Raw genomic sequence first — 128,759 nt, forward strand, 5'->3', positions numbered from 1 at the left:
GATGGGATGGTATGTGTCAACCAAGTCAGTGAGTCTGACCACCCGATCCGTCTGTCGCCTGGGTTGGAAGGTACATTCTAACCCTCTCCTTCACAGTCGTTAACTATGAAAGACGGCGGCAAAAGTGTATTTAGGTATATAGAGAGGAAAGATTACGAAACTTAGAGACAGTAGCATATTAGACAATCATAGTGTTCATTTGTTTGTTTGTGTTTTTTGTTTTTGTTTGTGCGTGTGTTTGTTTGTTTGCTGCACAATTCAGAAGTATCACAGCCAGACGACCTGTAGATAATCGAGAAACGCCGTCAGTGTACGACAACAATCTACCACCTCACGGATGATTGACCTCTAGGTCGACTACATGTATAGTATCCTTGTGGACGCATTTGGATGGTCGGAGTAGTTATTGTCTGCGCCAGCTGTCTATGGGACTGAAGCATTGATTGATTTCAATGGGAGAAATGCCATCAGGTTTTTTTAAATACTTATGACATGGTGGCACAATCCTTGAATGAATGGATGACCTCATTTGACTCCTTAGAATTTCCAGAGCTTTTCGCTCCTGTCCCTCTTTGAGGAGTGTGTAGCACGTGGTGTTTCCTCAGGTTAGGTTTGTTCGTTTGTTGTTTTGCGCCGCATATCATTTAAACTATATGTAAATAAGCATACAGTCCAGTGATCAACAGCAGATCTACATAATTGGGAGAAGTTGCCATGTGTCAACCAAGTCAGCAAGCCTGACAACCCGATCTAGTTACTCACCTCTACATGGTTGTAGTAGACCAATTCCACTCCGGATCTTTACTGGAATATGGTACTTTAAATCTGCACATAACTAAATAATGATATAATAATAAATATAACAAAGGTAATAAGTAAGAAAGAGTAAACAGAAAATTTCAAATTTTAATCTCTGAAACAATACCCGGTGTCGCTGTATAAGGCAATGTGCTATTGCAGATATTTCACAATGAGTTTTAGAACTGCATCACTGGATAATGTCCACATTACCTCTAAACGACCCAAACAGAATAAACATTTGCTCATGACAGTGATGGTAATGGGGAAAGAAGAAACCCTTGTCTTGCCCCGTTCATAAAAATTCCGGTTGCGACTATAAAAATGAATATGAAATTAATAAAGATTATTTAAGCAGTGCCACTATGAAACTTTATTTTCTTCAACAAAGGGTAAGCTTATGAGGTGCATCACCAGAACTGAACTTATCTCTGTGTGTGTTTAAGTTAAGACAAGGTGCCAGTTTGGTTGCTCCCCAATAAAAAACGATCCGGGAGACAGGATGTGTCACTTGGTAAAAACTTGGACAAAGACATCAGGATTACACACTGTGCCGCTTTTGTTCTGTTTTAGTTGTAGTTAGGGTATTTACATACGAACAAAGCGACCTACTATCGGACATGTTAAAGAAGGAGTCTTGTCAAGGCAGCTGCATATTAAGAATAGGAAGGAATAAAAACAGCGTGTTTACATAATCAGAGTGAATGAATGTGTTGGTTGAATTGGGACAGAATTCCACATTCATCGCGGCGTGTGGGAAGGAATCCCGAAATGACACATGCACATGCATGGTGCCGATAATCCCATTTGTGATATAACGGGATTCGAACCAGCAATTATAGTTTTCCGAAATGCCGAGGGGGCGCAACTCTGATGTGAATTCAGGTCTCATGGGAATAGCTCAGTCTCCCATATTTCAAGAACAACCTATGAAATTGCTGATCGAAGATTGCACAACCAGGATCCTGATACAAAAAGAGTATTTCTGCGAAATTCGTATCTCTATTGTAAACTTTATAGTTACGACTTGTTCCTAACTTTACGAATGCTTTATGGGACCAAGATTCACATCTCCATTATGTGCATTTCGCACGGGTCGTGCATTTGAATGAGGGCATACTCGTCCCTTTCCGTAAGCTGAATTCAGTGAGTGGGTGAAAATTGATTTACGCCGCTGCTAACAGCTCTCCAGCAATATCACGGCCGGGGAATACCAGAATCGGACTCCACTCATTCTACCCATGTGGGGAATCGAACCCGTGTCTTCGGCGTAACGACCGAACACTTTAACCACAAGGCAACTCCAGTGCCCCTAAAAGGAAACAAGAGTGACAAATTGGCCTAAAGTACATCTATCTAACTGGACCAGGTGCGAAGCCCGTTTCTTGTGTTGAACTGCCGTAATATTTCTGGAATACTTCTAAAAGCGGTGTAAAATTAAAGTGACTCACTGACGGAAATGGCATGTTCTAGGTATACGAGTAACAAAACAATATTTTCCTCTAATTTCTAATAGTGAAATTTCAGCTGAAACGTGTGCCGGGCCAAATCCATAAAAACTCGAACTTTACTGCACATTAATCCAAGAATTTTGAATGAAACTATACTAGGCACATAAAGAAACTTAATAAATTATCCCAGTTGATAAGTACGATAACAATGTCAAAGGTACACATAAACTTTAATGGAGGGGTCATGAGATCATAACAAGTCGGGAGAATTTCAGCTGAAAAGTCAATCACAATCACGTCGGGAGTCCACAAGCGGGACAGGGGTCAAACGACCAAATCACAAGCTCACTAACGGCTATGTCCAGCATCGGCATTGAGAACAGCAGTGGATCGACGACGCATAGGGCCTATTAAACGTGCAAGGAAGGCTTGTGGGATGTCAAGCCAGATTTTTCAAATTCCGTTGCAAGGTCAAGGACGCTATCTGGCGGATGAGGAAGACGTCGATCCATCTCTCGCCCGAAAATGACCTATCGGGGAGAGATCTGGTGAATTTTAACAAGTCAACGTTGTGGTATTGCAAGAAATCCATAGCAACCCTAGCGGGCATTGTCCTGTTGGAATGTTAACCCAGGGCCATGACGTGTTCCACAGGTCGAAGAATCTGATCCCTGTAACCCACACCAGTTAAGTTGTCCTGAACAACCACCAAAAGAGTTCTTTGGCGTGCTATTATCCCAGACCAAATCATCACGGAACCACCACCATACCGATTCCTCTCCAAGGCACAGGCCTGTGCATAACGTTCTCCCACGCGTCTATAGGTATGTTGATGCCGATCACTATGGGAAATGTTAAACCTGAACTCATCTGTAAAACCAACATTTCTCCACCAAAACAAGGGTCTGCGAACAGGATTTCGGCGAGCATTCGGTGAGCTTGTTGATGGCGTTGTGTCAGAATAGGTCGTATGGCGGGACTTCGTGGTCTGATCCCGTGATGACGTAAACGTTGTCGAACTGTGTTGGGGTGAATATGGCGAAGTCCTGGGATGGTCCGGGCAGTCATCATTGTAGTCTGAAACCTGTTGCGAAGATGGGTCACCCTCATCCATCTGTCCCGTCTTGGTGTTGCTACATGTGGATATCTAGAACGTGGCCGATCGATGAGGTTATTTGTGTCCTGGTAGCGTCTCACCAGTGCAGAAATGGTGGTCCGGTGGCAGTGGAAATGTGAAACCACTTGTCGTTAAGACATTCCCCCATGAACCATTCCAATGGCCTCATGACGTTGTGCAGACATAGCCTTGGCATGCGATGCGTTCAATAGTCGTTTAATATTTTGAACGATCGCAAGGGCAAGGGTTGTCCATAGTGATAGTATTGTGTGGTATTCATTTGCTATGTTTCTCTTTCCCGGAATACATGTACAACAACGTATCGCACGTGTCAAGGACGAAACCACTGACGTCGCGGAATGTTGGATGCATGTCAGTAATCTCTGAGTTGAAATTCTACACAGGTTTGATAAATTTACATTATAAATTTGTGCATGCACAGTTTCTTATTCTGCCTAGTATACTATTGATACTCTAATGGTGATATTTCAACTGAAATGTGTGCGGGACCAAATCCATAAAAACCTATATACTCGAATTTGTAACTGAAACTGCTGCTGATACTCTGCATGACAGTTTGTCAAAGCAGCTACATTTGTAACAAATTATGATTCTGCTTATTGTGTTCCTTTTTGTGTTGATAGCCGTCTCTGATAGCCAAGGCCACTTTTCAAAGCTATCGTAGCTCAACGACTGTCGTACCTCCTGTACTGTAACAGAGACTTACGACAGTCGTAGCGCTATGATAACTGTGTGAAATGGGGCCATGGTGTGTGAACAACAGGCGCGACCATAAAGCTGCCAGATACAGCAAAGGAACAAAGGACCATTGATGTCAATTAGCCGTTAACGGAAACTTTAGATGCATTTGGTCAAGGGTGACAGAACAAGTAAGGCAATTCTGAATTGTCAAAAAAAGGTGATTTTAGTCTGAAGGAAACGCCAATAAACGTTCTCCTTGAACACGTCATTGAAGTTTTTTCTACTTGGACATGACATTCAATGTTTTTTAATATGTTATTCGGTGTTGTTTCATGCATATATTCAACATCAAAATACATTGTAAGTGTACAAGTACATGGCCTACATGTAGAACTTGGATTAAATAAATAATACATGAGATTAAATTTAAATTTAATGACGTGAAATGCATTCATGAGGCGGTAGGGATATTACGATTCACCGATACAAAGGTATATCGTCGTAAAGCTTTGCACGGTGCGATATACGATTCATGTGATTTTTATATCGATTCGGTATTTTTTACTTATATCGATTACTATTTTTAGTCTCAACGCATTTGTCTCTTGTATTTGTATACAGGACAGCAAACATGACTTGTTAAGAGTGAGTGAAGGGTACTTGGCTGGTGGGTAGTTGTCCTTACTCTTTTAATCTCTGCCTATAACAGAAATCACTTGAATTAGGGGTTTACAGGTTTTCACTGACCTATGGTTTCAACATCAACATACCATCAAGCTAATGGCTGCTTGTCATGCAGGAAATGTCGACAATACGGGTACACGTGAGTTGTTTAAATGGAAACGGAACAGATAGGCGACATTACAAATAATAAAGGAAAGTTTACATTAATAAAGAGATCAATCTTCATGTCGATATATTAAAAAATGTTGGGTAGCCTACTGGTTAAATCTTTCACACCAAAGACTCGAGTTCAATCCCCCACATGGGTACAAGGACTGAAGTCTGTCTCTGCTGACCCTCCTGATATTGCTGGAATATTGCTAAAAGCGTCGTAAAACCATACTCACTCACTCACTCTTCAAACAAGCTGTTTCTTTTGCGGGAGATGTGAAATGTGTGAGTCAGTCAAGTATCACCTCCCTTGATCCCATCGCATCGGCTTATTACTTTGGTGAAACTCTTTGTGACTTAGATTAGGTTAGAATTACTCACCAGCAACCCATGTTTGTTGTAAGAAGCAACTAAAAGGACTGGGCGGTCAGGCTCGCTAACTTGGTTGACATGTGTTATCACAGTCACGTAGATCGATGCTCGTGATGTTGATCACTGGATTGTATGGTTCAGACTCAATTATTTACAGATCGGCGCAATACAGATGGAATGTTTGTTGGTTTCAGCAACAACAAAAAATGTAGGAAGACCCCAGGCTTTGTTTGGTAGCTTGTGAAAAATAGAACTGTGGAGTCTGTCGAGACGAGTGACTGCAGAGCTCACTGGGCTCTGCCAAGCTGGACCACTAGGAAGCAGGTACTGGGCTTTTGTGGGTAGGTTTGTATCGCACAGAATTTCTATGACTTTAAAGAAGAACCTTATACATGTCAATACTGGCTCCGTAAGCATCAATTTACTAAGTCCGATGCCCTTGTAAGACCCAGGGAAAAGAACAAAAATATACCCTTTCAGTCAAATACAGACAATGACGTCGTCAATTTATATTTATAAAATGTTTTAAATAATCCTAAATATCTTTTACGAGAAAGACAGTTATTTACGACAACTCATACATGTGGAATTTTGAGAATAGGGAAAAAATGAAATTCCTGAATTTAATGCTCATTTTCTCGCCATGGTGCGATTGTAGCATGCTCCAGGATGACCGCACACTTACCCGCCCTTCTTGCTCTCAAATGTTGAGTCATAGGTTGTTTATTTATAAACACATCTTTGAGTCATAGCTTGCTTATTAATAAACGCATCCGGGATGTGACAGTGTTTTATGTCACAGAGTAATGATCCCTGTTGTGAAGAACGGAAACTCAACTGTTTCCTGCAATGTTTAGGTTTTCATGTCATGTGCATGTAATATAATGATATGTCATTAAAACGGAGTTGAATTCAAAATCAAGGTAGATTACTGTGGTTTATTTATGCTTACTATGTACGTCTGTTTCTTTGTAAGATGAACATAGCGAAACCACGTTAATCCGATATAGTTAAACCCCGTCAGTCCGGCACAACGAACCCTCGTTCCACTCTGATACACTGTGAAACACTGATTCAGTGAAAGCCTGTTTAAGTGAGCAAGTGACTACAGGGGACTCCAGAAATGGGCTTCTCACAATGTATACCGATGTGGATAATCGAGCCCGGGTCTTTGGCGTGACGAACGAACGCTTTGACCACTCACCTACCCCACTGCTGTCTCTGTTTAAGGGAAACTGCGTTCATAATGTTGACAGAAAAGCCAATACAAATAAACCTTGAGTGAGTGAGTGAGTGAGTGAGTGAGTGAGTGAGAAGACAAACCCAAGTATTGTGCTGACTTTTCAAGGGAGATTCATAATTCAATGATTCTCACCTGACGCGGCGCCCCGCTGTTGACAACTATCCGACTCGTTCTACTCTACTACTGCAGATGTATGTGTTTTATACGCATAACGCCAACCAAAAAGTGTCAAGTTCAGCCTCTTAACTTACAAGAGAAATAATGGTAATATAGAGCAGTAAAAGTCGACTGACAGGGGATTAAGGAAATGTCTCGAGCTGACATAAAGTTATGTCATACATGGTACTTACGCTAATCCTGGTTGGTCAACAATCCCACTCTATGCTGCTCTTGGGTTGGGCGTCTCTATCAAACGATGGCCACAACTGGTGACCCTTGTCGACATACGCATGTACGGTGTACGGTTGAAATTACTCAGTTACGTAGAGACGTACGGACGTCGTATGTTGCAACATACGCGTGTCTTCACCCGACGTTCGGGAAACACTGGAATACTTACAATAGTAATATTTGAATGCTCTCTTTCTCCTCTCTCTCTCTCCCAAAATAAGGGATCACCCAAGGTTTCTTCACAAGCATTCTATCGCATAAATTTTGCGGAGAAACTAAGGAACACTTGTGCTTTCATGTGATTCCTTATTTTTTCCCCTCAGTATATATCCTGCTATTTAAGTACATAAATATTATCATATTAACAACTTGATCTTCATCATAAACACCACTACAATTGTACGAAGAAATCTATTTTCTGGTAAATACAATAAAATGTCTTCAAATGTTCAGAACATTTAATACTTCTGTAATGGGTGATCAGTGACGTACTATTTCATACTATTGAAATGCATTAGTATTATTACTGTCATATCATAATCGTCGTCATCATCATCATCATCATCATCGAGATTAATATCATTATTTCCCAGAGAGATATATGTTCCTCTGATGAAAGCAATGAAATGTCTTCAAATGTTCACAACATCCAATACTTCGACAAGAAAGGCGACTATGCTTGTCGTAAGAGGCGACTAACGGGATCGACCGGTCAGGCACCCTGACTTGGTTGACATATGTCATCGGTTCCCAGTTGCACAGATGGATGCTCATGTTGTTGATCACTGGATTGTCTGGTCCAGATTTGATTATTCACATTCCGCCATATTGCTGGAATATAGCAGAGTGCGGCGTAAAACTAAGCTCACTCACTCACTCAAACACAAATAGGCATTTACTTCGAAAATCTGACGAGTTGAGGAATGCACTTTGAATACGTATTTGCCCTTAATTTACTACGTCGTCCGAAGGGGAGTACCGTCGTAGCGTCATCTAATTTAAAACAACTACAACATCAGCATAGGCACATTCGAAGACGTCAACCTTCTCTTTATCTATGTTTTTAACAATATGACTCGTCAAGGGTAGTTTTATCTTCGTCGCTCGGCTCAAGTGAATTCACAGCTCGGGGCAAAACAGGTAGCTGTCACGTGACCCGTATTTTGACCCTGAGGTCATGCAGTCACATGGCCGTCGCGTATAGTCATCTGTTGGCGAGATACTAGCTCTCATATGAACGGTGACATTTGTTGGAGATAGCAGGGCCGAGACATGCATCTACTGAAAGAACTAGTTACCTACGTCCCTACTGGGGTGACAGTGCCGGCACCGGTGTCGCCATCGACGTCGTGAGTACCCTTCTATTTCGCTCGTATTGTGGGCTGGTACTCATTCTCACCCACCATATTGTTCATTCGTTATAACATTATTTCATTTTGTATGTTTTGTTGTATATGTGTGTTGTTATCACAAACTGTACAATGACCAGACAGGTTTTTGAATCTCGAAACATCAACACAACCCGAGCAGACGACACTTAGATCCCAGACATGCGCAGATGACATCAAGGTTTAGGGTTGAAGAGAGTATGAATGTCAGTGGACGTAACGTCTTCTTCAGAAAAGCTGTCACCACAAACTATCGTCATGATGTCTTAATTCGCAGACCGGTGTTTTAGCAGACACCGTTACAGTGTCTTGACCACGTGTTTTAACTTGGATATCGTCCATTAACGATAACAGCTTCTGTGCTTGTTCTCGATTTGAGCGTTAAATCCACGACGTGTCAGTGGAACAACTATCGGCCATGTGGCGAAAAATGAATGGTTTAGCCAATTTAGACATATATAGTTTTCCAGACGTAATTTGCAATTTTAAACATCACTGTCTCAAATCACAACCACATGTGACTAACACACTGTCGATTGGATTTACTGCGAAATGTGTTTTCATTTTATGAAACATATGCATCTACCAATCTCAAAACTAATGCACGGTCGTCAAATCTTTGACGTTTTTTTAGTTCACAAACAAATAACTGGATATAAGAGTGGGCTTTAATATTTTTAATTTATGAAAGGGAGTGAAACGCATGAAATATATCAACATTTGCTTTTTAATTTCAATGTTTTGTGTCTCAAATTACTCTCTCTCTTTCTCTCTCTCTCTCTCTCTTGATGGACCGTCTCCTTGGCCCATACATACGGTGGTACTTTGGTCCTGGATAGAGAAATGAGCTTTGATATATTTGTACATTTAAACGGGATTGAAACACATGATTCATTCCAACATTTGTGGATGATTTGTTTCTCAGTATATTTAAGATGCATTTCTCTCTAGGGCCAGATGAATCCTTTCCTTTTTTCATGTGTCAGTTCAGTGAATGTTCACATAAAGACCGGATATGTCTCCTATCTATTCCAAATTCTGGCCGTCCAAATCCAAACCAACTGACGATAAATATACAGGTTTGCAAACACACCTGTGGCCTTGGCTGAAAATTACGCGACGACCTTGCACAAGTATAATCATCATTTGTTTACTATGGCTTGACATTTGTAAAACATATGCCCGGCTGTCTGCATCACGGTGACAGCATGACGACATCTTTGTAAATGCACTGAAATAACCCATTGATGAAGGCATTCATTTACGTTGAAACTTAGGACCGATTTAATAGAGTCCACACACCAAAGATGAACATGTTTTGAACAAATGTATTAAATCAGTTTTGTGAGCTAACTTCAGTAACGCAAAATGAGGTATATTTTTACTATTATGGATACGGTTCTGTTGCTTAATTTCAGTGTATCTGTGTTCCTCTCAACGACCGTATGTCACGATGTTAAGTAAAATGCAGGTTTCGTTGATTTCACACCTTCATGCTTAAGAATAACAATGATGTATTACCAACAATCAGAGAAAATGTACCAGACGACAACTGAATCAAATGACTCCATTGTCATTTGATATGATAGCATTGGTTGTTGACTTTTATTGATTTCATCATCTGATCAAATACAGAAAGAATACATTGAAAACTGTGCTCAAACGAACTGGGATGACGAAATAGGTCGACCCAGAAGATAACTGACGGTGCAGACGACACTGACGGATTCCGCCGTCAATCGGATCTTCCAGCAAACTCCTGCACAATCTCGTCCTCTGACTGTTGGCTACCTCGGTTATCAAGGTGGTTGACATAAACGGACTGTACGCTCACCTCAAGTGGCCGACTTTTGTAGCCACGAATCATCTTGTAACTACATTGTGGTATTTTTCTGTGATGTACTGAGGACAAGATACGGGATATAAATAACGACTAGGCTGCTGGATGTGTCTCTTTCTGTGCGGACATATTTGACTATTTATTATATCATTTTTCAAAGGACTTGGAAATTCGCACCACTAATACGACCATTTGGCCGGACCAAGACTATATTCAGCTCCTGTATTATGATACTAACAGTGGTACTACATTCCTGCATTGCTCCGGGGATGTGATGTGGGTCATGACAAATGTGAGAAAGCACTGGCGTATGGTTTGCACCAGGACCATTAGATTGGGGAAATTCTCTGTAAAATAACATTTGTTGAGGATGTAATGTTGAAATATGATAACTTATTACGAAATGACTCTTTCATGTTGGTTCAGCTACTTGGAGATCACGTGCCCTGCATGTAGTGTTGGCCTGTTGAGGATTGAGTTGGGTATTGGTAGCTTGGGTTGGGGGTTGGGGATTGGGGATTTATGCCTGGGTTTGGGATGGCCTGGTGGTTGCGGCTGTGGTTGTGGTTGTGGTTGTGGGTAGGGTTGGAGTTTTGTGAACGGTGCCGGGGTGCTAGTGGTGACTGGGGGTTCAGTGGATGTGGGGATGGAGGAATGGCGCTAGGTGAAACACCGTTGTTCAATACAAATTGTTGTCCTGTCAACCTAACATCACAAGCTGGTTCTGGGATAGCTGTTAAAGGCAGACCAGACCATTTGTGTCTGTCATTTCGTCATTGAAGGTTTCACTTTGAGCCTTAGAGTCACATTACCGCGCACCAGGCATCCAATGGAATATCCCATAACACCAGCAACAGTAACATTGTTTACCGGTGTTTAGAAGATGTGATTTGATTCTACCTTGGTATATATAAATGCCCGCCATAGGAAAGTAGCAACATTTCAGCTTTTGGTCTTCGAATCTAAACCACCCGCGTCTGAAAAAGTCAGATAATCGCTTCAAAGCTTAAATATCAGCCACTGCTGAATGTCAATATTTGTCTAGGATTTCGTAAGTGCATGTCTGTGGACCTGATAGTTCGTACTTATGTGGTTTAAAAGCAGGGCGAATAATATATGACGAGTATGTTATGAGCAAGAAAGGGGTAAATCCCTTATTCCTGTCTGTCTGGGGGCTCAATGCAACTATCGAATATAGATTATCCGAACAACCACAACTAAATGGAGCATATGGAGCCTAACTTGTGGAGCCTATGAAGACACAGCTTTACAGACACAAGTCAAACACATGTCAAACACAAGTCTAAACACAAGTTACGTAGTGTGGGATCGTAGACAAATGTACGAATCTTCACTGGTACTACGTCATCATCCCTTGCTACGTCTTCATCCCTTTCTAAGTCTTCATCCCTTGCTAAGTCTTCATCCCTTGCTACGTCTTCATCCCTTGATAAGAGGACTAAATGAAGAGAGTTCAGCTCAGGTCAAGAACGAATGGTCAGTTTCATTGCATCAGCTCTAAGACTAGTTTTCCCTTCCCTCAGATATATAGTCATGCATTTTTATGATATAATATTCAATAAGATAATATTATTTCTGGTTCTAGAGTCTGAAAGTTGCTATAATAGCCCACTGAGATGAGCTTGGTTAGGACAGACGGGCAATCAGCATGTGCAAATTATGTATACGTGAGATAATATTTTCGCCACTTTTAACAATATTTCTGCAGTGTGGGGGGCAAGGAAGATATGCTTCACACAATTTACCCATATGGGGAATCGAACCCGTGTCTTTGGCGTGACCAGACAGTGCTTTAACCACGAGGCTACCCGAGCCGATCATGAAGAAATGCAAAACCTTTACTGGGAACACCTACTGCTGATTAGGAGGACCCTCCATGTCTAAACAGTCGTAACACGAAGAAGTGACATATAATCAGCTCTTTTTATGGGTACGTTTTTCGTGTTGGCATGTACACGTGAAAAGCTGCATATGTAATGAAATAAATAATTCTGAAAGCTTTCATAAACGTGCCACCTGTAGAAAAATCACAGCACGACACGGCGCTGTATCTGATTCCTATCTGTACCCATCGTAACTCAAGTGCTCACTGACGCGTCGAGACCTTGCTGTCCGAAGGGCAGGCTGGACACAAGTGACCGTGCAATATTTCACAACCCCAGTATCAAAGATGTGCCTCTTGACACCTTATGGACAACGTGGACATCGCCCATGGTGTCGTGGGTGGTGGATTCTGTGACACGATGGACGCTAAGTGATGACGAGTAGGGCTAGACGTTGAGCGGCCGCCGGCTACGAGCAATCATAAACACAATCACTTGTTGCCATCGGTCATTGATGCGCAGTGATGTTACGTCATTACCGTGTTGTCATTAGTGCCTGACGTCATGGACATTAAAGATTCGGGATGGGTGCACTCAGATGTAAAAATGTGATGATATGTGTTGGTGCTTACGTTATCTCTGACATTAAGACGTTAATGTAGGATGTTATAGTGATGGTAACAATGGTCGATTGAACAGACTACTAGCAACACTACTACTGCTACAACTACTACCAGTGATATAACTACAACTACTACTACTACTACTACTACCACTACTACTACTACTACTGCTCTTATTGTTATCACTAGTACGAGTCATACATACTACTGCTACGATAAACATGTATATCATTAATATCACTAATACTACAACAACAGCTACTACTACTACTATTACTACAACTACTACTACTGCTGCCACCACCGCTTCCTCTGTTACCGTTATCATTGTTACCACTACTACCGCAGCTGCCACTATAATTATCATCATCATTACCACCCCCCCCCCCCCACCATCATCATCATCACCATCACCACCATCACCACCATCACCACTACTACTACTGCTGCTGCTGCTATTGCTTCTACTAGTCATACTAGATTTACCACTGTACCAGACCAAAAAATAAATGACAACTCTCTCAGGTATAAACTTCCAAATGTCATTGAAGTTGCATCATCTTTCATTTCTGCCGTAAGAGACATCTCCAGATTCATCTAAAAATACCTCAAGCCGTATAAGGTTACAGTGTAACACAGAAGAGGTTCCTCAAGGTTTAGTGTGTTCCCTTGTCAACATTAATACCTCTTACAGTAGTCAGAAGACGAATGGGGGATCACATGGAGTATGTGAGGCCACTATGAATGGAACTGCCGTCCACGGTTTGTCAGCATCTAATGCCACCGTCTGCCACACACCCCACCCCTACCGAATATCCCCTACCCACTCACCACCATCATCATCACCACACATGTACACCCCGGATGAAAAGCTCAGTATTGCCATATTTCTTCTGACTATTCAACTAGATATTCAAAACACATTTTCCAAGGCGCATTAAATAAAATTATGGGATTTGAATATGAATGTCCTCATTTTGCTAAGACAAAAAATGGACACGCATTTTTCATCAGCGTCATCATATTTGACATTAAATATTACAAACATTAAATATTACAAACATTAAATATTACAAACATTAAATATTATAAACATTAAATATACACGGATTGTCAGCGCATGTAGAAGAGCTAGTAGTATAGGGAACATTCCCTATACTACTGAGCTCACCAGCATCCTTCGTCATTTCAGATCCACGTGAATTGACCCGGTATGTATGTCTATTTGGGATTACGCCGTGCATTTGTATTTGATATTCACCATGAAACGTCCTTTTCAATGTGATAAACAACTTTGGTCTCGGAGGAAGAATGTCCACCGCCGTGATGAAACTGCTATGGCTAAACACTGCGTAAAAGTTAAACTCTTTTAACTTACTCACTCACTCAAAGAGTGATCTGGGCGACGTCAATCGCCGTACATAGTTGCCTCCCTTAGATTCGATTTTCACTTTCGGCCAGTCTATTATCGTGCTTGTTGGTTTAATTATAGGCGTATCTCGGACTTGCATAGCTGTAGGTTTCCTTAGAATATCAATAACAGCGTAACACAATGCACTCTCACTGCCATTGTGTTTACAGTTTGAACAATGTCCGTGCACTTTATCCAATTGTTGTTCAATGTTATCACAGTGTATGGCATGTCTTGAAGATGTGTTATCAAGACATGCATCTGACTCACTCTTCACATTCTTCACGTCACGATTGAACGTGACCTCAGAGTGACCTTGACACCGGTATCAAGGTGACCTCCTGGATGGTTGATGTCCGGCTAATCAGTAGCATGACAGAGCGGCTTCTTGCATCATTCACGATTGAATCGAGCATAAGATGAAATTGTGATTAGCGAGAGTGAGCTATGGATAGGTCGGGGATGGGTGGAGATGGGGGTGGAGGTGGGGTGAGAGATCGCAATGTACGCTGGGACTAATAAGTTTGTGCTTTTTTTTCAAAACAGTACCAACCAAAGAAACGTTTGCGAATTTCGTTTAGTCCTTTACTGACAAATGGAACATGTTTCGTAAAATATGACTATCTGTTATAATTATTTTGATGCTTAGGTTGTTTGATGTTTTGTTGTCTCGTGATGATCGGGATAATCATAAATACGCTTTCAGTTTGTTGTCAGAAGCAGGACGTTGAAATGAGATTCCTTTCTGAGATGGAGACATTGCTCCCATGTAAATGAGACAGTCCTCAGACACCTATTCATCATAATTTGTGGTTAAGTGGTACAGACACTGATGACGAAAGGGATACGACAAGGCTGTTATTTTAGGCCTATCTACTTAACGGTGTCATGTCCAGACCTACCATCCACTATCGACTGTACTACTGCAACTACGCCATGTTATCTTAGATTGGCTATCGTTCCTGACATAAATGATAATTTTCATGAATACTAAGGTCAGATGGCCTTTTCAGGCTGTTTATTTCCCACAGACCTTGGAATTCTACGACAGATAGCATAATTATACCACGTGCTTAACGTGTGGTGACACGATCACTTATGTGGAGTAGTATATGTAACAGTATATTTTTATATGTTACATTTATATAACATTTTTATATTGTATGGATATGTTGATTTTGCTGTTAGATCCACTCTCGAGGTCGGTGTGGTAGTAGTAGCACCAATGGTAGTATTCGTAGTACTTGTGGTAGTAGTAGTAGTGGTGGTAGTAGTAGTAGCCGCAGCAACAGAAGCAGAAGCAGTAGTAGCAGTGGTGGTAGGGAAGAAGCAAGTTGTATTATCCGATTTATGGAGTGTGAAAGATGATTTCAATTTAGATTTTGAACTGAAGCTCTACACAACCCAGAGATAACTAAACCTTGTCGACTAAAATACTCCTGACGAAATTCGTACTTAATATTGAGATAACATCACCCTCAGCAGCTGGTCCTAAGAGCATCTACAGTATAATCTCGTTTGAATAATACCGATAAAGAATATTTCACACTGACATTAAAATAAGACATGAAAAAGCCGTTCTCGTTCAGAGACAATCGGTCTGACACGCCAGTGTAAATATGTGAGTATATTGATATACATATCAGGATCCTGGCTTGTTTATTTAGGTTACATACTGTAGTCACATCATGACACATGAAATTATGAAACTTGTCTGAAAGGTGAATAATACAGACACCCTAACATGAAAGTTCGTTTCCTGTAAATACGTCAGTGGTGTATTTGTAATGTTTTACTGTTCAGACATTATTCATTGTTGTAGGATGTTAGAATTAATCAAGAATAAGGATATAGTCACCACTGATACATAATGACGGAAATACGTCACGGTGACAAATTTCTCTCGTCAAAAAGGTTCAGTAGGTATTCTCCATTTGTGTGACGTATTCAGATGAGAGCAACTGCCATTAACGACATATTCCATCCCGTCACATCCTCTCGAAAACCACCATACCCCGCGGGGACTACATTTTTCAAACTCTAAACACTCCGTTGTGTAAGCTGCGCATGTCAGGCGTGATTAGCTCTTGTTCTGCGCGGTGGAATCGCGCACTGATTCATTAGATGTCGTAATTTACGACATCGTACTGGTAGCACAGTTAAGAGCCAGGTATTCAAGTTTAGTGTCCTGCAATTACTGAGCAACGCTGTTCACATGAAACAATTCCTTTCAAATTCTATTGATAGATTTAGAATCGCACATCAGACGGTATTTCACGGTTATTTGAAAGTAGTCACGAAGCGCCCATTATAAGCACGGCTTTCATATAAACGGTTAATCGTTTTCAGTTTGCTCGTCAGACGACTGCTATGTCAGTTTCAATCAAGAGATGATGATACTCATGCTGTTGATCTCTGCTTTGTCTAGTCCAGATTCGATTATTTACATACCGCTGCCATATAGCTGGAATATTGCTGAGTGCGGCGTAAAACTAAACTCTCTCACTCAAGGGGTGACGTGTTTGAAAATTGAGACAGTGACATGTCGTGACTTCTAGGTAGGATTATTGTTTTACGCCACTTTTATCCAATTGTGTCATGACGAATAATCGCGTTTTGTGTTGAACGCCGAAATAGGAAACATTCAAACAATACGCCAATCTTAGTAATCGATCGAATCCGGGCTAACAACACGGCGTTACCATGGTAATCGATGGTATTATGAGCATCGATCAACGCAGCTGGTTTCGACCACATGCATGGCCTAAGACAGCCAACCTAACCTCCGATCCTCTATTGTCTTTTACGACAGCTTCGGAATGTTAATTATGACGAGTCGTTTTCAGACTCTTCTTAGACTGAAGCGTTATTTTAATTGTTATTATTATAGTAGTCATGTCACGAGACATCTCAAGTGACGAGGGTCACAGCGATTGACGAAATACCTGAATTTGGATATAGGACTAAAGTTTAATACTAATTATGAAGGTGAAGACTGTAGGATTCGAACCTCGGACTTGCGCATCCGGACACAGCTGGGAGATATGGATGGCTAAACCACCCAAGCCCCCCTTCGTAACTGTGAAGCAGACTTAATAGAATAGTTACAAATAGACCGGTGTGACATTCCCTTGACTCTGAAACAACCCATCTGACAACGCTGACAATATTTCGTAAACATCGGCGGGCGTTTTCCTATTATCTATATCCCATAATTTATACGATATGATCCGTTCAGTCGCCGGATAAATGAGCGATGCCAAAACAATCATATCAGAGATGGACAGGTGAACAAAGACGTCTTTATCAGGCGATATCGTCTTCTCAAACGCCAACCGAACGGGCTGGAAGATTGTCGAGGCTCCCTGCCGAGTGCTTCAGTAATCGAACTACGAAGTCCAAGCGTCTGTCCTATATGACTGGAGAGTGGTGTTACGAGTTTTCAAGCACATGGTTAAGAGTCTGCTGTTTTCTGTGTGGAGTTGTATTCAAAAGGTCTGGATTGTGTGTTCGGATCCTGAATTCTCCAGGAATAAGACCCGTGGTCTGCGGGAAACATATCTATGTTTATATATATTTGTGACGCGACGTCCTCCTTGTGTCACTTTACTTTGAAAGGGACTTTAGAAAGCAGTTTAAAGCTGGGTTCATTCTATCACGACAGAGTCAGTGCTGAAAGTGGAATGTGCTCATATGTACTGCAGACGACAGGTGTCGATAGCTTGACCACGTGTCCATAGGACCTCCAAGTCTTATTCGTTGGTTTCACATTAATTTCAGACTCGCTGTGCGCATGCGCAGAGCGTGTAAAAATATCTACTGGCTGAGTTCCGCTTTGGTCGAACGTTTACCGATAGTGTAAATACACTCAAAACAAAATGATTAAGTAATACTTATTTACGAGTGACAACTGTTCAAAAACAAAAGCTTGGACAGACTAAATATGTCGACCTGCATATGCTTTTCAGTTATTGATGTCCTATTTTGGTTGCAGCTGCATCAGAAATGTGTGTTTTGTTAGTTGTGAGAAGGGGATGTACGGGAAGAACGCCTCTGAACGGTGATGGTGAGATGTGTTTATACAAGAACTTATTGAAATAAATTAAACTATTTATTTCACCACTCCTGGTTTTTGGTGCATACAAGTATAAGCTGTAATAGACATGAAACTAGTATACATTTGGTATGATTTTTCGTTTTCTTTAGTGTGAGTTAACACTATCGGTAAACGTACGATCAAAGCGGAAGTTGGCCAGTAGATATTTTTACACGCTCTGCGCATGCGCACAGCGAGTCTTAGATTAATGTGAAACCAACGAATATGATGGGCCGAAGGTCCGGGTTCTATTCCCTACAATTGTACAATGGGTGAAGCTCATTTGTTGGCCGCGATATTGCTGGAATATTCACTTCAATATTAGTCCTGCATTGTCTCTCCGATCGGTTAGTGCCCGTGACCTCCGGTGTTACAATTAGAGAAAGGCATTTTACCCATGGATTTACATGGATCAGATTTTATGACAAGTTCGGAGGGCTACCTTCCATTAGTCGCTGTGGACTATATATGAAATCTGTTCCAAAAGGTGGCCATGCTATCCACCACTGGTTTCATAAAAATCCAAGACGACTAATGTCATACTACTACTACTACTACTACTACTACTACTACTACTACTACTACTACTACTACTACTACTAGTAAAAAGGACATTTTACCCATGTAATGGATCATATTTCATGACAAGCTCAGAGGGTTACCTCCCCTTTCACTGTAGTTTATATTAATAATATCAAATCTGCCCCCTTAGGTTTTCGTTGACGCTCATGCGATCCGCCATTGGTTTCATAAATATTCCAGACGACTAACGTGATACTGCTACCTCATTCTCCACCTCCCAACTGCGTATGTAGATGTTCATGATATCAATCACTGGATTGTGTAAATAAGGGTGTTCACACATCCCTGTAACCTAGATGGAATGCTGCCGGAGTGCGGCATAAAACAACAATCAAACAACACTCCTTCTCATGTTGATGTTTCAAGCAAGGTAGATGGGACGTCCATTATGGTTGTCATGGTAACAGTGACACGTGACATGCACGGCAGGGTAATAAATGCGTTATAAGAGTAAGCAATTAGCTTTGGATGAGTCGGACTATGTACGTGGCAACTGCCGTGTCATCAGAGATGACATTGTGAAACATGTCATAATGATAAATGTCCAAAGACATTAATGTGCCAATGCCGTTCGTTGTCATGGCGATTTCCAGTCTGCATTTAAAGACACGTGCGCTTGACACGGTGTACTCGGTATTTTGGCTAATCTGGATCAGCTTTATAATGTATAACCGTTGTCCAGTACATGACAGGGACAACCTCCTCCTATGTCCTTAGTCCGCCCGTTCATCTTGATCAGTGTCCAGCATCCCATGTAAACACAGGGAGCATGTCCTGGCTGACCGCTCTGTTTTAGTTTATACTCTTGTATCTGTCCGATCATGTTGATCGCAACCCTATTGTACAATCCTGAAGGAAAGAGGTCTCTGTGCATTGACCTCTTTTGTTTATAATCTACGTGGAATTTGCTGATGCTACTGCTGGGATTGATGCAAGTACTATAACTAATTATACTACTACTACTACTACTACTACTACTACTACTACTACTACTGTACCGTCCCTGAGTAAGAATGGACAAACCTTTTCTCCTTTCACCGGGGCCGCCATATAGTGGGAATATTGCTGAGTGCGGCGTAAAACTAAACTCTCTCACTCTTTCACCAGAATTGAACCGAGTTTCCTCACTCTCTATACCTTTCATTTCGGGCAGATGCCCACAGTCCCTGCCCCCCGTGCTTGTATGACTTGTGCCCGGATACACGAGCACCAGCGCGTCAGCTATGGCAGTAACGTAACACAGTCAGATGACAGGTGATTGACATTACAACGTTGGTTCTGCCAACAGAGATTGGATCTGTCAAATAGCATCCGTCGAAAACTGTGTTGTTATGGGAGGATTTGTCATTTATATCCTGTTATAAAACAGGAGGTTGTAATTGATTATCATATATTGTTGCCGAAATTCGCTGAAATATTTTGATCGAGCCATTACTCTTCGCAATCCTGAAAAAAACCGCATTGTTACTATTTTACAGATGAAGGTTACTCCACGGTGTATTGCTGCTAACGCTAGTGTTACTGTTCCGGTTGAGGTTCCTCAGATAGGCTACAGCACTAGTCTAAGCTACAACCTTTGCTACTGCTGCCACTACACCACTAACGCTTAGTCCCTGAATATGTAATACTATTGTTTTGATGGTTATGTATAAAAAAAACAACATGAATTGAAAGGGAGCCCAGGGAGAACAGAGGGGAAGACTGAGGAAGTCTAGACCTTATTTAGGACTTTAGCAGTGAAGAGAGAGTTAGGCAGTAGGGAAACTAGTGAGGCTGGGGGACTGTGTGACTATGAATGGACTGTTATGAATGCCACTACTACTGCTACTACTATAACAATGATGCCAGGACATTACACAACTTACACTACCCGTCACAACTACTACCACAACCACTACTTCTGTCAGTTTGTCTCAGTACAACAAATTATGCAAATGGTACTGCTAGACTCTCTCTCTCCCTCTCTCTCTCTTAGACTCTCTCTGAGACTCTCTGAGACCCTTTCTCTCACTCTCTCGGATTCTCTCTCTGAGACGCTTCTCTTTCTGAGACTCTTCTCTCTCTCCCTCCCTCTCTCGCTCTCGGACTCTTCTCTCTGAAACTCTTCTCTCCCTTTCTCTATCTGAGACTCTTTTCTCGCTTTTCCTCTTTCTCTCTGAGACTAGTTCTCTCTCTCTGTGTTACTTTCCTTCTTTCGGATACCCTCTCTAAGACTCTCCTCCCCTCTCTCTCTTCCCCCTCCTGTGTCTCTCTATCTCTCTCTGACACTGTCTCTTTCTCTCGGAGACTATCTCTCAGCCTCTCTCTGACTCACTTAGACTCTGTCTCTGAGACTCTCCATCTGTGTGTCTTTGAGACTATCTTTCGCCTTGTCTCTTTCTTCTCATATATTTTTCTTGATTGCGCACCTCTCTCCTTTCTGTGTAGCTCTCTTCTCTGTCTCACCTCTCTCTGTCTCTCTTCCTCCTCTTCTCCCTTCCATGCCCTTTCTACATGTTTAAAAAAACTCATTTGGACTTAAAATGTGTGTAAATTCAGACTTTGTTGCGTGGCTGTTTCCCTTGAACAATGCCTTTATGACGTAAATCCCTTACCGTCAATCAAATACATCTGTATGTCGGTCCAAATCTACACTATGCAATGTCTAGTGTTTCACCATCGAACAGCTGTGATATCGACAAGGCCGTTAGTAGGTCAAGGTGTTCCAAAAAATCCCATACCTGTGTCGCAGGACCCCCTTAAGCCCAAGTCAGTTACGTCAAGTAGCTTGTATCGTTGTAAAGCTTTTGCAATGGAGTGTTATCGACAACCCCATGAAGCCTCGTTACTATCAATGCACTACAGGGCTGTGATTTAGAAGAAATTACAAATAAAAGATATAGGTTTATTTTAGAAGGAATTTATTTTTGTAACTCCTTCAGCTATAGATATCTACAAGCGCCAGTAAAACTAGCGGCATGTTTGCTGGACCCATATATAGACTCCATTTGGCTGTGTGCAGAGTTTGAGACAGACATAAATCTTTCACTTTAACAATAACCGCATGGGGAGAGCACCTTCAGAGGATGATGACTGAACTTGTCTGGGAGGTACGGATAGGGGGTTAGGGAGGTGATCAGGGTTTAAATTGGATAAGGAAGGGGGGATGGGTATGGGTGTGGGTGGGTAGGGGGATGGGGGTGGGGGTCTGAAAGTTGGGGGCTGGAGAGAAGGCTGAAAAGCAGAGACAGATCCTGGAGGGTGTTTGTAAGGTAAGGCAGAGTTTAGGGGTAGAGGAATGAAGGGGCAGATACAGAAAAATATCAGTGTTAGGGAGAAGTGTGTGATTGGAGTAAACGCGAGGAAAGGGACGGGAGCAGGGAAGGGACTGGTACAGTTTAGGGGAGGGTAAGTGAGGGTGTTGTTAAGGCGAGGTTGTGGATTATGGAAGGGTGTTGGTTAGAGAAGGTGTTGTTGTGGAGGGGGGGGAGGGTGTTGGCTTGGAAAGGGTGTTAAGGCGAAGGTGTGGATTAGGGAAGGGCGTTGGTTAGAGAGGGTGTTATTATTGGAAATTGGGGGTGCTGGCTTGGGAAGGGTATTACTAAGGCGATGGTAGGGTGTTGTTTAAGGAAGGTTGTTGTTTAGATATAGGCTAGGGGAGGGTGTTGATGAGGGGAAAGGGTGGGTGGGGGACGGTAAGGAAGGGGTAGAGGTAAGGGGGAAAGGGGCAGTTAGGCTATAATGCCCCACTCATTTCGGTAAACATAAATTGTATGATTGACATTGCATGGCAATGTTGATACGAAACTTAAACTTGCCTTATCAGATCACCAGTGACAATGTAAACACATTACCCCGTGGACGCGCCTCCGTACGTACAGGGGTAGCTACGTACAATCCGTGTTCAGTGAACGCCCGAGATATGCGTTCATGTGTAGCATTCAGTCTCAGCGATTTACGGCAAATTATGAACGTTTTTGCGCTTTATATAAAATCCACGTTTATATAAAACCCACAACTTCTTGCTAACCAGTATTGCGATACTGTTCATTGGTAATCAACATCGTGGAACATAACGAGATTTTTATACATTCAAACAAACTCCCTTGGTACAGTCAGTAATCACGCCGCAAGAGAAGAGTATACATGAAATCGAGAATTAAAATCATCTCAGAGTGTTTGACTTCATAATATATATATTGCTATATTTTCAGTAATCCTAAAGAACATGCCCCTTTAGATTATGACGTGCCCTTTCTTACTAAGTTACCCTGCCTTTTCTGTAAACTAGCAGGAACACTACACTTTCAAAACGGGTGCATCTGTGAAAGTACCATATAATAGTTCTATTATATGGTCTCTGGTCTGTGGCCCAGTCACGCGTTTTGGCAGTGAGAGGTTATTTGCCCTTGGCGTGCCAGGAGCCTTTCTTCGTGGTTTTGATTCAATAATTCGTCTGGATGATATGAGTTATGACTTCGTGCTGTCTACAGGCTTGCCTCTTCCATCCAGTTGACGCGCCGTAACGTAGAGCGCAATCCTGATTAAGATAGGAAAGCAAACTCAGATCTCACCATACCACCTGGACACACACACAGACACACGTGGGTCACCTGGACACAGACACATGTGGGTCACCTGGACACCGTTTCACAAAGCACCAAGGTGATCGTAAGTCTTTAAGGTAAACTTAGATCAGTGTCAAAGAATGGGAGTTAAAGTTAACCTTAGTAAAGGTTGCTTCGCGAAAGGGGCACCGCGTCGTGTAATGACCATTCAACGCAACACCTTCCTCGTGTTTCCCAAGCAAATACACTTGACCTACACTCCACGAAATCAATTTTCAATATTCCAGTCATCGATCACATTGTCTTATGTCTTCCCCGAGGCGAGTGTCACATATTTCTTGTTTTGTCTCCCCCGACGTTTTGCTCGAGGGGACATGAGCGTATTTATTTCAGCCGTTATTGCCTGATTAGTGATCTTTATGTTTTTAAGACAGCGATAAGAAACAATGGACACAGTTTTTTTTTCATGATATGCTAAATAGCTTTATTTCAAGCGATAGAAGTGAAATTAGCGCAAATTCAGGTATGTCTATGCATAATGTAATCTTTATGAGTAGGGGGACCCTCAACTTTCACTTTGGACAGGAAGCATGTGCGTTAACAAACTTTTCGAAGACATATACATCTTATGAGCACATGGGATGCACGTGCGCAACACAGTAGCCCCATACACGTGCATTGAGTTTTCACGGTTTTCAAGCTCACGTCAGTCAGTTAATTTTGACAATCATTTTATATCACACAGTTGTTAGTGTTTGTCTCTAGCCGTTTTTCTGTTTGAAAATATAAATCGTACACATGCAAATTCCACATCACAGACCAGTCACATTTCAAGAGTGGTAACTGTACAAACAGCTATGGTCGAAAGGAAGTGCAAGTGTTGATGTATTCATTTTAACATTGATTGACTCCGATATATCGTAAATTTCAATCGTAATTTAAAATGAAGTCCCCCTAATCTTTTTAAAAGTATAATTACGATCATACTACTCATATAACAGTCATAAATACTGTCATATATTGTAATATATTGTACGCGTTCGTTCGCACAGAAGGCCGGGTTCGATCCCAATTGGTAAGTTGTGAAACCCATGTCTCGTGTTCTCTTTTGTAATATTTTCTGACCGTTGATATATGCAATTAAAAACCATATTAGCTCGTTTCGAGGTATTTTGAATCGTTCATTCGTTAAGATGTATTGTTTTGAATAGTTGTTTTGTTGACCCGAGTTCGATTCCCCACATGGACTCAAAGTGTGAAGATACTGCTGGTGTCGCTTGCCGTGGTGTTGCTGGAATATTGCTAAGAGCGACGTACAATCCAACTCACTCATTCACAATCACAGAAATACAGTAACTGATGATATGAGAATAATATTCAATCACTCATTAACAAGTAGAATGTTATGGTCAACATAACAGTGACCAATTCCACGTTATGTTCTGAATTGTTAAACATGCAAAACTGTATTGGTCAGGCTCGCTGACTTGGTTGAAGCGTGTGTTTGTATCCCAGGTGCTTATCTGTGTTCATGATATTAATCACAGGATGGTGTAGTCCAGACTAGAGTAGTTACTGACCACCGTAAAGCAGCGACGCCGGCGGTACACAATATTAAAACCCCCTGAATATTAACTGATAATGCTGCAGTTTAGGTCAAAGAAAGGAATTGGATTAGGAACTTTATGCTCAAAACTATTAAAAAGAGACAATGAACAGCTTGTCAGTCACGTGACCAAATTTCAAATAATTAAAGTTGGAATGATCCTTCCTGCTCTTAAACCCCCAATGTTGAGTCTTCCACTCTGACAGTAACCCCTGTCGCAGCGCGTAACCTCGGCAACATAAAATACATATTCCTACAAAAGTGCTCCGTACTCGAAACTGGAGTAATTAATGACAGAGACAGGTAGGAGGTCAAACCCTTGCCTTCTTTATTCGTCTACGCCGCCGTTGCCGTATTCATGTTCCTGGCTGATGACAACACATCACGGCCCAAAGTATGTATAATGTATACTGTGCTTTCATCACCCCTGTGTCTGGCTGCCCGAGGGGGACGTCGATGGACCCCTGCCTCGAGGCTGCTAGCGCATAACTCCCCATTTTTCCTCTAGAAGGAGGTAATAACTGCCAAACAGGGCTACCTTGACGTCACATCAACAAGGGTTCAACACTTCACTTAAATATCAGGTGCATTAAGTGCGTTAATGCTTTTGGGCGTACTTAAAATAGATCATACAAAGATGGTGACGTTGTACCGCTGTTGTTTCGCTGTGATTCAGATATGAGAAACTATGGTTACAACGAACTCAAATGGACGACTAACCGCATGTTTTGTACTTTGGCTAAGATATACAGCAAGTGACCGCTCCCCTAAAACAGGTCGTCTTATCCCTCATTTCTTATAGACGTGTTCGTTATTAACATAGCTGTTTACGTTAGAAGAGTAAGTGAGTTTAGCTTGACCAGAAATGGGGTTCACACATTGTAACAGGGTGGGGAATAGAACCGGGTCCTCGGCACGATGAACCCACGCTATATCCACCAGGCTACCCACCGTCCCTCTGTTACAAAGGAATTCCATAGATAACGGTTGTGTTCAGGTCATACGGTCTGGTGTGTCAGGAAGTGTACCTCTATTTAGAGTTTTGCACAGCAAAAATATGCTCAGTTTTCATTTATTTATATAAAAACATTTAAAAATTAAAATAAAACAGAACCACTTTCGCATAATGCACAACAGAGTAAGAGTATCTTAGACAATTTATCTTTCAGAGAGTTTCTTACAATTTTTTTTTAAACATGGGCCCGTTTGATAAGTGAAGGATTGTTAGCCCTGTCTTCGTTGAACTAACATACTTACACGATATTACAAAAACACAAGTCACATTTTCCAAAAACCCTTTTTCACGAACATTTGCGATGGTTTAAATAACATAGTCGAATTTAATACACACGGAACATTTCCTTTTGCCCTCAGTTTTGTCTCCGTATGTCTCCCACATCATGTACTGGAGAACTATATGTCAATATGATGCAGTGATATGCAATTACGATACCAGGATGTGACAGCCGTGATATTGCTGGAACATTGCTAAAACCATACTCACTCACCCTCTCTAATGTTGATGTAATAACGATACAGGGAATTACTTGAAATGCATCGTCAGCCCTGTGGCGAAGGGATTTTATCTCTAACGGACTTCGTGCAGTTGGCGCAAATAGGGGGGACAACTCCTGAGAGATTGTGAAAAACAGTGTATGCCTACTGTGACATTTTGACAGAAACTATTGCCGATGTGACGTTAAATCTTAACACACTCACTCACTCACCAGAAACCGTATGTATAATTTGAGACGTATGAGACGATATTTGGCACCAGATTTACACGATCTACGTGTATTTTGTCGACACTTGACATTAATCATAACAAGTATAGCATAAAATAAAACCTAAACAGATAATATGTTCGCTCACTGGACTGAAACTCTGCATATCATTCCAACGCAGGTGGGGTTTTGTCATATGGACGTATTTTTTCTGTAGCAATACAATAAAATGCCGGAATAAATCCCAGTCCGTTTATAATCTGCTGCTACCCGATACTCCTCATCACACGCCGTTTGCACACCTGGCTGAAGGCGACTAAATCCGACTGCAGGTGGAGGTGTGGATTGTCTCTCCGTCTCTGAGCTATAGTATTTCCACCAGCATATCATTAATGCAAAAACTGAGACACGGTGCCGTAGTACAAAGCGATCTTAACTACTATACCTTAATATGAACTTACAAATATCGTAGCGCTAAGAATACTTTGTACAAACGAAGCAGGCCTACATTTTCGTCATAATTATCACACGCTCCTGAAACGGAGAGTGGTTAACGCGTTCGCTCATCTAACAAAGACCCGGGTTCGATTTCCTACATTCGTACAGTGTATGAAACCCATTTATGGATTTCTGATATTGCTGCAAAATTGAAAAAAAGAAAGACGAAAAAAGACAAAAAAAACCCCCCAAAAACCAAAAAACCAAACCAAACCAAAACAAAACAAAAAAACCCCGAAAAAACCCCAAAACAAACAAACCCAAAACCAACAGCGTAAACCTAAACTCACTCACGCGTAACCGTCTATATCAGTGTTTCCCGTTTAAACAGACATTTGTTTCTATCAGAAATACTTATTTTCAGAAACTAAGCCTTAGACTAGTGGTATGGCAGATCGAATACTGGAGGGTGAAAAATGGGGACAAAGGGGTAGAGAATAGATATGCCAACCTGTGATGGAGAAGTGACGTTTATTTACCAAACCTCGTACGTAAGTGAGTGCACATGATAAACCCGTGCGCACGATCTCTCGTACTCTTTTACCCCTGATCACAGAACATTCAAGCTGAGGACACCCACTGTATCATTTGGTCCCGACTCGTTTATACGGTGACATAGATATTGATATTGATAGTGACATTGATATAGGACAGTGTATGGATAGCAAACAGTGGTGAGGGGTTTACTTGTTGGTAGATCACGCCCCTTGTGAGCAGCGTCTTGGACAACTTCGGTTCTGCTTTTGTAATGTGTCACTGAGACATCTCAAAAAACGCTGTCGCGGCGAAAAAGGACTTTTATGAATTTCATATCGGACATCCAAACTAACAGATACAGGTTAATTCTTGACTGGGATTCAAGTGTTTATACTTCTCGGTGAGGTATTTTCAGACAAACAAGTTTAAAATTTTATTTGAATTTATTTAAAATATGGACTAGGGAATTAGGGGCAGCTAAGCCGAGGTCAAGGCTAAGTGATCGCCAGAGTGGTTTTCAGGGTAGAACGTCACAAATTAGCATTTAGAAGTGTTTTATCAATATAGACAAACTGACTTTATTACCTCGCCGATAAAGACACTTGTAAAAGTAGCATAACGTCGCGATGGAAGCGGGAATGCATGAATTTACTTATATTTCTCTTTTAGCAATATTCCAGCAATATCACCAGCAATGGGCTTCACACATGTGGGAATCGAACCTGGGTCGTCAGCATGATGAGCGAACGCTTTAGCCACTAGGCTGTAGTTAAATGTGAGATATGTTATATGTGCTAGATGCCCATAAACTATGTCAAATACGTAAAACTGACAATTTTAAATAAGAGCTTGATTTGATTGAAAAGAGCCCATTTGCTGCTCTGTTGAAACATTCTTCGTGTTTGAGATTTATTTAGTTTAATCAATCTAGCATCCTTCCATTATTGAGAAATATTCAGGTGACCCAACTTCGAACTGTAATCATAGTATGTTTATATCTCAAAATAATCACCAGTCATCCATTTGAGCGTAGTAATGCCTACAGTCTTCAATAGGTCTTGGGGTTGGGGGGCAGAGGTCAAGTAGACAAACGTAAGAAGTTACTTTCAGACGCCCCCAGGCCCCCTCCTCTCACATGGTGTCTGGGAGGCGTGTTCAGCAGTGGCAACAATTTCGTCGCTACTGCAGTGTCACTCTATTGAAGAGAATATTCATCTTGTCTGGGCATGTTTATATTCTCCACTTAAATAACAAAAGTCCTACATTTATGGGTAAAATGTCACCTTCTTAAGGTCACGAAATGACAAATCATATTATTTGAAAAATCAATCATTCAATTCCTTTTAATTGATGCTGATCGTCATGAAAACAGGTTAAAAGAAATTCCGGGAAAACGTGTAATGTAAAAAAAGTAAATGCCCTTATATATAATCATTTATCATTGTAACTAACGCATCAAAATGGAGTGAAATTTTAAAAATTGATAAACCGATCCCTCTAAAAATCCCGCTAATCTATAATCTAATCTATTTGTCATATGGAATCCGAGTTAAAAATAATTCATCTAACAACGGCAAGATGGTATCGCAGTCACACATCTACTGCTATACGAGGCATTGACCTGAGTATCCCAGAGTTGAATGACCTGTATTTGGTGCTTGTTTAGTGAGGTGTACTGTCACGGTGAGTCTTAGTGTGTTAGTGTATGTCTCAAGCCACTGCGGGCGTGAAGACTCGCCTTGGTGACACTGCACTGAGTGACGACGTGCGAGTAAACTGTAGTTAGTCAGTGACCTGTTGGGCTAGGCAGGGAGATAGTGTATATATTGTATATTGATGTCACACGTGCACATACTGCTTCCGTTGCTCCAGTGGCATCCACGACTGCTGTTACTGTAATTAATACGACTGCTATTACTCCACACTGATGCTAGTGCTCGTACTTACGACGACGTCGACGACTCGTACTACTACTACAACCGCTACTACTGGAGCCATCATTACTGATGCTACTGCAGACACTAATATATTTACAAACACCATTGCTACGACAATTACAGCTACTACTACAACCACTACTACTGGAGCCATCATTACTGATGCTACTGCAGACGCTAATATATTTACTAACACCATTGCTACGACAATTACAGCTACTACTACAACTACTACTACTGGAGCCATCATTACTGATGCTACTGCAGACGCTAATATATTTACAAACACCATTGCTACGACAATTACAGCTACTACTACAACCGCTACCACTGGAGCCATCATTACTGATGCTACTGCAGACGCTAATATATTTACAAACACCATTGCTACGACAATTACAGCTACTACAACCACTACTACTGGAGCCATCATTACTGATGCTACTGCAGACACTAATATATTTACTAACACCGTTGCTACGGCAATTACAGCTACTACTACAACTACTACTACTGGAGCCATCATTACTGATGCTACTGCAGACGCTAATATATTTACAAACACCATTGCTACGACAATTACAGCTACTACAACCACTACTACTGGAGCCATCATTACTGATGCTACTGCAGACACTAATATATTTACTATCACCATTGCTACGACAATTACAGCTACTACTACAACTACTACTACTGGAGCCATCATTACTGATGCTACTGCAGACACTAATATATTTACTATCACCATTGCTACGACAATTACAGCTACTACTACAACTATTACTACTGCAGCTACCCATACTGAAGCATTCAGACAATGACCTACTTTTCAGCCGATCTGAATTTCGTCGTGTGAAAGTGAAAATAGACATCACAAACAACTCTGGTTACACTGAATTCCAATCCCTTGTTTCATAAGAAAATGGTATTTACAAAAGAATTTTCATTTTAAACCTTAATAACACCGTTATTTTATTTTTTATTTTATTTTATGGCGACGTTTAGGCAGCATACCTTTATTTAGAAATCACAGACTGTCCCTGTTTGATGAGGACGTAAAATGATTCACAATGCATCTGGCTCACTGGTTACACCTGGTATGTGTTTTATTCGCTTATTCAGTGTGGTTTTGTAACGCCCAGTGAGACTGATATAATATCAATTCCGTACCAGACCGCCACAGTTTTATCAAGCAGCAGAGCCTCGCTTTGAGATTTCCACATTTTCCCGGTTTCCGTTTGTACGACAAAGCACGCTGTACGACGTGTTTGCAAGGATTAGAACGAGCCTAGGGTTGCAGTATACAAGTACGTAGAGTATCAGATCATACTGATTAACATATACATGTACACATCCAGTTAAACAGTCTAAAAATCCGGGTTATCACACTAAGTTGTAGGACGGAACCCATTAACAGGAAACCAGACTGTTCTGTGATATATTGTGGCTTGTTGCCACTTCTACGTCGACTACAACCACCACCACTACTACTACTTCAGCAACCGTCACTGTTAATACCATTGCACCACCACCTACTACTACTACTACTACTGCTGCTGCTGCTGCTGCTGCTGCTGCTACTACTACTACTACTGCTGCCAAATCTACTACTATAGCTGCTACTACCTCTACTTACTTCTACTACTACAGGTACTACTAGAAATACTAGTACCACCACTACTACTACAGTTGCTACTACCACCGCTAGTACAGATACTACTACAAGTACTATTATTACAACAACAACTACTACCACTACTACAGTTACTTCTTCAACATCTACTTCCACTACTGACGATGAAGACAATACTACCACAAAAAATACTACTACCTCTGTAACTACGGCTTCGACCCCACTACTACATCGTTTCTGTTACTATCATGACAACAACAACACCAACAACAACAACTACCACTATCGTTTCTGCTGATATTACGATACTCATACTTCTCGTTCTCTTTCAGACCTTTCATCTTCAAGTAATCCATGCCTGTTATTAATGAATATAAGAGGCAACTAACGGGATCAGGTGGTCAGACTCGCTGACTTTGATGTATCCTCTTTTGCATGCCATCACACCCCAGCCCGTGCCCATGATGTCAATCACTTGGTTGTTTGGTCAAAACTCATGTATTTACTGACAGTATCCTTATAGCTGGTGCCTTCAGCAACCCATGTTTGCCACAAAAGGCGACTATGCTTGTCGTAAGAGGTGACTAATGGGATCGGGTGGTCAGGCTTGCTGACTTGGTTGGCACATCGTTTCCCAATTGCGCAGATCGATGCTCATGTTGTTTATCACTGGATTGTCTGGTCCAGACTCGATTATTTACAGACCGTCGCCATATAGCTGTAATATTGCTGAGTGCGGCTTAAAACTAAACTCACTCACTCACTCCTTATAGTTGGTACATTATTAAGTACGGGGTAAACAAACAACTTGGACAGTTTCTACGTGGACAGTTAACAACTCTCGATGTTGAACAGCGTATCAGATCAGATCTATCAAATATTCATCATACTTTCACACGCATCTGCCACATGTGGGCGACTTCATATAGCTCTGACCTCCACGTCCAGGTCAAGCAGACCTCCCAGCATCCTCGATATCTCCAGGGTACACGTTCCGATAAGTCTCCATTGTACCCTGCATGAATCTACGGCTCGGACCGATGAATTTATTGCCTCTCTTAACTGGCTTTTTATTCGATCCGGTGTCTATGCTGGGAAGTTGAGCGCACCAATCACAAGTCACTTTCTCTTTTCTAAATTAACCAACCCATTAAACTTGGCAACACGAATGATGTAGAGGTACTCTGAGAGAAGTAGAAAGAGTTCTTGCACATTATGTAAAAGTTTCGGACCTGTCAATTCGTCTGTATGATTTTCCCCCAATCTGAGTCGCACTGCGAACAAACCTTCACAGGTGCAGTCGCTATCTTTGTTGACACTGACATGCTCAGTTCTAACGGCTTTGATGATTGGCTACTGTGAGAATGCGGAGCCAGCAAAGGGGGGTAATAAATTATCGGGCCGAGCCGTACATGCATCCAGGGTATAGCTGAGATTTATCGGAACGTATACCCTGTAGATGTCGAGGGTGACCTCCCCGACGGCACGATACGTCCACGTCATACATTTCAGCATGCAGCTCATGGTGCACGTGCGTCACCAAATTCAAGTCACGAGCTGTATGTCAACTTGCGGGACAGACAGAGAGCTGGACAAAGGCATTTCATCACTCACTATATATGTTAAATTGCAAAACTGGAATATCGATATGAAACATATCAAACACGTACAATTATGTAATAAACAGCCATATTTACGACCCGTGAAGATCTAGGTTACAACTGATCTTCAGAAATTCATGAACGGGATTGGGAGATCAGGCTCACGGACGTGGTTGACACATATATCATTGTATCCGGTTGCGTAGATCGATGCCCGTGCTGTTGGTCACCGGATTGTCTAGTCCAGCCTCGATTATTTACAGACCGCTATATATAATGGACTGTGTAAGTAAACAACAAACCAACCAATCTTATCTTTTACACTTGCAGGTTTGGAGCAACGCATACGATTATCTACACAATGTTAAACAAACTTTAGAAAAATACATATTAAATATAGAAAAAAAAACACATAATAGTTGCTCTCTTTGCTGGATGTATCTTTTTATAGACTGTCTGCACTGAGAATTCGTTACGGTCTAAATAAAGGATTTGTCAACCATAAGGTATGCATGTCATTTTGTCGCCAGTTGAACAGATATTATATGATCCTTATAGGCGATTAAACATCTCCTGAAGTTTCTCTCGTCATCGTCAACAAAGTCAGCGATGTGTGACACGTGAGACAAAAGTCACCGACGTTCCTGCGTCGACTGCGGCGACGTCTGAGGTTCTGCGTCTCATCTTTGTACCTGTGTATCATTTTGCATCAATGTCAGATAGTAATGGTCCTAACAGTGGATAGGGTCACCCTGTTTATCCTATTCACTGGGTCGCGAAGTACGCCATCACTCTCTCCGCTCTTATATGTTCGTAGATTCCCTAATGCTGGTTTACGAGATATTTCCTGTTTGTTATGAAACGTGTTTTTGTTTGGTACGTCTGGTGCAGGTCCCCTAAACCGAATGTTCCCAGTGACTGCATGAGTGTGTGTGTGTGTGTGTGCGTGCGTGCGTGCGTGCGTGCGTGTGTGTGTTTGTGCGTGTGTGTGTGTGTGTGTGCGCGTGTGTATGCGTGTGTATGCGTTTGTTTGTGTGTGATAAATGCCATTTGTGTGTTTGTGATCCATATCGCGTCGGATGTTCTCTTTGAGATAGGACCTTAACGCTAACATCTGAGATCGGGAACCTTCGGTTATAACAGACTTAAAAGTGACCACTATTTTTGGGTTTGATATAACCGCAGTTTGTAATACGCTATTCGACTGGATATTGAAAAGCTGTTTTCCGTGACCCACAAAACAGAGTCGTTATTTAAGCATATGACTCTTGATTCCAAGAAGCTTACATACATAATAATAAGTTCATCTGCATAGCGCCACAGTCCAGCTCAGTTGCCCAAAGCCGCTTTGTTTTTCCTTCAATCATTGATGTCAATCTCAAACGGCACAGCATATTATCAATCTCAACTCAATGGGGACCATACAACTCTTGCAGCCACGATCCACACCGAGTATTTGCGGCTTTCCCATCCTTACAGGTACCCATTTACAGCTGGGTAGACTGGGATACAGTCACAGAACGCTGCCCAAGTCTGCTGTACGTTGCTGAACCCACAATGAACCCAGAATGGGGTACAAAAACCCAGAGCACCATTTTATGATTTCAGAGCGAGAGCAGTCTAGAGTCTGTGTTGTGGTTTGGCAGTTACAATTAGTCTTACCGTTATAGCATTACCTTGTGGAAAAAAATAACAGCTGTTCTGGGACCCTATCAACTAAACGTGCATAGAACTATGGTACAGTGAGGTAGCCTACTGGCTAAAGCATTTGCTCATCAAGTCGACAACACGGGCTCAATTCCCACATGGGTACAATGTGGGCAGCCCACTACTGGCGTCCCTTGTCTTGATATTGTTGGAATATTGCTAAAACGGCGTAAAACTAAACTCACTCATTCGTAGAACTATACCATTATGTCTATGGCAAAGTATAGAGTTACGATAGGCGGTAGCATTACAATCCTGTGGTGATCGGGACTTCACTCCTCGACGAATAATAATGTGATGGGTGAGTGAGTACTGGTTTACGCCGCCGTCGTTATTGCGTCTATATAAAGGCGGACAGTAGAAATGTTCTTATTTCACACGAGTAAATACAGTCTTTAATGATTCGATTCCATTCTTGAGTGAAACGTCTTCTAATTTATATTTTTGCATTTAGTGGAAGACAAACGTGAAACAGTACAACGCTCTCTCACTCGCTCCATCTTTCACTCCAGCACTCACCTGCAGCACACATTTACACAGTCAATCCAACACATTTTCAGCGCAACACCCACTCCACACCATGTTCATATCACAATATAAATCCGGTATTTACAACCCTCTTCAAATACATATTCTCCCCATTGTAACAACATAAAATTAATAAATCATTCCTCGCGAACAATTTCACAATCACTCCTGTCTCAACAAAAAGTGAGCGTTATGATTCTGGTCACTTGTTGATTCTGTGCAAGTTTGAGCTTGTCAAAGGAAGATGCCCCATTCAACGCGGGGCACGTGATACTCATTCAGAATATAACACAGCGTCTGGGCATGGCTGTCAGGGTCACCTTTCTAAACCAGGCATCATTGCAATGAGTACATGAAATCCCTTTGTAGTTACTGTATACGTTCAATTCATTGTATTAAAACATTTTGGTCATTGTATTTAAACATTTAATCAACTGTGTTTGAAAATTATAATGTATTCATTTAAAAAACAACAACTTGAACTTGTTCATTGTAGTTAATAAAAAAATTAATATTGAGCTGATCGATGCTCATGATATTGATCACCAGTTTATCTGATCCAGAATCGATCAGAGACATGGGGCCGCTACACATCTGGAATCTTGCCGAGTGCGGCGCTAAACAACAAGCACGCCAATGTACTTTTCCACTTTATTCATTGTATTGTATTCATTGGACACATACAATGTTTTAAAAACATGACGTGTGCACAAAATCAACACACTGTTTTACAGTTAAGTTGGTAGACTGAGAATATTATTGTTTTTAAAGTTCCAGAAAGATAAACAGACGACTGGAAATGTAAAGTAGTTTTGCTAATCTATAACTGATTAAAAGGTTACTGTTGTTTTTTTTTTGTGTGTTTTTGTTTTGCATTGCGCTCAGAAGTATTTCGGTAAAATAACGCGGGTTCGTAAATAAATAGTGTAGACCAATCATTATGGCGACATTAGCAACAAGTCTATGACCCAGTTCTGTTCGTCAACCTGTTACGCCAAGCATGGGTTGCGGGAGATCACTTCTAACCTAGTTCTTCAGGGGCTGAAGGTGGAAGCGAACACAATGCCCCATAGGTAACGTCATATGTGGATCAAAATCGTCATAAAGGTTAGAGAGCGTGTATTATGGAAAGTTTACCGCCGAAGAGGCGTGTTACCCCCATCTTCACACATATCCACTTAACTCATTTATTCTGTCCCCCACATGACAAATTACCGCTCCCTGCCAGGAGCACGCCCTCCCCTGCTCCCCACGTGGAATCACACCCAAGCTCATGCAGAATCTTGGACGCTGGTCACTCTGATTCGATGTGCATTGGGTCATCTTTGGGGAGTAATTACGCCTGTTGGATCGTGTCGAGTCGTGTAGGAGATGGAAGAAATCAACTGATATCTCGATAATTAAAACAGACAACTGGTTAAACGGGATACGCTTTGCTGTTTGGTGGAGGGGTGCGGTGTGTGTTTACGTGTGCGTGTGCGTGTGCGTGTGCGTGTGTGTGTGTGTGCGGATAGGGTAGGGCACTTTTTGTGTTGTAGTTCTTTATCAAGTTCTGTTGTTGAGATATTTATCATCTAATGAATTAGACTCTGGATGTTTGAGCATTGTTTTCTCAAGATATAGCTACACAGTTTTCTAAACACCATCCTGACACCAGTCAAACCTCATTAAAGAGGACGTGTTCCTCTTCTGCGAACCCCGTTAATGCGAACGGGTTTGTTCACTGACTAGCTTCTTGAAAGCAGACGATCTTGCTATCAAAACAACATCATTCCATGGTAGCACCATTACAACGGACGGTTTCATTCCAGGGTATCTTCATGAAAGAGGACGTATTCTTTGCCAGGATAACCTAATAACAGCGGGCGGGTTTATTCCAGATTAAACGCAGACTGCAGATAAATGCTGTTTCAGTATGTTTAAACTATAAATAGACCAAGATCGGCTGCATATTAAACAAAATGTGTGCAATATATGCATTGCATAATCGCCGCATTGAAACCCACGGTAGAATGACTTGCAGGTTTAACTTTCGTCTACAACCCCTCACAACAGTCATACCGTCACGTGTTCAGTAAGTGTGCCTATAAATCTGAACCTTTGTTTAATCTAGTTACAAAACCTATATCACTAAATATGATACCCTTGGCCAACAACATCGGGGATTCCATTATATATACGTGTCAAATGTCAACAAGCATGATATTTATATTTTGGCGGTCTTTGCAGATCGGATACGATTATCGAAAAATGTTTTATGACTTAATACTTCAGAACTTAATCCGCAAAGGATCGTTACTATGCAACTGAATATCACAGATGGTCCAACAGCTGCTGTGGTCAAACAACATACGATGAGAGTCTGGCGTTTTAAGGGACGAAAAAGCACAGTTGGATGACTTTTAGGAAGTATGAGTGAGTGAGTGTGTTTAGTTTTACGCCACACTCAGTAATATTCCAGCTATATGACGGCTGTCTGCATATAACCGAGTCTGGACCAGACAATCTAGTGATCAACAACATGGGCATTGATCTGTGCAATTGGGAACCGATGACATGTGTCAACCAAGTCAGCGAGCCTGACCACCCGATCCCGTTAGTCGCCTCTTATGACAAGCAAAGTCGCCTTTTATTGACAAGCATGGGTTGCTGAAGGCCTATTCTACCCCGGACCTTCACGGGTCTTTCGTGAAAAACTATTTGAAGCAATCAACATAATGTTTATAGATATATTTTGTAAACTCGGCGTCCATGGGAATAGAGAATTAGTGAATATATACAGGGTGCTTTGGGGCGGTATCAGATGTTAGACTTTCCAGATTTCGACACACCCTCCTTGCTGAAACTAAAAAATACAAACCCAATAATTGAATAAATGGATATCCTTCAGAAGCAATGCTGTAAGTCAAAATAGTCAAAAACCTGTCTGTATAACCTCATCTACTGAGTCGTTATACATAGGTTGTTTGTCCTTGAAACAAAGCCACAATAAAAGACATCTCAATACCCTCTGTGAGCGTTTTTACAAGAGAGCCTTGTTACATTGAAAATTGATCCTAACTTTTACTGCCGTCGAGAACGGCATGCGTGTTTTACACTGTAGACATGTGGTACAGTGAGGTGTATTTAGAGGAACAGCACACTAACTATGCACACAATGTGTAAATAAACACTTTAGGCACTTTTTACAGTTAAACATTAATGTCTGTAAATTTCGTTTTGCACCAGTCAGACGAAATATATCTTCAATATATTTATATATATTTTAATATATTCGGTGATTATCTTTACGTGAATCTTACTTAAATCTAATTTAATTTTCTTAAAAACGTATTTTGTTTCCCGAAATATACATTACAGAATAACAAATACAAAAATAGAAAAAATCTCCGAAGAGGCTGCAACAGTTTAAATAAATGCTTTTTTAAAGAACGTGTTATTTTCTCGTAAATCAGTGAATGTTTTTAATGTTGGGAATGTTATATCAAAATAAGCATTGAAAATCAGTTAATAATATTCATAGAACCTTGATTTAATCCGCGCGTACAATGTGCACTGGTGAAGTGTTGGTTTTTCTCAGGTGGTGGTAAACATATACCCTGTCTCGCTCACTATGTAAAGCGCTTCTTACTTACGTAAATGGGAAATGTAGACTGGATAGGTTTTGTTTACAGGTAATTGTGTTTCCCAACTGGATACGAATGTCAAATGTTTGCAAAGACTTGTGTAATGTATCCATATTAATTCAGTAATATTAGCGGGGCTTGTGTGTAATACGACGTAAGATGATACACACGGTGGTGTCCAATCTTCTACACAGCCGGTCCCTAACAAAACAACCTCAGACTCCCTATCTTACCCTTCTCGTCTCCCCCTACCGATTCTGAACACTCCATTCCCTCTCTACAGTTGACCCACGGCCCCCGACTCTTCCCCTACCCATCCACCCGTGTCTCTCAACACTAACCCCCCCCCCCCCCGCCCCCCATCACCACCACCACCTCCTTGTCTGTCAGTGACAATATAACCAATGACCCTAGGTCTTTACTTCAGACAGAGGTTAATTACGGCTTGAGCTAATGAAGTCTGCCTGTTTGTATTTCGTCTGTATTTTGCAGAAATGCCTGCCCGTTGCAGAAACGTAATCACTTTGCTTGCAGAAAATCACATCTTGTTCAAAACCGATGCTGAATTTCACGTTCATCACCCGTTTCCAACAGAATTTTGTGAACATTTGGTTTTTTTTTTCATTTTTCTTTTGGCCACGGAAAACAGGGAGGACTAAAATTATTCTGACACACGGTGATGTAGCAGAAATTCTCTTCAGAAACACTTAAATCACACACTCTAACATGCATCTAGTATATTCAACGTGTTTTAAACCTGTGTGAAGTTCTGAAGTTTGTCACAAAGTAAATATGTGACCAAAATGATGCGTACATTTGAATGTGGTTGAAAACTGACGAAATCAACACAAATCTTACCCAATATTATTCCATAGATGTAGATATGCACAGTCACGTGGCGGGACAGGCTAAATTATGCTTAGTCATTCGTGGTCTCGTTGAAGGACAGTCTGCAATATGAAGGACGTGTTGTCAAGGTATTGCAACATACGTAATATTTTATTAATGTGAATAGGTTTTAGAAATTACCCGTCGAAGCACAATTTGTGAGAAGGGGGAAAGGTGTATCAATGGGCTATACGAGAAACGCTGTGCATACACCCTAGGGGATTCCCCAATAACTTACCCTTGATGATCCGGGGTAGAATAAGCCTTCAGCAACTCACGCTTGTCAATAAAAGGCGACTTTGCTTGTCGTAAGAGTGGACTAACGGGTTTGGGTGGCCAGGCTCGCTGACTTTGTTGGCACATGACATCGGTTCCAAATTACGCAGATCGATGCTCATGTTGTTGATCACTGGATTGTCTGGTCCAGACTCACTCACTCACTCCTCTTTAACTATGTCGTACAATCTTCAAACAAAGATTGTGTTATGCTAAGTACGCCTCACACAACCTTGAAACAAGTATTGTGTTGTCCCACGTATCTTTCGCACAACCTTACAACAAATGTTGTGTTATTTTCAATGTATGTGTTCACCCTCTAAACATGCACCGTGTAATTGGAAATTATGTTGCACAACCTTGAAACAATTACTAGTATTGTATTTTACCTTAACATTTAAACAACCTTTAACAATTTCTGTATAATTTGAAATTATGTTCTGCAAGTTTTTTTCAGTATTGTATATTCCTGCACGTGTATGGTACAAAATTGAAACAAGTATTTTATAATTTGAATATGTGTGTTACAAACTTCAAACAAGTTTTATAATACTGATTTCGTCGACAACTTTGAGTCAAGTAGTGTATGATTTGAATATGTGTGATACAACCTGCAAACAAGTGTTGTATAATCCTAAATAACTGTCGTGCACAACTGGAACATGTACTGTATAATACTAGAAAAGTGTTGTACAACCGAAAAGCAAGTATTTCTGAATTGTGGTCACAGTTTTACACCTAGGAACGCATGCATTCACTATGTCCCTAGTTGTCTGTCGTAACTTATATGTACTCTACAAGTTTATGTTCCTGATCGAATTGCGGCGTTGACTCTTTCTTTCATACGGCCCCGATTAAACTTTAATACCTCGGAATGTTAGTCCCCACGTACAATGGATGCTCCACTGTCGACTGCAGCATGGCTACGGTGTCCTACCGAGCAACTGATAGTGTGAACAGTCAGTGTAGAAACAACATCGGCCCAGTGCCGTATTCAACTGACTGATGGCGAAGCTGCACTGTTACTAAAGATCATGGACATATGCCAACTAAGGGAAATGCCAACTAAGGGAAATGCGAATGAACGTCTCATATTGACCATCATCTATATAGATTTGAACCTGTAACATGGATGAGAAGATCTAACACTCTCACCTCTAGGCTACCTCTCCGCCACGATAATATGTATATGTACATTTGCATTTAGTTACATGTGATAGCCAGGGTTACATTCACAATCCTCTCGTTATGATAAGTATTTCCAGCTAATGGGTCTACTCGGTAGCACAGTGGAAAAAATGTTCGCTCCTCCGCATGGAGTCCGGGTTCGATTCCCAATTTGTAGAACGCTTGACGCAAATTTATTTCCTGTTTTGCTTAATATTCCTTATAATCATGAATTCACACCTTGCTAGCCGAACTTTCCAAGTCCCCAAAATATTGTTTTGAGTTATATTAACGTTCTTATCGGTTTTTCATGACTGTGGCAGACTTCTGAGATGATATCTCTCATTAAATACTATCAAAAGCGGCGTTAAGCACTCTTTCTTTCTTTCTTTCTTTCTTTATTTATTTATTTATTTATTTATTTATTTATTTATTTATTTATTTATTTATTTATTTATTTATTTATTTATTTATTTATTTATTTATTTATTTATTTATTTATTTATTTATTTATTTATTTATTTATTTGGCGGAACTCATATACAGTTGAAGCCAAGCCAGCGCCTTTAACCTTAACGGTGGAGTTTCGCTAATGTATTGTATGGACAACACGGGGGTCTTCATATAGCTTGTTCTTCAGGGGCGATGGAGCGTAGTCTTCTCCGTAAAGACTCAAGATGGAGCAGTTTTTTTGTGTGCAGTCTTTAAACGCATTTGGGCGGAAATGTGAACAAACATGGCGGAGCTACAAGTGAGACTTCTAGAATTGATACAGGGCGAGATGATATCACTGTGGCCTTTCACACTCTAGTTCCTGTCGAAAATGAGAAACTGTACACCTTGCCCTTTTTCATTGATTGTATTGTGTAACCGAGAGGTATGTCATGCCGGCTCCTTGCTTCTTCTTTGAGTGACAGCTTTCGATAAAAGCACTTCGAGATATCCCGCTGAAACAGTGGTTGAAATTGCATTAATATCTTCCCAAGGATGCTATTGTTTTGGATCCAGATTTGCCTTCGTATGATTGATTTAATGCCGATTTAAACTATATCCATGCATGATCACCGCGGGGGACACCGCGAATTGGTCAAATTGTCCCATATATGGATTCGAACCCGTTCTGTGTTACAAACAAGCACGTAATCGCTTGAACGGTTTCATGGCTGAATATGCCATTTTGAAGAGATTTCGTCACAAAACACATTGAGTGTTAATATTGATATTAATCTGTATTGTTTATTATCTGGTTTGTAGTTATTTAGATTAATGAAGTTACCTGACACTTAACTATTGCCAGAGAAATCAAGTATTTTTGATTTACGAGGTTGGTTTGAGCATCAGTCGGTATTGTTCTCTGCTCTTTGCACGGATGAATAAATCAATTTTATGACATCACTGACATCTAATACGCGATGTACACAATAATGTATGTGATATCTGTTTGATAAATATCAACCCGAATCATGTCTGTCATTGACGTTTACAAAATTATGGTGATTCTCTTCATGACTCGGTCTATGACAAGCGGCTCACTTCATTAGCTTGTTTGTATATTATTTGTTCACTTTCTCCATCTCAAGCACATAGTGATTGTTTTAGACGATACTTCATCAGAAAGCATCTTCTTCACTTCCTCATCCTCTCTCCTTCATCAGATCACTCACTCACGTATGTGTGTGTATGTAATCACTCATTCTCTCACAACCCGTGAAGATCCGAGTTAGAATATGTTAGGACACATGCGTGTGGTAAGAGGCGACTAACGGGGTCGAGTAGGCAAGCTCGCGGTACAGTTACAAATGTCACAGTTACAGTTGGCACATGTCATTGTATCTCCGTTGCGTAGGTTGGTGCTCATGATGTTGATCACTAGATTGGGTGGTCCAGAAAACAACCAACCATCATTCATTCACACAGTCTCTTGCTATGATTCACTCACATAGTCTCTTGTTATCATTCACTCACAGTCTCTTGCTATCATTCACTCACACAGTCTTTTGCTATCATTCACTCACACAGTCTCTTGCTATCATTCATTCACACAGTCTCTTGCTATGATTCACTCACACGGTCTCTTGCGATCATTCACTCAGTCTCTTGCGATCATTCACTCAGCGAGCATTCACTCAAACAGTCTCTTGCTATCATTCACATTTACTCAAACAGTCTCTTGTTATCATTCACTCACATAGTCTCTTGCCATCATTTACTCAAACAGTCTCTTGCTATCATTTACTCAAACAGTCTCTTGCTATCATTTACTCAAACAGTCTCTTGCTATCATTTACACACACAGTCTCTTGCTATCATTTACACAAACAGTCTCTTGCTATCATTCACTCACACAGTCTCTAGCTATCATTCACATTCACTCAAACAGTCTCTTGCTATCATTTACACACACAGTCTCTTGCTATCATTTACACAAACAGTCTCTTGTGATCATTTACTCAAACAGTCTCTTGCTATCATTTACACACACAGTCTCTTGTGATCATTTACTCAAACTTTCTCTTGCTATCATTTACACACACAGTCTCTTGCTATCATTTACACAAACAGTCTCTTGCTATCATTTACTCAGTCTCTTGCTATCATTTACACACACAGTCTCTTGCTATCATTTACTCAAACAGTCTCTTGCTATCATTTACACACACAGTCTCTTGCTATCATTTACTCAAACAGTCTCTTGCTATCATTTACACAAACAGTCTCTTGCTATCATTTACACAAACAGTCTCTTGTGATCATTTACTCAAACAGTCTCTTGCTATCATTTACACACACAGTCTCTTGTGATCATTTACTCAAACAGTCTCTTGCTATCATTTACACACACAGTCTCTTGCTATCATTTACACACACAGTCTCTTGCTATCATTTACTCAAACAGTCTCTTGCTATCATTTACACACACAGTCTCTTGCTATCATTTACACAAACAGTCTCTTGTGATCATTCACCCACAGAGTCTCTAGCTATCATTCACATTCACTCAAACAGTCTCTTGCTATCATTTACACAAACAGTCTCTTGCTATCATTCATCCACAGAGTCTCTTGCTATCATTCACTCACAGTCTCTTGCGATCATTCACTCAAACAGTCTCTTGCTATCATTTACACACACAGTCTCTTGCTATCATTCACTCAAACAGTCTCTTGTTATCATTCACATTTACTCAAACTTTCTCTTGTTATCATTTACTCAAACAGTCTCTTGCTATCATTTACACACACAGTCTCTTGCTATCATGTACACAAACAGTCTCTTGCTATCATTTACTCAGTCTCTTGCTATCATTTACACACACAGTCTCTTGCTATCATTTACACAAACAGTCTCTTGCTATCATTTACTCAAACAGTCTCTAGCTATCATTTACACACACAGTCTCTTGCTATCGTTTACACAAACAGTCTCTTGCTATCATTCACTCAAACAGTCTCTTGCTATCATTTACACAAACAGTCTCTTGCTATCATTCACTCACACAGTCTCTAGCCACCATTCACATTTACTCAAACAGTCTCTTGCTATCATTCATCCACAGAGTCTCTTGCTATCATTCACTCACAGTCTCTTGCGATCATTCACTGAAACAGTCTCTTGTTATCATTCACATTTACTCAAACTGTCTCTTGTTATCATTTACTCAAACTTTCTCTTGCTATCATTTACACACACAGTCTCTTGCTATCATTTACACAAACAGTCTCTTGCTATCATTTACTCAGTCTCTTGCTATCATTTACACACACAGTCTCTTGCTATCATTTACACAAACAGTCTCTTGCTATCATTCACTCACACAGTCTCTAGCTATCATTCACATTCACTCAAACAGTCTCTTTCTATCATTCACACTTACTCAGTCTCTTGCTATCATTCACCCACAGAGTCTCCTGCTATCATTCACTCACAGTCTCTTGCTATCATTCACTCAAACAGTCTCTTGCTATCATTTACACACACAGTCTCTTGCGATCATTCACTGAAACAGTCTCTTGTTATTCACATTTACTCAAACTGTCTCTTGCTATCATTCACTCACACAGTCTCTTGCTATCATTCACTCAAACAGTCTCTTGCTATCATTCACATTCACTCAAACAGTCTGGCCATCATTTACACACACAGTCTCTAGCTATCATTCACTCAAACAGTCTCTTGCTATTATTCACTCACACGGTCTCTTGTATCATTCACACAGATGGTCTCTTGCTATCATCTCCTGACTCACTCGAGCATGTCCATATCTGTACAAACGTTTTCTATTCCCTACAGAATCCCAACATTACTCGGCCAATGTCGCTCTACCGACTTCTACTCCGTCCCTCCCAAAATCCAACACAGAATCTCCCCACCCAATCTCCCTCACCGCCATCACCGCTCTGTCCCTCTCTCATCCCACCTTATGCATTTACCCTCATCCTCCTCTCTGTTCCTCTTTTACCCCACCCCACGTATTACCCCTCGCCCCCACCGCTCTGCCTCTCTCGCACCCACCCAGCCGATTCTCCATCACATTCGTCAACATGCTGTCCCTTTCTCACCCCCTAAGAAGTCTAGATCAGCCCCACCCTACGCATTTTCCATCAACTCCCACCTCTCGCATTCTCCATCACCCTCATCACCGTCCTGCCCTTCTCTCACTCTCTCACCCCACCCCACCGATTCTCCCTCACACTCGTCACCACGCTGTCCCTTTCTCAACCCCCCCCCCCCCACACACACACCTCAATACCATGCTGCCCTTCTCTCACCCCACCCAACGCATTCTCTCACACCACCCACGCATTCTCCCTCACACCATCTCACGAAATCTCCATCACCTCATCACCGCTCTCTCCCTCTCTCATCACCCCAACCCATCCCACACATTCATCCTCAAGCTGACCATCATTGTGTCACCCTCCTTTCTCCCACCCAGAGCAAAACATTTCAACCCTCCTCATCTGCCCCATACTATTACAATTCTGCAGCTGTGTAGGAGTCTATTGTTGATACATGCTCGCCTTAATGAACGTATTCTCCCACAATCTACCAACTGTTTCACCATGTACTTGATGACAAAGCAATTATGCAAAATGAGATTCAAGCTTTAATATCGTGCAACAGTTTGCGACGAGCAGTGACAATATGCGAGCCGTATACCACGGTGAGCCAGTGAGCAGTGAAATACCCGCTCCATACACCACACAGTCCTTCGCACTGTTTGGACAGACTCGATTCTTACACACTGCCTCGGTCATAAATTAAAGCGATCGGCCTCTGCAGAGGTTGAAACTCAAGCTCGGCGAAATTAGATACGGCTTGGGAATCAGGTGGTCTGAATATAAGAAGGAGCATCGCGGATCAGGGACACTGGAGCTAACGCTGGGAGGATACAGGTGTGTAAAGGCGTGCAGTGACGGGATTCTACTGCCGCATACCCCAAGCGTCTCGGATACACAGCCAAGTGTTAAGGATTTGCTGTTTGGTGCATTAATCTTTTCACCTGACACTCGCCGACTGCTGTGTCACACCTTTAGGACTTACCTGTTCTAGACACTCGCTACCTGTCATTGTCACCTGGTTCACCTGTAGCCGCAGCAAAGGTGTGTTGGGTGTGACTTATGTAGCGGCAGGTTACCCCCGCACTACTACAGAAAGTGTAGCGCCTCTTCGGTCATCATCTACCCGTGTTTGTTTTACCTGTGACTCTACCTGCGGACATGATTATAACGCAGGCCCCTCAGCTGTCGCCGGTGTCCCCCCTCCCAACAGATTTGTCAAAATGCAGCGACACGGACCTGGGTCTGTATCTCTCTCAAAGGTAATGTTTTACTTTGCTTTATTGTACATTAAATCATGACATCTAGCGTGGTCAGGTGACCTCACCTTTGTAGGAGCAGTTATCCAGCCAAAACGTATCTGTTTTACGTCACTCTTTAAAGATAGTAGGAATGTTTTCTGAGGTAGTTGTGTGGTTTAATATGTTACTCAGGTACATCCCGTTAAACTGAGCAAACAATCTTAAATTTTACCTCATCATTCAGTCAGATTTTGCTGATGATTCATGAGTAGATGGCCTTCAGTCATAGCCTCCATACAGTATCGTACCCCAGTATTCAATAGCGACATGGTAGAGTAAGCCTGTGTTGGGATTTGAGTGAGTGAGTGGGTGAGTGAGTGAGTGAGAACGCCACTTTTAGACACCCTTTTGTCAAATCTCCTTGGAGACACACGAATTGGGCTTCATACATATTTTCATGTTGGGCACGAACCAGGGTTTTAGGCGTGACGAGTGACCGCTTTAACCTCTAGACTACCTGTTCATCAGGGTTAAACAGGTCCACACAACGCATGCAGGTCGGTAGAAATGACGTAAAGGATCAGCATTGCTTTTATGTCTTGCTCATGATATCGATCACTGAATTGTCTGATCTTGACCTTTTTATTCACCGCTGGATTATTGCTGTGTGCGGCATTAAACGACAAGCACATGTACTATGGTCTGATTAAATTCATACATGAAGATCTGCGTTAGAATTGATCTTCAACAAACCCATGCTTGTCATAAACGCGATGTTGGGGTCAGGCTCGTTGACTTGGCTGACACATGTCATACTATTCCAATTGCGTTGATTGATGCTGGTGCATTTCATCAGTGGAATGTGTAGTTGCAGACCAAAGTCATATGACTGTAGCATTAGTGAGTGCGGCGTAAAACTAAACTCCCTCACTCTGGCTGAAATGTGTATACCAGCGAGGGACCCGTGCGACATGATGAATGCACCTCTTAAGGCTGAATTCTGCATTGAATTCAGCAAATAAAACGTCGATTATTGGTATGAATTGGTGATTCAGCATTCCATTATCTAGGGCAGTGGACAGTACCCTTCTGCATATCAGCAGTGCGATATAGGCTGGACAGTACCCTTCTGCATATCTATGACAGTGCGATAAAGGCTGCCGTGATGTTGGAAAGAAAACTGATTTATCTCATCTTAAGGAAACTTCAGCAACAGTTGTGAAAACATGTTTTGTCATGAACTAGAAGGATGGGTTATTGCACTAGCATACACTCCATGCATACTGGTCCCAGGTTCTGCTTTTATTGTACCGGTGTTTCATGGAGCATCTATCTCGTCTCCCTCTTCGTCCCCCTCCTCACCCCCCTTTCACATCCCCGTCAGTAAATGGGGACCGTGCTGTGCTTCAATATATAGGGGCATTTTCATGCTTCAGTATATACGAAACGTTTCGTGATTTAATACATAGGGACAATTCTGTGCTTCAGTATATAGAGACATATTTGTGCTTGAACATATAAGGATAGTTTTGTGCTACATTGTATGGGGACATTTTCATGCTTCAATGTATAGAGACATTTTTGTGCTTGAAATTATAGGGACAGTTTTGTGCTACAAGTGTAGGGGCAGTTTTGTGCTTTAATATGTAGGGACCGCTTTGTTCTTCAACTAATATGGACAGTTTCATGCTGCAATTTATAGGGACAGTTCTGTGCTTGGATATATAGGGACAGTTTTGTGCTACAATATATAGGGACTGTTTCATGCTTTAATATATAGGGACCGCTTTGTTCCTCAATGTATATGGACATACTGGTACACACGTGTGCTTCAGTGCTGGTGGACATGATTATGTGCCACATATTCATAATACAACATGTGCTTCAATATCTGCACAGGGTGATATGTGCTAATAATATCACACTGAGACTGTGTGCTTCAGTGTACACAGGGATCTGTTTCATAATACTTAGGTCGTTTCGGTAGCAAGAAAGAAATACGACACACGATTGCATTTTGATAAATTTTGATAATCAACAAAACAAATGAATCCAGAAAAACGTAATTTCCTCTATCAGAATGAAATAGCTATATGTCTTATAGTACGATGAATCAGTTGTTGGAATCCTCACAAGTATCAACCTGCGTTAAGTCGACATCCGCGTACTAAACTACCAACGTCGATTTATTATTAAAATGTCATTATTTCTTTCATAATATATGCGCATTTCTGATAGCCATCTGTTTCAATTTCCTCGACTTACATTGGCTGCCATAGGCATCTGCTGTTTTGCATTACAATATACGACAATACAACGACATCTACCATAAAACGTCACTTGGCACTACTTTCGTATGTGCACCACCCACTCAGCGTATACCACGTGATCAGAATGTCCCGTTACATTTGAAATATATAAAAAGGGATCATTTAATTTATGCAAATTACTGCAACACATGATACCCATTGACGTAGCATCATGGCATCTGTGACCATAATTTGATTAACGCGGTGGAGAAATCATAAACAACTAACCCTTGCTGGGATGTGTCTGGAGATACGTCTCGCTCTCCAATTTTAATCATTTATTATTTAATCATGTGTGTGTGTGTGGTTTATTCAATTCTTCCCTATATTATGTATGTATCCATCCGTCCAAATATTCAGTCAGTCTATCAAATTGTCAATCTATGCAACGAGTTGATTCATATATCTGTTTATTAATGTTAATTAATTGGCCTTCCCCGCTGGTTGTCTGCCCACCCACCTTCCTCCGCCGCACCTATCTCCATCCCTCCTTCCAAACCCACCTACCTACCTTGGTAACCACTAATTATATAACTTGTAATGCTTTCGTACCTACCTACCTAACTACCTACCACCTACCTACCTACCTACCTACCTACCTACCTACCTACCTACCTACCTGTTTCCGTAAACACCTACCTACCTGCCTTCGAATCTACTAACTTACCAGCAATCGTACCTACCTACCTACCTACCTGCCTACCTGTTTCCGCAACTACCTACCTGCCTTCGTAACTACGAACATACCCGCTTTCATACCTACCTACCAGACTTCGTAACTACCTGCCTTTCTATGTACACACCTACCACTCCTACCTACCTGTCTGCCTTACCCACCTACGTGAAGATATGTATTTTACTGACAATTTAATTAATTATTGCCCGAATACTGAGGTCATGAATCTCACTAACATAGTCGAACCTCGCTAAAACACGGGGCGTCAAACCCGACAACGTTGGCTCTATAAATCTACCAACGCTTATCATTTCACACTGTCAGCCATTGGTAATGTATCGCAACGATACGCGCCGTATCTTCAGGCAATTATAGCATATATGAGAGCATTCCGTTGATTTGACTCCAATGTTTCGAGACATCCACGTATTCGAGAAACAAACCTTTCAATGGTCAGACGGGTGACATTTCCATTTAGTTATTTTGCAGTATGCAATGTGGTGTAAACAAACATGTTGTTAAAACCAAATGATTAATTTACAAAACATAATACAAAGTTATTCTAAAATATATTATCAGTTGTCAAATGAATGTTGATTGAGGTTAAAACGAAGACCGTGAAAGAAATGCTCAGCATTTATACAGAACATCATTTACCCCTCCACAGCCCTGTTACTTCACAGGAACACTGCAAAACATGCTTTACTCAACAACACTCACACTTCTCAAGAATACCACAGTCACTGTGCATGTACGTACTGATCAATAAAACAATCAATATCGTAAAAACACAATCGGACACAAATACCATGTCATGGGGAACACAAAAATAGCTGAACACGGAAGTTCAGGAGTGACGCCATACCGATAGTTGTGTGTTGTTTAAGCCAGAACGTTAGACATATCCCGAGTCACGACACTCCAACAACGGCGCTGTCATGGAGTTAATCCTTTCATGAATTCCCTCTCAGCTGCTGATTTACACTTGAATTTGTTTTCGTGTGTTTTAGGCTATCAATGATGTGTCTTTTCCCATAAAAACACGATGTGGAGAATACAATTTACATTGTAGATTGCTTCACCTTTTTACGTCAATGCCAGAGAGTTACCAGTCTCCATTATATGTAAAAACACATAGTCATGCCCCTCACTGTAGCTACAGTGCTCACATTGTGTCTCCTAAGGCAGTGTCTTTGTTTGAAATGTGTCACTGTTTAATCAGCGGCAAATGGGTACCCGGTATGATGTGACGGTAACCATTCAGCGACATATGATTCCAAGGAAGCTGAAAGATATAATCGGTGCTCACTGATCCATTGGCTGATGAAACTGTGTCAACACTTTCGACTGGTCAACGTTCTAAATAATATGTGTTTTTTTATATCGGTGAATGTCCAGCCATGACGAATGGAGTGAGTGAGATTTCACGTCGCTTTTAGCAATATCCCAACAATATCAAGGCGAAGAACACCAGAAACGGGCTTCACATGTCCATGTGGGCAATCAAACCCTAGCACCCGAGAAGGTCCGGGGCAGAATAGACCTTCAGCAAACCATTCTTGCCAATAAAAGGCGACTGTGCTTGTCGTAAGAGGCGTCTAACAGGACCGGATGGTCGGGCTCGCTGACTTGACACATGTCATCAGTTTCCAGTTGCCCAGATCGATGCTCATGCTGTTGATCACGGGGCTGTGTGCAACATTCTATAATTCTTTAGCTACAATATTGCTGAATGTGGCGTAAAACTAAACTCACTCACTAGTCTTCAGCATGACGAGTGAACACCTTTACCTCAGGGCTACCCTAGCGCCCCATGACGAAAAGCGATTCGACACCATGCTAGTATCTCTTGTATAGATGACACGTGGGTGATGAAGAAAGTCCGTCAATCATAAATGTTTCGTTGTTGTCATCTGGTTTAGCAACCGCTGGCCCCATTTTCACCATTCGACACAGCTGCTAGCATCATTCCATTCCACAGACAAGAATAGTACATATTGTTGCTTTCCACCGAAGCAGTACTTAAACATCTCGCATTTATTACATTTTCATATATCGGTATTTGTCCATTCAATATGTTTGTACAACAAAAAAGAATTCACACCGAGCACAATATTGTTTTCGATCTATATATCTGTTACCACATATACTCACGAATCCAAACGGACACCATATTGAATAAAAAAAAAGAAAAGAAAAAAAATGAAAACAATTACGATTGATCAAACTTATGAACATTTTGTGCTGATGCTAATGTAATTAAATTTATGTATGCCACCATACAGTCCTGTTGTGTTCTACTGTTAGGATGGAGCACGCTTGACCAGTGGTCTGAGTCATGTAACTTAAACTTACGTCAATAGTACCTGCCGCACAGAATCGCAATAGTAATGTCAGAGTATCACTACAGTATCACCACAGTATAACCACAGCATCACCACGGTGATACCAAGCATCACCACTGTATGACGACAATATGACCACGGTATCACCACAGCGTCACCAAAGTATGACCACAGTATGACTGCAGTATGAGCAGGGTATCACCACAGTATGATCACAGTATCACCGCAGTATTGCAACTGTATTAACACAGTAGTACCAAATTATAACCACAGTAGTATCACTGTATCCCCACAGTAGCACCACACTTTTACCAGAGTATCACCACAGTATTACCACAGTATCACAACAGCATCAACAAAGTATCACAACAGTATCAGGACAACGACAGTACCACAATAGTACCATCACAATACCACAACAGTACCTCAACAGGACAACGACAGGACAACGTCCGTACCACAACAGGACAATGGCAGTAACACAACAGGACAGCGACAGGACAAAACAGTACCACAACAGCCTAACGGCAGGACGACACAGTATGACCACAACAGGACAACGACAGGACAACGGCAGGACACACAATATGACCACAACAGGACAACGACTGTACCACAACAGGACAGCGACAGGACAAAACAGTACCACAACAGCCTAACGGCAGGACGACACAGTATGACCACAACAGGACAACGACAGTACCACAACAGGACAGCGACAGGGCAACGACAGTACCACAACAGGACAGCGACAGGACAACGAAAGTACCACAACAGGGCAACGACAGTATCACAACAGGGCAGCGACAGGACAACGACAGTATCACAACAGCCTAACGGCAGGACGACACAGTATGACCACAACAGGACAGCGACAGGACAACGACAGGACACAGTATGACCACAACAGGACAACGACTGTACCACAACAGGACAGCGACAGGACAACGTCAGCATCACAACAGGGCAACGACAGTACCACAACAGGACAGCGACAGGGCAACGACAGTACCACAACAGGACAGCGACAGGACAACGACAGTACCACAACAGGGCAACGACAGTATCACAACAGGGCAGCGACAGGACAACGGCAGCACCACGACAGGACAACGACAGTACCACAACAGGACAACGGCAGCACCACAACAGGACAGCGACAGGACAACGACAGTACCACAACAGGACAGCGACAGGACAACGGCAGTACCACAACAGGACAACGGCAGCACCACAACAGGACAGTGACAGGACAACGACAGTACCACAGCAGGACAGCGACAGGACAACGACAGTACCACAACATGGCAACGACAGTATCACAACAGGGCAGCGACAGGACAGCGACAGTACCACAACAGGGCAACGGCAGTATCACAACAGGGCAGCGACAGGACAACGGCAGCACCACAACAGGACAGCGACAGGACAACGACAGTACCCACAACAGGACAGCGACAGGACAACGACAGTACCACAAAAGTACCACGACAGGTCTCTGTTTGGGCCGTCATTGCCGTCCTGTCAGTTATCCAAGGTTACCCGTGTGTCACTGCTCTTAGACAGAGAAAGGTATCAATGGCTCGCAAACTAGATGTGGCATCTCAGATCCAGGAACTCTGTCAGCCGGAACGACAGGACATCGACACTACACACCGTCACATGATTCTGATGAAGACATTTCAACAAGCAGGGAACACAGTAAATGTCCCTGACGGCCTTTGTTAACCCTTCTATAGTCAAATGTTTTATTCATGCATTTACTCATATAACCCAGCAGGGTTAACTTGCATAATGTCGCCATTTATATCACAGATATATTATTTCGAAAGTAGGTCAAAGTCATCATATTTGATGATCGAATAACTGATTACGAATATAGTGACTCTTTAGCTCACATAGGGTGGTCCTATTCATTTCGGTGACATGCTTGAAGTACACACCGAACTAGATATGGTTCACCCTGATATAACCCAGACCGATATACACAAACTAATTCCTGTAGCTGAGGACTTGAGTTTAATGGTGTAGGTTTCCAAGGATGGGGAGAGTATGTCGAACACCCATAGTTCGTAATAGGGAGCATTGTCCTCTTGTCATATATGACCATGGTAAAGTATGTGTACACTCGCTCGACTGAGTTACCGGTGAGTCTGACAGGAGTTATATCAGAACGTAGTCATATCAGCTTGCTGGAACTCACCAATCTCGTTCTATAATCCTGTAATGAAATCAAGAACAATGGCAAGGTGCCGAAAATTCCCTATACTCTGGAACAATACTTACAAAGTGGTGACAATTGTTGTCAACCTTTGATATTAATACATAAACAGGTCTTTGTATTACGGTGGAAGTGGTACACTGGGTTCTGCTTTTATCAGATATTTTTTTATAGCTATGGCAATGCATGGCCATGTCACTTCTTGTATGTGAACATGTCATAAAATGCATGCCTTTGAATACGATATTTGTGGTACAATAGTCAGATATGTTAGAAAGGATGGTTTTTAGGACAAACAACGTATCACACTTCTCATATTGCAGGTGTAAGAAACTTCTGTTTTGTTGCGATCTGGCCACATGGCTATGTGTCTTTTGACGCGCTTTTATCGGCGTTGTGGTTTCACGTTCTACGTACGCATGTTGTTGTGGTGGTTTTGTCGGGTATTTTAGATGCGAAAGCCTTTTGGGCCATTCGATCCGTGACGCCGCTATTAAAAAATACATTCCGGATGCAAGCAATGAATCAAATGACCTTGATACGTGATCGTGATCTTAACGACTTTTTAAACTGTTATTCTGAAACTATGTGAGCGTTTTTAATTTTAGCACTAACAGACCTGAAGTACACTTATAACTCACATGATACATGCACTATGAACCCTCAGCCAGTTATGATGCAGCGATAAAGCGTGTCTTAACTTACACTCAGACAGCCAGTGACCCATTTACTGGATAGATTGTGTGAAGAGATAGCCAGTACATTTATAACGAACACGGTTGTAACGAACTGAAGGAAGTGAGGAAAGTAACGAAATGAGGATGTAACGAACTGAGGGATGTAACGAACTGAGGGAAGTCTCGAACTGAGGGATGTAACGAACTGAGAGATATAACGATCTGAGGGATGTAACGAACTGAGAGATATAATGATCTGAGGGATGTAACGAACTGAGGGATGTAACGAACTGAGGGATGTAACGAACCGAGGGAAGAAACGAACTGAAGATACAATGAACTGTGGGAAACAACGAACTGAAGCCTCAGTGTAGTATGATTGTACAGATAGTCAGACAGCCAATGTCTGTGGTCAGCCTGTACAGACAGACAGTGAATCTCCGTATGGCGCTGGGTGTGGTAGGTGGTATGGGATGTCACAATCACACCATGTATCTGTTTCAACAAGGAGACCTCCCCGTACCTGTGGTGGAGTCTCGTGTTAATGTATACATCAATAGACATTTATCGTCACTGCAACCGATGTTCCGACGGCACGGCTTTCACGTGCGTTGACCCGTGACCTTGACGTGGCGAGGAGAGGGAAGACCCCTCGTAACGCTCTGCTTGAAATTGTCAACACGTGTTTCTCGGCCGCTGCGACATTCGTTTGACAGGCGATGAAACATGGCCACATTTTATACTATGGTGATAAATACTGGTCATTGAGAGCGTTCAAGCATGGTTACATGAGATTAAGTACAACAGGAACATTGAATAGGCGGGTTGGGGTAGCGGTTGACGGTTTGGACTGGTTGACTGAGTTCTTGTCCCTAACTGCTTATGATTCTTGGTTTTCAAGCTGCAGATCTCATCTTGAGTGTTTTACAGACTTCACCACGCCAGACTACTTACTGATTGCTAAATTAATGTAAAGGGGGTTAATTAATGCCTCATTGAAGGATATTCTTGTTACACCAATAATATCACGGCTTATCAGTTGATTTTAAAGATCAGTCCAAAGTGATGTTGGTCTTAGACCCTTACAATTTTAGTAGAGAATTAGTGAGTTTTGTTTTACGAAGATTTCAGCAATATTCCAGCGATATCACAGGGCGGGACACAAAAATGGGGCTTATCACACTGTACTCATGCGGGGTATCAAACCCGGGTTTTCGGAGTGACGCAACAAAATGGGTGCAAATCGGGAATCGAACCCAGTCTTGGAGATGGTGCTCGGTCTTCTCAGTAGGTGTAACGTCATCTCTTCACACTGAACAAAACGAAACAATACCAATGATGGCCCGCAATGATGAAATAGATTTTCACCCCCATATTCAACTTGCCAGATATTTTTAGTTTCAGCCAGTAAACGGTGAACTTAGTTTCAAGTGATAATGAACAACTGCAGGTAAAATAACTACCTAGGTCAGCGTGACATCCTTTGCAATAACAGCCTAATAAATCACTGCTAAGTAGGATTTGTTTGATAAAGCAAACTTTTGAAGGACGCCAAAATTGTTTATTGAAGCCAAGAATGTTTTCTCTTTTTTTGGCTGTTGTGCATTATTCCAATACAAAACATATTTCGATTATTATAATAGGGTACTTTTGTGGCCTAGTGGTATGGCGTTGAGTCTGATTCCCCACATAGGTATAATGCGTGAAGCCCATTTCTGGTTTCCCCCGCCTTGATATTGCTGGAATAGTGCGGCGTAAAACCATATTCAGTCACTCACTATTACTATACTAAAAAAGTAACGGGTATTGAATATTTTGGTTGTGAAAAGTGAATTCACAGTTCCGAATGGAACTACCATATATGTTTTATGATTACAATCTGTGTCTGTTCAGTACATGTAAATCTCCTTGCAGAGTGCGCTGAAAGATCTTAAAACTGCCACCTTAGAGAAATCGTTATGTCTTGAATCGTGAGGTCGATATAGCTTCGCGACACAAATCAATCTCAGCCATAATACTGTCGTGAGCCTGTGTTTACGTTCAGATTCAGATCACCCTAAGTTTTGCGTGATGGGTGAGTGAGTGAGTGAGTGAGTTTAGTTTTACGCCGCACTCGGCCATATTCCAGCTATAAGGCGGCGGTCTGTAAATAATCGAGTCTGGACCAGACAATCCAGTGGTCAACAACATGAGCATCCATCTGCGCAATTTGTTAACCGATGACAGGTTTCAACCAAGTCAGCGAGCCTGACCACCCGATCCCGTTAGTCGCCACTTACGACAAGCATAGTCGCCTTTCATGGCACGCATGGGTTGCTGAAGGCCTATTCTACCCCGGGGACCTTCACGGATCGTGTGTGATTGGCACCTGGAGAACACATTACTTGTTCTAACATGATTCGAACCTGTTCCTGACCTCTTAAGAAACACTGACACATAATGTGTTATCAATCGATATCAATTATCGATCCTGTTTGCTGATCATTCTACACATTTTGCAAGACGTTGTCAAGACGACTCATATATGAGTGAACGTACAGTTGTACATAGGTCTGTGGGTTGTGACAGGACAATGCAACACGAAGACCCAGCCAAACCATATATATATATAACCATAAACACTGTCTACCTACAGTGGAAATGACACTGCCTACGTATAATAAACTATACCGTAAATTTCCCTTCAGCGACAAGTAAGAACCTTCTTATGTAGTTAAATGAGAGTAGTTGTCAAGATACCAGTACTCGTTGAGAGAACACCGGCCTGTTATCAGAACACTTAAGAGACCCAACATTCTGGTACCAATAACACCAATGTCAAGCCGTTTTCCAAATATCGTACATTCCTAACAGCTGGTTATAATGACGCTGGTAAACTGACGTGAACAGGGAATTAATATTCTATTATGCAAATATACCGACAGCTGTTTCCTTCCATATCTGATTGTGATTATAAGTAGATAGTCTTCCAGATAATGGAATATGCATAACTAGGGTCATTCTTCACTTTAGGATAACAGCGAGGCCACAGTTTGCTGCTAAACACAATGCATTTTCCAAAAGCATAAAGTTAATAGACAAACAGTTTAAGAGCACGATAACCATTATACGTGGAGGGTTTGGGGGAGGTCAGTGTGAAAGAACACAATACATATTGCTGAAGCATAAAGTTAACAGACAAGTATTTTACGGGCACGATGAATATTATATATGGGAGATGCGGGTTGGGGTGTGGTTTGGGAAAGGAGGGATGGGATTGGGGTGGGGGGGAATGCGGATGGGGAGAGGTAGGGATGAAAGGAGGGAGAGTAGTAGAGAGGGAGGAAAGAGTTGATGCTTGGGGAGAGGTAAGGGCGATGGGGAGGGGTAGAATGTGCGGATAGGACCCATCGTACTATGGTGTACCTTCGTATCACAGAAGACCGAAAAACACATGGGTTCTAATCCCCGTTCGCCCCAACATGCTTTCTCCGTTTGTCAACACCTACCACTGCTCATGTGTTCACTGACTACGTCAGGTTTCACGACATTAGCCTCACGCACCGTGGCGTAGCTAGACATCAGTTTAAAGTGACATTAAACAATACTCACTCATCAGATATATGCACTCCTTGTGTGCATGTTACATGTGTATGTGGCATTCAAATCCTATCCATAGTTGGACATTAAAACTATTTTCACAGATGCTGTGACATTCCATGACGATGGTGTCATCTCTCTCTCTCTCTCTCTCTCTCTCTCTCTCTCTCTCTCTCTCTCTCTGTGTGTGTGTGTGTAGTACGGAGCGGGCTTCATTCATTCATTCATTCATTCACCCACCCACCTAGACATTCATTCATTTCTTCATTCTGAACTAAACAACCAACCACTTAAGCAATCAATCGATTAAACCATTAACGGATGAAATATAGGACAGGTCAGGCGCCTATAGTAAATTCAGAATGCTTACAAGGGTACATTGCTATGTATGAAACTTAACAGGTAAACAAATATTCGGATATACGCATCTGTTATTCTTGTGCATTTGATCGAGATACCCCCCCCCCCCCCCCCCCCCCCGGTGACTTTTCCTGCAAAGTATGCTTTCTATTTTATGACGAGATTACTTTATGATTTATGTGAGTTTCATGAATGTAATGTACGTTCAATACACATACATGTTACACACAATATATGTGTAATATACACGTATTGTTCATGTAATATACGCGTAATGTACGGGTTATTCGCATGCAAAATATGTGTATTATACGCATAATGTACGTGTTATACGCATGCAATATATGTGTAATATACACGTAATGTTCATGAAATATACGCATAATGTACGTGTTATACGCATGCAATATATGTGTAATATACGCGTAATGTTCATGTAATATACGCGTAATATACATGTCATACGCATGCAATATATGTGTAAAACCGCTTAATGCACATGTAATGTATGTGTAATGTACATGCTATACACACGTTATTTACATGTGCTTGTTCTGCTGTGTTGCAGGATGGAGCTGGTGTGGCACGGGGAGTACGACCGCCTCTTCTCCCAGTACTTCCCCCACCAGTGGTACCTCGTCCCCACCTTCTATCCACCCAGCGAACGATGGAGGACCTTCAAGGATAGCGCTAAAGTGCGATTTTCCTGCCAAGTAAGTACCCCTACCATCACCTTTTTCAGCATCATATACTTGCAGCAAAGAAACGCAACCATGTTTTGGAGCAAATTTGTGAACAGAAGACATTCACAGCAACGCTTACGTTCATGAGACGTTTCGTTTCTTTTTCTGTTCAGTATTGTTTTGACCGTACAATAAGTACTTTAATATTAATTCCATGTGCTATCTCAAATAGTAATGTCACCTCTGACCACCTTCCAAATAACATTGCGTATTCCTAACATTGTTTCCTTAGACACTCTTGCCTTATTCACGGTCGAGGGAATATTTAAGAGTGAAGCACAGTAAACGTTGTGCTCTCACTCTTGATCACGAGTTTACCTGATACAGGTGCAACCCCTTTCCGGACTGTCGTAATATGGTTGTAATACTGCTGACGCCAGGATCTGCAAGCTTCATCTATTTATTCATCACGTCGTTTTTGCAAAACGACATATGAGATTAGAACTTTGATAATGACCCTGATGTTTCGCTTATAGCTGGGATAGACGCTATCACACAGCACATTCATTACGGTGCTATCTAAAAGGTAGAATGTTGAAACATTTCAAACACCTGGAACAGGTAACATATGGTGTCTCCATAACTAGATGACATCGTGCATGATGGGGTTGGTCGATACACAACATTACAACAGGGTGATTTTGTGTGACGGAATGAGAGGGTGATGATTGGTGATTGGATGAGTGAGTGATTGGGTAGGGTGGTTGGGTTGGTACGTGGGTGAGTTATGAAGTCAGTGAGTGGGTTTTTGATACTTTTGGATGGATGGGTGGTTGGTAACTGAAAGGGTTTGGGGTGAGTGAGTGAGTGCATAGTTGGATGAGCCAGTGCATTTAGTAGGAGTTTGAGTGGGTTTTGAGTGGATGAGCGAATGAGTGAGTGTGGAGTGAGTGCGTGAGTGGCGTTTTGTATGAGTGTGTGGGTGAGTGAGTAGTAGAGTGAGTGAGTGGGTTGGTTGGTCAGTGAGTGAGTAACTGGTTGAGCGAGTGATTGATTGAGTTGTTGAATAAATAAGGGACTAACACTGAGTGAGTAAATGAGTGAGTTAATGGATTGCGTGGATCGGTATCTGCGTCGGTGCTTGTGTGGATGGATACCTGGTTTAGGGAGTAATTATTGGAGTGAGTGAGTTTCATCTAATCCGTTTTCAGCATGATTTCAGGAACAGCACGACTCACAGCTAACTGTGGGTTTAAAACCAGCCATGCACAACAGCTACGTGTTACACCAGTCGAGATAATCCACCTACAGCGTCAATCACTCGCCCCGGGGCTGGTTACTGATGGGTACATTCAGCCAAGCGTCTCACAATGCCACCCCACTATCACAAAGTTCATTATTATTATTAATATGTGTGAGGTTTCAAAAGAAGCCAGCTTGACTGTGCAACTTTGGCCCAAACCACCGTAGATCATTCAGATTGCTTGACCACCCGGGGAATCAGTTAACCCTATCTATCCCACAACATTGAAAAACGATGGAGCGCAATAGTGCAGTGGTAACGCGTCTGCCTGTCAAGCTGAAAACCCGGGTTCGATTCCCGGTGGATTCACCTAGGTTGGGGTCCCGAGGTGGGCACTAGTAGTGTACTTGGACAAGATGCTTAGATCCACATTATCTCTGTTCACCCAGCTGTAAAATGTACCCGTGATGATGTGCTAGCAATGTAAGTGCTTAGTTCATTGCGCCTAACAGGCAGCATGGCTGTATACACCCCAGCGAGTTGAAAAAGGATCGGAAAGTACGACAGTGTCCTGTGACCGGAATGGTTATGCACGCAGCGCCGTGAGCAGGCAGCGTGCCTGGATATGAGCGCCATATAAGCGGACTATTACTATTACGACCTCGACCAAACGGTGTCTACTGTTTCCACACTACCTCAAGACCTTGACCAAACGGTGTCTACTGTTTCCACACTACCTCAAGATCTTGACCAAACGGTGTCTACTGTTTCCACACTACCTCAAGACCTTGACCAAACGGTGTCTACTGTTTCCACACTACCTCAAGATCTTGACCAAACGGTGTCTATTGTTTCCACACTACCTCAAGATCTTGACCAAACGGTGTCTACTGTTTCCACACTACCTCAAGATCTTGAGCAAACGGTGTCTACTGTTTCCACACTACCTCAGGACCTTGACCAAACGGTGTCTACTGTTTCCACACTATGTCAAATATTTTGCAGCTTGTGTTTTCCTCACTGCGAACGCTGTTTACTAAATCTATATCACATTTCTACAGGTGTATTCACTAAGACTTTAGAAATTCGTATACTACTAGTACACCTTACTGCAGATGTTGATCACGTATGTGCGCCTCCTAACAAACGTTGTTTACATTTTTGTACCTTACTAAAGATCTCTTTCACCCATCACATGACCTTTTTATCACCTGTATCAATTTCAACACACACAACCACCTAGGTCCATTATCGGTATAGTGGATCACTGTCAGTGCCAACAACGCAAGGCGTGAGGAGTATGTCTTTACCGGGTGACATTCTACACACATGCACGATGCGCTCCGAGGATCACTCGCTGGGGCATTTCGACCCGATACTTTAAAGGGTTAAACGTTGCAAACAGCTGGAGTCAGTTGGCAGTGCAAGTGAGACGTTTGTCATGTTGACAGATAGGGATGACTTCTAATATTCCTCCTAATCATCTATTGCCTACTGGTCTGAAAAGACGCGAGTTTTGTCCGTGGCATGTCAATCCGTCAAGCGTTTTATTTTATGTTTTGTTTACTGTTTAGCACCGCGCCTACAACTGTTTCAGCTCTTGAAATCCAGTCAGTGACACCATGAGCAATTATCTACACAACTGACACGCGATGACATGTATGTTTCAACCAAGTCAGCGAATCAGACCACCAGATGAGGTTAGTCACAACTAGCAAAGGATGCTGATGATCAGTTCCATCTTCACCTTGCGAGAGTCCGGCGGTCAAAGGTTCAAATCCCCAATTCACCTTAATTATAAGTGAATAAGTTTAGTTTTACGCCGCACTTAGCAATTTTCGAAGTATATAGCAGCGGTCTGTACGAGTCTGAACCAGATGATCCAGTGAACAACAGTCTCATGTGAGTCTAACCGCCCGATCCCGTAGTCGCCTCTTACGACAAGCAAGACCCTGAATATGAATTACCTATTATCAACACCCGTTTTACACCCGTAGGTTTGCTCTGTTTAATCATACCCGCTTTCGTTGGGTCTGATAAAGGCTTTAAGTTAACAGTTCTGTGCGATTTAAACCATGCATGAAATATTTACCGAGTGTGACGTCACACTTTCCCTTCATGCCGGATTTCATTGTCAAACTAAACTATTAGAGTTGCTCGCGCTTGACGCATAATCCCTTTTAATTATATCATAAATCATTTCACACAATGGTTTAGTCCAATTCCTAGTTTCAGATAAAAAAATAAAATAAAATAAAATAAAATGATGACATGATAAAATTATGTAAAATGATATAATAAAAATCAATTTCTCCCCCGTACACTCCGCGCCTCAATATCGGCCCTTTGGTACTCGCTCATGCATCGCTACAGTATAATATTAAACCGAACCAAGATGAAAGAAAATTTCTATCATTCTATGTAGGATTCACTTCAGATGAGAGAACAACTGCTAGGGCGGGGATAGTATTCAAATATGTTAGCGTAACTAAAACCGACATATAAGTATGGTTAGATGATCTGGGACGATGTGACCTTGTATTTTTGGACTTTATATAACATTTGATGTTCTTTGCAGTATTCAGCGATTGTTTATAATATATTATACTTTCTAATATTTGTACAGTCTAAATAATCTAGTTTCCAAGTGTATACCTTTGGCGCGACAGTGAATCTTCGATGAGTGCAAGTGGTTCTTGGAATGTAGTGTCAGTAGTTATAAAATAGTCATGCATAAGTTCTGTGCATTATGTACAGATCCAAATTGATACTCTGCAACCCCCGCTGAGGTAAAGATTGAAACATAATCAAAGCGACAAAACCATGAATTAATTCATGCTGTTGAATTATTATTTATTATTATATCAATTTAGAGATACGCCACAATATCCTAAAATATATTCCCGTGGGTAAAGGCGAACCTTTGAAGGTGTAACTAGTTGATGGTTTGAACACGGTTGCCGGAGCTTCACAACCAAAGATAATTTTCTCTTTCCTTGTAAAAACTGTTAAGTCGGGAAATCTATGCGTGTTGAGGCCAGAGGTGTGTTGACGAGATACAGGATTATCTGTCTCCGATGTTTACCCTCGTGAGAAAGAAAGGATTAGCCGAAGGACAAATAACTGACACTAGACTGACAAATCGCCCGACAGGTGAGAGACAGATTCGTGCATAGACATGCAGATGTCTGCAGCCTGAATCGCACAGCGACCGGCTCAACTCACGCACTTATTTTAGATATTTTGGTGAATCGTGACTTATTTCGTCACGTTGACTTTCATCCGATTCCGAAACATATCAATATTCGCATTGTTTCAGTCATTTGTTTTGATATACTTTCCTTAGAAACCTTTTGCTTCATTCATTCATGTATAATTTATTTAATCGTTTGTTTGTTTATTTATTTATTTAATCGTTTGTTTGTTTATTTATTTATTTAATCGTTTGTTTGTTTATTTATTTATTTAGTCGTTTGTATAGAATACACTCATCTAAAAAAGTGAAACACGTTTTTAGTAAGCATTTTCAACAGCAAAAAAAAGAAATATATATATAAGTTGTAAAATGTGGAACTTTTCACTGTTTATTTTTCCCCGTGTCTATAATACAGTCAGTGTATAATGTTAAGATGTATTGTGGGACACATGATCCTCACTGGGTTGCCTGATACTCATGCTATCAACCACTGATTTGTCATGAATAGCTCAAGAGGCGTTAAACAATATGTATTCACGCACCTGTCGCAGTCATAAAGTTAAAGTGCATTGGTGAAGGTGTTCGCTGGGTTCGCATAACGCTGAGGTTTGTTCCTGCTGTTCAGACAGAAAGTTACACCCGTTCATGGCAGCTTCTGTACAATACAGTTGCAACATTGCTGACTCACAGCGATTTTCATATAACCACTGTTTCAGTCTCATCCATCAGAATAGGTCAAAGTGCTGTGAAGTAGACCTTTCACCCAGTCATACAGCATAATTGGGTGCCTGTTTATGGAAACCTTCAAAAGAAGTCTTTTTTTTCAGCTCCTCGGGACCGTCAGTAAATGTCACCTATTGAACGCCATCATCTTGTAAACAAGTGTGACCCAAATCGGACCGGAGTTGGTACCCTAGTGACCTCATTGTTCCAGACAGACTGGACAGGACAATACCACCCCGTTCATTTCATATGAATCAAATGCGACTGGAATGCACTAGTCCGTTTGGTTAATTTATATTTTAGTATAAATGTGCACTGATTTTAAGTGTTGAAAAGAAGGGATGATGAAAAAGAGCAGCTTTTGATAATCAGGATAATGATGAAACTGGATAAATAACATAAATAACTGGACTGCAAACAGGAGTGTGGGTTACTCCCCTTGGTAATATGTGTGTCCAGTGTAAGGCTGGGTCAGTGTGTGACGAGCACCTCGTGTTTCATCTAGCACCCCAATGTAACTTCAATGTGAGACGTTACGCAGGTGACGTCAAGGCTGCAGACCACGTCGCATGTTACAATGACGTTACAGGCATTGATCTAGCTAGCACTGAAAGTAGCTTGATGCTTAACTTATTAGTTTCAAACCGTTGCCTATCATTCACAGCACGATAAATAGAATCTTACCGTCGTATATTTTCGTATTAAACATATCAACCCTCGTTGATAACATTGCAAACAAGTCATCACCATCGGGTCAGGAAATACAGAGGTTTAGCCAAGCTGGCCTTTCAAGTACAAATTACTATGAAAAAATAAGACATGTAAATCTAAAACTTATTTGTTCTAACGATAAATGCGATATCATTTTGGTTTGTGGATATAAACATTTCTTTTCAGTACGTATCTTCTCACAAAAAAAGAACCATTACAACGCCTTCTTGGTTTGGGGGATTAAAACGTTATTTTGTTTTCAAAGCGTTTCTCCTAAGAATGCATCGTTTTGCGTTAGGGATTAAAACATCCAATACGTATCTATTCACAGTATAGCACAATTACAATGCCATTTGATTAAGTCATACCGAGACGTAATCAAACTGAGAGTGAGCCCTTATGTTCACTCGCACCCATAGTACACACGCTGTATGAAAAGCCCAATCTCCTCTGTGTACATCTTCCCCAAGTAGCATGTGTACTGTATAGATCAATATTTGTTTGAGTTTACACAGCCACATAATAATATGTTGACTCTGTCCCTGTTCGTCGGGTGATCTGGGGCCTTGAATGAAGAAACACGATCCAAGAAATCTAGGTCGGTTCGTTCTAGATAGAGCTGAAGGGTTTAGATAACAACCTGAATCTAGTCAAATAAAGATGTTCTTTGCTGTCGCGTTTAAAAAATTGTACACATCTGGTGTGTGTTCTGTGTTCTTATCACGAGCGTTTGCGTCACCTTTCAGCTCAATCATGACTTTACAATACTTTACAGTACTTCATATCCCAGCAGTGTTTAACCTAGTATCAATACAGCACTTCATGAGGAGCTCGGTCACGTGTTCACGTGCATCGTAGCTACCGTATCACCTGTCGGCATCAGTATGCGCACGCATGATCGCTATCAAGATGTCGTAAAACCACTCGGAAGAAAAAGGGAAGGTGAAGGAGAGTCACCCTGTTGTATCCCAGTTGTCGGCGTAAAAAACTGACACTGTGTTTAACATCGGGCAACAAGTTGAGGCATATCATTTATTCCAGCGCTGCTTTGTCTACAAGTGTATTTTTTGTGGAGAATAAAATGAAAGTGGTTACAGCTAGGATGAACTTGATGGCGGCGGAAATGGACTTGGGTGGGTGACAGTGGTGTTAGTGAGTGCAGTTTTGGACATGGTGGGAAAAGGATGGATGTATGGGGTGGTGGTAGGGGTATAACAGAATGAAGTGCTTGTGAAGAAAAAACTGGTGGGAGATAAGCTTGGAGTGTGGGGACACACTGGAGGCGGGTCGAATCTGAGTGGGTAGGGCTGGTGGTATGGAAGGATTAGGGTGGGGAAAAGGAGAATATGGGTTCGGGTCTCTGGTGGTGAATGTCAAACGAACAGTGCATATCACAACGGACTTTAGTACCTAAAAACTTTTAAAATTATTCGGTAACATGAAACAGTACAGAAATTTCTGTGCTCATAAATGCATTCGTTCTATTTTCAAACTATTGACATTACTCGCAATTTCATCTGTAAGACATCTTAAGACACCCCTCACAAAGCTACGACTACGCAGTGACCTATAAAGACAGTATGAAACGGTCTATATATGATTCATACGTGAGTACAAAGTCTAACACAGTTAATATAGTGATGACATATTTACTCTCCAAATGTCGTCTACTTATTGCACTTATGTCCTTAAATTTGACTTGATATTTGTTTATATATATACATATCCCGATCGAGCAAAGTTGGCGCTCTCGGGTAGAATCTTTGTTTGTTTCACTCATCCAACACCGATAATAAATAAGCTCTACTAAGCCATACTTCATGACTTAAATGACAATAGAAAGTAGATGGGTATTGGTATATGCCTATATTTTAAAGGTCCACTCGTTTGAGCATAGTCTGCCTTTAAACAGAGAAAATCTTCAGATGGACTACTGTGTTTTGAATGCATACTGTGAGGTAGTAGAGTGGTTCAATCGTTCCCTCGTCACGGGAATGGCCCCAGTTCGATCCCCTACAGTGGGTGTTTATTAAGTCTCTTTCTTGTGTTCCGATCATGATATTGCTGGAACAGTGATACTTACTGGCCGTCAAAAATCTGTGATTATTGGATGCATACTCGCTAATCCGAATGTCGTTAATCGTTTGAACATGGAAAAATATTTAAAGGGTCGTAGTTCGTACATAACTGATTGCAAACAAACAAACAAACAGGCCAATCATGGAAAAGATGCATTTTCCCCTTTCTTAGAGAACAGACATTCGCAAGATTGCCTCCCGGTACAAAACGATTATCTGGTGGTCGTGGCTAGATGACCTGTGTACAAGGCAGATGGCTAGTCTGATTAAGCTTTGATCTTGACCACACTGCCTAAAGTACATATGGATCTCCTTAGACTTTGGTCTAGAAATGGACACCTAGCAATGAATGGGTGCCCGGAAGGACAAGATATGAATTAACCTTATAGTATCTCACAGGTTATATACTCAGGAAGCTGAGAATGAAACCCGGGTTGACCGGGATAAAATTGTCGGGTTGGACATTGCGACGAGCGTAGCATTATTACTATCCGCAGCCATATAAATTCACCCATTCACTCATTATTGTCACTATAGAGACTGTATACTAATATCCATGTGTACTAGTAATAACAGAATGATACAGAGAGTGGTTTGCAGTTGTCACCATGCTTTGAGAAGTGACGTCGATCTGAGCTTGGATGTGGCTTATTTTCATTCATTCAGCATCCGGCAGTATGATGTAGGACATTTCCAGCCCAGATTGCTGCCAGTAGTTAAAGGGTTAACGTTACCGGCTGTCACACTCCACGGATTCACTTTCCTAACGTTAACTAATTTTCATTCATGTGCTAGCACGTATGTATATGACCCACGGGAATATTCAGCCATATTTACACCACTGTGTCGCTGTATACCTGTTATCATATGAAGTTCGAGATGGTTAGGATTTACTCAAACTGTGTAAATGTCTGTAGGAATGTGTGGGAATGTGTAGATGGAGACATTGTTCCGAATGTGGACGGAAACCTGAATGATTGTTAAATGCGCTTTGAAAAAGTACAGAAAGGTCAAGGTCACAGATGTGACAAACCAAACCTATAACAAAGGACAAAAATCTAATTATACTTGTAAATGAGACAGTAAACTACGTTTATACCTAACACGCTTATTTATTATGAACTCATGGATATAACGAACTGTTTTCTACTGTGTAAGACCCACTCGTATATTTCGAAATGCGAACAAAGAACTGTAGTAATGACGAAATAAAATGACTGGCGTGTTTATGTGTGTATATGTGTGTGCGTGTGTGCGTGTGTGTGTGTGTCCTGAAAGTTTGTTATGTGACTATGACTGAAACTCGGGTGAAATGAAGTGTGCACCCCTCCTTTTCTCAATAGTGTCCACCCCTCCTTTTCTCAATAGTGTGCACCCCTCCTTTTCTCAATAGTGTCCACCCCTCCTTTTCTCAATAGTGTCCACCCCTCCTTTTCTCAATAGTGTGCACCCCTCCTTTTCTCAATAGTGTGCACCCCCTCTTTCTCAAAAAGCTATATCCGCCCTGTACAGTACACGAAACTTTACACGATTTAAAACATGCACTACTTTTTCTGTTTTTGCATTGCAAAATATGACTCACATCAATGTAATTTCCACTTAATCGAAAGCTCAGTCCCATCATAAGGAGGTATTGAGTGAGTGAGTGAGAGAGTGGAATCTGGTTTTACGCCGCTTTTATCGATATTCAATCAATATAATGGCGAGGGAAACTAGAAATGATCTTCACACTGTACCAGTGTGGCAAACAGAACCCCCGCCTTCGGCGTGACGAACAAACGCTTTAAGCACTAGGCTACCCCCAGATAAGGAAGAGACATGCTTAACATTTATCCATGTGTATAGCTACAAAACCAGTCGAAGGTGAGCCCGTGCCACTGTAAACAAAATCGAGATACAGTCTAGGAAACTGCGCACGAAGCTTCGTACACGTTTGGAAAAATACAGAAAAACATCCTCCTATTTAGATAAACTGAAAGAAAACTGAACGCGCGATTTTGACCTACATATTATGTAGACCTCGTCTCGAGATGATACATCACAACCGACAGACGTGCCGTGGAGTAACTTCTAATGGTACAGCGAGATGAAAGATATGTTTTTATTGTCAATATTCGGCATGTTTTCAAGTTTACGCCAAGCACACGATAACACACGATGGGTCAGGGTGAATGTAGGTCATATCTGGCGTGGTGTTCGTGTTGCTGAGAACACCCGCTGTTCCACAAGGTCATGTCGGACACCCGGTGTCCATACCGTTAATGTAGGGAGCAAAATCGGAACTTACGGTACAGGTTAGTCTCACATTTAGTCTCTGAAATGAACACAGTTTACAGAAAAAGTTAAATACAAAACCAAAGTTCAATATGTATGCATGATTTGGGTCATAATATAAACTTATCAACAGTTTGTTTTAGTATAGAATGAAAAGGAGCAGGGAGTCTGTCTTCATTTTGAGAACTGTGGTAATCCATAGACACATTCTACACTTGCATTGGCTGTCTTGGGTGTATTGTTAAGGTCTGCATGGCCACTACAGTGAAAATATCGAGGTATAGATATCGAGGTTGATGGCAGACTACGTTCAAGTTGAAATTGTATCGGACATGATATTTGTTACGTTTTTTGCAATTTCCCTCCCATGTCTACCATACAAACCTTTGGGACATTTGCTGAGGTCTTCAGTGTTGAAACATTAATCGATCTACCTCTTAGAAATCCTGGTTAAAAGAGCATGCTTGGTTTTGCCTCAAAGTTGCGGGTTGATCGAAATAAGAACACCCGTCTATATCTTGTACTCATGGCATGTTTCTGGTTCCAGGAATGTGGTCATGGTTGGACGTCGATGAAAGGACGTGTCATTTTCTGGTTCCATCTCAACTACGCCACCAACTCCGGCTACGTCCTCTTCAAACTTTACGGCCAGCAGTGCCAGAAGTGCAAGAATGGTTCTTACGAACACGCCATGTGGTACCCAGAAGAGGTTGTCAAGGTAGGTGCAAGAGTGAGTGTGGTTTCACGCCGCTTATAGCAATATTCCAGCAATATCACGGCGGGGGTAAAAAAAAATGAGATTTCCATATTTTACCAGTCGCACCCTGGGCATCGCTACATCGCCGCCCCCGTAAGTGCAAGAAACGTACTAACTTTGATATCTGACCAAATGACCAAAAATAAAAACGAGACCCAAACTCTAAAGTTGTTTTGTAAAACGGGTAACATGCAATGGAATCACAATATTCTTAGGTATCGCAAGGTCACATAACTACGTGCCGTAATGTTGCAGGTCATCGGCAACGTGTACAACAGAGTCGGCCAGCTCTACTACGGCTTTGTACGCCCGCCACTGAGAATAGACAGAAGAGCGGGTAAACCAAGGAATCAACACAACGCCGAGCTATGCCAAGCCTGTAAAGAGGGACTCTGCAAAGAAGAATGGTCATTCTCATGACGTCACTGTGATGTCGCCTAGATACTTGCTCACAATCAAAATCATTCGAATTTCCTCGGTAAATTCCGACAAAGTCCGAAGTTGGTTTCAATCGGAATGACCACAGGCACGCTATGTTTGAACTGCCGAGGTTTTCCGAACGACTGGAAACTTGTTAGGAATGCAATAGTTTTGGTCCATATGATATCCTGAGACTGTCTGGAGGGTGCCTGCGTGAGTAAAAGTAAGTGAGTGAGTAAAAGTGTTTAGCAAAAGCTCACGATCACAAGCGTCTAATTTGTCCTACTTTTAATTTGAGTGATGTTTGTGAGACGACACGACCACCAAAGAAAGTTGTGGACGACTTTCACGCTACTCGCTAAGTGGCATAATCTATGCAGTACAGTTCATCGTCAGTACTTAACGGGTTCGAATCCATTAATTTCTTCCGTCACCCGTGAATGCACACGGCCTAACTGCGATTTATTAATGACGAGAGTCAATTATAGTCAACGAGTGAAATAGAGCATAGTATCTAAAAATGAGTCAATAAGCCTACTTATTGCATGACTATTTTTATTGGCGAACCCTAGCGTTTGTCGATATTTAATCTGATACAGAGAACAATCCCTCTCTGATTCCATATTCCATTTGGCTTTAAGGCAAAATAAAGTGAAAATTATATGAATGCATAACTTAAAGCAATCAGTGTGAAGTAGATGACTGTAGGATATGTGTTTCACGAGACGTTGCACTGGTTAGATGTAACCTGAGCGCTCATTGCTCAGACCTTTGGTTGGTTTCCACGTCCCTTGAACCAGGCCTTGTCTGGATGCCGAATATCATCGCCTGCAGCGTACAGGCCCATTGAATTCATGGTGATAGAGGAAGATCATGTATACATTCCCGTAACTATTGATGATGAGGACTGCAATCGCTTCTGTATCTCATACTGCTTATGTACAATATTAGCTATCATCAACCAACTCATCCATCAGATGACTGTATTCAACATTCCTGTACACGCTGACATTTTTCATCTGAAAAAAATCACAAAAATCTACATATGTGCATATCCGCTAAGAGCATAAAAACTACTTGTTTTGTAACTTTTTCTGCAAAACAGGTTCTGCATTTGCATATCGCGGCTTCCATAAACTCATGATCGCACAGTCTTCTTGTTTACGATAATTACTGTGTACAGTGAAACCCCTTTAAACCGGACAGTGAATGAAAAATTAAAAATCAGTTTTTGATTGTGTTAAGATGTGTCAGCAATAATTATTTCGAAGACAAGGATTGACTGACAGGGTCCAGCTAAAGATAGTCATGATCAACAAGGGTCTGGTTTAGCAAGGGTCCAGATTAGCAAAGATTGACAAGAGCCAGGTCAATACTTTTCTTATAAACGAGGCAGATAAACAAAGTTCGGATTAACGATGGCCAGCTTAATGGGATTTCAGTGTATACAAAACTTCAAACATTCCATTTTACTTGAAGAATCTACTATACCACGCATTTACATCGTTGTTGTTTCAAGCAATTTGTCTCACTTAACATTGAACTTAGTGCCTTCCGATATACGTGTATATTTTGATAAGTATTTACTGTTTACTGAACTTTTTGTTTGGGGTTGAGTATGGATGTGATACATTGTTTCGGGGTTCCGATATCACCGCAATCCAAGATTGATAATTTACATGTTGAATGCGTGTGCACACAACGACCATCCCATTGTAAATCAGACCAGAATGATCCACCATTGAAAAATCTTGACAACAAAGAATAGGGACGTCAGTACAATACATTTTATAGAAATGAGTACTCAAGTTCAAGTTTAGATCATAAGGTGATGAAAATACTAGTAATCCCAACTGTGACATGTTACATCTAGGATGGGTATGTTTAGGGTAATAAAAGGCTATCCAGAGCAGAGCCTCGCCGCCTTCAAAATCAGTTTTTGTCAAGTGCTCATTCTTTTTCAAATATCAACAAGTTCCGGAAACTCCCACTTGGTACAGTTTAGTCCTAAGTTTGCAGTCTTTTCTCTTTTGTGTTCTTCAAACGATTTCACAAGGTCCCTTTACTTCGAAAACTTTCAGTTCAAGTATTTCAATGTGTCTGTAACAATCATGCACTCCCTCAAATATTGATTATCTCCCCAAATGAAACTGACGGCAAACGCAACTATCGCTGTTCTAGCTATTTTGCTTAGCTACTAATAGTAGCTACTTTAGTTGTATATATTACATGTATTTGATTGTAACATTTTCTTAAGTTTTATTATATTTACATATTGCATTTTAATACGTATTTTACGTATTTTTGTTGAGGCATACGCCTTTCATTGAGACACGTGTGATCTTTTTTATCTTGATTGTGTGATTAATGTTGAAATATGTTTCTATAAATTTTGGAAAACATACAAATCATTTCGCTTATCAATTTTGTTTTTTACATGCCATGTTTAAGATATGTTTTTTGGCTACTCATTATCTCTTAGCCATTATTTGATCACATGATGACGTGGTCATCTACGTTCCATGTTTAATCAGTCAGTGTCAACAAATACTTGTTATAAAACATGTTTTCATCAGTTTTACTAACCGTTTATTTGTTATCTACATAAAACAATGTGTACGTTTTCTTTCATTGTATCAGCTATAAGCACAACGATATGCTGTGCGGTGCTGTTCATGTGTTTTCTTGTGTATGCTCGTTAGCCATGTACCTAAGCTTGTATGTATGCCTATATATCCCACTATTGCGTTAGGTATACACGTGGAACTGCAGCTGACGTAGCTTTTAAATTGATTCTATTCCCTAATTCTTTCATAATCCTCAATAACCGCTGTGACAATTACAACCAAAATTCAATCTAGTCAAAATAGGTCATGTTCATACATAATAAGAAGAAATTCGATTTGACAATTTATGAAATAGTTCCTCATAATAGTTTCTTTCATGTTAAAATATAGTTATTTTCACGTTTTCACGGCTTTAGACATTTTCATGTTAGTTCCATCGTTGAATAAATGAGGTTTAACTGAAAAAAATGACGTCATGGTATTCGTTGAATTATTCATGAGATATAGCACGTTACGGAACCAGTTTAAACGTGTTTCTATCTCAAATTAACGCGGTTCAAGATTTTAAGCTCATATGTTATAGCACCCGTACTTGTTACAATGAAATACACCATTCCATTCAGAGGAATTCATCGTCCGTTTCAGGCAACGGTCATGTTTTTGATCCATCCAGATGATTTGGGTTGCGTAGTAATCCTTTCGGAAAACGTTGATTCTGGGTGAAGACTCAGACTGTTTTTGTTTTTGGGCGCAGTCGATGTAAATTGTACGATCTGTTTCATGAAACGTATCATATATACAATCAAGCATCACCTGTGACGTCACTGTGACGTACTTACGTAGCATCCGTACATATGACATCAACGTTTCACTTTGAAATGCAATTATCATTTCATTATGTTATAATATCCGCACATCATTTGACGACAATCTTTTGTTCAAACATTTAACAGCTGAAGTTACCAAAGCCGGTTTTTTTTTTGTTTTGTTTATTTTGTTAACTTGTTTACTCGATATTAGGGATCGTACTGGGCCAGACTGAATGACAGTCAATATTAATCGTAAAAGAGTGGGATCATTTCTTGAACGTTTACGACAACACCTTGTTCATCCGGACCGTATAACCAAGTCAATGACGTCAGGTCCTTTCATTGGAGTCGAGCACGACTCTCAGTATTTCACCGGTCGAATACGTGTTTGTTTTTAATTCACCACGGACGTGTTTCAACATTCGTGAGTAACAATCTACCACATCAGACACTGAATAACGAATTAATAGGTCTCAAAATAATTTGTGTGCTGTATCTCATCAACCGTTAAACGGTCGTCCATATTTTTCAGGTCCTTGTTTTTTGTTTCCCCCGAACTCCTTTTGAAGGTAGTCATCGATCGGTACCAAAGGCTTGAGAGTCTAGAGAAACGTACTTCACCACGGAATTCCATTTCTTGTGGCCACCAGTGACCTTGAAATAACACAGTAATGCTCTGAGTGTACATTAGGCTGCGTTTTGTTTGAACATTCGATGATTTCCCTTAAACGGAGATACGGGCTTATAGAGTGGTCTGTATTTAAAACTGTATTTTAACGATTGACGTTGTGACCATCACAAAACCCATACAGTACCCCAAATAAATGTTTTAATGTATTTCATGGACCAAACGTCACATCATTCATGGGGTTTGGGAACTTGTTCCATATATTTGCGGTAGTGTATATTCTTAGCTAACATTGTTCAGTCATTTTATTAACTTTATTCATATTTTTCATATTTTATTGTCATTATATTTTTATGTCTACCTAAAATAAATAAAATGAATGCGACATTTGGTTTGTTTTTTGTGAAGCTGGCGTGCATGTGTGTGTGTTCCTTTGAGAGCGCGCGCGTGCGTATGTCTGTTGTTACGGTTAAACATTTACCGTGACAAAAGCTATAAGAAACCCCCTCAGAGCCAGCAAAATATATTCAGTTATTTTATATTGAGCAAGCAAAGGCATGATCCAAAGATTCACACTAAACGTTTCATGTACAATGCAGCTGGGTCACATCTAAAGTAATGGGTCACAATTATAATATCAATTCATCAACGTCTTGGTTACAGAGTGAGAAACAGCAATAGTGAATGTTACACAGCGAGCGGTCAGGCAGCGGTTATGTAGGTCAAGCTTTGACGAAGGCAGGCAGTTTTATGTTTGGCCGAATGATGTACTCCAGTCAATCCGTGTGTGTCCTGTGTATGTCAACACAATGAGCCTTTATATACACAGTCACTGATTCTTGAATATTCGAGTACATCGCCATTAACGTAGAAGTTTCTCGTAGTCTCCCGGAAGTCAACAATTGATCGAAACACATACTCAGAGGGAGGTAACTCTAAAGCGCTACCTTAAAGCCTGCAGCCACAGTACTAATAGCACTGGATATTTATGATACGAAACGTGGAAACGTGACTCATAATCACTATCATTCAAAACTCTTAACACCCATGCAATAATACAATTTACAGAAAATACACTCTCGTAACAGTGTGCGTGTGCGTGTGCGTGTGCGTGTGCGTGTGCGTGTGCGTGTGCGTGTGCGTGTGTTATAACCCATATAATCCAATGATTGATGAGGTGAGCAGGATATACGAAGTTTCTAGACTGGACCTAGTGGACCTCTGCTAGAGCGGACCTTTGAGTTTGGTCGTGAGGTATCCGTATGGTTAACGCGTCCGCTCGTCACGCCGAAGATCCGGATCCGGGTTCGATTCCCCACATGGGTACAACGTGTGAACCCATTCCTGGTGTCCCCCGACGTGATATTGCTGTTATATTGCTAAAAGTCACGAAAACCCTCACTCACTGAATTTGAATTCACAATACTGATATACAGAACACACGACCATTTCTGGGGGCTTTCCGTCTTGCAGTGGTCACCATAAACGAAACAGCTATTCAGATTTAGCCGTTCAATCGGGATACAACATATGAGAAACATGTCAGATTGGATGGATCGGTGGAGACCAGTTCCAGTTCTAACTCGGTTCTTCCCGAGTTTAGACAGATGTGACTAACTTACAAATAAACTACTCAGAAAAAGAAACGCATAGATAGTATTTTTCAATGTAACTTTTCGAATTTGAATCATTGGTATCTGTGTAATCAGCATATCTATGCTGAATGCTGTCTGTAAACATTTCCGAGTTTGAAGCCATTGTCATTGAGGACAACTCGCCAAAGCGCATCAAAATCTGTTTTCCTCAATAAATACAATAAATTGTGAGCAGGAAGAAAATCATGCGTTTCCTTTTGCACACACATTCCATGCATCATTTTCCAGTAAAAGTCAGGGGGTTTCAATGCTCTTGCGACAGCTGACAATCTCAAATATGGTGTTAAAGTCATGCCTAGACTTACCAAGGCTCAGCGCAACAATGGACATTTGGAGGCTGGGGAGTCTCAGTCTGCGACTGCAAGGCAACTGAACGCGCCATGGATCACCGTAGCAAGACTTTGGCATCGCTACCAACAGCAAGGGTCAACACGTGATCGCCCCAGGTCAGGTCGACCCCGTGTGACCACGCCCGCTCAGGACAAGTTTATTCGGCTTTGACATCTGCGGAACAGGCTCACCACAGCATCCTCCACATCGGTAGTGCCAGGACTCAGAATAATCTGACTGTGAGGACCCGCTTACGTGAGGCGAGGGCCTGTCCTTACACATCAACATCGGCAAGAACGCAGACAGTGGTGTCGTCAACTTCTCATATGGTCATTGCAAAGGTGGAGAGCTGTTATCTTCAGTGATGAGTGACGTTACATGCTGCGACGTCCCCACGGAAGAGCTCGTGTAGCCAACGCTAACTGAAATTGTGTACAGGAAGCGGACAGATTTGGTGATAGCAGCGTCATGGTTTGGGCTCACATCCCATACAGTGGCAGGAGGGGTCTCATTCAGGTCCAGGGCAATTTGACAGCTCAAGGTTACCGTGATGAAATCATCAGACCTCGTGTCCTTCCTTTAATGAACCGCCAGAACGTAATTTTTCAGCATGATACCGCTCGTCCGCATACAGCAAGAATAACCTGGGATTTACTTGCCCAGAGCAACGTTCAGGTTCTTGATTGGCCCTCACGATCACCGATCACCTCCTTGAGGGAAGAGTACCAACTCATTCCCAGCCACTTCATCCGGAATCTGGTCCAGTCTATGGGACGCCAATGCCAATTCAAGCTACCATTGATGCTAATGGTGGCCACACAAGATACTGACTGCTCTGCGACCTCTCTTGACCTTGGAACACTTGTCATTTGTGACGTACAGTTTCTCGCAGCATTGGACCGTTAATGGTGATTCAGGTTTTCTTCATGACTGCCCTGCGTTACTGAACCTTAAAGGCCACATACAACGTAAAACACAACTTTGCAGATTCTGATACCTTTCGGTATGCACTTCCCGAAACAGATCATCAAAAATGCCAATTCAACCTATGAAAACAAAACGCGATGACAATAAAAAGCCCGCGAAATCGGAGTTCAAACGATTCACGAAATTTCCCCCAGCGCTGGGGAAAAAGTGGTTTCAACAGCTGTGCCCATTACGCATGCATAGTAAATAGGTGCGCGAAGCTTGAAACAGTATGCATGCCCAGAGTACACAAACAACCAAGACACAGAGAAAGCTCAATATCTGGTTTATTGACACCTATATGTCTGCCTGCTTGTCTGCTAAAGCTTCAATCATTGACCACTTGCAATTTGAAATTAACACCTATCAGGGAATACGCCATAAAAAATTTATTTATGACTCGTGCACCCGAGTCCTGTCTCTGCCACATTATGTAATTAGACATGTCTGATACTTGTACTCACGACATGTTTTTATGTCTGTGGGTTGCACACAAACTACATCCATTTTTCTCGGATGACGGTATCTGATGGAAACTGGTGCAAACACTGCTTTGTACTTGGACAGATGACAGATTCCAGCCACACAGTAGTTCACCATCTCTACTGAGATGATTTTCGATTGGATCGAGCGCAAATTCAGAGAACATGTATTTACAAAACCCAACATCTCTAAATACATTATTTGTGAATAACAACTTCGTCTAGTGTATATGATTTTGTTTGACAACGGTATATGAATCCATACTGAAGCGACGCATCAAGTACAATAAAAGAATCTTACTTTTTGTGACTCGCCATACTTCTAAAATGCCCACCAAACAGATAATCTTTCAGTACATACAATGAACCCCCAGCGTATCAGCAAATGAACCAGCTAATCGTTACACTTGTGTGCACACCCACCCGCTGTGACAGGGTTGGGACTGCCAAGTACAAAATATTGCACTTTTGAATCGCGATTGTGTGCTTATAATGTTGTTTATTTGTTTGTATTTGTTATTACAAGCAGCAGTGTATATTGTATGTCATGAATAAGTGATATTTGTGTTTTAATTATGTTTGATATTTTGGTTGCATGTGACCTTTAAGTTTATAAATTCATAACAATTTTCAGCTAAACGTTTCCTTTTCTGTGTAGTAAACATATAGACATAGTATGTCTTGCCATGACTTTCTATATTACCAGATCTAAACTCGATAGAGCAGATATGGGATGAACGGGATCGATGTGTACATCAACGCCAAAACACACGTTAGACACATCCACAACTGGCAATCGCATTGCAAGAAGAGAGGGGGAGAATTCCACAAGAGCGATTTCGCCGAACAGTAACTGCCACCAATGGTGGCCATGCATGGCATTGTTTTGACGTCATCTTGTGGACTGAAGTAAACAGGAACACAACAAACTGTTGTGTTGACAAAGTTTTTGCCTATGGATGTGTGAAGTTTAGGCTTTGTACCACTGAAATTACCTGAAATGATTGCCCTTAAACTAACGATAAATTCGTCTCAAATAACTTATAGTTTTCTGTTTTTCTAAAGAGTGTATAATACACGGAGAATAGGAATATAATTTTCTTAGATGCATCGGGAAATATTAAAGGCGCCGACAATACTTTATAAGACGAAAAAACATACTTTTCGCATCACGTTACACTGACTTGACGTCATTAAGCCTTTCAGCCTGCCTCCTTACAATTGCACGCACCCTTGGTAACCAACGTCATAATTCACGTCAGTTCCAGCGATATCACAGCGGATTCACCAACAAAAGCTATGTCCCACAATTCATATATGGAAGACGCACTAACATGGCTAGCCCTGAACGAGGACTGTTACTTTCGGTCCAAATCAACTATTAGTTAGTCCTCTATTAAATGTTTTGTGCTTTAGATTAGTCGTAAAGCACGCGGATGCGTGCCTCCGCCCAGAAAATAGGTAAAGGTCGCTCAACACGGACAATACGTTAAGGTCCCTCCTCCCAGAAAATACGTAAAGGCCCCTCCACCAAGAGAATACGTAAAGGTCCTTCCTCTTAGAAAATACATAAAGGTCCCTCCTCTAAGAGAATAGGTAAAGGTCCTTCAACACGGAGAATACGCCAAGGTCCCTAATCCAAGACAACTCCTACCAGAAAATACGTAAAGGCCCCTCCACCAAGAGAATACGTAAAGGTCCTTCCTCTTAGAGGTCCCTTCACCTAGACAATACATAACAGTTTCTCTTCCCAGAGAATACGTGACGGTTCCCAATAAGAGATTACGTAAAGGTAGTTCCCTCAACCCAAAGAAAACGTAAATGTCCCGCAACACAGAGAATACATGAAGGTCCCCCTGCCCAGAGAAAACGTAAAGATCCCTCCTTCCAGAGAATACGTAAAGGTCCCTTCACCCAGAGAATGTGTAAAGGTTCCTCCACCCAGAGAATACGTACAGGTCCCTTCACCCAGCGAATGCGTAAAGGTCCCTCCACCAAGAGAATACGTAAATGTCCATCAACATAGAGAATACGTAAAGGTTCCGTCCACCCAGAGAATGCGTAAAGGTCCCTCCACCCAGAGAATACGTAAAGGTCCATCCAGCGAGAGAATACGTAAAGGTCGTCTAAAACATTTACTGGAACGCCCCGTGGATAATACTGAATGGTCATTCGCTTAGTAGGACGGGTGAAAGGTCTCAGTTCTAATCGTGACATTGGTTCATTGAGAGAAACACACTCATGAAAATACTTTTATTGACTGAACATATGTACACTCCAGGAGGATGAGTAGTGTTGATGTCAGGACAGAAGATACACAGACATGAAGGGAAGGATTATGGGACGCGAAGTGAAGGACGATTACATGGAGTTCAAGACAACGAGGAATTTTTTCTGACCAGAATGACGATCCAGAAAGTTTCAATCTTTCGATCACAACATCAGGATATAAAAACTTAACGAAATTTACATAGAATGGGGAAATATATTGTTTATAGCCGGTTTCAACCGTATTTCACTTACAGGTATAGAGACGTTAAGCATTATCAAAATTAATTTGGAATTCGATTCCAAGATCATAGGATTCTGCCAATATTAAGGGACACAACTCCACACAGCCAAATAGATTTGTGTACATATTTGAGCAAAGTTAATGAACAATAAAATATTGGTTAGAAAACATTATTTATATATGCTTTAAAAAGAAACTTAAAGACAATTTACGCGTTTAAACAATCGATATGATGGGGTCATTATTACTATACGCTATCATCTATTGTTGTTAGATTTACGGGTTAACGCAAGAAGATAGAAGACAATATTAGCATTGATATTACTTATAAAGTAATAGAGCTATTAGGAACACAACGACAGGATAACTGAACACAAGTCTTTTGCTTGAAGACGTGGAATGGGAGCAGTGATCCTTGTTGGCCCCAACACACGTGGCGTAACCGATCACGTGAGCAATGTAATTCTCCTCGTGCACCCCGTGGAACAGGTGCGACATCGGACCGCGTGCATATATTGCAACGTCCTCAGCTCCGTGAGTGTCATCTGTCATCTGTATCATACTTGGTTGTTGAAAGTCAATGTCAGCTGAAAAATGGGGGTATATATAAACATTGACTGAGAAAGTACAACATGATTATGCCATACATTTGATAACAATCAAGACAGCACTCGAATAAACACTTGCCTCATTTTTTTACACCAAATAATTTATGCAATTAATTAAAGATATAAACAATGTCGGCTGTCTTCCTCCCATGACTGGATCCGGGTTAGAATAGGCCTTTTGTGCTTGCCACAAATGTGAATATACTTGTCATAAGAGGCACAGGATCTGGTGGTCAGGTGAGCAGGCTTGGTTGATGCATATCACCGGTTCACAATTGCGCAGATCGATGTTCATACTGTTGATCACTAGATTGCCTGGTCAAGACTCGATTATGTACACACCGCCGCTATAGAGGAATATTGCTGAGTGCGGCGTAAAATTACACTCACACAGTCTAACTAAACGTGATTATCCTTACCCGTATCGACATCAGTGAGGTTGGTGCGACCTATCCCAGGCCCGTTGCCGTAGAAGAGTGTAGTGTAGGGCATTTTGTCAAAGGGTTTCTCGTCTTCTGGGACAATATCTACAAGACCTGCAAACACAGCAACAATATTGGTTTGGCTTTAAATTCATTTGAGGGGTCGACAGCGGCGTAGTCGTGTGGTTATGGTTTTCGTTCGTCATGTCAAACACCCGAGTTCGATTCTTAATACGGACACTACGTCTGAAGCCCATTTCTGGTGTCCCCCGTCGTGGTATTACTGGAATATTGTTACCAGTGCCATGAGAAATGAGGCGGTGGTGTAGTCTTGTCGTTGACGTGTTTGCTTAATGATCTGAGTTCGAAACTGCTTTTGGGCATAGTGTGCGAAGTCCCTATCAGGTGTTCCTTCGTGATGTTATATGAAAGAATCTTAAAACCTATTGACAAGAAAAGCCAAGCTACTTCGGGATAACACAAAACCACAAATATCAGTAATCGAGCTATATGATGTACATTCGTACATCGGGTTTATGGGCGGGATGGATCGGGTAATGTCAGATATTGCATTGTCTGGTCCGATTCGATTATTTGCACATTTAACTAAACTCTTGCTGTGCCGCTTTAAACAACAAAAGGCCAACAATTGGCGATCAATGTAGCATAGCGTGATCAAGCTCTAAAATCTCACAGTTGTGGATCAAAGGAGACACCTCTTACAACACAAATGACCGTCTGTGATGAGCCCTCTTTCAACTACCACTACCTCTACTCATCTGCAAATACTTCACCTGAGCCTCGGTTTCGATTCCACAATCCCCAACCCCAACCCTGCCGTGACATTGCAGGAAAATTGCTGAAAGCGGCGTAAATCTAAACTCATTCACACAAGGTGATCTAAACCACGTACCCACACATTCAAACCTGACTGGTGTAAGGAGTGTTTACCTACAGGAAAGGCCTACGAATATGTCCTAGGTGCATGTACTCCAGACATCGCTCCTAACTATTGTACCAATTTAATTAGATCATGTACTGACTTTCCCCGTGATAAACGCTCGTAAAGTTTTTAGTTTGACAGTAAAGAACACACTGTTTCTGTCCTTACGCGTGTTACGAGTGTGTTGTGAATAATAATTATGATGGGTCACATTTCGTATAATAGATGGTCAGCATTTTTAAGATTATGGTAGCAGACTGTCCGGAAATTATCTGCCCTTGCTTTTCTATTTGTTACTTCTGGGAGACTGCTAGAGATTTCTACGGTGTTGGCGATGGTCGTATGTGCCCGAACTTTCGGGAAATGACTGAATATATAAAGGCTGGTTGCCATGTTGAGATACGGACATTCACGGGGGTGTACATGGCGAACAAATCCGTCAACGCTTGAATCACCATTAGCCCATGACAGACCGCTCACAGTGTTACAATCTGCATATCTGTTTCTCTCTCGCAAACCTTGGTGAGTTTACTAAATTATATTTTGTGACCCATTGCCTTAGATTTTGTCTCATAAGTATTGTATTTGAAATCGGTATTGTGAAATTGACTTGTGACTTTGTATAACTTGCTCTCTCTGCCAAATAATGCAAAATTTGATTTTTTTTTTTTTAGCTTTTTCTTTGGTCTGTTTTGCAGGTTCACAGGGGGTTTCTTACATCGTTTGTCACGGAAAATCCTTAACCGTAACACCGCAAAAATGAGCGATGGGATAGCTAATGGTTACAACGTTCGCTGGTCACGCCGAAGGCCCTGGTTCGTATGCCTGAAGCCCATTTCTGACATCCGTGATATTCTTGAAATATTGTTAAAAGCGGTATAAAAACAACTTAAGAGCTTACCAAAAATATCATTTTCCCTGGATGGGTAGCCAGCAATGCCGAAGACGTGGGAGTGGTCTGCCGAGACGACAATCAGTGTGTCCTTTTCGTCAGTCTCCTCTACAGCAGCAGCAACGGCATCGCCTAGAGACAGGACGTCATACAGGGCCCTCTTGGCCGAGTTGTTATGGTGTCCGTGATCAATACGCGCACCTGTTGTACAAACAAGCGTCAGTGTTCGGGGTTGAAACTTTCCAAGACTGAAACTAAATTTTAAACTAAAAGTCATAACACATTTTGCGGTCCTCACCAGCTGACCTTCGGAATAATCATTCGCATGTTTCTGTTCCCTAGGTTCGGCACGTCCGGGAATGGCACATGTTGTCCCGAACGCAGGTTACGGGCAGTTTGTTTGTGACAACTCGTTTGATTCTCCCCAATCGTTCTGTTTCCGTGAGCTGCAAGGGTCGGCTTTTTCCGTAGTGGCTCGGGGACAAGGTATTCACTTATCCGTTTATTTTTCCAATTGAGGGTAACGAGTGTGAAAAATTGTCTCAGTTATGTCTGAGAGATACCGATGAAAATGGGTTCGGATCCATGCCCCATCTCCCAGTCATGTGTCGTGGTTCATCAACACCAAACACAACCTGGTTGAGTTCCTCTAAAAGACACACGTGTTTCGGTGAGTTTAGTTTTACGCCACACTCAGCAATATTCCCGTTATATGGCGACGGTCTGTAGATAATCGAGTCTGGACCAGACAATGCAGTGATCACCAGTATGAGCACCCATCTGCGCTACTGGGAAGCGATGACAAATGTCAGCCAAGTCAGCGAGCCTGACCACCCGATAGTCGCCTCTTATGACAAGCATAGTCGCCTTTATGGCACGCATGGGTTGCTCAAGGCCTATTCTACCTCGGACCTTCACGGGACAAAAGACCTATGTAAAAGTCAAGGGTCTCGATCCACTAAGCGTTCGTAGAGCTAAGACATCCGTATGCCGATGATAAACTTGGTGTTTATCGTAAAGATCGTAAAGTTACAAACGCTTTGTGAATCGGAACCCTGACATACATAACTTCCGGTGTTCCCCACTTGCCCAGCTAACACGGGCAACTGGGTAATCCAGTGATTAAGGCATTCTTTAGGTGCCAATAACGGGATCTGGTGGTCCGGCTCGTTGACTTGGTGGATGGACAGTTCATCGTATCGCAGCTGCGCAGATAAATGTTCATGATGTTGATCAGTGGATTGTTATAGCTCGACTTTCGATTGGTTACAGACCGTCGCCATCTAGATGGACTATTGCTGTGTGCGGCGTTCTAAACTGCAAACATTGTTTCCTAAAAGTGATGAGCATGCATATTTGGACATTAAGCGCTGCAGTGTACAACAACAGATTAAGAAATCTATGGGTATCAAGGTAATGCTGAACTACCTTCAACAAACAAAAAGAAACCCTTGTTATTCTTCTTGAGAATCTGGATGGCTTTCCGTGTCATGTCTGCCAACGATGGTTCCCCTGCATCGGTTTTGTCCCTCTCGAGATCATAGGACATGTGACTTGGCGCAAACAAACCTGAAATGAAAGTAGAGTTTCCCATAAATGGATGGTGAGCTTTATGTACATTCGTGACACACACGTGTTATCCCAGGACATGGGCGGTGGGGTAGCCTTGTGGTTAAAGAGTTCGCCCGTCGCACCGAAGACCAGGATTAGACAAGTCACGTGTTAAGGTTCAACCCACCCCACCCCCTCCCCCCCTGATATTGCTGGAATATTGATGAAAGGGCGTAAAACGATACTCCCTCACTATTCCGAGACAAACCGTGTCCTGGGAGGTCACGGAAACGGGCGAATCGTAGCGATTGCTATCCGTAACCTACATTCGGCTTGTCCCGGAATGACTTGAACAGTTCTCGAATGGAAAGCTAGGGGTAATGGTAATCATTCATGTGCTTATACAGCAACTGCCGTATTGTTGTAGCCCGTAATGCAAAAACCTCTCGGTAGGAAGAACAAAACTCTTATTTCACGCTGCGTGACATTGTACATACCAAGAAGAGAGTCTGTTGTAGCTGGGTTGACGGCGTCAAACTGGCCTTTGTTGTACACATACTCCGTCTTCTTACCAGCGTTCATGTTCTTCTCTTTCCATTCCTGAAACAGACAACAACGAGCGAAGATTATGTGTAGTTTTTATCAGAATGAGTGAAACCCATTTTTGTTGTCCCACGACGACCGGGGCTGTTTCAAAAGGCGGCGCTAAGCCAGTATCACTCACACTCAAGGGGTTTGATATCCATTGTACTGTTTATCGATTAAAAATCATTGTGATGTCAGTGGATGAAAGGGAGCTTACAGTTTTAGATTAAGGTGCAAAATTTACGCAAGCAATATAAACAGAATAATCTGTCAATTACTTGTACGATTCTTAGTCATGGATACTAAATTACATAGCTTGTAAACGTCGACGTCCTTCAGCGAGAGACTTGCCCTTTCACGTTGACCCTCACCTTTATGAGGTCCCTCCCATCAGTCCTCTGTTTACTGTGGACGGAATTAGTTTCCGGGTCGGTCTGATTATTCATCAGGATGTATCGACGGCCTCCGCCCATGATCACCTGGTGACAAGATATGACGTCATAATTGTACGTGAACAATGGCTGGGGACAATTACAATGACATGAAAGCTAACATTCGTTACACCCAGGAACAATCAACATGCAGTTGTGTCGAAGTCGACGGAGCCTACGCGAGTATTTCGAGTATATGATGTTCGACACAGCCGCATCATGATGAATAAACATGAGTATGAGTGAACTTGAGGTGTTACTTCGAGAAAAACGTACGTTTGACATAGCAGGGCTCGACTGTACTGAGAAATAACAAGAGGATTCGTGGGCTATATTAATGTCTTAAAAATGATTGATGTACCAAGAAACGATAGCAACAAGACTGATGTATGAAGAAATAACCACTGCATTAAGGAGCAGTTGCTGAGAAACAACTGGGGTACTTGGAAACAACACATTCAGAGAAAATATGGATGTATTTACAAACAATTTGATCTTTTCGGATTTTCTTCTTGGAGTAAGAGACAAAATGTGTAAAAGAAAGCACCTTCATAACCTTGATGAACATTGGGGTAATGACTAGAACAGCTTCGCTCCCTTGTTTGTTTCGTCTTTTAAGAAGTACTTTAACTGGGTTGCATCCAAAGGGTGAAGTTCAACTGCTTTCTCCACGGCGTAAGTGACAGGTGCTCTCTGTCTAATGATTGCTTTCTGCGGAATTATCTATATGATGAAGTGTGGTTGTTTCTGTCTAAATATTCAGCCTGAAATCTCTCATCGTCGTCAAGTATTTGGATTGTGCGTATCCAGATCATCCAACGTTTGTGTTTATTGCGATACTGGTATTCAGATTATTGTGTTTACTTAAGTTCTAACGTGAGGCTAAAACTCGTGAAGATGCGGGTCAGACTTGGTCTTGCATGATGCACGCCATGCTGTCTCTAATGCGTAGATCGCATGATGTCGATCACTGGGTTATCTGCCCCAGACAGATGGAATTCTGAGTGTGGCGTTAAAGAAATAAACACAAGTCCAGTGACTAAGCACTTACACTGAAGTCAACGTTGTCAAAGAGCTGCGCCGCTATGTCCTTGCATTCTGGAGGAACCTCTGTCGTCCCTTCCCAGTTCCTGTCGGCAGAGTTGGCGTATCCGGCCGCGGGGGAGGCGTGGGTTACCCTTGCTGTCGTCACGAAGCCGACAGATTTTCCTAGGGGTATATAGGTATTATTGTTACACTAACTGTAAAGCATACAAATGTAACAATAGAGCACTCACCTGTCACTATGTGCAACATTTAACAGTGACAATGTAACGTTCAAATGTAACATTTAACTGTGAACTTATAACATTTAAGTGTAACACTGTAACATTTAAATGTAGCACTCAGCTGTAACACTGACAGTCAGCTGTAATACTGTAACATTCAGTGGTGGCAGCATGCAATATTCAGCTGTAAAATTGTAACATTCAACTATAACACTGCAACATTCAACTGTGGCATTAAGCTATAACAATGTAATACTGAAGTGTAACATTGTAACACTAATTCCGACTCTGACAGTGTGCAACATTTAACTTACAAAGGGCAACACTCTGCAATAATCAAACACGACACTGCCACACTCATTCCGCTGGTTGTAAATTGTGCAACCTTCACCTTTCATAGTCACATTCGCCTGAAACATTGCGCATCCCTCATCTCAAAGCAGATAGATTATCATGCTCTTGATCACTGGATTGTCTGGGCCATTCGATTATTTAGAGGCGGCCACCACATAGTCGGAATATTGCTGGCTTCGGCGTAAAACTAACTTCACTCACTCGTTCAACAGAAAGTGCAGGGTGACACGAAGCTGCTGCAGTATGTTACAATGGTTCACTGTTACAATGTGCAACATTCAGCTTATGTTACCCAACAAAATACTTTGCATGGGGCAAAATAATTTCGCTCTGAAATCTATTTAAACAATTTTTTATTGACATCTCAGAGATACTGCTCCAATTGCACTGATTCATTCAACTCTGGATATGGCACACTCGGTACATCCGTATTCTTTGTTTCATGGGAACAATAAAAGTTGTTACCAATGAAAATATATGCAAACCGTCTCCTGACATCCAGAAGTGTTCCTCGTACCCGATCTGGTGATATCCGAAATTATTCGTTACACCTAACCTCGTGACACCTGGAATTAATCGTTACTCTCGACCTTGGGATATCCGAAATTATTAAATTAACACGTCACAATTTAATTCTGGACTCACAAAAGTCCAGAAACTCTCAGCACTGTGGCCACTCTCGCACAAGCGATTTCGCAAAATTAAACAGGCAGCTGTTATGTATGTGTGCTAAGGATGAAAAAATGAAAAAAAATTTTTTCGAAAACTCAAAATTTAAACTCGCTCGCCCATGGGCACGCCCATGGGCGAACAGTGGCCAATGGGTAGGCCCATGGGCAGGCCCATGGGCAGGCCCATGGGCGAAAGTGTTTCATTTCATCCAGAATAAATGTTTTGGAGGTTGTAAAAGAATGAAAAAATGTTGATAAGTATCATGATACAAATTTCAGCTTGTTGTGACTTGACTCTGCTAACTGACAGCGATTTTAAAAAATCTCGCCCATGGGTGAAAAACATATTGGCCCATAGACGAGAATAATTAATTTCATTGAAACTACATGTTTTTTTTCCAGGCTGTGCAGTTTTTCAATAAATGAACGTGTATTTGCTAGTGTCTTGACACGAAATTAAGCTTATTTTGACTTAATTCGGCTAATTTAAAGTGATTTTTCAAAACGCCTCGCCCATGGGCGAAAACCATTTGGCCCATGGGTGAGAATATTTACTTTTCCTCAAAATACACCTTTTCCCATGTTTTGGAGGTTGTGAATGGATGAAAGTATGTTCATAAGTATCATGTCACAAAATTCAACTCATTTTGAATTAAATCCGTTAATTTAGAGCTATTTAACAAAATCTCACCCATGGGCGAAAAACATTTTGGCCCATGGGCGAAAATATTTCCTTTTACCCCAAACACATCTTTTCCAGTATTTGGAGGATGTAAATGAATGAAAGTACATTTATGAGTACCATGACAGAAATTTCAACTCATTTTGACTTAATTCCTCTAAATGAGAGCAATTATGAAAACTCTCGCCCATGGGAGAAAGACATTTTGGCCCATGGGCGAGAATATTTGCCTTCACTCAAAATACATCTTTTCCTGTGGTTTGGAGGTTGTAAATGAATGAGGATATATATATATATGAGTATCATGGCACAAAATCCAACTCATTATGACTTATTTCTGCTAATTGAGACCGATTTTCAAAAACATCTCGCCCATGGGCGAAAAACATTGGGCCCATGAGCGAGAATCTTTCCTTTTCACTCCAAATACATCTTTTCTAATGTTTTGGATGATGTAAATGAATGAAAGTGCCATTATGAGTATCATGACACAAACTTCAACTGATTGTGACTTAATTTTGCGAATTCAGGAAGATTTTTAAAAATATGCCAGAATAATCACTTTTACTCAAAATACATCTTTTCCTGTGTTTTGGATTTTGTAAATGAATGAGGATATATTTGTAAGTATCATGGCACAAAATTCAACTCATTTTGACTTAATTCTGCTAATTTGTAACAAGTACAAGAATCTGGATTTCCACGTAAATTTTCATAGTTTTTTTTTATTGTCTTGGAGGTTGTAAATATATGAATGAAAGTGTGTTTATAAGTATCACGACAAAAAAAAATGAAATCATTCCGGTCTTAATTCGACTAATCTCTCTCGTGGACGAAAATATATTCGTTTGCTTGTTTTCTTTATTTTGCAAACATATGGTTTAAAAATAGTTGAAATTCTAATGACAATTCAGTTTAATTTCGTGAGTGTAGTTTTATGTTGCCCTCAGTAATATCCCAGCAATATGGCGGCGGTTTGTAGATAATCGAGTTTGGATCAGACAATCCAGTGATCAACAGCATGAGCATCTACCTGCACAATTGGGAACTGATGACATGTGTCAACCAAGTCAGCGAGCCTGACCACCCGATCCCGTTAGTCGCCTGTTACGACAAGCATAGTCGCCTTTTATGGCAAGCATGGGCTGTTGAAACCCTTTACTTCCAGCAACATATACAATACACTTAGAATACTAAGCCTTGAGATTCTTTTGAATTTAGGTATTCTATAAATATACCAAAATTCAACCTATATCTATGAAGTTGAAGTTATTTGTGAAAGCCCCAATCAAGAGTAACCAAACTCCAGTGACTATGCGGGAACACATTAATAAACGGTGTTGTGAGATCTTTAAACTGTATTGAAATATGTCTTGCCAATTCCGCTGACATTCACCAAATGTACCTACCTAATAGTTTTAAGTGTACCTACCCAGTTTAGCATGTTTCCTTTTAATAGTGTGGTCTCCATTTTTTGTAGTTCCCGTTTGCCCGTCCCGGCTTTTCTTCGTCCGAGGTTTTATGGGGTATTCTCCTATTTCTCAGACCAGAAATTATCTACAACAGGGGTAGGTCACTCGCTTGTTTTCTTTACCATTTGTACTAATTAGTATGCGCCTCCTCATGCTCCAATGCACACAGTGACCTGATTCGTCTCCATCGCAACTTAGGCTGCGTTTAACAGTACTTCAGCCAGTTTACTGTATCAGTCGAAATCTTACAATGAATGAATGAATGAATGAACGAACGAACGAACGAACGAACGAACGAACGAATGAATGAAGAGCAAGAAGTATATGTGAATGAATGAAAGAAATAATAAAAGAAAGAAGTACATATGTGAATGAATGAAAGAATAAATGATACACCCCAGCCATCCCTTCCAAAACATGCTAAAGAACGCAAAACTATCGTTAGATCACATGTGTTAACATCAGCTTGTTATTGTCTCCCTGGTCAGACGTAACAATTGTCAGACAGGTTAAAACAACAAACTATCTGGTTGACTGCACAGCTACCTGTTGACGTAGTATACCCACATCACCTACTTTTCCTTCGTAACCTTCATCTACATCACCACCCTTAATATATTGAGCAGAGAGCACAGGAGGCCCTACAGCTGTAACCACTGAACCGTGGCGTCTCTCTGCTCCCAAGTTCCCACGTGGGGGTGTCCTTCTCTACCTCTTCTATTAATCTTAAAACATCTAACAAGCTCAACGCATGCATCTTTTTATTAAAATGTGATGTTATACATAATCATAAGAGTATTTTTTATGTATTATTCAACCAACCAGTCATGACATACCCACATCGCCTAATTAATTTTCCGTACCTATCGAGTATAAAATACATAAAATGGGAGGACGCCTTGTTAACTAATGGGAGTGAGCCTTGCAGGGAGTACCCTCACTTTCACAAACCCACGTATTGAGGAGAAGCGGCCGTGTTTGTCGGGGATTTTTCTGGCTTTGCTAAATAAATCGTACATAAACATGTAAAATATTTTGATTTGATTCTGTAACTACCCACATTATGACATTGAGACCATTTTGATTTATCGAGTAAAATACGATTGAATAGTTTTGAGTTTGAATCTTGCCACTTTAGCGCTCTATCTTTTTAAATGGGGCGTGCATACTAATATTTAGGTGGTTTTTAGTATTCCATCTATTTGTTTAAATTAACTGATTTACCTGTTTTTGATTTGTTTGGTTTTTTTATTGCAAGTGGCCCAGCGAGTGAGTCTGCTTTGATACCTGTAAATTTATTCTGACGTTTGACGAGCGGGACGTAAACAAGAACATATATGGAGCCCCTGCATCAATACGTATTAAAGTGTTTGAAACAGTATTCTAGACCATTATTTGTACACAACTGATGAAATGTACCTGAAAGATCAAGGTTCATAAGAACGTACAGGGCACATTTCTCCTACCCCATTTAAGAATGTCCATTTCTGATTGGTTCACGTGGCCTTGCGCGGGAGAATAGATCATTAAGTTTTACCCCGCCACGTGGGAAAAGCCTGCATCCAGTCAGTGAACTGTAAAGCAGTGGTTCGAATCGACTATAGTTAGTACCATGTTAATATAATACATGGTTTCAGCTTGTTTTGATGCTCTATTTACATAAAGTGATATTTAAACATTCGTTATGGTAAATACGGTGTAGCAATGTGATGAAGAGTATGCGGGTTTTCTTCATCCCATTCCATCCACCGATGAGAATGGTGGTATCCTCTTTTGGTTCACACCCGGATTGTCGATTGTTTTATCAAATACACAACAGGACTGTCGAAAAGCAGTGGAGTATGACAGTGCTCAACACTGTTCTAATGACACCCGGAGCGTCGACTACCTTGGAGAACTTGTTCCCGAGAACGCCCGAGAATAGCAGAAGACTCGTCTCTACGCTAATTAACGAGCTAAAACACATACACAAAGACTTCGGTGAAAGAATGAGCTGTGGAGCCAATTCCTGAATGATAGTCGTCGCACGAACAGTAGTCGAGAAAGTTGGCGTCATCGTGAATCGAGGGTCTGTGAGCAATGTAAACTGCATATTGTGAGACAGTGGCCACAATAAAGAATAAAGAAGAACTTGACAGAAGGCTTCAGCGTCTCAACGAGCAGCTCCAAAGACAAGAGATTTCCGTAATGAGCTGTGCTCATCAGACTGTCTGCCTCGCTCATAGTGACCACATTACTGTACTTTATAACGTATTTGGTTTTCCTTCATGTCCGGAGCGTCGAACGCCATAGAGTTGACACCTGATTACCTCCTTACGTAATACCCGAAACATCGAATTTACAAAAATTTCAATTCAATTTTAGACAGCCCAGGCAAGTCGTTTGGTTAAGGAGTAAGAGGATTTGGAGGCATGGTCGACTAGATTTCTTTGTTTAACTAATCCCACACGGCCTTAACCAATAGAGGGAATGATTTCTGTTCAGTTATGACATTGCTGTTCTCCATTTGTCTCTATTTTCTCCACACATCTCCATGCTGTTGTATTTTTGTGTGTTTTGTAACTCTGATTGGGACTGGTGAACAAGCTTTACAGTACCTCACCCATACAGCATATAATACAAAATATAAATGAAGCATGTGTCGTCATCCATATGAACTATCATATAATAACATATACATACATATCATTACATCAAATACATCTATCATATAAGTAAACATGAAAAATAGAATTATGGTTTGTTGTGTCTGACTAGCTCTTTGTAGAAACACTGAACATTTGTGAGAAGGTTTTTGACAAGTTAATTACTTTCCTGTTAAAAAATTAAAAATCAAGCTTTGTGTTTTATGATAAAATCGTGGACGGATTCACCTATTTTCTGGTTTTCACAGTGAATCAGTTTTTTTCCGATCACCGAAGTCATCATAGACCACAATGAGAAAAGGTCGATCTTCAAGCAGTAAGGAAGACCATGATAGCGTATGGAGTACGTGTGTCTTGGTCATCTCCTCCGTTACCCCCTCCCCGAATCCATGCCCCACTAGGGCGTGTAGGACTTGTCTCGGTGGATAAAATGGGACTCCGATAACCCCATATACCCCTAATCACAATGCTATAATTTGTCGTTTTTGTGTATCCGGTTTTGTGTATTCTGTAATATTGTATAGTACTAGTGAAGTGTTAATCAAAGCAATATTTTGCTTGCTAAACGAACCACATTCTTTGAGAATCAAAATATGTTTTAAGCATATTTCCAAAATTGAAATGCAGCATGCACACAATAACTAAATTGGAAGGAATATCGTGCCGGACAAGGTTTTCCAGAGCACCTACACATAAATGTCAATGTCTTTCAAAGACTAATATGTGCAGATCTTGCAAAAGGACAAAGCAGGTATGCTTGACAAAGTTCTTGCAAAGGAGGTTTATACACAACACCAAAACCAACCGGTCAGCTCGACGCCTTATAAAACAATCACGATTTCCTTTGAATGTGAGATATTTGGCTGCGCGTCTTGCGCAATCAGTCTTTTTCATCCATATACACTCACGAACACCTGTTCATTTCAAAGCTGGTGTCCCCTAATGACCTAATGTGATCCATGGATGAATTTTGTATATGACAAGTAAAATACACTTGAAAGCGGCAGCTGTTATACTCCAATAAACAAGACCAGCGGACGAGACATGACTTTTTCGGCGCAAATTGTCGTAGGCGCTTTGCGGAAATTACGTAAGTGAACGCGGAAGAAACAGAAAGCGTCATCGTTCCGCTCAGTTTCCATTGTCTTTGCGAGTTATGCTGAGATACTCAACAAACTGAGATAAAAGTCAAAATGATGAAAAAGTGGAAATCAGTGTGTGGATTAGAACTTGAAAATCACTCATGAAGTCTCTGACAAAGTAATATCTGTTCAGGTCATGATCATTTGGAAAATAATACGAAAGTTCTATGGATATACAACTTCTTATAAGGTAAGCAGCATTTCGGCGTAGCTGTTAAACTCGTTATCAAGAAAGGGATATCTTACAGGTAGTCCTGTAAGTTAAACCTTTGTTTTGGGTCGAGGTCAAAATCGTTTGGAGTAGTGACAACGGTGTTGTTTTATGGGATTAGACACGGATTTTCTATAAAAAAGTAAAATGTGTGTCCTCAGGAAACGAAATAAGACACGTGTACCAGAATGTAAGTGAATCGATGTTAGCGAGTTCAATCAGTGACTTCAGTTAATAAAATGGGCTTTCAATTCACTCCTTCCAGTAGTAATGAGTTATTTAGTTTCTTGGTAAAATTGCTTGCAAGGTGAACGTTGAAAATGACAGTCTTCAGGATCATTTTAACAACTTCAGTTATGGCTTCAGTAAAGCTGCTATGCTTCACGTTTCGTCCTACTTATTTTACGGGAAGATACCTTGGTGTAAACATCTATATGTTCATTTTGAGAACTGGTAAAAAGGGAGAATATATCTCGTGAAAATGAATTTTGAAAGACTGCAGATCAACAGTTCCAGTTGTCTCAACAACATAATTTCTAAAATACTTAGAGACCACAATCACGGAAGCCAAAGTAAATATGTTCGAGTGTAGCAAAAATAGTGAAAATGTATTTAAAAAATAGAAAAGTAAACGCAAAGTCAATCTTGATTACATTACGTATTCCTCATAGCCCGATATAATGATTACACATTAATAGTATGGATACGTTAATCTATAGTTTAAACTAATCTCCTTAAGTAATCGGGACTGGATTGTCAAGCATAAACATACATATCAATGCCGCTCCATACCAATAATATAATTACATAACATACATGATAACAACACTTCATGTTCCGCTCGTCAAACGTCAGAATAAATTTACAGTTATCAAAGCAGACTAACAAGCCCACTAGCAGTAAAAAACAAAACAAAAACAAATAAATTAATAAATCCAAATGAATAGATGGAATACTATATACCACCAAAATATGCACGCCCCCTTTAAAAAGGTAGAGTGCAAAAGTGGCAAACCGGTAAAATATGCCAAGATTCATATGACTCGATAAATCAAAATGGTCTCAATGTCATAATGTGGGTAGTTACAGAGTCGAAGCAAAATATTGTACATATATGTATCATGAAATAATAATTTATCAACTGAATAACACATAAAAAATACTCTTATGATATGTATAACATCACATTTGAGTAAAAAAATGCATGCGTTGAGCTTGTTAGATGTTTTAAAGATTAATGGAATAGGTAGAAAAGGACACCCCCACGTGGGAACTTGGGAGCAGAGAGACGCCACGGTTCAGTGGTTACAGCTGTAGGGCCTTCTGTGCTCTCTGCTCAATATATTAAGGGTGGTGATGTAGATGAAGGTTACGCAGGAAAAGTAGGTGATGTGGGTGTACTACGTCAACAGGCAGCTGTGCAGTCAACCTGATAGTTTGTTGTTTTAACCTGTCTGACAATTGTTACGTCTGACCAGGGAGACAATAACAAGCTGATGTTTGCCCCTAATGTAGCCATCAACGGGGATATGGGTTGGATACCACCCAGTGTTAGACAATGGACAAGTGTTGCTAGGCAATGGATTCGTTTTAAACACATGCCTGACAGAATTAACAGCTTTGTTTTTAAGTGGGCTGAAGTTAAAGCGGGAATGAGTATTAGAAATTGGAATTTTAGACTTAGAAAAAAGCTCAGTGACCTTGATATGGGGTATGTTTTAAATCCATCCTATAGCCCAAGTAAAAACCTGATTTGTACAGAAGTAAAAACTAAATGTATGGAAGAGTATATTTTAAATTGGAAATATCTGTTAAATCTCGATTAAGGCCGAAGGGGTTTAAACAAGCTAAGAACATACAGGCTTTTTAAACATGACTTTTACCCTGAACCCTTTGTTACATGTAATATGCCTAGGTGTTACCGATCAGCTATGGCCAAATTTAGGTGTGGTGTAGCCCCAATAAGAATGGAAACTGGGCGATATGAAAACCTACCTGTTACAGATAGGAAATGTTTCAATTGTACCGATCGTGTCGAAGACGAGTTTCATGTACTGTTTCACTGTGATGTATATAAGGATATTAGAGAAAAGCTTTTCTCGTTTTGCTATTCCCGTGATGAGGACTTTTATGATTTAACAAATACTGCAAAAATGCTGATATGTCAAAGTGCCGATATTTTTTATTATTTTGCCAAAACCTGCTTTTTAATATTACAGAGAAGGAAACGTCTTTTATACTCATAATGTTTTACAAGTGGTATGTTTTTACTACATCTTATATATGCTTATAGGTTTTACGATTTGAAACGACTACTGTCTCTCTTAACTCACATTGAGTGGTTCTGTACTTTTACATATGTTTTATATCTGTTGTATATCATGTTGTACAGAAGTGAGACACAAATAAACTATTGTCTGTCTGTCTGTCTGTGATCTAACGATAGTTTTGCGTTCTTTAGCATGTTTTGGAAGGGATGGCTGGGGTGTATCATTTATTCTTTCATTTCATTCATTCACATATGTACTTCTTTCTTTTATTATTTCTTTCATTCATTCACATATACTTCTTGCTCTTCATTCATTCGTTCGTTCGTTCGTTCGTTCGTTCGTTCGTTCATTCATTCATTCATTCATTCATTGTAAGATTTCGACTGATACAGTAAACTGGCTGAAGTACTGTTAAACGCAGCCTAAGTTGCGATGGAGACGAATCAGGTCACTGTGTGCATTGGAGCATGAGGAGGCGCATACTAATTAGTACAAATGGTAAAGAAAACAAGCGAGTGACCTACCCCTGTTGTAGATAATTTCTGGTCTGAGAAATAGGAGAATACCCCATAAAACCTCGGACGAAGAAAAGCCGGGACGGGCAAACGGGAATTACTAAAAATGGAGACCACACTATTAAAAGGAAACATGCTAAACTGGGTAGGTACACTTAAAACTACTAGGTAGGTACATTTGGTGAATGTCAGTGGAATTGGCAAGACATATTTCAATACAGTTTAAAGATCTCACAACACCGTTTATTAATGTGTTCCCGCATAGTCACTGGAGTTTGGTCACTCTTGATTGGGGCTTTCACAAATAACTTCAACTTCATAGATATAGGTTGAATTTTGGTATATTTATAGAAATTCAAAAGAATCTCAAGGCTTAGTATTCTAAGTGTATTGTATATGTTGCTGGAAGTAAAGCTCTGTGTTCGGGACCCGTGAAGATCTGGAGTAGAAGAGGGCTTCAACAACCCATGCTTGCCATAAAAGGCGACTATGCTTGTCGTAAGAGGTGACTAACGGGATCGGTTGGTCAGGCTCGCTGACTTTTGCTGACACATGTCATCAGTTCCCAATTGTGCAGGTAGATGCTCATGCTGTTGATCACTGGATTGTCTGATCCAAACTCGATTATCTTCAAGCCGCCGCCATATTGCTGGGATATTGCTGAGTGCGACATAAAACTATACTCACGAAATTAAACTGAAATTTCATTGGAATTTCATCTATTTTTAAACCATATGTTTGCAAAATAAAGAAAACAAGCAAACGAAAATATTTTCGTCCACGAGAGAGATTCGTCGAATTAAGACCGGAGTGACTTCATTTTTTTTGTCGTGATACTTATAAACACACATTCATTCATAAATTTACAACCCCCAAGACAATAAAAAACTTTGAAAATTTAAGTGGAAATCCAGATTCTTGTACTTGTTACAAATTAGCAGAATTAAGTCAAAATGAGTTGATTTTTGTGCCATGATACTTACAAATATATCCTCATTCATTTACAAAATCCAAAACACAGGAAAAGATGTATTTTGAGTAAAAGTGATTATTCTGGCATATTTTCTAAAACTCTTCCTGAACTCGCAAAATTAAGTCACAATCAGTTGAAGTTTGTGTCATGATACTCACAATGACATTTTCATACATTTACATCCTCCAAAACATTAGAAAAGATGTATTTGGAGTGAAAAGGAAAGATTCTCGCTCATGGGCCCAATGGTTTTCGCCCATGGGCGAGATGTTTTTGAAAATCGGTCTCAATTAGCAGAATTAAGTCATAATGAGTTGGATTTTGTGCCATGACACTCATATATATATCCTCATTCATTTACAACCTCCAAACCACAGGAAAAGATGTATTTTGAGTGAAGGCAAATATTCTCGCCCATGGGCCAAAATGTCTTTCTCCCATGGGCGAGAGTCTTCAAAATTGCTCTCATTTAGAGGAATTAAGTCAAAATGAGTTGAAATTTCTGTCATGATACTCATAAATGTACTTTCATTCATTTACATTCTCCAAATACTGGAAAAGATGTGTTTGGGGTAAAAGGAAATATTCTCGCCCATGGGCCAAAATGTTTTTCGCCCATGGGTGAGATTTTGTTAAATAGCTCTAAATTAACGGAATTAATTCAAAATGAGTTGAATTTTGTGACATGATACTTATGAACATACTTTCATCCATTCACAACCTCCAAAACATGGGAAAAGGTGTATTTTGAGTAAAAGTAAATATTCTCACCCATGGGCCAAATGGTTTTCGCCCATGGGCGAGGCGTTTTGAAAAATCACTTTAAATTAGCCGAATTAAGTCAAAATAAGCTTAATTTCGTGTCAAGACAACAATAAATACACGTTCATTTATTGAAAAACTGCACAGCCTGGAAAAAAAACATGTAGTTTCAATGAAATTAATTATTCTCGTCTATGGGCCAATATGTTTTTCACCCATGGGCGAGATTTTTCAAAATCGCTGTCAGTTAGCAGAGTCAAGTCACAACAAGCTGAAATTTGTGTCATGATACTTATCAACATTTTTTCATTCATTTACAACCTCCAAAACATTTATTTTGGATGAAATGAAACACTTTCGCCCATTGGCCACTGTTCGCCCATGAGTTTTCGAAAAAATTTTTTTTCATTTTTTCATCCTTAGCACATACACATGACAGCTGCCTGTTTAATTTTGCGATATCCCTTGTGAGAGAGTGGCCACAGTGCTGAGAGTTTCTGGACTTTTGTGAGTCCAGAATTAAATTGTGACGTGTTAATTATATTCGGCCGACCTCGTGATATCGGAAATTATTCGTTGCACCCCACCTCGTTATATCTGGGAATTAACCGCTACTTCCGACCATGTGATGTCGATGAACATTCATGTAACCTTGCGGAATGTGGAATTTTCAGTGAATTCGCTGAAAACTAGATGAATGACCATAAAAGAAATATCTGCTAAATGTTAAAGACTGAAGTTGATATATGCATACAGATATAATAGTATTGTTTGTTTTGAAACTCGATGTGTTTGCATTTCCTAAAAACTGTTGAAAGCGAACGTACAATCACCACAACAAGTCCGAAAGAACGTCAGAACAGACCGTGAGAGAAGTTACGTCAACAAACACACGTGTGCATCTTTGAATCTCTCACCGTCAAGGGCATGAATCTTGTGAACAGCTTCACATTAGACAGCACAATTCTGTTAGCTACGCACTTTGTACTTACAATTTGACGATATTTATTTACACGAGTTTTTAATCAATAACAAAATGCCAAAAAGAAAAAAACGATTTAAATAGTCGGGATTATTTTTTATTAAAACGCTACAATCATTACGAGCGTTCTGTTTATTTTTTCATTTCCTTTATGTAGTACACCTACTAAAAGGAGAAACATTATTTGGAAAACACAATAACCAGATGTTCACATATATATCCAAATATATACCAGGGTTCAAGAATACCAAATGGGATTTGTTTTTGTTGAATATGCCAATAAAATAACCTTATTTCAGATTAAACCCCAAAGCGGATATCAAAAACGACTTTAAATAATTTTGAAGCTGAACATTCCTGTAACCATGCTGTCATCCCCGTGGCGGAATATGAACATGACCGTGCTACAAACGTATTACCCCAAAAGACAAATAAATATATCCACATGAATCTGAAATATACGTCCAGTGTTAAAGATTAAAGTTGATTAGTTATATACAGATATGCTATAATTTTTTCAAAACTCATATTTCTCAGTAGGGTTTGATAATCACAAATAGGATTTGTTTTATTGGAGATGCAAATAAACGGGATTTTCTTTCTTTTTATATTTCTTTTTAAAAAAAAGATCAGCTACATTAAATCCCAAAGCAGATACTCAAACATATTTCTCACACTGAACGTTCATGTGACTTTACTGACAGTGTCGGTTTAAATGTATTTGCAGAAAAATATATGAATGAGCCTCAAACCGTCAGACTAAATGCGCAATATTAACGATTAAAGTTAATTATTTTGATTTAGATATAATATCACTGTTTTGAACATCGTAAAGATTTATAAGTACATTTCCTAAGATTGTTAGCAGCGCTCGTACAATCTCCAGTACAAGCCTGTATGATCATCAGACATGCGCTCAAATGGACCCTTGAGAGCTGTTAATGTCAACAAAGGAACTTGCGTGTACTTGAATCTCTCGATCACCGTTAACTGAATTATTCTTATGATGAACTTCACATTAGGCAGCACAGATATGCTAGCTGAGTTCTTTATACTTCCAATATGACGATGCATACTTTTCATATTCTTTTCAAAGAGCAGCATGCGATAAACAGTTTCATTTTTCGGGATATTTTTTATCAAAGCACGAAATCTTCACGCGCGTTCTGATGTTTTGTCGTATTTTCGCACTTAACAAGCATCGAGAAGGGGACGAGTCTTTTTGGAGGTGACCCGTGGTGGTCCGGGGTAGAATAGACCTTCAGCAACCCATGCTTCCACAAAAGGTGACTCTGCTTGTCGTAAGAAGCGACTATCGGGATCGGATAGTCAGGCTCGCTGACTTGGTTGACACATGTCATCGGTTCCCATTTGCGCAGATCGATGCTCATGCTGTTGACCACTGGAACACTGGTTTAGACTAGATTATTTACAGACCACCGCCATATAGCTGGACTATTGCTGAGTGCGGTGTAAAACTAAACTAACTCACTCACTCATCTTTTGGAGGTCTTGGAGGCAAGTGGTGACGAATGTAGTTACACCCAACCCCGTGATGTCCGGCAGTATTAGTTATACACGACTTCGAGATATGAGACATTATCAGTTATATTCCCCCTCGATATATTCGGAATTATTCGTTATATCCATCCCGTGATATCCGGAATTTATCGTTTGCCCTGACCTCGAGCTTATCCAGCAATCATTCATTCATTCATTCATTCATTCTAGCCGACCTCGTGATATCTGGAATTTATCGTTAGCCCTGACCCCGTAATATCCGGCGTTTTTTACCTTCTTTCAAGGACCATTTGTGAATGGAAGTCAGCTTTCCTTCTTCTGTCTTGGAGGCAGCACAGTCCTTCCTTTTGACTGCAGGAGACACTCCAATGGTGCCATAGTTCGCCTTCACCCCTGTCAGGTAGGCGGTGCCGGTGCTGGCAGAATCAGAAGTCTGTCTGTCGTTGTTGTACGTCTACAAATACAGAAATCAGTGTCAATGTATGCATGTTATCACATGTAGTTCGGAATGGTTTCTTTTTTTCAAATAGTGTAAATCTGTAGGAATGTGTGGGAATGTGCACACGTGTATATGGAGACATATGTAATATGTAAACGAAAACCCAAATGCCTTTGTCACATGATGGGGTAGCCTAGTGGTTAAAGCTTTCAATCGTCACGCCGAAGACACGGGTTCCAGTCCCTACGTGGGTAAAGTGTGTGAAGCCAATTTTGGGTGTCTCTTGCCGCGATATTGCTGGAATGCTTCTAAAAGCGGCGCAAAACTAAATGCTATGTATGCATTTCCATTTTCTGTAGGTTATGTCGCCCGTCGGCATAGAAACAAACAATTGCAAACAGGATTCAGACATATGGAATATATGGTAATTCATTGTTTCATACAGTGCACAAAACAAAATGAGGAAACACTGTCCCCGTGAGGGCCCGGGTTAGAACACTCTTCAGTAACCCATGCCTGTCGTAAGAGTCCCGACCCACGGGATAGGGTGGTCAGGTTCGCTGACTTGGATAACACACGTTATCGCAAACCAATTCCGTAGATGGATGCTCATTTTGTTGATCATTAAATTGTCTGGTTGACGCAGTTGTTTACAGACCGCCGCAATAACGAGAATATTGCTAAGTGCCGTGCTAAATTATAGATACAAAGAGGTAATACCTGCTATATTTAGCACTTCCCGGAAACCGAGCTATGCTAAGGGAAAACATGTTCATGTTGTTGACAGAATAAGCGAATCAAAATCGAAAATAGTTTGAACTCTCAGAGTGGCAACTTACTCTACTCCCCTGGCAGTCAGAGACACGCTGTAGGTCACATGATACACTAAAGAACATAAAAATCCCCGCTGTGCTCTGCACCAGAGCGGAAGCCAAGTCCCGCCCCCATGTTAAGAAGCGCTCCCAGGAGAAGTTGGCAGCATCGGTTCAGGGTTCGGGGTTCAGGAAGTGTACACCTGTTGACTTCCCGAGGTGATCCAGAGGTTCCGTGAGAGGGGTCGGGTAAGGAGATCACATAGCCTATCAACAGATGTGCTTAATTTGCCCACGCGATTTCTAGGTACACTGGAAGACGGTGGAATATCTGAGTTGGCGGACTGCTTTACTCATAAGACCTACCTTTAGAATACAGCACCAGAAACTCTTTTCTAATTGTAGGTGATTAGGGTTGGGTTAGGGTTGGGTTAGGGTTAGGGTTAGGACTAAGTTAGGTTAGGTTAACTAGTTAACCCTAACATCTCCACGAGAAGTTGTGGTGCTGTATTCTCCTGTATTCTCCGCAGATACATTGTGAATAATGATGTCAATTAAAAGATGGTCAAATGAAACGCATATTATATTTGGGATGTCACTTTCTCTGGACAGTACAGCTTCTTAAAAACGTACTTTACTACTATTATTGGGTTGAGTCTCATCCGGGATTCGAACCCATAGAGTCGATTAGGTGCCTGACACAACCCAATGACGGTAGTAGAATCTGTACTTTACAGAGAAAGTGACATACATTTCGAAAACCGAACAATTGTGAACGGCCCGACTCTAAGGAAAACATATTCTGGCTGTAGACGTCTCGATCGTAAATGATGAAGCAGAGGCCGTTGCGATGTATTTTGTAAGTGGCAAATTTTCCCAACTCCAAAGGAAATCCACAAACATAACACATTCTTGGGAGGAGAGATTAATGATAAGAAAAGTTAAAGACTTTCTGATAATTGGAAACGTGTTAGGGTATGCCAGGCTATTTTAGACTGCATACAGTGCACGATAACCGTTTATTGAAGTACCTACGCATTTTGAACTTTGAACTAGAGTATATATAGATACAGGGAGATATTCCTGTTTGTTGAAAAATATCTTGCTTTAAGTGTGGTGCTCCACAAGAGTGCGATACCATGCTTAAATGTATTTCATATCTATCAGTATTGATTGATAAAAGGGAGTCCCACTAGTCGTGAATCTGCAAGGGTTGAGGGCCGGTGGGGTCGCCTGGGGGCCGCAGCGTAAACTGATCCCAACACTGATGTAGTGTGCATTTACCGTACAGTTCTTACATATATGTATTGGGCTTCCTTTCGCTTCTACTTGCGCCACGTCTCTTAGCAATTGCTATATTTCCAGGTTATGAGAGTAGGTGAGGCGTGTCATTTTATGCTGCTTTTTGCAGTGTTTAAGCAATGTGATGGCGGGGGTCACCAGCAGTGTGATGGCGGGGGTCACCAGCAATGTGATGGCGGAGGTCACCAGCAGTGTGATGGCGGGGGTCACCAGCAATGTGATGGCGGAGGTCACCAGCAGTGTGATAGCGGAGGTCACCAGCAGTGTGATGGCGGGGGTCACCAGCAGTGTGATGGCGGAGGTCACCAGCAGTGTGATGGCGGAGGTCACCAGCAGTGTGATGGCGGGGGTCACCAGCAATGTGATGGTGGGGGACACCATCAATGTGATGGCGGGGGTCACCAGCCATGTGATGGTGGGGGACACCATCAATGTGATGGCGGGGGACACCAGCAATGCACTTCAAACAGTGTTACCACGTGGAGAATCGAACTTCGGCCTTCAGTGCGGCGAGCAAACGCTTCAACCACCAGGCTATCCCAATCCAAACCAATGCTTGTCGTAAGAGGCAAAATATATATTGATATACACGTACTACACTCGCTAGGTCATGCTGACCAAAATCACAGTGTTTTATAGAAAGTTGGCCTTGACCCTGTAACAGATATCGACACTGATATTGACACCCGATCAGAATGCTCGTGCTCCTTGGGTATTCCGGATGCATCACATAAGCATCACCAATAAGCCAATCGTGTTGGAATATGAACGGCCTATATATAGTAAAATCATCCAGACTTGTGTGACTTTAACTCTAAATATGACATAATATGTCTAACCGAAATCTGGGCTAAACACTGTGATGACTTTAGTAACATAATCGCCTGTCACACTGATTTTCAGTCACAAGGTGCACAAGGTGCGGTGGTGTCGCTATATTTATGCTGTATTTCATCCCGCGAGGAGTGGATGGACGTCGTGTTTCTTGTGTCCACTCGACGTACACTGTCAGGCAAAAAGCTTGCACTGGGTTGTGTCTATATGGCACCGGTAAAACATAGCAGTAACGATGGGGTTGAGCGATTGGAAAGTTACATTGTGGCAAGAAAAATCGACTTCACAGATACTGACCTAATTATTTGTCGGGATTTTAATAGCAGAACGGGCACCGAACCAGATTATATTGTTGATGATAGCGTTGATTTTCTAGCCTTGGACGAGGATACACACGATTAATCTGTTGCCCCAACTTGGTAGCCAAATCGTAAAAATATATATCTGTAAATATGTATGAAAGAGAATTACTAGACATATGCAACACGTTTGGATGGTACTTGTGAAATGGCAGGTTCTCAGATAAAGGAGACTACACATGCATTGGTGCCACCCGTTGTAGCACACCAGATTACACTGCAGTATCAGCACTGTTGTACCGTTTTGTGGAGGACTTCAAGAGAGCATGTCGCACGGAGTCGAATCATCTTCCTCTCATAACCACAATCTCATCCCTGTTCCATGTGATCAGGACAACCGATAATAAGCATTTTCATTGTAGTAATAGAAATAAATATAAATGGAATTATGAAAAATCACAATTATATCTTGATAACCTGCAAAATGCTGATACAAGTTATATGTTTCAGGATTTTCTGAGCAGGCTACACGTCAACACTGACAACACAGTGAACGTACCACTCTGCAGCCCACTCTACAAACATGTGGGCGAAATATGTAAAGTAGACATGGCAAAACCATCAACTCCAAACAACAGCCAGAATGGTTTGATCAACAGTGTCAGACTCTTAAACACGAAAAGTATTCACTGCTGAATATCTTTAGAAAAACGACAACATTTGAGAATCTGAATAGATACAAAGACATTAGATCTAAGTTCAAGCAGAGAGACAGTTTTAAACGTAACTCTGTAAAACTACATGATGCAGCTTGTTCTAGAGACTGCTCGGCATTTTGGAGACTTGTGAAAAAATGTACAACTCGCGCCATGGAAGTGTAACGCCATCAAGATGGGCTGAATACTTTAAGGGCCTGTTAAGGCCGAGGTTGCCAGAAGATGGCAGATCTTTCAGCAGATGTCAGATCATTCATTGATAAACATGATTTTAATACATGTGTTGACTGTATCAATGACGATGGTATTCTATCATGTGACTTTACTGATCAGGATGTACTAAATGCTATTAGACATCTGAAATGTGACAAATTCCCACGCGATGATGGTATTCCCGCGAAGTTTTTCAAAGTTTCTGAACATATAATTGTTCTTTACATAGTATTATTGTACAATAAATTCTTGGTGCCTGGCCAAGTTCCTGGTATTATTGCCCCACTACATAAGAAAGGTAGTAGATCTGACACGAATAATTATCAAGGGGTCTCTCTTCTGAATATAAGGAGTACAAGTTTTGTTTCGTTACTAAACAAAAGGCTGGAGTGCTTTTTGGAACTTTGTGAGCTAATTGGAGAATATGGATTTAAGACAGACCATTCAACTGTGGATAGTATCTTTATTCTCCAGACAATCATTCAGAAGTATTTAGCATGTAAAATTGTGAAGATATACGCTTTATTCATAGACTTCAGCAAGGCCTTTGATGTGGTGAATTGGTTTTAACTGCTGTATGTTCCTCTACAAAATGGGATCCATGGTAAATTCTTCAAGTTGATTAAGAATATGTATACTAATGTCAAGGCCACTGTAACCTATGAGTATGGTAAGAAATTAACTGATTAATTTGGTAGCGCCTGTGGGGTTGGTCAAGGCTTTGTCCTTAGCTCGGTACTATTATCATAAATAATTTTGTCAAGTGCTTAGAACATGTTTACTTTGCTCCTGACAGCGTTGTTGTATGAAACCGGTAACCAAAATCACTGTTGTACCACAAACCAAACCAGCTCTTATTAACTACTCAATATAGAACGACCTATTTTCAACGGTCCATTCAACTGTCACGGGGTGTGAACCCTCCAGTTCAACAGGACTGGGTCAGTTTTGACATTCTCCCTTAAAGGATTCCTCAAAAGGCTTAACAGGTGAACACTGTACAGGCTCCAATTTATGGAGGGTTGCAGTATTTAGTCAGCTGTGGCCTATTGACGTGAGGGTCATGTGGAATTGGTTATTAAGGTTTCATGGTGATTCTTCATGTTCAATGAAGCAAATCGTGTCGTGTCATAACGACATGACGAGGTCGCATTCATACCTTCAGAACAGTCGTACTGCGCTGGCATCTCATTGGGGAGACCAGTAGTAGTTGCCTTTACCACTGGCATCCTCGATATCTCCAGGGTATACGTTCCGATAAATCTCCACTATACCCTGCACCACCCTGGATACCCTGTATAGTGGACATTCATCGGAACGTGTACCCTGGAGATGTCGAGGATGTACCATTGGAGGCATCACTATATTTTTAGGGGCCAAGGTTCAGGGCTAGTGAACAAATGACTTCCGGTTGTTTGGACCGACCCTACAGCTGTTGCTCTGCCGCAACCATCGGTAGGAGGTTAAAGCAAGCCGTCAACGTTTTTGGGGTCTAGGCTACTCAGCAAAAGACTTCAGGCTCAAAGGGGTTAGATGATAGTCTACGTAACCTGGGACCTGCATTCCCAGGAAACTCGGTATGATGGAAAACCCACGATGTGTTCCATGTGTAAACCGAGCACCCATTTCGAATTCCATGTCTAAGAACATAATGGACAATGTCCACTTACGAGACACAACTTGCGGCACTTACCTGTTACCGGTTGCCTTTGTGCATGGCAGCTTGCGATATGCGATATGCATATATTCAAGAAGCGGTTCTGGTTCCAAACTGCGCGACCGCCAAATATGACATTACTAGACCGGACCAAGTGTACAACCATTCTTGGCTGTCACAGATGTTGACAGTCATAATAGTTGGCTAATATGGATATGGTTATATCGCTAAATTTGTTATACCTGCAAGGATTATCGCTTCCCTACCGTCATATGACAACCATGAAACCATTAGAAAAGGAATGAAACCCTGTTTGTCACCGGAAGGAAGGTCTCACCAAGTGACGTGACCTAGTTACCTGCCCGATTCTGGTGATCCCAGGATTTTGAAGTTTCTTTTACATATTTTCTCCCATCAGGTACGTGTGGTAGAAGGTTATTCTTCTGCATGTTAATCTAAAACGTTCACAGGGTACTCTTCCTTGCATATGAATTTGTCTATGTAGTTTGGTTTTCCCTGTCTTATCGACTGATGCCTTGCATGCTTAGAATAACAACTTCAGTTTTGCTTCTATCTTTTGTTGCACAATTTCTTTCTTGAACATTTTATTTCAGGTATTTGAACTATATCTTGCGTATATATTATAAAGTTTGATATAATATGTTTGGATTGTGTATTTCTAGTTGAGTAATTATACGTACATGACTGAAAAAACAGCCATGTCCTTTTGTCTTGTCCATGTGCATTGATTGTGTTTTTCTACACTTTTTATACTTTATCATTGCTAGGTGCAGTACTACCTGGTGGAGTGGAAGTGTATGCAGTACTACCTGGTGGAGTGGAAGTGTATGCAGTACTACCTGGTGGAGTGGAAGTGTATGCAGTACAATCACGAAGCATACAATAAGTGAAAATGTAGGTTTCTGAAAACATACTCAAACTAAAAAAAAACCACAAGAGAGAAGAAAAATGAATTTGAAACGGGTTTTAGTTGTGTCAGGCCCTTGAATGTGCGAAGGATTAAGCAAATACCCCGAAACGTTGTGTTTCTCATAATAATGAAATTGACATCCACAAATCGAAATTTTGCGAATAAATCTATTTTACGTGTCTGCTTTCTTTTGTGGTTAACATGAAATGCACGTACCTTGGACAGACCAAGCGACGGGAATTTCTCGAAACTGAAGAGCGGTTGTTGACCTCTCTGGTTAGTTTCCTGCGCCTTCAGAATCCGGCCTGCTGTGACAGACGGCAGTCCCATACCATCGCCGATGAACAAGATGGCGTTCTTGGCAACGTTAACGTTTGGGACCACTTTCAACGCTGCCTTCAGCTCTGCCTGTGCTCTTTCCTGCCATTCAGTTTTTGCTGGAACATTTTTGAATCATTGAATGAAATATGTTTTTAGGGGACATGCACAAATATAACACACTTGGTATGCGTGAGTGCGTACATATACACACAAATGCACACATACATACATATACGTAAGTGAGTGAGTATGGTTGTATGCAGCTTTTAGCTACTAGTATATGCCAGCAGTATCACGGAGGAGACCATGAAATGGGCTTTACATATTGCACCCATGCCAGGAATCCAACCCGTGCCTTTGGCGTGAAGAGCGAACGCTTTGACCACTAGACTACCCTTCATCCTCATATATATATATGGACTCTCTCACACACACATACATACACACACATGCACACATATTTATACTGTATATAAATATGGTAATGATAAATATGGTAATTATACAAATGGTAATGATGATAGGACACATCTCTAGTCATAAGTTCACACTCGGAAGCATTCTTGTGAGGCTATTTATCGCACATACATACATACATACATGCATCGAAGTCACCTGACATGTTCGGCTAATTCCGTGGAAGGTCGGCATGTCGTTTTCGGACATTTACGAGCGTCATCGCTCTATCCTGACAGAAGGTTCCGTTTCACCACATCCACCATATCCCACAAATTGGCAGGGCGATCTCTTTTAACGATTTTGCGTATTTTCAAATTAGGTCAGAAATATGGGTAAACTGGTCGTTCGAAACCCCAAATATCAATGAGGTAGCGTTATCCGTTGCATCCGGCTAACAGGTAACCATTTCACTACTAACCTAACATACCCCGCTTACCTAACATACCCCGCTAACCTAACATACACCACTAACCTAACATACCCCGCTAACCTAACATTCCCCGCTAACCTAACATACACCACTAACCTAACATACCCCGCTTACCTAACATACACCACTAACCTAACATACCCCGCTAACCTAACATTCCCCGCTAACCTAACATGCACCACTAACCTAACATACCCCGCTAACCTAACATTCCCCGCTAACCTAACATACCACGCTTAACTAACATACACCACTAACCTAACAGACACCACTAACCTACCATACCCCGCTATACCCCACTAATCTAACATAAACCGCTAACCTAACATACTCCACTAACCTAACATACCCCACTAACCTAACATACCCCACTAACCCAACATACCGCACTATACCCCACTAACCTAACACACACCACTATACCCCACTAACCTAACATACCCCACTAACCTAACATACCCCACTATACCCCACTAACCTAACATACCCCACTATACACAACTAACGTAACATATCCCAGTATACCCCACTAACCTACCATACCCCCCTAACCTAACATACACCACTAACCTATCATACACGTCTTAGTACAGGTCACTGTGTGCATATTGCAGAGGTCAATTTGCGCATGTCCTAGATAATGACATCATTTTCACTAACGCGCCTTCTCAAGCACTACATTCATCTACGTATGCGCAAAAACAGATGATGCGATCACTCTTTTAAGAACAAGTGTTTCCTTGTCTTATAATACCGTTTATTAACTACTGCCAGCTCAAAGGCAAACATGGACGCACTTATGTTGAAGACTGCATAATAAGTGGAATACATTTCATCACGTGGGTGAGATCACATTGAAGAAGTGCATAGGTGTTTCTTACCCCCAGACGCCACATGAAAGAAATGTTGCCGAGTGCGGCGTGAAAGTAAATTCACTCACAATTTATGGAGGTCGTTCCTTACACTTGCCGACTTAATCTTGTTGCGTTGACAATTCATATATGAATGTCTCGTATTTGTTGAGCATGACCTACTCCCAACTTTTGACATATATTCACACAAGAAGGCCCATATTTGTTCACACACGTGTATAACACTTTATGTGTCATGGTGTGACCTTTGACCTCGAACTGACGCTAATAGTATCTAGTCTGCAGAAACAGCGGGCGTTGTGCTGTTGGTTCGAGGAAGATACATCCATGTAACTTGTATGATAATTACATGCTTATAATGGCCAAATGTTACATTTAAAGATACATTTCCTAACACAATGTGACTACATTGTACTATAGTATGACCAGAAATCACTGAGAATTCAAATTATATATTTTGTTCATTTCACACTCGTTACTCGCGTATTAAATGTGAATGTTAGCAGAACATAACTCCAGATTCAAAGGGAGGTGAACAGTTAGCATTTTGTCAAGTCACCTTGGGCAGCAATGCAGGCTTCAATGCGGCGGGACATAGTACTGATCAAAGATGTTGGAAAGTCGTGGTCCAGACTGTCCCAGTATCGAACCACCTCTTCTTTCATTTCAGCAGTATTTGTGACATTTTTCTTACTGACACTTTCCTTCATAAGTCCCCAAACATTTTCTGTTGGATTTTGGTCAGGTGTGTGGCTTGACCATATTTTGGGTCCGATACCAGGCCTGTGAATGCCTTGAACGATGTTTTGGGTCGTCCTGATGGAAAGTCCAACACTTTCCATAGAACACTTCAGCAGATGGAAGTAAACGTATATCTGTGTACCGTTCAGTGCTTATATACCCTTAAATACACAGGTATGCCACCCCACACGTTAAATTTCGGGCAGCTGGGCGTTGATGCAAAGGTTTATCAGTTTGCTTGGTCCAGAATTTCGATGTATTAGGAACAGCCATGCAGAACTTCCATCTGAGAAAATCACATTGTCCCATTTACAATTTCTACGCTGTAAGCACAAGTTCAACTTTCACTTCTTTTGTTCAGGTCTCATGATCGGTGATGGAATTCCTCGACTTGTCTAGCTCACTTGTAATTGTCTCCCTAGAGGAGACCACAGTTCTTCTATCAATCTTATCCAGACTTAAGTTTTGTAATTTCCTTCAACTGTTTTTGGAAACAAGAATACAAGTCGCCCCCTGTCACCAACAGTCAGTCTTTCTGGGCTACCTGAACCTCCCTGGTGCACAGTGCCATATCCATTTGTAACACGCTAAACAGTGAACAAAGGGGTGCTGATCTGATGTCCTTCTTATAACACTATAAAATCAACTTCTTCTTCTCTGAATCATCCATACTGCAATCAGGTAAACGAAGGACGATAACACACACACTAGTGACAAGGGATTAAAGGGGTTGTCTCTCTTGAATGAAACCAAGCGCTTAATATTCCTAAATATTCATATATTGATATCCGCAAACATATTCCTAAAATTCTCAATAATAACTGTTCATACTATAGCTATTTCCCTAGTCGATGTATTAGATTAGAAATGACCAACGTGCTTTGTAAACAGTGCATTTCCGATCTGGAAACTGACGCATGATTCTCGCCCAACATGTAAACACATTTGCAATTAATTACTTCGTGTCTCACAGAACAACTGGCCGATTGGTATATATTTTATATTTTCTTGCCTTTGTAAGAGTATACATGCATGTATCCTTTGTCGGACGAGACCACTAACAGGATTGGGTGGTCAGGCTCACCGACTTTGTCACATGTCATCGGTTTCAAATTGCGTAGATCGATGCTCATGCTGTTGATCACAGGATTGTCTGACCCAGACTCAATTTTTTACAGACCGCCGTTATATAGGAATATTGCCGAGTGCGGCGTAAAGATAAACTATGCATATGGCGTGACACGTCAATACATTTTCTTCTTATCTTATCTTTAGCTTATCATTTAAGTACATTACCTGTATATTTTAACTTATACTGCGCTTGGGATTACTCCCTCAGTAAAGTTCACATTCATGCATTTTAGGGGTGAGAGTCCCATCCAGAATTCGCACCAACATTCTTTGAGGACATGCAAGTCATCGATATGAGTGGGCTTTACGCCGCTTTTAGCAATATTCCAACAATATCACCGTGGGGAACACCAGAAATGGGCTTCACGCATTGTACCCATACGAGGAATCGAATTCGAGTTTTCGGCATGGCGAGCGAAGACTTTAAACACAAGGCTACCCCCAGCGATCTAAACCTTATCCAAGTATTCTGACGTAAGTAAATTGTCCCTGCTCCCTCGGCTGTGTCAGTTCAGATGTGGTCCAGTAAAGGTAGATGACGACCACATGGTATTTAACATCGCGCTCAACAATATTACAGCTGTATGGCGGCGGTTTGTAAATAAGCAAGTGTGGACAAGACAATCTGGTCATTTTTTTTACGCGCATCGATCTACGCAATTGAGATACAATGGCCTTTGCCAACCAAATCAGAGAGCCTGACCACCCGAGCCCTTAGTCACCTCACAGGACAAGCATGGTTTCTGAATAACAGTTCTAAGCCGCCTCTTCAAGGAACTTCTTAGCAAGGTACACATTCTAGCACTGTTTAGTGCCGAGTCACATCCTGGATTCGCACTCACATGCTCTGTCAGGTACCTAATCGCCAGCACTCAAACTACATCGACATTGTGAGAAGATAATGCAACTTGCACTTTTATGGATAACAACATGTGTTTTATTTATCGGCGGAGATCAAGGGTACAAAACCTCGCCTCTATCGAGATCTAATCAGACAAGTGCACTTTCAACAGCTATCCAAAAACTAGCTATAGTTCAGCTTACGGACTGGTTCATTATCTGTGTGCTATTTGTTATCCTTACTCTAAACCTGGCTTCATCCAGTTACTAGTAATTATCTCTTAGCTACTTCTTATCTATGACGAGTTGTTGTTACTCCACTCGCTTTCGCAACATTTCATGGCTATACACCACTCACTACGTGCTTGTATTTACGCCAGTTTACATAACGATGGAGGAAAATAGCCTCGATATGTCGCTAAAAGCAATAAACAACACATGGAGCCGTCACAGCATGTCTGTAAACCTGCACGTGCAAGATACCATAAACTATCAACATTTCAATGTTTCCAAACAGATGCCATGCTCATGCACTTTTGTTTTTTCTTAACAATATTGTCCCTCTCAGGAGTGCTATATGGCTGCAATATTGCCGATGTGACGCTAAATCTTAACTCACTCTCAGGAGTAAACATGATAACGCGAATTTCAAAGCACACGGTTATTCGATATCCAGCATGCTTTACAACTGGGACTACTACTTTAATCTTATTTAATTTCTTTTGTTCAGCTCTGTTATTACAAAGTTGACAGTCGTGTGCCGCACTTTACTGTTTGCTTTCCTGGGCTTGACTGTAAGCTTTTGATACCGGGACCGACCTGTTCGAACTGACAGGTAAGATGTTATTGGTTTCTCTTGAATCTTTATTTGTTTGTTTTTGTCCAAAGGCAAACAATGCAGTCGGTAATATTCAAGAGATATGACGGCGCTCTGTGAATTATTGAGTCTTGACCAGATGACCCAGTGACAAATATCATGAGCATCACTATACGGATTGAATACAATGTCACGTGTCAACCAAGTTAGCAAGCCTGATCACCCGATCCCGTAAGTTGTCTCTGACAAGCATGGATTGATGAAGACCAGTTCCAGCCTGGTTGTTCATTTCAGGAGACAAGCATGGACCACTGACGAATTATTCTAACCGTGAGATCTGTACTGGAAGAGACACGCATGTGTTGCTGAAGAGCCAATTCGAACCCTGACCTTCTTGGGAGAACACAAGCACAGGTTGTTGAAGACTAATTTTAACCCGGATCTTCACGACAGGAGACAAGCGCGACTTGCAGAATCGAACGCCTGGAACTTCACTGGAAGAGGCATCAGTTTTAGCCAGGATCTTCACGTTATGAGAGAACCATGGGTTGCTGACGACAATTCTATTCTGGCTCTTCGCGGGTGGAGACAAGCGTGGATTGATGAATACCAATTCTAGCCCGGATTTTCAACAGGGAAGATAAACAAGCATTGCTGAAGACAAATCCTTGCCTGGACCTTCATGGAAGGAAAGAAGCATGTCTTGCTGTAGACCAGTTTTAGCCATGACCTTCACAGGAGTGACACACGTTTGCTGGAGATCAGTTCTATCTCGAATCTTCAAGGGAGGAAAAAGGCATGGCTTGCTTAAGACCAGTTCTAGCCATGACCTTCACAGGAGTAGACAAACATTGTTTGCAGGAGATCAGTTCTATCTCGAGTCTTCAAGGAAGGAGACAAGCATGGATTGCTGAAGACCAGTTCTATCCAAGATATTTACGAGAGAAGATACGCATGGCTTGCTGAAGACAAACCCTGTGTGGTGTTCTAAATCTACCGGTCCTCTGTAAACATTCACATTTCATAATCCTTTCTTGAAGAGAAACTATGCATCGAACAATCTAGTGTCTTTTCCATTTGTCTGCATCCCAATTATATTATTCCATCACCAGGTTCTGCAGATATTGCAGGACAGTCCTCTTGGTGCATTTCGCTTCCATGAACTTGAAGTACATATGAACCAGGATCCTGACATCGTTTATTATTTAACGGCGATTGAGATGGAATCGCAAAATGGACTCTTGTGACCTCTGCACAGTTCTCATGAAAACTGTTTTCTCGTATATGTTAGCATTTTCCACAACTGATCTGAAATCGGAAAACCCGTAGCCTGCGCCGTTCGCATTATGCTTCACGATATGCTGCCATTGCATACGAGCGACGTGCATATATACATCAACGGCGATACTAAATAAAACTGACAGGGATAAAAAAAAATGCAAAGAGCTCTTCTCACAGTAGCAGTGCTGAAATGCCAATATGAGGGACGAACTGACAGGAAAAGCAAATGTGAAAATGCAGTCTTTAAAATCCGATTAACCCACTTAGAGGTGCAGACTGTTAGATGCAAACATTCACCACCATTTCTAACGAAATGGATGTTTCTTGAAAACTGCACTTTACAATTTTTTTGTTACTTGTTTTCACTAATATATTGCACTTCTTTCGGTTCAGAAGTTTTCGTGATATTCTTTATTTCAAGTGGCATGAGGGGGCGGTTGGGTAGCCTAATGGTTAAGGCGGGGGGTGCCAGAAAAAGGCTTTAAACATTGCATACATGTGGGGAATCCAACCCGGATCTACGGCATGACGAGCGAACGCTTTACCCACTTTGCACCTTACATGTCCCAATAGTTCATTGTAAATAGACTTGAGAAGATCCGAGGTAGAATAGGTCTTCAGCAACCCATACTTGTAAGAGGTGACTAACCAGATTGGGTGGTCAGGCTCGCTGACTTGGTTGACAACTGCACAGATCGATGCTCATGTTGTTGATCACTGGAAAGTCTGGTCGAGACTTAAGTATTTAGAGATCATCGCCAGAGTATTGCTGGGCGCAGCGTAAAACTAAACTCACTCATTCAGTGTAAACACAGAGCAAGGCTTATACATTGGGAACCCGACATTCACGTAGGAGGTGCGATAAGTAGTAAACGACCTCCTAAATGTAATTCAAGGTACAGAACAGCTCTGTTCTGTCCTTTTCAAGATACAAAAACTCACGACAAAAGGCACACCATCTGGTGCAAAGGTAACATGACATCCGAGTCCTGACATGGTTTAACAAAGTCCACCATGTTCTGTAAAATAACTTTACGTGAAATCTGTATAACTCTTTCATATTTAAAGGAAAGTTAACAGTACATCAGCAAATGTTGGGAGTCAAAAGTTTATAATCTTGATTCATATTCATGACTTTTTTTCAGGTTTATTTCGTCAACAGCTCGGATGATCCAGTTTTCAAAATTACAATCACAAGCATTCATCCACTGGTGTAGTCTTTCATATTCACAGGACCGTGATCACAGCTTGTGCATATATACGTCCTATCAAAAAAAAAAAGCCCAATCCAGTGGCTAAAAGATCTACGACTTTAACCTAGGCATTTGTATACATGTATAGAATTATGTGTGTGTATACAACATACAATTCAGCTACCTGTAGAACGGGATCAGGGACAACTGGGTATTTTACATGACAGGATAAACTGTGAAGAGAGCCCAAACTCGACGCGACTTACGTACGATTCTTAGTCTCTTGTGGGCTCTGTAGTGCCACCTTGGTACAGTAGGTGAGTGAGTTTAGTTTCATGCCGCTTTAGCAATATTCCAGTTATATCACGGCAGGGGATACTAGAAATGGGCTTCACACATTGTATTCATGTAGGGAATCGAACCCGGGTCTTCGGCGTGACGAGTGCACACTTTAACCACTAGGCTACCCCAATGGATCTATAGTGGATCGGATGGTCGCCCTTCGAACCCATAGCCTCATCTTACCAACGACGTAGTTGACCCCATTGATGGTAGGGCGACATACATGTCCCTCGCCCTCAAAATATATCATGCACCCAGACGGTTAATACATTTCACTGTGAAAAACGGACAGGTGTATCCGATGCTGACGCAAGTCAACCCTACCATATCCACATGGATGAGCAGGTCCTCCGTGTGAAAGAGCTGTTCCGTAACAGATAGGAGAGCTTCGGTTTCGGGGTTATATCCGCATCTGTATGATTGCTACTTTTTAGCTAGCCTTAACATCTCCAGCGAGACATGTCAATATACTCCGCTATATAGTGTAGTTTGTTTACTTCCCGGTTTGTTTAGATGTTAACTGAGGTCCTTTCTTTCAAATGCTGAGTTCAGAATCACAGAACTGAAAAAAATGATGTCTGGTTTCCTCTCTGTATCATCTAGACAAATAAGGGTTTTTTTTTCATTTACACAATAACTTTCTTTACGTTCAAAATGTGATCTTCGTGATATAACGGTACATCGTCCGGCACTGTATATAACATGATGTTGCCACGACAGCAGGCTGCTTGTCTCCCTACCCCGTCCTCAGTGGCTGTTATTTCTTCTTTATGAAATCTTCACAGATCATGTGAAAATAATCTCTGTTGAGAAACGCGTGTGGATATAGGAAAAAAATATATCCGCTTTCCTTATGGAGGACACGGTACGTCGAATCAAAGCAACAGAAGAAGTCCAGCGGGGCCGCTTAAGACAGCCCGGTAAATAACGCATCCGAGTGTCTCTTTAAATATCCACACTCCATACGGAAAAGACGGTAGCCCATTCTGTGGTAACTCTTTTTCGTTCACCGGCACATTGATTGACGTGAACCGATGAGCCCTCGCGGGCAGGGTAAAGGATAGCCTGGTAAATATCACAGCCGAATGTCCAGGGTAAAGGATAGCCTGGCAAATATCACAGCCGAATGTCCAGGGTAAAGGATAGCCTGGTAAATATCACAGCCGAATGTCCAGGGTAAAGGATAGCCTGGCAAATATCACAGCCGAGTGTCCAGGGTAAACGATAGCCTGGTAAATATCACAGCCGAATGTCCAGGCTACAGGATAGCCTGGCAAATATCACAGCCGAATGTCCAGGGTATAGCCTGGTAAATATCACAGCCGAGTGTCCAGGGTAAAGGATAGCCTGGTAAATATCACAGCCGAATGTCCAGGGTAAAGGATAGCCTGGCAAATATCACAGCCGAATGTCCAGGGTATAGCCTGGTAAATATCACAGCCGAATGTCCATTTCAATGTCCAAGCTCCCCACGGAAGAAACAGTAGCCTAGTTTCTAGCTCTCTGTTTCATTCACCAAGACATCGACTCAAGTAGACCGAAAAACGCTTGCAGTCAGGATGACACGGCCCGGTGAATATGAAAGCCGCCGAGTGTCCCTTTAAATATCAACACACAGAGCCACGAATACACACTTCCTTTCAGAGAGGGGTCAACTCTAACATATGATGGGTATCAACACACAATTAAAGTACAGATCCTTTAACTGTACTTTTTGTTGTTTGTTTCCTGTTTCTGCTTTCTTCACATGTTTCAGCCTAAACCTTGACTAATGAGATGAAGCATCAGATCAATGTTGTCCAAAGTCAGTACATGTAACATACTGTTCACGGACATAGATATGTGCAACTGTTCACTGACACAGTCAACACATGTACGTGCTTTCCTGAACAAGAGCACAGACGTGGGGCTGCATTTGTACGTCCACTACAGGCTCCTGGGTAAAAGAATCAAGCGTATGCACGACGATGATAATGCATGCTAGAATGTGTCAGCTACTAGTCTATCACTCTGTATAAGAGTGCGAGGCCTATCTGCCTTTTGACCTGGTTTTCTTAATGCTTCCGCGTCGACCATGGCGTCTCACGGGATTCAATCTTCCAAACTTTCACACGTAGTTCAATAAAACTGCCCTTTTCTTTCATAACTTTGAAAATTAATAATCTCGTCAACTGAGGTGTTTCCTCAATGACCTTGAACGACTGACCAGATAGGATGTTCAATGACAGGTGATAAAGTGTACTCGACATGTGTGTAGCCAAAGGATTGTATTTTACCAATCACGCTTACAGCCAATCATCTCATGCATAATAAGCCTTGTATATATAATAATAACATAATTAACTAGAAGGGTACATACAGTGTGATATCTCCGGACCGTGTTATGAAGATATAGATTTAGCAGATGTCGATGTGCAAGAAAACCTACAAGAAAACCTGCCGTGGAAGCAAATTGATTTAGTAGCCGTGCGAAGTACTCAGAGTCGGGCTATTATATCTCGTGTCCGGAAACTGCAATACATGTCAGACTGTACAAAGTATAGAGACATTGCTCCTTGGCAATGCATCGCAATCTGTACAATGCATGGAAAAATGTCAATGCATATCAATTTCTACAAAACGTATGGAGATATTGCTCCTTGGCAATGCATCACAATTACACAAAACATGGAGATAATGCTCCTTGGCAATGCATGACAATTATACAAAACATGGAGATAATGCTCCTTGGCAATGCATGACAATTATACAAAACATTGAGATATTGCTCCTTGGCAATGCACGACAATTATACAAAACATTGAGATATTGCTCCTTGGCAATGCATGACAATTATACAAAACATGGAGACAAGGTGAGTGACTGAATGAATGGCAACCTACAAACACAAAACAAACCACGGCCTTTGAGGCTGAATAATAAGCATTTATGCATATGCATCGGTTTATACACAGCCTACCTTCTTTTTTTCACCTGGATAATTAGACTTAACGGCGCATGCGCTAGACTGTATCAGAGGGTATATGTTTACGCAGGTTATTGACGTTAACAAACAAATACAAGAAAGAAGAAATGGTATTGTGACTTACTTTCACCACTGCATGTGGATACAAGCACAACGATCAACAATGAAACCTGTAAAATGGCATTCATATTTCCCCGAGTTAGGTGGGTTGATGATGACTACGGACACACACGACTCCCAGGCTGCTTCTCACGATATAAGCGTAGGTACTCGTTCGGCAGTGGGGCCAGGTGAGTGTGTCGTGTGCAAACATGCTATGCTTGGGGGGACATCAATGCTCCTCCTCCTTTAAAAAGTGACCTGACCAATTTCCATGATCCATGTAGTTGCTACATAGCAGCAGAAGAAGATGTTGCCGACGTCGGTGCAATTAGTCATAAAATAGTCATGTTCTACTTGATCTCCATCTCTTATGGCATCGTGTTCTCCTGTACACACGGAATTCTCACAATCTTTTATGTGATAAACCAGTTCGTGTTATAACTGAGAGAATTAATATTTGACAGTGAGAGCAAAGCAATATTCAAGCGAGAAGACAGATGTTTGTTAAATGAGAGTCCCATGACCTATTTATCGAGCTGAATGAGCTACCAATGTTAAGTGAGGTTGAAACGCTTCACGCTAATAATAGCTCGTCGAACCATAACAGGCTATGGTAACAAGTTTTAACGCCTTATATAAATGCATACATGTTTACATGCATACATGCTTGCTATCCGCCCATCTAGAGTTCCTCCTTTGAAGGATCGAATGCTACACATGCATAGGCTCGTGGGCTTTACGTTCGTCACGGTGTCGGAGCAGTCCCAGCTAACCAAAGTACGTTTTGAGGACGTTATCACAACGTCCCCAGCGCGTCAGCATATAACGTCCTGTGTGGAGCCGAAATCGCGTCCTCAGAACGTTGTTTTCTACGTTCATACGACCAAAAAGTAACGTCCTCGCGACGTCATAAACATAACGTTGTCACAACGTTATTTGTAGTTTTGGGGTATATACATGTACGTATGTACTACGTATAAAGTTTACGTATGCACTACGTACTAGTATATACGTAAAGCATTTCTGTTAAGATATTGTTGTAAAGAATCATATTTATTTTAGAAGAGCAGACTTATATAAGTCATTGAGTGCAGTAGTCTGAGGATGAATATTTGTATCAGGTTTCTCGGTTGTTGTCGCCATGCTCATAGCAGTATCCAGGGCTAGAAGTCATAGTTTTCCTTGTTTATGTTAGAGTTGAATTGTCAATGCGAAAAAAAAGGGTCCAGTAGGCATAAAAAATTCTAAAAACACAGGAATTATAAATGTGTGGTTTGGATTTTGTCAAACTGTCTACTTTGAGCCCTGGTAACACATAAAAGAGATGCTTATTTTGTTTAAAATGAACCATTTATTCACGTATAATACATAGCTAAGAAACGTTTCATTTTAGACTTGCACTTCCCCATCTTCTCCAGCGGCAGATGCGTCTGACAAAAAAGATAGTTCATCTTTAAAATCTAATATTATCCAAAAGCACAAGATGATTAAGACATGGCGTTACATGTTTTTAGCTATAATGAATGTGCACACCATATACATGCTTTGCTTGTTTTATTATAATAGTGTGAGCACTGAATATGTGAAATGGAGTATTTCCCTAATTAATATCGATATGCTAATGATAATAAATTCATCTACCAACCTTTACCATATCATGACCCTTGTCGTCACAGATGTCACAGTAAACTTGAATGGAATATCAACGCGCCTGTGCAAACACCTTTCAAACCACTTAACTCGTCATCATGTGTTATTCTGGTGTCATCTAAATAGCATTCTAATCATGCCTACATTCAAATCACCTCGGCTTATTATTTGTGGGTGTGTTTGTTTTGGCTTAGTCCATTAAAATATTGCGAACAAGGTTGCCCATATGTTGCTTAACAATAACATTCTTTTATTTATTAAAATCGTGTTTTTATAGAAGTTTTTCTTATCAAGTAAGCAGAAGATGATAAAATTAACAATTCTTTAATTCAAGTGTTTAGAACTAAGGTAATTTCTGACAACTATGCCAAGGGAAGCGCATGAGAAGAGATAAGCACCATGAGGTAGGTGTGTGTGTTTGGAGGGGGGAGGGGGAGCTTAGGAATTTCACAGGGCAGAACTTCCGCTCAGCTAGAATCGCCTCTTTGCAGGATAGAATTACACCCATGGGCTTAGAGTCTCAGTACAGCCTTGGAGCAAGCGATAGTTATGCCTACCAGAGACCATAAATCGGTATATGGTCTCTGTGCCTACGTGTAATAACACTTGTGTACCGGTTTCAGGTGTGGTGTAATACACTCAATATGTCAATATTTATTGAATGTTATGCAAACAAACTGAAACTTTCAAAGAATAAAAATCGCGTACTCTGTATCCACGCACGATATGGTTTTTCAACACCACCCAGTAGCCACAATTGCTGAAATTTTAAACGCACTTTGGCGTCAGTGTTAGCAAATATTTTCGATAACATTCCAGCCGATTCTAGGTTCATCGCAACGTTTAAGAATATTCATTAGTGATTTCTTGAAAAATTGATATCAGTGATCATTAATATGATGTTTTGAAATTCAGTACTCTGAGTAATTATCCGATATTTACATTTCAAAACATATATGAAATAACGCTGTGAATAGCAAGTTTCGGAATTGTGTATAAAGAAGGACAAGTAAATAGATCTAATCAAGAGTCAGTTTCATTATTCTCAATGAGTACGTTCTGAAATGATACTGTACCACATATTTTACTATTCTAAACAAAATAATGCACAAAATACTCACTGTAAAGGCGATGAGCGCTGCCAAGAGCGAGGAACAGACACAGAACTGCGGACTGGCAGCCGCGGGAGAACTGAGATGTCAGCAAGCGGGAAACACGCACAGACAATGACGTCACATGATGAAGTAATGCGCAATGTCCCACAATTTGGAACTTCTGGGTTAAAAGATTGCAGGAAACATGTTTCATAACTTCACTTAAATGAGTGAAGTCAAAAGCACAACAATGAGTATATTTAATAGTAAATTGTATGAAACAAAAACAATGTAAATGCTACGAATAAACTCTATTACATATTGAAGAGATATAAGTAAAAAATGTAAAATGTAAAATGTAAAATGAAAAAAAAAATAAAAAAAAAAATAAAAAGAACCCCTAAAAAACCATATGTTTCGACGTTGTTAAATATGCTCCGGGCTGAGGGTAATAAAATGTAACGGTTTTCCAACGGTTCATTGCTGGCTAGCTATAGACAGAACGTCCTCACAACGTTATACGTACGTTGCACTTTGGTCAGAAATACACGTTGTCGGGACGTCTTGGTTTCGTAATGTGTAATGTTGTGACAACGTATGTAAGTGACATCCTCATAACCCCAAAACGTTACGTTATATATTTTTTTCATTGAATGCATTTAACAAAGTAAACAAGGCAGATTGATTCAAAAGTCGTTCTAGATTCAACATCGTATTGATAACTAATTAGATGGTCAATTGCAAGTACAATCATTTTCTAATATGTCAAGTAAACAACGTATGAAGTAAGTCAACTAAAAGATGAAGTTTACATTAAATTTTCTCCCCTGAAAATTTAAAGCACTTTTCATGTAATCAGAATAAACAATGATCCACCATGCTTCAAAAAACTACTTTTGTAGCGAACCCGTGTATAGAGTGAGCGAGTGCGTTTAGTTTTACGTCGCACTCATCAATATTCCAGCTATATGACGGACGTCTGTGGGCAATTTAGTCTGGACCGGACAATCCAGTGACCATACATACATCGATGACACCTGTCAAGCAAGCCTAATCACCCGATCCCGTTAGTCGCCTCTTACAGCAAGCATGGGTAACTAACCGGATCTTCACAGGTAGAACCCGTGTATAACGAGCCGAGTTTCTGTTTTAGTCCAGGCTTCTTACTGTGGATATACTTGTCCGTGTATAACGAACTACGATTGTGACGAACTAATGTTAGCACTCTGTTTGAGTTACTTGTAACCGTATTTTATCGCGTATCTGAATAGTTTTATTGAATACTGTTGCTTTTGGCATATTTAATACTGTTCCAGCCTCATGGCAGCGCCCTGGACCGAGCTATCCGGTGATTGACATTACGAGCGAGATTGGTATGAACAAGGCCAGCGAGCCTGACAACCGATCAGTTCCACAGGCTCTCGTGTCCTTGCGAGAATTAAAGATTTATTTTAAACGTTTGAGATTTTGAGATATCTAGATATATTGTACTGTGAAGAGTTTAAAGTGAGGGGTCATCTCAATTTTTTGTATATTTTAAAAATAATCTTTAATCCTCGGAGGACACGAGGGCCTGTGATCCACTCTGCTGTGTCGAAGCACCATAAGTGCGTTACTGGGAACTTACCAGTATTCCTGTCAGGTGCTCCTACAGATCGTTTCTGCGGGGAATGAAGAACGCGTCTTGACATCGGCCGACAACAGCGAGTGAGACAGTGAGTGAGGGTTTACGTCGCATTTAGCAATATTTCAGCAATATGATAGCGGGGACAAGAGAATCACGCTTTGCGAGGTGTACACATATGGGGAATCGAACGTGGGCCTTCAGCATGACGAGTGAACGCTTCCCCACCGCCCCACCTGAGTGAAATATTATATTTCGTGCAGTATCCACATTTCCTCCTAGTGGAGCCACGTGCGGTTACCATATGCTAAGGATATGTTAGTGTTTCCACCGAATCGAAAATCGACAGAGCGACAGAATTTCAAAAGGGGCAACCATATTCCAAAAGCAGCATGCAAAACGCCTAGATATCCAAGTGTTAACTTATCCATGCGCTTGTTTCTTTAAGGATTACTAAGCACTTAGTTAACCACAAAATATAAACCAAATGTTGATATCATTTATTGCATTTTTAGTACATAAACCTTCTGCAGAACACACTGAAAGAAGTCAGTTTGATATTATTCTGTTCTTCCTGAACAGGGTGTTTTGCCTTAGAAAAAGGAGTCAGGTAGAACAGTAAATATCTAACACAGTTGTCAGTTTTACAACTATCGAAATGGACGCATATTAGACGGAGGAAACAACATCAACAGCTCCAGATAATTTTTCAAACAATCGGGTATTTACTCCAATGTCTGTTTATGTGTGAGTAATTGCCCTTTTTGAGGAGTAACTAGTATTGAATTGAGGAACTTTTGCAAGTTTCTTGTCCTTATTGGGTAATTAGAACTTTTAAGTATATGAATATAAATGCTTCTCAATAGACCTAAGTTTTTAGTAATTCATTCTTATATCGCCAAATAGTTGGTAGCCATTTTCAAACACGCAACATTGAAGTCACGTGACTACTACGGTACCCTCCGGACAATTGAGGTACAATAACAGTATAGGTGTATATAGGTATTTTAACGTTTGCTAACGCTGTTGTAGAGTTCGGGCGCCTCAACGAATTATGATACACAAGCCAATTTAGTTAATTGAGTAAAGTACGCAAGGTATTCTAGACCCATTGGGTTTTAATTATCTACGTTATTCTTGTGCTTTTGTAGTACTAGATTTGTAATTAACTGAGTAAATGTGATTTGTATTAAGTAGAATGTGTAAATACTCGGCTTTTATGGGGCCCTGACATCATATGTGACATGATGGCGTAGGTCTATCCCATTATCACCTTCTTCGCCATGTTTCTGTTGTTTTCTGCAGATGTGCATCAACGGTACGACCTAGAATATGTTGAGGAGTCGAGGAAGATGGTATATGATGGATGAGAAAGTTGAGACTGACGATACAACGTGCTGTTTCAGTGTGACAACCCATGGCGGGGAGTCTCTCTCTCTCTCTCTCTGTCTGTGTGTGTGTTATCAACATTATGTTGCAGTAGACTGTCGCTATCGCAATAGTATGTTGCAGTAGACTTGTGGTATCGCAATAGTATGTTGCTGTAGACTGTCGCTATCGCAATAGTATGTTGCTGTAGACTGTCGCTATCGCAATTATATGCCGCAATAGACTGTCGCTATCGCAATAATATGTTGCAAGAGACTGTCGCTATCGCTGTAGTATGTTGCAGTAGACTGTCGCTATCCCAATAATATGTTGCAGGAGACTGTTGCTATCGCAACAATATGCTGCAAAAAGACTATGCTATTGCAATAGTATGTTGTAACAGACCGTCGCTATCGCAATAGTATGTTGCGATAGACTGTCGCTATCGCTGTAGTATGTTGTAATAGACTGTCGCTATTGCAATAGTATGTTGCAATAGACTGTCGCTATATCAATAGTGTGTTGTAATAGACTGTCGCTATCGCTGTAGTATGTTGCAGTAGACTGTCGCTATCCCAATAGTATGCCGCAATAGACTGTCACTATATCAATAATATGTTGTAATAGACTATCGCTATCCAATAATATGTTGCAATGCATTGTCGCTATCCCAATAGTATGTCGCAGTAGACTGTCGCTATCGCAATAGTATGTTGCAATAGACTGTCGCTATTGCTGTAGTATGTTGCTGTAGACTGTCGCTATCCCAATAGTATGCCGCAATAGACTGTGGCTATCGCAATAATATGTTGCAAGAGACTGTCGCTATCGCAATAATATGCTGCAAAAGACTATGCTATTGCAATAGTATGCTGTAATAGACTGTCGCTATCCCAATAATATGTTGTAATAGACTGTCGCTATCCAATAATATGTTGCAATACACTGTCGCTATTGCAGTAGTATGTTGCAATAGAATGTCGCTATCCCAATAGCATGTCGCAGTAGACTGTCGCTATCCCAATAATATGTTGTAATAGACTGTCGCTATCGCAATAGTATGTTGCAGTAGACTATCGTTATCGCAACAGTATGTTGCATTACACTGTCACTATCACTGTAGTATGTTGCAATAGACAGTCGCTATCGCAATAGTATCTTGCAATAGACTGTTGCTATTGCAATAGTATGTTACAATAGACTGTCACTATCGCAATAGTATGTTGCAAAACACTGTCGCTATCACAATAGTATGTTGCAGTAGATTGTCGCTATCGCAATAGTATGTTGCAATACACTGTCGATATTACAATAGTATGTTGCAGGAGACTGTCGCTATTGCAATAGTATGTTGCAATAGACTGTCGCTATCGCAATTACATGCAGCAAAAGACTATGGTATTACAATAGTGTTATGTAATAGACTGTCGCTATCCCAATAAAATGTTGTAATAGACTGTCGCTATCACTGTAGGATGTTGCAATAGACTATCGCTATCGCTGTAGTATGTTGCAGTAGACTGTCGCTGTCGCAATTATATGCTGCAATAGACTGTCGCTATCCCAATAATATATTGCAAGAGACTGTCGCTATCGCAATAATATGCTGCAAAAGACTATGCTATTGCAATAGTATGCTGTAACAGACTGTCGCTATCACAACAGTATGTTGCAATAGACTGTCGCTATCGCTGTAGTATGTTGCTGTAGACTGTCGCTATCACAATAATATGTTGGAATAGGCTGTTGCTATCGCTGTAGTATGTTGCAGCAGACTGTCACTATCGCAATAGTATGTTGCAATGCACTGTCGCTATCGTAATAGTATGTTGCAATAGACTGTCACTATCGCAACAGTATGTTGCAATAGACTGTTGCTATTGCTGTAGAATGTAGCAGTAGACTCTCGCTATCGCAATAGTATGTAGCAGTAGACTGTCGCTATCACAACCGTATGTTGCAATAGACTGTCGCTATCGCTGTAGTATGCTGCAACAGACTGTCGCTATCGCAATAGTATGTTGCTGTAGACTGTCGCTATCGTTGTAGTATGTAGCAGTAGACTGTCGCTATCGCAATAGTTTGTTGCAATAGACTGTCACTATCGCAATAGTATGTTGCAGTAGACTGTCGCTATCGCTGTAGTATGTTGCAATACACTGTCGCTATCGTAATAGTATGTTGCAATAGACTGTCACTCTCAGAACAGTATGTTGCAATGCACTGTTACTATGGCAATAGTATGTTGCAATACACTGTCGCTTTCGCAATAGAATGTTGCAATACACTGTCGGTATCGTAATAGTATGTTGCACAAGATTGTCGCTATCGCTGTAGGATGTTCCAGTAGACTGTCGCTATCGCAATAGTATGTTGCAATAGGCTATCGCTATGGCAATGGTTCTTTTCCCCTTATGAAATTGCACATGACGTTCCCCTAATCTTTCCTGAATTATCTGATGCAGTAACCGTTATTTCCGGTTATCATTTGGCGTTTGTGTCGAACTCGGATAACT

At 41.1% G+C, this 128,759-nt stretch overlaps 2 protein-coding genes across 3 annotated transcripts; one reads left to right on the plus strand and one right to left on the minus strand.

Moving 5' to 3' along the window:
- Nucleotides 1-8,084: 8,084 nt before the first annotated feature.
- LOC137267586 (receptor-transporting protein 4-like) lies at nucleotides 8,085-75,350 on the plus strand. Of its 2 annotated transcripts, none has more exons than XM_067802075.1 (4): nucleotides 8,085-8,256; nucleotides 59,445-59,589; nucleotides 70,332-70,502; nucleotides 70,797-75,350. In XM_067802075.1, exons 1-4 carry the CDS (start codon nucleotides 8,180-8,182, stop codon nucleotides 70,959-70,961), a joined length of 558 nt encoding a protein of 185 aa, XP_067658176.1. In that variant the 5' UTR covers nucleotides 8,085-8,179; the 3' UTR covers nucleotides 70,962-75,350. The 2 variants fall into 2 exon arrangements, with proteins under 2 accessions (XP_067658176.1, XP_067658175.1); XM_067802074.1 differs by lacking the exon at nucleotides 8,085-8,256 and adding an exon at nucleotides 46,050-46,730.
- Nucleotides 75,351-80,636: 5,286 nt separating this feature from the next.
- On the minus strand, nucleotides 80,637-120,705 carry LOC137268238 (alkaline phosphatase-like). Its single transcript, XM_067802776.1, has 10 exons — nucleotides 120,530-120,705; nucleotides 109,230-109,450; nucleotides 102,084-102,264; nucleotides 87,394-87,551; nucleotides 86,283-86,390; nucleotides 85,824-85,926; nucleotides 85,204-85,344; nucleotides 83,785-83,976; nucleotides 81,938-82,054; nucleotides 80,637-81,497 (listed from the first exon to the last, which is right to left on the minus strand). Exons 1-10 carry the CDS (start codon nucleotides 120,591-120,593, stop codon nucleotides 81,232-81,234), a joined length of 1,551 nt encoding a protein of 516 aa, XP_067658877.1. The 5' UTR covers nucleotides 120,594-120,705; the 3' UTR covers nucleotides 80,637-81,231.
- Between the last annotated feature and the right edge of the window lie 8,054 nt (nucleotides 120,706-128,759).

Source organism: Haliotis asinina, chromosome 16 (genome assembly GCF_037392515.1).
Source record: "Haliotis asinina isolate JCU_RB_2024 chromosome 16, JCU_Hal_asi_v2, whole genome shotgun sequence".
Taxonomy (NCBI): Eukaryota; Metazoa; Mollusca; class Gastropoda; order Lepetellida; family Haliotidae; genus Haliotis; species Haliotis asinina.

Bases quoted from the DNA above. Each gene is read 5' to 3' on its own strand.
- LOC137267586 (XM_067802074.1), top strand. From the start codon at position 46,630: ATGATTATAACGCAGGCCCCTCAGCTGTCGCCGGTGTCCCCCCTCCCA. The intron at 46,731-59,444 runs GTAATGTTTTAC...GCTGTGTTGCAG, and splicing joins GGTCTGTATCTCTCTCAAAG to GATGGAGCTGGTGTGGCACG. The intron at 59,590-70,331 runs GTAAGTACCCCT...TTCTGGTTCCAG, and splicing joins AAGTGCGATTTTCCTGCCAA to GAATGTGGTCATGGTTGGAC.
- LOC137268238 (XM_067802776.1), bottom strand. From the start codon at position 120,593: ATGAATGCCATTTTACAGGTTTCATTGTTGATCGTTGTGCTTGTATCC. The intron at 85,345-85,823 runs GTATGTACAATG...CTTTCATTTCAG, and splicing joins TACAACAGACTCTCTTCTTG to GTTTGTTTGCGCCAAGTCAC. The intron at 81,498-81,937 runs GTAAGGATAATC...CCCATTTTTCAG, and splicing joins CCTCACTGATGTCGATACGG to CTGACATTGACTTTCAACAA.